Source organism: Netta rufina, assembly GCF_964035555.1.
Source record: "Netta rufina genome assembly, chromosome: 1".
NCBI lineage: Eukaryota > Metazoa > Chordata > Aves > Anseriformes > Anatidae > Netta > Netta rufina.
The window spans coordinates 88,955,043-89,066,657 of record NC_140123.1 but is presented as its reverse complement, the minus strand read 5'-3'; the positions used below and the strand labels follow the sequence as shown (position 1 = coordinate 89,066,657).

The window sequence follows — 111,615 nt, the reverse complement described above, 5'->3', positions numbered from 1 at the left end:
TCGCCCTTCTCTGCACCCGCTCAAGCACCTCCATGTCCTTCTTGTAGCGAGGGGCCCAAAACTGAACACAGCACTCGAGGTGCGGCCTCACCAGAGCTGAGTACAGGGGGACGATCACCTCCCTCGCCCTGCTGGTCACACTGTTCCTGATACAAGCCAGGATGCCATTGGCCTTCTTGGCCACCTGAGCACACTGCTGGCTCATATTCAGCTGACTATCCACCATCACTCCCAGGTCCTTCTCTGCCTGGCAGCTCTCCAACCACTCATCTCCCAGCCTGTAGCTCTGCTTGGGGTTATTGCGCCCCAGGTGCAGGACCCGGCACTTGGCCTTGTTGAACTTCATGCAGTTGACCTCAGCCCATCGGTGCAGCCCATCCAGATCCTCCTGCAGAGCCTTCCTGCCCTTGAGCAGATCGACACACACACCCAACTTGGTGTCATCTGCGAACTTACTGAGGGTTCACTCAATGCCCTCATCCAGATCATCGATGAAGATATTAAAGAGGACCGGCCCCAGCACCGAGCCCTGGGGGACGCCACTAGTGACCAGCCTCCAATCTTGACTGCTTGGGCTCCAAGCCAGCTTAGATAGTGGGTGCAGGTGTCACATCTTGAATCAAAGAGGTGTTTGAGAAAACACTGTGAGAAGCCTTTGGTGGGAATGGCTGCTCTTCTCTCAGGAGATGCTTTTTTGTGGGGCACTGCACCTGTGCACTCTGAGCTCCTCTGCATCTACATCACAGCCATGTTTGTGCCCGTGTCTTTGCTCCAAGCTGGCCACCCACCATGAGTGGTCTCAGTTCACGAAATGAAAGAAGCATACACAGCCCATTCTTAAAGTCCTCCTGGCTCTGAAAATAAAAGCACCATATGCTCAAGCAGCAGGAGCAAAAGGACAAGCTCAAGGCAAAGTGAGTAGAGAGCAAAAGGGCAAGGAGGTGCACAGGAAAGGCATGAGGACATCATGCTTCATGCTTCCCTGTTCCTTCTTATGAGGCAATGGGGGGACAGCAGTATCAGCAAAAAGTGTCAGGGCAAAGAGGTCAGGCCCTATACTTGTCACCAGCTGAGGACAGAACGCAAGCCATGGTGCCACTGTCACTGATGCATAAGGTTATCTGCATCACTGGCTATTCACGGTGGTGTAAACAAGACTTACGACTACACATACTCAGATTTTTAATTAATGCAGAAGACAGACAGACTGCCCAATTTAAACAAGGCAAAACTACAGCTATATACAGGTTTTGTACTAGGTTCGGGTAATTTCAGGAGCACATATAATACTATAATACTTATGACTTACTGACAGGATATTAGTCCTGTGCAGGAGGAGGACTAAAGAGATGAGCAGTGGAGGTGGTGCCATTTCCATGAAGACGTGAGAGAACCAGGTACACCTTCCAGTGACATGTTTTGATGCAGAAATTGTTTTTTAGCCCCTGAATAACATGACTGAACTTTAGAACATTGCTGAAGATTGTAAAGTTATGTGAAATCAAATACAGACTTCTATATTTACTTTCTCCTAGAGATTTTTCTGTCAAATTGGGTCAACTTCTAAGTAAAGAAAGAGAGCATTTTAATCTGCCACCACTGCAGACTTAGCCTGAGATTTAAAAATTACTTTAAAAATTACTTACGTGTTTAGAAAAGTTGCAGATTCTGATTTTGGCGAGTGGCATTGTTGGTGCATAAGATGATATATAATCCAAACTCTGATCCTTTCAGCTTTGTTTGGTTTACCATTATTTTAGCATATATTTTTGCTGTGTTTTGTTTGTTCGTTTGTTCATTTGGGGGTGGAATATGAAGAAATAAAAGCTCCATAAAGATAATTTTGCAAACATAGAATAAAATATAAACCAGCATCCCCCCCCCCCTCACACACACACATTTTTTTAAGCGGTACCATTTACAGAATCACAGAATCACAGAATTTCTAGGTTGGAAGAGACCTCAAGGTCATCGAGTCCAACCTCCAACCTAACGCTAACAGCCCTCCACTAAACCATATCCCTAAGCTCTACATCTAAACGTCTTTTAAAGACTTCCAGGGATGGTGACTCCACCACTTCCCTGGGCAGCCTGTTCCAATGTCTAACAACCCCACCTTTATAAAAATACCATCTATTATAGACAAGAATGCAGATCATAAAACTGCTCTGCCCAGATCTGTAGGGGAACCAAACAGATGGCAGATCCCACTGCAGTTTGGATGAAGATCTCATAGCCAGATATGCAAGAGAACAGCAAAGTGGTTCCAATGTCACAGATGAGGTGAAAATTGTGGCACGTGCAGCCTTTCTCATGCATTTAAAAGCAATGAAAAATTTTGGAAACAACAGTTACTGGGATACTTAGGCTTCCAAGCACAGAGGTGCACTGAGCCCAAAAAATACCTTCAATACCAGCAACAAATGTCCTTACTGGAAGGTGATATTGCAACAGGAGACCTTGCTTGCTAAAAAAAATGGTAATTTTAAATGCATATTCTACAATCATTTTTTGAGTTATTCATTACTATTTCTGTGTGTGCATGTGTGCATATATTTTTATTTTAGTTAGATCTGCAGGTGGTTGTACAGCAGTTTGTAAATAACATTCGTTGTGAATTTTGGCAACAGAAATTATTCTCAAATAATGTTTTTTGTTATTCAATTAGTTCTGAGTCCAACACATCTAAAGCTGTTGGCAGCTGATTTTTTCCTCTGTGCTTGTGTCTTTTATGCCCCTACAAATTTCCGCATTGAGTAGTTATGGCTTTAAATGGAAAATTCCCTCCCTGATTTGTTGTATTCTTTTAAAAACAAAAACCTCGAGCAGTCTAGCTTGTGACATCCATCAGGCTCAGCTACACAGATCTGCAGGCTGTATTTCTCCCTTGTTTCTGTTATTAGCCTGGTTTTAGTTAATTTTCACTTCCAGATGTCTCTCGTGCCTGCTTTTCCTGGTTAACAGGATATAAATTACTTTGATATGCCAGAGCTGTTCGCTCTGCTTCAGTTTTACTTGTTTAATCTCTGGTTACGTTTTACAGAGCCTCATCACCACAAAATAGCTGTTACTGGCTAACAACATGGATCTCACTGCCGCTGCTTATTGGTGTGAAATGTGCATGGCGGGCTGAAGAACCAGGCTTGTTCTGCCTCACAGGGGGATGAGGCCTGCAGGGGGATGTGCTGGGCTCGGCTCCCAGGCTGCAAGAAACACCAAGACCCTGGTTGGGGTGGCTGCAAGAGAGGACATTTGGGTTAATGCTGTGAAGGGTGGCTCCTGCTTGCTCGACGAGGGTGTTATCCTCAGGAAACGAAGCTAAACTGAAGCAAGTTTAGCATTGCCTTTCCATGAAGGGAAAGGGCTTTGATTTTAGTCATTATCAGTGAAAGACGTGTTTCATAGCAGCACTAGCTGTCTTAGTAAGTGGGGTGGCTGCCAAGCAAATCAATCCTGAGCCGCATCGTCTTCTGCTGAGTCACTTCTGGTCCCGAGGTCGCCTCTGAGGGAGTGGAAGAGGCGGGCAGCTCCTCCAGGTGCTTTCCTGAAGGGTTTCTGAAGAAGGGTGGTGAGGAGCAGTGGTGGCTGTTATGCCTTACTGGACTTGCCACATCCCCACCACACTTCTGCAGCTGTGGGTGGGCAAGATGCCTTTTCACAGGGACGTTTAATTGCTGTACGTTGCTATAAAGCACTGCAGCACTGCACTATTTCCTGATGATTTGCCAAAGAGCTGCTGCAGGGACACTCTCATATTGCATACGAGGATCCCAGGACACCTTGTGCTTTTCCTTAGAGGTTTTGAGGACTCAAAGAGGTGAAAAAGCCTGGGTGTCGGTCATCAAGCTTTAAGTCTGACCACCAGTGACAGCCCCTGGCCTGTTCTGTGCAGCCATTTCCCCGCAGGTAGGCCAGGCCTAACCAACATTCAGCTCCATTCTGCAGCCAGAAGGAACAGCAAGGCCCCTAACATTGCCCAAAGCTCACAGAAATATGCATAGTCATGCTACTTCTCTAGCCAAAAAGGCCGTGCTGGGGGAGCTCAACTCCCAGCAGCATTCACTTCATTTAGGGACCGGCTGCAGGATCCTCTTGGGTACCTTTTTCTGCTCACCAGCTCAGCCAAAGAGGGGTGAGAAAAGCAGTCCACTAAGCAGCTGATGCACTTACCTAGTTATCACTGCACATTAATAGTTATTAAGCATTGTATTGTCAAATGCACTATTTTTGGTTTTATGCTGGTCAGCTGAGGTCTTGCGCTGATGCTGATGGAGGATCACGAAGGGGAACTATGCAGCAAGTCAGAGAGATTTGTATGCTGAAAGTCATTTGTGCTTTGAGAGGCTGCCAAAAATAATGTTTCAGAGGGCATGTATAACACTGCCAAAATCAAGCTGATGAATGGCTGTATCATTGAATTTGGATGCAGAATGAGGGTCAAGTTCAGAACAGTCTAGCAGTAGGCTATTCACACAATCCAAGCGGGGTGGAACCAAGACGTTTTGTAATTAACACTTATGAAAAAGAACTTATTTAGCCCTGTTTCCTTCTAAAGAGCAACAGGGGGAGGGCAGAGAGAAATTAAATCTGGAAGGTAGATGACTAGGCAATTTGGGGGCTATATAGTGCCAGGGCTTATGCAAGCATTTGGGAATTTCATCTAGTTAGGCAGAGTAAAACAAAGAAGGGAAATGTTAGTGGCTTCTTCTGGAACCTGTATGCATCCAGAAGCTGACTCTGCAACACTGGTGTTCCTTCCTTGCTTCCACAAGTACCGTTGTTCATTCTTAATGGTAATTAAAAATACAGAAATAAAAAGTCTCTAGATGAAATACTACATGCTATTTTTCCCAAACGTGAGACGAATTTACATTTAGATAATGAGGCTTAGATGTGAAAGCATACAGCCTTGCATTTCATTTTTTACTGAAGAATCTTATCTCCCTGGGCAATGCACAGGGGACAGAGCAAGAAGCGTATCACTTTTCCCTATCTGGAGAAAGACTGTGAAAAAACCCCTCAGATCAGGTACAGAAGGTATCAGATCTTGACTGAGTGCCTCCCCTCCTTGCTTTTGCTTTTCAGTTCCATTTATATCCTTCTCTTCAACCAGTGGGTGTTTTCCCATTGCTTTTTGACTTTTTTTTTTCCCTTTTTTCTTTTAAATGGCAGGTTACTTTCAGCTCAAGCCAGTTTTTACAGTTAAGTCAGGTCCACCATGACCACTGCTGAGGAGAAAAATAAGATTACCTGAGAGATAAAACTGCCCAAAGTACTGCTGGTTACCATGAACTTATTGAAAGTGCAGTATCATTTCTAATACACACAACCATGGGACACTATTTGGAGGTTTATTGGGAGCATCATGGGCAATTTAATTAAAATAACTGATTATACAATTATTTTGACTACCTTCTGCTATGATTTTAGTGATCTCCATGGTATCCTTTCTTATGAATCAGTCATAAGCTCTTGGGGTGATGACTACTCAGTACAAATTGATGGAAAATAGGGCCAGTCCTTGGTGTGGCACTATGTCCAGTTAATAACTGAAAAATGACTAAGAAAACCACTTAGTGAAAATTAGTTGTTTGTAACTGGAAAACCCATGTGAGAGCTCACGATGCACATGGCTCAATGGAAAACAAATGCAATAAAAGAACAGCAAACATAATTAAATTGAGTTTAGAGCTGAGGCTAGCTATCTAAAATTATCTGTATAGTGTTGACATAATACCTAGCTATGGAGAAATCCACCCCATTGGATCTGGACATTGTGGTTTAATAGGTATTAGTTGTTTCTACATCTGTGCTTAGATTACCGAATGGCTGGTACAGGGTAAATTAAATCTCATGGCAGAACATTGCATTAGAAATGTTAGCTAAGCTTTACGGGCCAAATTGATTGCACAACTATTCCAAAACATAAGTGACGATTTATACCAAACCTTTTTATTAATTTATTGCCTGCCCCTAAAATGGAGATTTCATCTTCAGATAAAATGTCTCAGTTAAAAGAAAAACTGAGTTCCGGGAAGACAGAGGAGCTTGATTCAATATAGCAAAGAGGGCAACAAGGATTGCAGGGTTTCTGAACAACGCGTTAGTTTTCAGCTTGAATTCAGCTCCAGCAAAAATCGAGCCAAGATTCCCAGTTCTCTCTCCACAGTTGCCCCTGGACAGCAGGGCTGGTGGCTGTCCTTTCTGTTCAAGTGAGCAGTCAGATTTTCAACCATGTACTAAATAGTTATCAGTTTCTCATTCTTCTGCCCAGACAAGCCCATTTCAGTTATCTTGAAGGTCAGAGCAAGAGCAGGGCTGTGCAGACAGAGTTTGTCCTTAGCCACAGTCTGTCATGAAACTCCCTCTGCCCAGCTGCTGCTCGTACACCTTGCATGCTTTGAGGCTGGACCACAAACACGTCAAGGACTTCACCATACCTCAGGGATTACTTCTCTTCCTCACTGTTGCCAGTGGTGAGTAGTTTGGGTAGTTTGGCGGTAGTGTTCCTGGTCACCCCATGCTTCCTCATGTGCTCCCAAATGGAAGAACTGCTCACCTCACCTGCCCACACAGTGAAGGTTAAGCCTGGGTGATACTAATTCCTTCCGCGTGTGTTTATCTGTGTACAGGCATTGATGAACTACAATTCCTCTCCAAACATGCCTGCAAACAAACAGTGCAATTCAAATGTTTGCTGAAAAAACAAAGGAGAGGGATGCAAGCCTGGCTGAGCTGGATTATCTGATTAGGCACAGATATTTGAGGCTACCCTTCCCCATCATTTTCTCAGCTATGTTCCAGCTACATACTTAACTGCTTGCCAAACTGATCACCCACCGTCAGCACCTATGGTAGAAAAATACTGATGGTCCCCGGGGAAATCTATGCTTCGTTCTCCTGGGCTAAACTGAAGGTGACAGTGCTGCAAAGCCTCGAGGGGGAAGGTAGGCCTGCAGAGGAGGGAAGAAGAAGAGGTGGCTGTACTTTCAGTAAACAAGGAGATCACATTTTAAAGGTCAGATCTTTCATTTCCTAAGTACAATCTGACCGGTGCTTTGCAATGCATTGCTGCTCTAGCTGTAAATAAACATAAATTGAGGTCAGGTTACAAACTAGCACTCAGAACTTCACATGTTTACGTGTTATTTTTTAAGAGCTCCAAAAATCAGATTTATCCCAAGAGGCATTTCCTACAGCTGATGTCAGATACCTTTATAGTCAGAGACTGGATGAGCATCTCAGCAATGGTGAAAACAGCTTTGTGTTTGGAGAGCAGGAGCTAAATGGATAGTCCCCATCAATTTCTCCTGCTTCAGCTATGCAGCAGTGCTAAAAACAGACAAAAACACCAACAGCTTGCCTGCTTTTATGAATTCAGGTTGCCCTAGTTTATGTGGATATATGTGTATGTGTCTACATATGCACAGTTACTCTGGCAGGAAGAAGTGCTTCACCTAGAAAGACTGTAGTGTATTTTGGGGCTTTTACAGGCTTAGAAAGACATTGACAAAATATGGTTAATGCAAATGCAAAAAAAAAAAAAGACGTCTCATAAAAAAAAAAAAAAAAAAAAGATGGGGGGGTGAGGGGGATTATGATACATTTAGCTAGATGTGCTTTATGAGTAGGGTGCTTTATGAATCCCGGGGGAGTGAGTGATGCTGCTGGACACCGAATACAGCTGTATATATAGTATGTATGTATATATATGTACATATAGTGTGTATATATATATAAAAAGACTCATATAGTTAGCCTTGCCTTTGCCATAGTAGGCAAGCAGCCCTTGGGCTGGCCTAAAAGAGTAAACAATCTTGGTTAACTTTTTTATAGAATTCATCAAAATGAAGAATAGAGCACATGTAAGTTGAAGCAAGGATGCTACTCAGTTTATTTACAAAACTTGTAAAATGCAAAAATGCAGTAATGAAATTGTGTTCTCAGGTAGGAATGAGATAATAGATTAATAGCTTCAAAGTGCTTCCCTAACAAATGAACACAATAAGCAAACAAATCAAATGGCCAGGATGTCACTTTCACTCTGTCCTTGTCAGCAATGAAGTTGTGCTGAGAGAATGGGAGGAAGAACTGTTTGCTTTCAGACCAAGCCTAGCAAGCATCCCACCCAAACCCCTCCTCTGACTTGCAAAGGGAGACGCAGAGGTCACAACACGTGTTTGATTTGAACTAAGAACAAGCAAGGATGACAGGGGTGAGTGATATCCTTCCTTCAACACAGGGTAAGTGCAGGTGCCCCAGTGCAAACCGTAATTCTTGCCATAACACTTCTTCAAGACATGCGGCTGTTTCAGGGTGCTGGGTGCTGTTGCTAATCCTCCTGCCCATGCACGTGCTTTGTAGGACAACAGGTCTAGCCCCCTGACACAGGAGGATAATGCACGATGGCAGCTTTTGTACAGCTTTCCACCTTGTAAGAAATTCCTGACTAGCTCAGTGGCAGGCTGACGTTTATTTTTATAAAACTCTAGGAGGTGTTTTTCCCTGGGTTGTACACAAACACTTATTTGTACCAGGAAAGGAGGGTGGTGGGAGGAAGAGAGAAAAATATTGGACTGAAGTCAGCCTGGCAAAACAGCTATTCAGTGGGAGCTAAGCAAGTGCTGCTGGCCCGGTCTGGACCACGCTGACTCCCAAGGGCAGAGTTTCTCAGGCTCTGCTCGTTTCACAGCTGGTGACACACAAATTAATGAGAGACAATAAAGGAAAGTCTCTGTCCTGCTGGATTTTCCTTAGAGAGGGGTGGAGAATGCAGGGCTGAACAATCCCCATGAGAACACCACACAGGAGAGGCTGCGCCCTCGGATGACTGTACCATTCCCTTTCCAAAACAAAGCTGAATTCCAACGAGTGCTGAAGATAAGAAAGGCTGGATTTATCCCATGTGGAGATGTGCTGAGAAAATAGTCCCTGGATATTTCTCTTACTAAAATATCTCAGTAGGAGAGTTCAAAAGCAGGTACTAGTGGGATTTATCAAAAGAAAGAGCTTTCAACCCATCAGAGAACAACAGTGTGCAGCCCGAGGACTCTGAAGATACGCTAGGATAATATCAAACTGTGTTGTTTTATTCTATAAGACAAACCATTATTTTCTTTCACATATTTATAACAATGATCATACAAATTGTGGTTTGATGACACAGGAAATCTCACAGTTCAGCTAGCAGGGGAGAGAAAAAGGTAACAGCAAAATGTGCAATGGCATTAAAGCAGTAAAGAGATGTAGTTATGCTGGCAATTACTCCTGGTGTCTGAATGTTTCCACTCCATCTAATTTTTAGATGAATTTTTTTAAACAAAAGTCCTCTCCAAATTCGAATATGCGTCAAGGGAAATGGATGGAGAACCTCGCAGTGAATGGGGTGAGCAGCATGAATGAGCCTGAGCAAGGAGTTAGCAGGGAGGATGCTTCCTGACAGCTTTAGGGAGAGGATGGCAATCAAGGGTTGTCTGAAGACAGCAGGCATCAGCTTGTCTGTCATTGCCAGGGAAATAACTGGAGCACTGCAGCCTCTGGATGTGTGGTAAGCAGACAGTGCAAAAGCAGTTCAACACCCCTGCTCAGAGCAGGTCACCGTAAGCAACCACCAGAAATATCTAGGAGGTGGTCAGAGGAAAGCCCCTACAGCAAGTCTGTCTGGGGAGCTACCAGAGCGTAGTGGTCTGCTTCTTCTCTGATGCCAGTCTAACAAGTAGAGAGGGTGCTGAAGATGACCTCTCCGGGACAACGGCATTGACTTTAGCAACTCTTTTTAGAGAGGATGAGCCAACAGAAAATGGGTCGTGGGACGGGATAAAGCGCTCTGGGGCATTCAGACTATTGCAGTAGGTGTTTGTTTAACATGGCTAGAAATGCTGTTATTAAAATAAATATTTGTTGCTAAGATACTCTGTTAGTTCAGTACCCTTGAAATCTAGCTTGTGTCATTAGACCGGAGGCGCAGATATGTTATAAACGCCTTTAAATCAATAGCAGTCAGGCCTGGGAGGGAGGGAGGGAGGGAGGGAACTCCTCAAGCACTAAGAAGAAGTCAAGCTGTTTCTAGCAGCTGCTCTGACCTGCAGACCACAGCTATCCCTGGAAGATAAGCAGCTTGCTGAGTGGGTGCAAGAGAGAAGACAGAGCAGGAGAACAGTGGTAAAAGATGAGGAGCAACAGCAGCAGGATGGGCCACGAGGGAAGGGAGCATGCTGCACTCCCGGCCTGATAAATGCCACCACATGTCGCTCCCTGGACAGCACAGGTACAACACTACTGACCTGGGCTGTGCCAGTCAGGAGGAGCAGCAGGGGCAGATTTTGGAGGCTGAGAGGTGGTCCTCTGATGCTAAAGACCTGTCAAGCTTACTACACTAATTTCAGGGGGTTTACTCCGGTCTGCTTCAAGTCTTGCCCCACGAACTGAGCTCCAGTCAGGGGCTGGAGCACTGCAGGTGTTCTGCTGTGGTGCGTGAACTGAGTCAGTGCTGTGCAAACACAAGCAAGCACCCTATTTAGGTCATCACATGCCTACGTTTTAGGCTTCTTCTCCATAGTATGGAAATGTTTAGTCCAGCCTCCCTAAAGCAAATCCTCTGCATGGTTAAGAGAGGGAAAGAGGACACCCTAGAAACTTCCAGATACTAATTCAGCATCTTAGATTGAGCATCCCTCCCCATTGATTATTTAAGAAACGAGTAGGAAATGCTGGATGACTCATTCCACCAGAGGTACTGCTTTTCTGTGGAGGATCAGCAGCTTTTTACAGAAAAGTGGGTCTTTTCTTCTGCCTCTCCCTGCCAGCTCTCCGTGTAATATGACTAGTGGGCGGAAAATGTGCCTTGAGTGTGAGCAGCCTTGTCTCCAACCTTTCCTCAGCCTGAGAAGATCAGTTTTTGTCTGATATGAGCGTATGCCAGCCTTACGTGGAGGGCAGTCAGGGAGGAAGAATGAGGCACCTTCTGGCCCATCAACAGGGGACCCCTCTGCAGTCAGTGAAGGGGCTCAGGAAAGCTAGCAAGAGAGATCTGAGTCTCATCTGGGAAGCAGCAGGAGGTTTTGCTCCTCGCAGTATGTCAGCAATAGCATAAATGATCACCAAGAAGTATCAGGTGTTTTGGGGAAAGACATCACCTGCTTCTTCCTGAATGCCAGCTGGAGCCATTTTCCTCTTGCTTCTGCTCCTGGCTGGGTAGCTCTCACCTTCCAGCCAGGGGTTTTTGGGATCAGCAGGGGGGTTCTTCACATGTTTAGGTGTCTACCAGAACAGGTCACAGAGGTGTACTGCACCTCACCCACACGTGTGGGCACCAGAAAAGTTCCATCCTGCAGCACATGAAAGTTTGAAAAACATTGCTCCTTCTCACTAGAGATTGAGTGCAAGCACCAAGGTTGGATCCTGGTTTCAGACACAAGAACCCTGGGGCAATGCTGGCACACACAGGACATTTCCCACGTGTTTCCCCTGTTTCTTGGGGTTCCAGTAGCTGGAGATGGTCACATATTGAAGCAGTAGATGCGAGTTGCCCAAAGTCCCCATGTGGCAGCCATAAGCTGTGCCACTCCAGAAGTATTTTACCTGTGTAGTTGTACAGGCACACCAATCTGAAGAAACCACGTTGTGTGCGGGTGTGTGGCTGTGTCACTGTTTGTGCTCTTTGCACTGCTAAAGAAAGCAAAGCTGTATTTTATGAGCTAACCAAACGATCCCAGCAAACACGAATTCTTGCCAATACGGCCGGCTGAGCACCAGAGGCTTCTGCTGACACAGCTAAGACAGTCAAGGCTGATTATTCTTCTCCCTCCTATCAACACACCCGACTGGAAAATATCTGTAGTAGAGGCTGGAATAAAAGCAATCCCAATAGTTTGTCTTTTCCGCAGTGCTCCAATTTAAACAGGGTCACTCAGGCAGAATCCGCGGGTGCAGTTTTACTGCTGAGATCAATTTCGGTGCCCTGCAGAATTGCACCCGTAGTAATTTAGTGTGGCTGTAAAATTAGAGAGACGAATTATTTCCGGGGTCTGTACACACAGCTCTCGGCTTTGTGGTTGGAGCCGCAGCAGTGCTCACGTGAGAGCAAAACACTGCCAGAGATGCTCTGCTGCCAGCTCCTGCAAACAAAATTTTTTTTTTTTTTTGGGGGGGGGGGGAGGCATGTGAAGAGGAGGAGCTCTCAGTTGCACCTAGCTGCTGTGCTCTCTGCTTGTGTAACTATTTTTTATTTGCAGGGAAGCGATTCTGGCAAAGCATAAATATTGTCATAACAGTTTGGAGAATGGTGTTGAAGGAGAAACGTGTGGATTAGCAGGGATATTTGGCGAATCGCTCATGTCACGTCTTTGCAGGGTGGTGGAAGTATTTCATTATTACTAACCTACCCTAGCAAATGACAGTCCTCCATCCTTTTCTTTGTCCCTGGTGTTCAATGAGGGTGGTCAGCAGCCATATGGTGCCCTCCACAGTCTTCAAGCCAAGATCCTGCAGACAAATTTCTAAATTCAGTAAAGCCAGGCAGGTAAAATCTGGATCCTACTGACCTCAGTGAGGCATGGATTTTACTTTACGTGCAGAAACTCACCCGTGTGTATAAAGTCTTTCCATGATGTGTTTTGCTGTTGCATAATAGTTAAATTATTTCTCAGTATTAATATTTAACATAGACTATTTTCCCCCCAGTTTTAACTGAGAGTTTATTACTCCCAGTCTGTCCCGAGTTTCTGGTAACTGAACCGTACTTCCTTTGCAGAAAGGGGATGTTCAGGGATGTTATTATCTGAACTTGGGACAGGGAGACAGAGAACATGGTTTTTCATTGCCAACTTGTGCAGCCACTTAAAGTGGGCAGCAGCATGTGTAATGCTTCCTTCTTCTCCACTGTTGATAGTCCCTGCTCACTTCTCAGTGGTGTGAGTAACAACCCAGTTTGCTGACCAGTGGAGGATCAGGTCCACAAACATCCACTTTCTTATCTTGTCTCTCCTCCTAACTTCTCAGTAGCCTTGGGAATTTCACGTAGTCACCCTCCCCTTTTTCTCACATTTATAAAATAGGGATAATATTTATACACTCTCTTGGCTTTTATGATGACTGTTAATTACTGTTCATGCATTCCACTGGAAATTAATGTAACATGCAAGTACTAAATGGTATTTAATCTAATTATCAAAAAATCAGAATTATTTGACTCCATAGGCTATTGTTAGGTTTTGGTTCATAGTCTATACAGAAATCACACCTATTTCTTTCAGTCTGCAGAAGAATATGTTAATGGCAAAAGGTATGTAAGCCTTGAAACTGGTTGCTGAAGAAATATGAGACTTCCTTGATGCCTGTGATTCCTAAGGTCATGTTGTTTGGGGCCTCACTTCATCACATGAAAAAAATAATATTAATTTCCAGCAAACTAACCCCCATATTTTGTATCTCAGCTGTCCACACCTTCTGTTGCCTTTTCTATAAACTTAAGAAATATTTGCACTCTCTTTTACACCCACTAATGCAACTTCTTTCTTCCTTGTTGCCTCCCATCCTTTCTTAGCATTGCGTGATATTGTTTTCCCACCAGTTGCTATACTCTACCCACCATGGTAGGTTCTGCCCACCTGGAAACAGGTTGGTCTTATGATTAACCTGTCCCAAATCTTAGTTTCAAAGCTCGTTTCATTTCTGTCTTCAGATCTCATGCTAAGTTGTTCATACATTTTCAGATTTTAGAGTAAAGAAAGTAAATTCTGTTTTTTAATGATTTGTGGCTGAAAATCGTTGAGGGTTTTTCTGAACTCCATAGGCATGGCTCAGACAAAGAGTTTCTATGTCATCTAAGAGGAACACCAGATATGAGTCCGTGCTGGTACACCTGAATGGATGCTGCTCGGTCTCCAGTTGCCTTCACCAGCTCATGACATGGTGTCCGTCTGTGTGTGCATGTGTGGGCAGTGGTGGAAATGGGCAGATAGCAGCACTTCACCCATTTCGTGCTGACCTCTGCCCTCAGGAACACTAAGAAAAAGCAGTGCCTGTGCTGTGGGGACCACCAGCAAATACACCATATTTGCTCAATAAGTAGATTATTGTCACCAATATGCCTCCTCTCTCTGATATACACAGGGTAGTTTTCATGCCCTGGAGAAGAACAACTCTTCCTCGGTGGCAAATTTAAAAGGACCTCCTTCCCCATATCTACAGTGGTCAGGGAGAACAGGGTGTGCCAATATTTGTGGCCAGATTAAATAAATAAACAAACAAATAAATAAATAAATCATACTTCAACAGCTATAGTGAGGATTTAAGGAAATGGATGTGAGCTGTGTGCTCAGCCGCTTGTCTTTATGAGCAGTTTGGATCAATGTTCAGACAACAAAAGGTTATAATAAGTTTCTCCACTGGATATTTGTCTTCTCTAGGTATTTTGGTGATTCTACAGGGACTCGTTCAAGAAATGCCCATAATTTCACAAATTTTCAAGACTATGCACTACCAGTAACTCTGTTCAGGGAGTGCAGGATAAAGCCTAAAATACTCGGTGACCAGTCTGTGCTACACAAATCGCACAGCTGCTACAAATGAACCTCAGGAAAAGGGGAGCAGTGTGTTTACAGTGGACAGGAGACTTTTCAGACTGTCACTGAACCTAACTGCTGCCCTTGAGATCACCCTGTGTCATATGAGGCATGATTCGGGATGCTGTACAGCTTTTGTTGCCTCAGGCAGCATCTTTTTCCAGGGGAACAGCAAGAAGAAAACACAAATGTAGCATGTTATGGAGCAATGCAGAGTCATCAGCTAGTTCTGGCCTAGTCCCTGGAGAGGAGGCCAAGGTAAATGGGCATCACTCTGACCTTGTCTCAACTCGTGCTCAAAGAAAAAAAAAAAAAAAGGCAGGAGCGGAGGGGGTGGAGGGAGGGTATCTAAAATACTTTTTGTTCTGGAAATTCCAAAATACCTGCTTTTGGATCTTGTTTGCATACTGACAGCTCCCTTCCTCCATCACAGCAAGGTGCTCTCAGGCACCACAACCATGGCACACAAGGAAACATTTCTCCCCAGTAAGGAAACAGGGCAGATGTATAAGGTTTATATGACAAGCGTTTGGTAGTGGGGGAGTAGCAGGGGTGGCCTCTGTGAGCAGAGCCCAGCAGCTGCCCCGTGTCAGAGCAGAGCCAGCAGGGCAGGAGGTGCTCCAGGCAGGCAGCAGCAGTTCCCCTGCAGCCTGTGCAGGGAGAGGCCCCTGGTGGAGCAGGCTGTCCCCCTGCAGCCCATGGGTCCCACATGGAGCAGATCTCCATGCTGCAGCCCCCCCATGGGTGGAGGAGCCCCCTGTGGAGCAGGTGGATGTGGCCTGGAGGAGGCTGCGGCCCATGGAGAGCCCCTGCAGGAGCAGGCCCTGGGCCAGAGCTGCAGCCCGTGGGCAGTTTGCTCCTGGGGAATGAAGCTTGAGGAGCTGCTGCCTGTGGGCAGCCCATGTGGGATCAGCTGGGGAAGGACGGCATCCCGTGGGAGGGACCCCACGGGGAGCAGGGGCAGGGAGGGACCCTGAGGGAGCAGCAGAGACAAAATGCTATGGACTGACCGCAGCCACCATTGCCCATTCCCCTGCTCTGCTTCAGGGGAGGAGGTGGAAGAGGATGGGTGGGGGGAAGGTGTTTATTTATTTGCTTTTAGTTTCTTACTGGTCTAGTCTTTTAGTATAGGCAATAAATAACATTAATTTCTCTACACCAAGACTGTTTAACCCATGGCGATAATTGTTGAGTGATCTCCCTGTCCTTATCTCAACCGTTAAGCTCTTTTTATCAAATTTTCTCCCCATTTGCCCTTGAGGAGGGGAAGTGAGAGTGGTTGTGGTGGAGCTCAGCTGCCCAGCAGAGTAAAACCACCACAGCGGCAGTGATAGAGTATGCCAGTTTAACTGATAGACCTGCTTGCCTCATGAAGGACAGTGGTAATAGAAAAGCTCAGCATTTAGCTTGCGACAGTCCTTGCCTGACATCCCCAGGTTAACAGGTCTTTGTTAACATCAAGAAGAGACAGACTCTCAGCTAGCATGGTGCTAGGAAGCTCTTGGATTTGGACAAGCCAGAAATGTCACCAAGAAACAAGACGCAGTGAGCCTGTTTCATCTTCCTCCTCCCCTCAGACCAGTGGGGACCTGAGCAACAAACAAAGGAAGCTGTTGAAAGTTACTATTTTGATAAGTAATGGTGGGTAAATACCCCCTTGAAGCTCTACTTCTGGTTTGCCTAAGTTGATCTTTGCCTGCAGCTGTAAGCCTGGAGAGGAAAAGCGCAGGACACAGGGGACCAAAAAGCCAGGGCAAATCTTGGTGTACTGGGAGATACATCTCACCATGTCAGCTGGGCTTGCTTCTGGCTACAGGACATGTCGTCACATAGGAAGCAGGAGTCAGCAGCAGACAGGGACAACCCTACACAGGAGGAGAGATGAGGCTTAGAAACTCATTGAAGCAACTATGAACAGGAGCACAAAAATGGGGGAAAACCCACTAGTATAATACTGTGTGCACACATGATGGTGGGATGGGTGGGGTGAGACCTTCATGTTGGATGAATGGTGGCAGCTGATGAGTATAAACATAGAAAAGTGATGGCAGACAGCCTGGCTTTGTGCTCCTATGAGAAATTCATGTAAAGGACAGGGGCCAAACAGAGAAAGCTACAGAAAAGAAACAATGCCTTTTGAGAAAGCAAAGCTTGCTTTTTGCCTGGAGGATAAAATCAAGCAGAATGGATTTCCACTGGGAGAGGAAGAGATAACCCATTCGGAAAAAGGTGTTTTCACTGGCATCTTGTTTTCTTTTTCTTGGTATCACTGTTACTGTGTTGAATCTTGGGATATGAACTGTGCTACAGCGACACAAATACTTAAATATATCTGAAAAATTAAGCACGTCTGAACAGAGAGAAAAGAGTAATGGCAACTGAAAAATGGGGAATTGTCATTCCACAGAGGAAAGAATTTGAGTACCAGTCAGAAAGACTCTTTGTATATTCCCAGCATGTCCATGCTGCAGCTAGAGCAGTAATTTAGTAATCAGTTAGAGCCAGGATGCATTTAAGCTGTTACAAAATACATGGTTTGATTTGGTTCCATACCACAGCTCTTCTGCTATCACTGTTATGGCTTTCTACTAGTATATAATATTCTGCATAACTGTATTTTAATAGCACACTACGGGCAGCTCTGTGCTCTGCCCAAAACTCAATCTGTAAACAAAGAACTGTGGATTTTTAACCCACACATATTTTTTGACTAAGATTATTGAATTTCTTACAACACTCCAATAAGCTTTCTTCAGGGGTCTCAGCAGTCTTTTGCTAATAGGCACTGTAACAAGTTGCTCCACTATAATGTGGTCTCAGCTTCTGAAGTTTGCATCTTGGCAGCTGAAAAATAGAAATGAAGAGAACATCAGGGACTTTCCCAGAGGGTTCCTAAGGAGTCAGACACAGATTAATTACAGCACAGGCAGCAGAAATGTGTAGTGACTAGTGTTTCAGGATATGAAACAGAAAAATATCCATTAGGAAAGCCGATATCAGATGAGACTATATGAAAGTCTGAACTAGAGCATTTGGACATTGACTGGGCCCGGAGAACAAGCTCCCAGGATCAGACAGTGCAAGCACAGGTGTCTATCCTCATATCAGAGCCTGAGTAGGCTCATTCACTACTTGGCCCCAGCCTCAGCTTGGGTTCAGCATCATGCAGAGGCAGATTAATGGGTCATTCCTACCAGTGGCATGCTGGTCAGCACACCTCCAAGCTGCCTCTGAATAGTTTTCCAGCCCAGAGGATGTAGACACTAGAGATGAAGAAAAATAAAGCTATTTGTACCTGGCATGCTGAAAAACCAGGCTGCTCTGCCACTGCTGCAGCAGAACCACGAGTCTGTTCCAGCTCCAGAACCTTGCTTCTGCCTGCCTGTACAAATGCCCAGCAACAAGGGAACAAAAGTCTGTTATTTGTAGCACAAATGGTTTGGAAGCAGCCTAAGAAAACGTATTTATGACTGCAGGAAGCTAGGATAAAATCCTAGTACTCCAGTAGGAACTGAAACCTTTGTGCTACCATCCCTGTGCTGAACAAGTAGCAGCAGTATTCAGCCCCTGTGGTGAGGAGTGGCAGAGTATGCCATGTACAGAGAGAAGATGGCATCTCACTTAAGCCACATCTCTGGGCTGAACATAACTAGGTGAGTGTGTCATCTGCAGTAAAACAGGATTCAGGCATGCCTGCGTATCAGGATATGTTTCTGGATGACACAGCCATGGAAATGACCACCTGCCAATAATGCACATTTGGGCACACAGAGGAGAGTCTTCCTCAGATGGGAAGACACATGATAAAATATCAGACTGGGCAGTGTTGTAGAAAGCCCACCTGCAGCATGACAGGGCAGTCCGTACACAACACTGGTACATGTCTAATTCATTATAGGACCAGGTTTGTATCAAGTCATGTGATGCCCCACTTAATTTTTATCCTTTTTTTTTTTTTTTTTAGTTCTTTCTTTAATGTAGTTGTGGTTATATATTTGCTAGAGAGCCACAGTCCCATCTATCATCCTTTTTCCATTTTGTACAGATAATCCCAAAGCAAAATCTCATTAATGCCTTCCAAAAATAGTTCAAAGGGTTGCGGTTTCAGTCGGAGCAGCTGATTTTGCATTCCAGCCTTGGTGACCATCACACAAGCCAACGCAGGGACTTGGCACAATGGTACCTGAAAATTCCAAGATGATTTACTTGTCAGGCGCCCATTTAAATGGCATTTTAACTGTGATAAGCACCTCTATCGTCATTATCCTCTCTTAAAAGCCTATGCCACCTACTGATTATTTCAGGAGGAGCAGAGAAGGGCCCTGTCAGTTTACCTTGCTTAATGCTTTCCATTACAAAAGACCATTGTGATGTCTTGTGAGAAAATTTCATATATTCAGTCTTTTGGGGAGCTGGATTTTCAGCAGTAAAGCCTTTTGGCTAGAAAAGTGGAATTCTTGATGGGTTTTGGCTAATTAATTGTGAAAAAAATACATCATGAAACAAACAAACAAACAAACAACTACCTTTAGTTTTTATCTTTGGAAAAAAACTTGCTTCCTTGCCAGCATCTCTGAGGATGAGCTGTGACTCTAGCAAAACCACTCGCCTCACACCCCTCTCAGGATGCCCCCGTAGCATACTGCCCCCGTAGAATTTATGCTGCTGAAGATGTCTGCGTGTAGAGAGTAGATTCAAACGTAGTTGTGGAGTTGTGGAGCAGGTGGAGTAAGTATCTCAGCTCCTACTGGAGTCAGTGGAGATCCAATTCACATCCGTCAGTAGAACCTGGAGAGCTGTGAACGCACCAGATGTGCCCATTTTAGGGTAGCCCTCTACACCCCATTGACTAAAACGGGGGGATAGTTAAGTGGCTCACATGTCAACAGCTCTTCTAGCAACACCTAAACTGAGGGTCTAGGCCTGGAGTTGAGTCCTGCCCTGTAAGTCTATGCCCATGGTTCAGATCTTTCTTACAATGGCAACAGCTTGCTACAGTTACCTATAATTTGTTGCAACTTTCTACCATATGGAAACAAAAATGGGTAATTACATTAAAAAAAAAAAAAAAAAAAAAAAGTAAAAGCTTCATTTTAAGAAACAAGATTGAAGTTGCAAAGTCAGATCCTTAAAAATTAAATGTGTTGTATTTACAGCTACCCACATAACACCTAATTCAGTCATCTTCATATTGCATTTCTCTAGACTTTATTGCATTATATTTTTTCATATCCGCCTCTCACTTCATCTTACATTTCAAATTACTGTCTTCCAATATTTAACAATACATTATTAATATGAACATAATATGGCAATAAAAATACATTACAAATAACACTAAACAAAAGCTATGTTTATTTAGGTTGCACAGTCAAGCACTTGAAAGTTAGGAAATGCCAGGTGCACGCACTGCAAGTAGAGCAGAATGCATTCCTTGCCCCAGAAACCTTATGAATCAAATTAACACATGATGGTCCCTCCGGTAGGAGGTTATGTTGGGAAGGTAAAAAGAAGAGTTACTAGGACAAGTTATGTAAACTAGGTATGAGTATTAAGAGGAGATGAGGGATTCTTTTTTATTATTATTATTTTATTTTATTGTAAGTGGTTTCAGGACACCTCTTGACCCTGGTACTTTTGACATTCCTGAAATAATATTCTGCATATGGTCCTTGGTTCTTCATCCTTTCTCCTTACAAGTTGTCTCAGCAGAGCATTACCTCTGACACAGCTCCTCCCTCTCTCTTTCTGAAGTCTATGATGTTTGCTCATGCACAAACTTCATGACAACAAGGATGTAAGAATGAACAGTGACATGAATTTCTCTCCCTCTTCTAGACTGGATGAAGGCCACACTTTTTCCCCAAATGCATCTTTCTCCACCAAGCTCTGTACCGTGTGCCAAGCTGCTTTCTGCTACTTGGTGAAGGTGCTGGTGGAAAAAGTTGACTACTGGAAATGCAGTTGAAGTCTTTCAAAAAAAAAAAACCACACCTGAATTACTGGTTCATCTGTTCATTTACTAACTTAAGTTTCAGGTCCGTGTCTTTGCTGTGGGACCTAGGGGTATTTCACAGCCCCTGCATCTGTCTGTGCCTTCTGTGTACTTCCAGACCCAGGGCTGAGTCATGACTTGGAGACGCACCAGCCTCCTGCCTCCCCTTCCCAAATTCCAAAAACCTGAATGAGCCAGCCAGAGAGGATCAGTGACACACTTTGCCTGCTCTTCCAACTCCCCTACCTTGGCAGTACCCAGCCACGAGCAGTTCATACTCCGCTGCAATCTGTTCTCAGTTTCGGGTGTATCAGATGATTCATGACACAGGGGAGAAGAATAACTAGATATAAACAGCAACTCTCACCGTGCTCCGATTAATCATCCCGGAGTATTACTGTCCCACCACATTCCTCCCACTAGCTGACACCCCTCCAGCACGCTCCGTGTCCCATATGCTGGTGCAGGGAAAGGTGGCTAAAAATGCGCAAAGCCGTGCCCGTGCGCATTTGCAGCTCTGGCAGTAAGCAGCGACTCTCCTTTTGTTCCTGCTGGAATCTCAGCAATCCGCTCCCCACCCACGCGCCTGCCATCTGCTCCGGCCTTCTTGGTGCTGGAGCATGAGAACAACTGCACACAGCTCATCCTCAGAAACACGTCAAGCGTTGCTTTCTTTCCAGCCGAGAAGGGGGAGCTCTGGGAAGGGTACGGAGCTCTCTCCTTTCCTGGTTTCTGAGATTTCGCAAAAACAATCTCTCTTCTGTAATGATCACAAGGCAGAAATGATCTGGGTTACAAGACGCTCTTCTTCTTCCCTCCTACGCATGCCTCCAAACGCACCCCTTGCCTTAATCTTTATTTAGAGAATGCAGCCTATTGTTAGTACTCTCTGCTATTGTTAGTATGGATTTTTATAGTGTCTCTAAAGTTTATTCTTCTCAGTGGAAAAAAAACATGCTACTTCTCTGACCTTCCAAACTGCTTGATTTTCTTAGACATCAGCGTAAGTCAAGGTGCAATATGTAAAGAATGATGGAAAAATACCCTTGCGTTTTGGTTTGTGAAAGCAAGGTCGAGTGGGTGAGAGAAAGAACTGGTATAAATATGCATGGGTGGATTTATCTCCATTAAGCTCTTTCCTTTCCTATCTCCATTAGGCTCTTCTGTAGGAAATTCTCTTTCTGTAGGAAAGAAAAGTTCTTGGCCAATTCACCCAATTTCTTGGCCTCCACAAGAGCTCCTGCTTCCCCTACCCAGTGCCCCTAGCATGACGAGGTCCTACAGGAACCTTCATTATGCTGACAATTTCAACCCAGGCTACCAGATGCATAGCTCACTTCTGTAAATGGGTGATTTTATTTATTTATTTTTTAAACATAATCCATACTTTTAATACCTTCTCTAATACAAATCATGACTGGCTTAACCAATATTACTTGTTTTCAAAATGTCATTACTTTCATGAGGGCGTTTTTCGTGTTTGGCACAGAAGTGGAGAAAGACATATTGTCCCTGCAAGAGTGTTATCGCTCACCTGGGGTACCTTCCATTGCATCAGTTACTAGGAAATTGCACGTTTCCTTGTGGCAAAAGGTTACATAGTTGTCGATGCTGAAACAAAACAGAAAAAAAAAAAAAGGAAGATACCCCTTTTATTTATTTATTATTATTATTATTTAAATTCCCTAAACATGCATAATAGTCCAACTGGCTAAAACGGCTTTTGGAAGTCTTTTCAGAACAATTCCCTTCCTCCTGAGACCAAGAGGAATTTCTGACTAGGAGAATTAGTCCGGAAGTTCAGAACTGAAATCACAAATTGAATAAAATATCTCCTGCAGGCTTCACAATGGAAATATTGTCCTCATAACTTAATATTTGTCATTGCTTTCTATACAAAGAAAAAAAAAAAAAAAACATAAATAAATAAGGAGAAAGTGGGAATAGGAGGCTAAAGGCTTTTGTGTAATGCAATGTTGTGATTTCCCTTCTAGCTGCCAGCAAAAGCAACAGTTTGAATTTTGGCTGATAATTCAAGTAGGAGAATTTCAAAGCAGTTTATAGATTAGCAGAGGAACTGCCATAACACGAATAAAAACAGAGACCAAGCAAAACCACCCAAAGAGAAGATGCAAATATCTCTACAAGGAGACCTTGTGCATCTCACCAGCAAACAGCCCAGCCCCTGAAGTACAACCTGCAGTTCAGTACAACCCGCTGGTTACCTTTGCAGCCACCCCACCCAGAGTCATAGCACTTCAGGGAAGTAAAACAAGATGTGAAGCGGGCAGATCGTTTATACCACATCTTTTCCGGTGATGCCTGGAAGTGGATCTTTCTGTGAACTCTGAACTTCCATTACAAAAGGCAAAAATAAAACAGCAAAGAACTTCTTCTTTCCTTTGTGGTGCCTCATTACGTATTTGTTGTGTATATTAAGATCTGCCTCCTGTATTTATTCATTTACAGCTGTATTTATTGCTTACATCATTCTCTTCCTTGATCATCTCTATCTCCAGCACCCAAAATAAGTTCACCATTGCAAGATAAAAAATATATACCCATGGTTCCTTGTCCAAGAGTCTTCAGACACAAGTTTTTGCAAGAATTTTTTCTTTTGTGAAGTTGCTCTATCCTGCATGCTGTTAGAGGAGGGAGGAAATATAATTCAACACAGTTCGTCTTTTGATGTTTTCGGAGCCTTTTTATCATCTTTAAAATAAGCATTTTTTTTTTTTCATTTAGATAAGTTAGCAGTGTCCAGAAAAGAAGAAGCATTTATCATAAACCGGGAGTTGCTAGATACAGGGGGACTTAGTATTCCCTAAGACTCTCTCTCGAGGCAGCGTTCCTAAAAATCCATTATTCTTTCCAGGTCTTTGCGACAGCTAGTGAATCTTCTGCCCCACCTTAGAAAAGCTCATGGAGATTTCCTTTACTTCTCTTCGTAGAGGTAGAGGAGGCAACAGCAGATCCAGGCTGTTTTCAGCCTATGCCTAATATGGGAAAAATCAGAAGGCTCAAGAGGGCTCACCAGAGCAGACTTCTCTCTGCCTCTCAGCTCTAATCAGTAAAAATGAAAAAAAGAAGATATGGCTTTGCCATTGCCTGCTGGGTCCATCATTTTTCTTTGTTAGCAAACTCCAATATCTGTGTTCATAGCACAAGAATGCAGCCAACAAATCCGAGACATACCATATATTTCATGGGTTTAGCAACCCATAAAAGTTGAGAGTAGCATCTGATTTATCTCAGCAAATGACTCCAGCTGTTCTCGGGAACATATTTTTTTAATCAAAGGAGGTGTTCCCTAAATTAAGTCTTGATTTGAATCTGCTTGTCCCCAACTATTTGTAAAATATTATCTACTTTTTAAAAGCATTCTGAATGCTCTGCTAATGCGGTGTGGTGCGACTTTCCTGTAATCACTGTTTCTTCCCACAGGAAACTAGCGTGGTGATTAGTAATTGCTGGATTATCAAGCAGTGCACAAGCTCATTTTCTGGCCTAGGCAAGTTATTAGAGTTTCATAACTGCTCAGCCACATACATTATTTTACTGTATTAACCTCTCACTAAAGAGACCGCTGAGGAGAGGATGGATGACCCGCAGCGGGACAGATGAATACTCACTGCCCTGAACCATCAGACATTTTAAGTGCTTGCTGCATGTAGTGTTGCTTCTTTCAAGTGTATATGCAGCCGAGGCCTGTCCCACACATCCCACAACATATTGATAAGGGGATAATGACAAACGGTGGTGTCTCCCAAACACATGAAGCTCAGCCATGCTTGGTTTTTAGCAGCGAGCTCAGCAACCTCAGCAACCACCCAGCACGGCTGTTTTACAGTGCTCACTCTCCTACCAGCTTTCCTCTTTGTCCCTGAAGCCTAAATCCTGATACAAGACAAAGATGAAAAATCTTCACGCTCATCTCCACTGGAAAAAAAAAAAGTCTATTTGTCCTCACAAGCCTCCATAAATCACTAGGTGACCTTCTTCCTGCCAGAAAGGAAATGGAAGGAGGAGCAAGGCAAGTACGTACATTTGACTGGTTAATACCCAATCTTAACTTTTAAAGGCAGGATTTTCCCAGAGTGATTTTTTTTTTTCCACTGGAAAATGCTGGTTTGACAAAACTGAATTTTTCTATGGGTACATATGGCTCTCGTTAAAATATTTGCAGAAGACAATGAAATGCTCTGTTCTTACCTTTTTCCTACGGCCCTTACATTACACTGCTATTTTACATAAATGCAAAATGAAGCCTAATTAAGTAAGGCCAAATGAAACATTTTGTCCTTAACATTTGTCTATTTCCCTCAGTGAAAAATTATGTCATAATCACTTTTATTTTTTTATTTATTTTTTTATTTTATTTTATTATATTTTTATTTGTATGACTCAGAATGAAACCAACTTTGAAGGCATGCAGCTTTCCAGAGGATGGGGTGCCTGGTTCCTAACCTCCCCTACTCCTGTTGCAGTCATGAGCTGGACAGCAATGCTGAGCAAACCTCAGAAACAGGACTGGAGGAACACAACGTGTGACATGGCCCGAGATCTCTGCACTATACCACAGCAGAAAAATGATACAAAAGCTCCATTCAGCACCGTCCCAGGGAAATGCTCTTTTAATCCACCCTAGTTGCTTCTTATCTTTTAATTTTATGTCTTTTATTTATTTTTTTGGGTTCTCTTCTACATATTTTTTTTTTTCGTAGTCTTGGTTTGCTTTCTCTTTTGGTCTCTTAAATGCTTCAGTGAGCGTAAGGCTCTCTGTTGGCAGTCCATATGTAGGTTAGACAACAAGAAGGAGCGCTCTGCCCTTGCCTAGGGGTGGGTAAGCAGCCTAAAATGTCTTCGCGGGAGACATATTCAAAGCCCTGCAGGAAGGTGGAAATATGGATGGTATAAGGCTAGCCTATTTCATGGTTTATAACTTTGATCAGCATGCAAATGAAAGAGGGTGAGCGTCTATTCCAAATGTTCACAGTGAAAGAGTTCATTTGCTCACATTATCAAAAATAAGCAATGAAAGAGAGGGGTGCATGGTAGAGAGAGTCAGAGACAGAGGTAACTGGTGTACAGACTGCCTTGCCTTAACCTCTACTCCCAGCTGTGCTGCAGACTTTTGACCTGAAGCAGTCGCACACGCTTCCGAAACAGCCTTCAGCCTCAGGAGACCGAACTGAAACACCTTGAGAGTGGTTCATCACCCCTGAGATGGCCACGCTTACCTTGAAGCTGCACGGAGAAAGCAGCTGCTCCACCGAAGACATGCCAGCCCCAGATGGGGTTGGACACCCACACCAGGATGAAGCACAGCTCTCGCAGAAACCCCTGTTCTACCCACAGCCCACCGCAGGGGATGGCACAGGAGGCAGGACTACGAAACCCTACAATTTCTGTCAGGAAATCATGGGTACCATAAAGATCCCATGCCTCTGTACCATTCCTTTCAGAACACAATCGCTTAAACAAAAATTATCTTGTTTTTTGAATTACAGCAGGGGCCAGGTAAGATCGGTGTCTTGTGCATTTCACTAATGAAGATTTTCAGTCGGGCTCTTTCAGTGCCTCCCCAGTTGCTGTTTCTCATATTTATGCTCAGCCATAAAACCACTACAGGTCTCACATAAAGCACAAGAATCCCTAAAAATTATAGGGTGTCAGGGTAGAGAAACAGAGAACAGAAACAACCCCTACCCATTCTATCTATCTTTTCTGTAAATTATTAGAGAAGGAAAAAACCTTGAAGAGATTAAACAGAAATTTCTTAGCTTTCAAATAATTATCCAGTGTACTAATGTGCATCCCAGGACAAATTGAGTCCTCGTGCAAGTGACTGGAACACTCATGAGGTCAGGAAATTCATGGAGTCAGACTTATGTCTAAATTTGGCTTTGTGTGTTTTATGGGGTAGCTCATATTTTTTTTTTTTTTCCCTTGGAGTGAAAATACAGTTCACAACCAGGATCTGTTGCATCCCTTCAAAAATAGTGCACAGATTCCCTGTGATAGAAGCTCAGCTTCACTAAATACAGCTTTATGCGGTGCTCAAGAGAAAAGGAATGAAGAGTGCTACAGCCCAAACACAAGCAGGGACGAACATGATGTGTATCTGATTTCTTGTTTTAATTCAGCAGGCTTCTCTATTCTAAAAGAACAAATGGATCTTGCTTCCCCAAGCATATGGCAGCCACACATGCAATTTACATCCCATATGGGGTCTCTTTCAGGCAACCGTCAGACTATAAAATGTCACGAGAAATTGCTTTAGATCCGCGTTGTGTAGTGCAGACACTTAGCGTTCCCCCTCGTGGCATTGTCCGTAGCTCCAGGAGAGGTGCTTTTAATATAATTGTGTGTGCTGCAGCAGTACCTGGAGTCGGGGAGCCCTGAGACGCCTCCACCAGCACACTGGGGAAAAGGTGCGGCTCCTTCAGATGCTGATGATCTAATTTAGAAGCAGATGAAAACAGTTGGTGTGACAAATAATGAGGAAGAATTGGGCAGGAAAAACAGCACTGTGTGGTTGTTATATAGTGCATTTTATCACTCGGTCTCGAAGCACGTTGTAATCAGACAAAATTATTCCTATTTCAAAGATGGGGAAACTGAGGCAGAAGCAGGTAACTTTTCGAAGCATGCTAAAGCAGTGGCAGAGCTGGAATCAAGGTCAGGTCCCCAAATCATTGTCCAGCTCTTTATGTACCTGCTCACACTGCCTCTTCCTCGCATACTTTGGTCCTGTTTAAACAGATCGTGCAATATTTATATTGCATATATTTATATTTATATAACCATAAATAGTTCAGTTGCATACACGTGAACATGTGGGGAAAAACAAAAAAAAAGACAAAAAAAAAAAAAACCAAACCCACACACAGATTAGGTCTTTTTATTTCCTCTTCTGACTGCACAATCATGATTAATGGACATGATAGTATTGGCAACAGAATAAAAAGAAAAATGCCTGGCAAAATGATCAGGAGCAAATTTTAAAGACTAGTATCAGAAGGGTCTTCCCTTCCCTGATGAAGAAAGCATGCAGATAGTCCTTGGTAAACTAGATATCCAGGCAAACGAGGCTGAAATTTCTGGCACAGCAGAGGATGCAAATCAACAAGGCATTAAAGTAGGTAAACAGAGGCCTGGAAAGTGAACAGAGAATATTTGTGCTTGATGTAATTATAATGAAGACAGCAGCAGGAAGGGATAGGACAGGAAAGGAAATTGGTTTATCAGTGCACATGCACTAGGTTAAATGGTTTTGATACTAGGAATGCCAAGAGGAGGAAGTATTCGTAAATTTTTGCCACAAGCGATGGCACTCCCCAATGCCAAAAGCTGCTGTCTGTGGGAGGCTTTCCATTCACTCTGGTGAGCCAAGGCAGGCCACAGTCAAAGCCTGGTTCCTGGGAGCCCCACACTGGTTGCAGAACTGCTAATGACACGAGGAAAGCAAGCCTTGTGCTCGGTAATTGCCCAACAGTCCGTGAGAGAAATGTCCGTGCTACCTAGTAGGCAGGCAGCATGGAGAGACCAGAGAGTCCAGAAAAACAAGCATATTGTTCTCATACAGAGATCTCTAGATGACATCTCTCTGCCTTAGTCTAGACTGGAACTGACCTTATGAATTCGGGCAATTATTCTCTGTCCTGACTCTTGCATGAATGGCTTTAGCGAGCCCTCTCCCCGCTGTCTCCAGCCAGAGCAGATTTCAGATCTTAATTGAAAAGGAAATGTTTGCCAAAGGTCAGTCTGAGTGGAAGAAAAGCCCCTTTCATCGTGGCTGGGGGGTAGAGCAGAGCAAATAAGTGTCTTGAGGGAGGCATGGAGAGACTTTGTGATTTATTTCTTAGGGGGAAGGTGGGGACTGCTGAATTTTCCCTCTCTTATTTATTTTTGTGCAGCCTTTTCAAACTCAACACATTTCTAGCAAGACCATACATCATTTCAGTCCTTACACAGTAGTTCTCAAGATCATCCCTCTTTCTACACATATGCACAGGCTTGATAAGTCACACTGCTCACGGCTTGGAGATCTCTGCGTGGATCAGTGCACACGAATCTTTAAATAAGTGGTTGGAGCGTCTCAAGTCACTTGTCCATTACCTCCAACCACCTTGAATGCCAAATGGCATTCAGAGACCAGATGGGCATTGCTCCTCAGTTTTTATCTGAGGACACAATGTTCTTTTTGTGCTTACAGGCAATATATGGCACAAACGGACTGACTCTGTATTCACTTCTTTTAAAGCTTTTATTGTTGCTGCTGTTGTTTTAAATCTCTCATTTGAGGCTTTTGTTCCACACTGTATTGCACTCCTGGGTGCTGGGAAGCTGAGAGATGAATTGGGATGCTGGTACTTAGAGAGGGGAACAGGCAGAGGAGGAACAGCCAGCCCATTTCTCCAGCAGTTTTGATAATTCTGGGTGTCTGGAAAACTGAAAGAGAATCCTGGCTACAGGACAGTACAACAGAACAAAAGATTGAGCTCTGTCTTGCAAAACTGCCTTGACAAAGTTCTTTGATACTGAGAGGCACACAACTAAACTAAAAACCTGCCACCCGTTTTCCCAGAGCATTCATGGTTAAGCGTGCTCCTGCTCCTGTGTTTGCTTCTGCAAACAACCATCATAATGTATGTTCTCTCTCTCCACCGTGGTATTTGGCATCCAGACATCTTATTGAGTAATGGTTCTCCATCAACGGGTTGAAAAACAGGACAGCCTCACTAGCTACCTCTTTTGGAGATTGTCCAAAAGCTGCCGAGGATCTTTCTGTTTTACAGTAGCCTTGACACCTGTCTTACACAGGTACCAGTGATCTGGAGGCGGGCAGTACGTGCTGGCTTCCAGAGATGCTGAGTGCTGTGCTCTATGTGATTTCTGTGAATTTATGTCCCTTGAAGGTCAGGTCCCGTGCCTATAAATTATTGTCACTTGCCAGGTACGATGTTCAAAATAAGCACGCTTACTCTTCTGTCCAGCTCAGCAAGAGGGAAGAGCAAGAAAACCCATTGTGGCTCCGAGTATTAACAGCTCACTGCCCCCACAATTCAGGATCCTTTCTGTCTTACACACCTCCGATTGGTCTTACTGCCCTCTCAGAGCATGAGGAAATCCTTTTCTTGGTCGGACCAGTTATCCTCCTGTTATGTGGATGCCTAAAAGCAACGTGCGCATGATCCCTACAACGCAGTCCTGCCGAGGAGTTGCTGAACACGTTGTTCAGAGCCCTTGATTGCAGTCTTGAGAATCCTAGTTACTACCCTGGCTAAATCAACAGCACTGTTAGAAGAATAACTATAATCTCCTGGCTTCTTTCTCCCAGGAAGACGGCTGGTAAAATAGATGGTTCTGCTGTACCGCAACTTCCTATGGCTGTTTTTGATTGCATTTTCCTCCCTGGTGCTACAATAAGAATTAAACTCCTGTCTCCGGTGCAGTTTTCAGCTGCTCTCCCGCTGTGAAGCGATGCTCTGAAATGCCCGGTGATTCACAGCTCTGATATTTCATGTCTAACGGAATTATTTCTGGACGGAATTGTCGGCTTTCCTGTGAGAGGGGGACTCATAAAGCTGGTAGGAGACAAATTATGTGTGTCTACCCCTGTCTCCTCCGGAGCACTTCTCAAAATCAAATTACTTGGCTACACTTTTAAAAATTTCTTCTATTGCATGAATGTGTAAGTAATTTAAAGTAAAACACAGGGGCATTGTAATTACACAAAACACCTGAAATTTAGGGTTACAGATGGACTTAAAGAAAGACCCAGCTGTGTCACAGCACAGAAGAATAAGAGAGGGAGATCTGGAGGCTCTCTCCTTGTAGTCTGTACTATCAGAAACTCCGTGTTATAGGTTTATATGCCTATGAGGAGGTGATTGACTGACACATGAAGTGTGTTATGTATTGCTGGATCAGGATTAAGACATTTTATTGTCTGAAGTCAGTCTGAGCTTAAAGTGCCCTCAGCCCCTCTGTGCTCCCTGCTCCTGCTCCCATCAGAGGTGGCCGTGCCCGCCAGGCTGCGTGAGGGGCAGAGACACCCAGGGGAGCGGGCTGCTTTTCCTGGTGCTCGGAAATCCCCCAAAACTACTCCAGGGTTTAAATCAGAAATCTGAGCTGCGGAGTGGGGCTTGAGAGCCTGCTGATGACTCACGCAAGGATTTCGCGGCACTGGGAGACATTTCTTTTCAATTAGTTACATTCCCACAGCAAGCAGATATCCCCCGAGTGATATCAATTCTGACATGCTCTTGTCCGTCAGGAGAATGCATAAGGCCCCACCTGCGGGTCCGGGGGGTGCTCCACACCACGAGGTTCATAAAATGGACACAAACCTGCCCCACTGAGGCTGCAGCAGGTGGGGGCCCAGCCCCACAGTGCTGGGCAGGGGTCCCGGGGGCACGGAGGGGATGAGCATCCGCCACAGGCTGGGCGTTTCAGATGAAGATACTGGAGAAGAGTGAACTCAGTCAGGTGAGACACCACTGAACTTGCTGGCTCTGACCTGGAGAGGGACCTGTGAAGTCCCACAGCCTGCGTGAGCAAGCGGTTTAGCTTTCTCCTTCCAATGAACTTCTTTTTTTTGGTGCTTAAATCACTAAGCACCTGCCCTGTCCACTCCTCAGTACTCTTTCCCAGCTATTGCTGTGATTCCTCACAGCTTAAGTCTCAGCTAAACGAAGTAACTTTGACCAACAAAGGTAGAAACTTTGGTGCTTGTCCCCCTTTCTGGATATATTTTGCTTGTGTTACAGCCTGCTTTGCACGGGTGCCAATCCCCTTAAAACGGGCCCATTAGAGAGCAGCAGAATTCAATAGTCCTCTAACATACAACACTGACCACAAGGAGCTTTCCAAGGCTTTTGGCAGCGTCAGACAATGCTTTGACTGTGGCTGAGAAAGATCTGCTTTCTGAATGGAGTCACCCCGGATTGCTTGCCCCTAGAGAAAATCCCCTGAGCACACACACAGGCATGGGAGGGATCATCAGCATTTACAGAGGCCACAAAGGTTTGGGATTTCTTCAAAGCGTTGGTAACAAGATTGTGTAAGAACCAAACAGCCTTGCAAATAGCTGTATCCCATTAGTCATGATAGCAAATGCTGGGCTGAATAAAATGTTTATTGTGGCTTATGAAGTGTCTCTGTACACATAACCTTGGGCAAGACCCAGAAATTCTGGGCTCTGCATTTGAAAAGCAGCTGATTAAATAGCCCTGGCAAAATAATCAAAAAAAGCACTGTTTATTTGCTCAATACATTAACCAAGTGATTAACTGAGTAATGGGAAACCCAGAAGAAAGAAGAAACCTTTCCCTTTGTGTGCAGAAAAGTGTTTTTCAGCCTTTCCTCCGGTATTACACATTCCTGGAAAACAAAACGAAGCTCGAGATGCTTCGGCCCAGATGGGAAAGCTCTCCCCAAACTGAACAATCATCTCAGTGCATTGCTCAGACCTTCATGCAGCTCCTCCTCCCTTTCTCACAGAGTTTTAAAGGCTGAGAAATGATTTTGGCTAACTCTGGCTTTTTTTTTTTTTTTTTTTTTTTTTGAGGGGTAAACATACATTCAGGAGTTCTGGTGGACTTTATGCACCCAAACCTGGGTGACTCCTTGCTATTTAATGCATCTAATTATTCCTGTATTTTCCTTCTAGCAACTCAGCTTCTCACAGGTGACTGCTTCTGCTACCAGAAAGATTTTTTTTTCATTCTCATTTCTGATGTAAACTGGCACAAAGAAAATACTTTTCTAATACTGTTTTGAAATTCCCACATTTCTTTGTTTCTTCCTGATTGTCCAAGATCCCCACTGAGTCCTTTCTAATGGTACTGTTCCTCAAGTTCTTTGAGATATTGATAATTTGTAGATTGTTTCTGCCGGCCTGCTGTTTCTGAGCAGTGTGTCCTCTGTGTATGTAAAGGAGAACACAGGACCAAAAAAAAACTCACAAAAAACTATTCTTACTCTTGAAGAAAACTATAGAGGAGCTCTTTTCCCCTCTTCTTGCACTGACTCGAGAACAAAGGTTGGATTATTTTCAGATATTTTTCATATATTCATATATTAATATACTCAGATATATTTCCATGATAGAGGTGGCCAAGGAATCCCACCACTGCTGGGAACCGACTGCGGAACCAGAGCTTACAGTGCGTAAACTGCTACTTAGCAATACTACTTTTTTACCCCTAGGTGTAGGAGAGGAGTAATTTGACTTTTACGTTTACTCTTGAGGACCATGATGATGCAGTGGGGCTCTACTGGGTGCCAAAGCATAATACCCTAGGGCTGTTTGAGGCACTGTAGGTTGTCTTTGCTGGCCACCAGCTCCTTCTCTAAGAGCCCACCAGATTGTGCCACATCTGCCAGGCCTGTGCTCGTGTCTCGGAGGCCCGTAGATGTCCGAGAAGGCCGCAGCTGGAATCAGGCTTACCCTGGGCACCTCAAAGCCAGGTTTAGTACCAGCTTTGGAGCTGTGGTTAGTCTTTGGGCACCAAAGTCAGTGTGGGACACGGCACACCTGCACTGCCGGTCCGTGTGTGGGGCCTGACCCAGGACTGCTGTCCAGGTCAAACAGAAGAGAGGGGTTTTGGGGATAGGAAGGTTTTGACTACCAGGAACCAGGCATGAGCCTCAGTGTAAAAAGATGGAGAAAAAAAAAATAAATAAATAAAAGAAAAAGCCTATACTTCAAGTGCACTCATCAGTGAAAACAGCACTTCTACTGATTAAAGCATAATAAATGTAATGAAAAACACCGTAAGCTATTAGAGACTGCTACCTGTTATGCATTTGTTTTAAGCTTTTTGAATGCTGATAACTTTTTTTTTCCCCTACAAAATCTTTCCATATTATTGCTGTTTCCTTTACATGCTGCATTTGCAGTCATCTCTTGTAAATTTGGGTAATGAATTCAGAAGTCTGGATGGCATAATAATGGGGTCTTGCACACTACCGTGCAGCAATCCCAGAATGATTAACCTGCACAGGTGGATTAAGCCACTCAGAGCTGTTCTGATGCCAGGGAAAGCAGTGCAAGCCCCTTCAGGCAGAACAATAAGCCTTAAGGACACCATATTTTTGGTCCCTGCAGCAGAAACATACATGCCTATTTGGTACCAGCCCAATGCCTCCAGGAAGCATCAGATCTGCTCAGCATGCACTGTGCAGACAGCCTGCACATGTTCAGTAACTCTGACCTGCAGGGATGTGCCTGGCTCACATAGCACGTGTAGAAATGTCTAGTAAGCTCTAAGTCCACTCAGTACTTCCAAAAAGTATCAGGACAGCTGATGGTGTGAGTAGTTTGTCCAAGACAGATCATAGACTATAAGGACCGTCATCCTTTCTGTAGATCATCACAGAGGAATAGAATCACATGAAATCAACCCACTGGACATGCTGGACTCCATTGCTCATGTGCTATGCAGCAGATCTATCCATGTGTTTTAAAAATGTCGAGGGGATTCAGATGTCTGGCATCCTGCTTGGATTCCTAAGTATAAAAAGAGTCTGTGATAACCTAGATGCATGTTGGCTCTAATCAGAGCACAGAGAAGTGAAAGGGTGGAAGATAATTCTTAATCTGCTCACCGTGAAACATGTAACAAAACAATTCTGTTATTTTAAATCTGCCAGACTTCACTGATGGCATATTAATCAACATAATTAAACTGATAGTAATACTTTTTCATGAGAAGACTATCCAAACGAGTTGTCTTACTCTACTCTCAGCACTAAATTCAAGGTTAGTAAGGATATCGACAGCCTAAGCACTTGGCATAGTTCACTGGGTTCCAAAAGGACCAAATACAGTTTTAAGCATCTTGCTGAACTGGAACCCAGTTCACAAAGCAGGATCTAATACAGCCAGATGTATACTGTATTGCATGCATTTTTTCACATAGGATAAGGACTTGAGGACTTGAGGACTTTGAGGACTTGTTAGTGTTAGGTTGGACGTTGGACTAGGTGATCTTGGAGGTCTCTTCCAACCTAGATGATTCTGTGATAAATTGTAAAGTAAAATATTGGTTTCTATAAAATACTTTACTCCTCCATTCTTTCTGCAGCTAGATGTCTGCTGAAGTGTCAATGATCACTGACTTGTTGAAACACTTCTAGTGTACTGATGGAAAATGTTAATTTTAACAAGAGACGCACAAATGCTTGCAAAAACCATGAATCAATCATAAGATAAACAAACGTACTTTTATTTTCATTTTGGTGTTATGTGTGGCCCAGCAGTGAATTCCAATTTTGAAATTAATTAAATAACATTTTGCAGCTGATCACAAAATGGAAACCAATTTGCAGATTTTTAAGAAAATCACAGACGTTGTTCAAGTATTACAGTAGGAAACATGCCGACATGTTCTTGAAACTAATTAGTGACAACAACGAAGGTGGTTTTTAATAGCTCACAAAGCTTTAGCTGAAATACACACACATCCAGCCATCATAAAAAATACAAATGTCATGAATCTATTCACTGTTGAGAGGGATTAGCTGAAATGTACACCAAGTTACAGCACCAGATGAAATGAAACAAATTCTTTCCACAAAGGAGCTGTACACAACGCCATCATCTGCCCCTTGTTTTTGCTTAGAAAAATAGTTAGAAAACTTGCTTCTTTAGCCAAAATTCTGGTTAGGGAGTAAAGATCTAGGAGAGATGGACAAAGGATGAACTGATTCCTTCCAGCCGCATCTCTCTGCATCCAACTCTGTGGAAGCTGCTCTGTTCCAGTTCTGCTGCAGTATCCTCCTGTGCCAGCCCACAGGAATGTCACGGAGGAAGATAATGCTCTCAGGGTCTCTATATTTTCACTGTCAAACAGTAGGGAAATTTGGAGGTTAGCTGGAGGACAGAAACAGCAGCCAGGGCACCCAGGAAGCATGGGCAACGAAGGCCAACAGTAAAGCATTGCTGGTCTGCTCACCCTCCCTGAGATCAGCAATTAGTTGGATCAGTTTTGGGAGAAGTTTATGTCTGTCATACTACACAGTGCTAGTTCTAACAGGGCTACAAGGTAAATAGAAAAAAAAAAAGAAAAAAGAATGAAAAAAAAAAGCAGATTGTAATATGCCTCTGATGCTGGTAGAGCCAATCGTTAAAGAACAACTTTGGAAATTTTTCAGTGATGCTGATCATTAGAGAAGGTACACAGCTTAGAGGCTCTAGACACGAAGCAGCTTTTGCAATGGCATTTATTGTCTCAAACATTTTCACAAATGTAATGCAATATTACATACTTCAGCAGAGCTAACCACACAGTTTTATTAAAGCATCCTTCATTGCCTCGATCCTTTGTGAAGAAGATAGACGTATTTGCGAACCAGAATATTCTGCCATTTTTTCTTTTGGCTGGAATCCAAGCATCAAAATGTAGGCTTTTGTAGCTGTGGTGAGTAATCCGTCAGCAGGGAAACCATGACAGCCTAGGAGGAGGAAAAGAAAAAATCCAATCATTTTGGAAACAGATACTCCATAAAAATAAATAAGGGGAAAATATTTTCTAGCTCTAAGTCTTGTGTTGAGAGTTATTGGCCTGACAAAAAGTGCACGCTTAGATTTATTTGCTAGAATTTCTGATGATGAATCAGGAAAGAGCTGAAAATCACTTAGGATGTTCTGTATCACAGCTGATAGGTTTTTTTAGTGCAGACAAAATATATTAATGGACAGCCCAGCACAAATTCAGACAATGCACATTTAGACCAAAAGCTGAGGCCTTTTGGTGTGCTATACTGTATCCTCAGCTGCTCCTAGGAAATGCTGTAGGTACCAAAACAGCAGGTGGGCTTGCTTGCAGATTTCAGTAGAGCTGCCATTAGCATCAGCAACAGCCATGCTTGAATAAGGGCTTCAAAATGGATCCCAGTTTAGCTATACTTTCTGTGGTAAAACATGGAAAATACTCACTGAGGTTAATCGTCTGTCATGTGCCCCTCCTGCTTCCCCCCTAGTATTTGATACACAGCTCCAACAAACCCTTGGGCCATGAAATGAGAAACAGGAAAGTCAGATAGATAAAATAGTGCTGAGGCAGCTTTGCTGTCCTCCCTGCACCTGTATGCACAATGAGCCCCTGTTCTTGCTCAGTTTTGAGAAGGTATTACCTGCTTCACCCTGTCGTGGTTTCCCAGAGATATCTGACTGTACATTGTTCTTTTGGCCCAGGATTTACAGGGGCTGTGCTCTTGCTGCTGGGCTTTCCTTTCCCCACAGCACCACTCAGTGTGACAGGTAGACCCAGGCACACGGTGGGGACTGAACACGCAGCTGTGCAGCCCCCCACTGCTGCCCATTCCAGAGCCGCACAAATAATTTATTTTTCAGTTTGCTAGCTGAGCTGGAAGGGTTAGAAAATAGGGTACAAACAAAGCCCATGCATTCTTTATTTTTTAGCTTGATAAAATACAGGTCTGACACTTTTCTTAACCAAACAAAATGTATAGTTTGAACCCAAAGTAAAGGTGTTTTTTATGTGTTTGTTTTAGGGTCATTAAACGTTGTAAAAATAAAATAAAAAGTACGAGCACTTTTCAGAAGTTTAAGGCCAAAACACCGCACTGAATTTAATAAAATTTGTTAATAATTTTCACTGTGTCCAGAATCTCATGTTTTGGTACATACAATACTCAGCCGCTTACTAATTTAAAGCACATCTAGAGTTCATAGTTCATCTGAGAGCTATGTTAATGCCATTTGTGTTTGGTTTTTCATCTCAAAGTTTTCACTAGCTTTTGTCAACATGACGGTTCTAACGCCACCAATAAACAATGGCCTACTGAGATCCAGCAGCAATTTTCTGAAATTCTAGGAATGCTGAGAGAGGCGTTATGGTTTACATTAAGTGCCAAGTGTCCTCTCATGGTTCCCATGGATCTCACAGTATCACACACACCATGACTTTGCAGGGTCCCTCAAAGTTTTGCTCTTGTGGTGCTTTCTCAGGGAGAGTTCCCATTGGTTTCAGTGGCAGCTTTTCTTGAGAAAAAAAATGCAGAATCTCTAGCACCATCTGCTTTAAGTGTTTGGGAAATTGTAGTTTGTCAGACCAGTCCCTGGGACCTCAGCATTTAACATTTTAAAATGGAGCAGCTAAGTTAATCATTAGTGTAAATCTGGTGATTTAAATAAAAATAAAAGAAAATAAAATTGCAGTTTATACTTCAGGTTTCACTTAGTGATAAAAACTGGGTCAAGCAACTGCAGACTATTATCAAAATAGGTCACATTTGTGTCCAGAAGTATTTGAGCTACAAATATATGTTGCCTACAGTCAAAACCATGATGTGCAGCGGGGTGCATTTGAAATATGTGTATTAATATTTATGGTTTATTGAGAGACCATATTGAATCCAAGCCTGTAAAAGTAGGGGCAGGACAGAAGCTGACCTAACCTCTAATCATGTTATCTTCCTTTTTATACATAATTGTCCATTTTTCTGTTTTCTGCCTCCTGGAAAACCAATGATCTCGGAGAATAAAATACTTCATCATCAACTTCTTCAGGTTTTCTTGGTAAACAATGTAAAAATGTCCAGCTTGGGAGCAGCAGATTTCACAGTCTGCAGATCAAAAAGAATAAAAAAAATCAAGACATATGCTATTACATTAATGAAAATTTTAACTGGTAAAAAGGTTTACAAATTTCACATTAGCTCCCATTCTAGTGACTTTGATGATGAACTCAGAAGAATTCCACTGACATCAAAAGAATTGCTTATCAGTGAATAAGGTGGGAATATTCCCATTCAAGTCAGTAAGAGTTCAGTGCTGCTTTCACAAATTCCATTTTTTACTTCTATTTCTCTGACTTTAGAAGGAAGTAAAAACTCTGGTGACTTAGTGGATCGATAAAGTACAGATCAATAAATCTGTATTCGAATGTCATACTATAATATAATACTATAGATAATTTCAACAAGAACACATTAAACCATGATTTAAAAGGCTGAGATTTTTTTTTCCTTTTGATATTGTCACTCGTAATATATATGTATTGATCTAATATCAATAAACAATGAAGATTTAAGCCAATTCAGAGACATACCCATTAATAGTATTTTATGAACTTACGTTAAAATACACAATTAAATCAGCAGTAATTCTATCAGCAAGGAAAATGTCCTTTTTATCTTGAACAATTAATAGTTTACGACATCATATTATGTCTGTTTTTATTCTGATATGCACTTCAACTAGATGATTTTTAAAAACATTTATTCTGTGCTTTATACATTGGCAGATAGACACAAAATTGTTCCAGATTATGCCCAGACTATGAATTAATCTGTGAGCTGCTCCTATTAAATAAAATGCAAGGGATCTTTTCTGGTGGAAAAAAAAAAAAAAAAAAAAAAAAAAAAGAAAGGTTAGGAATAGTGTTTTTTGTTTTTGTTTTTGTTTGTTTGTTTGTTTGTTTTATAAAAAAGTAAAAGATTAGCTCTCCTGCACTGGTTATGTTCTGGATTTAGATCTCATTGGGAAGCTCTGAGAGAGGCCTGCCATGTGAAGAGTACATATTAACCCAAAACTTGTTATTTTGTGAGTTTTCAAGCTGAAGTAAGGTTTGCACATTTTGTTGTTGTTGTTGTTTGTTTGTTTTTCCCCATAGCTCCACTCAAAACCACACGAAACCCATGCTTTGTTGAAGTTGATTCTTACAAATGCAATCTGTAAAAGGATCAACCAAAAATGAAATCTGAATTTTTACCTGCATTGTAATCTGATAACCTTGAAATGCCTTTAGTCTTCGTTCCTTTTCCTCTTCTTGTCCCATGCTTATCCATGTATCTGTAACTAAGACATTGGCACCAGTTGCAGCCTCCAATGGATCCGTTGTGAGAACCAACTTGGTACCATACTAATGTGAATAAAACAAGGAAGATCAGGAAATCACAAAACTTCAACTTCATTTATAGCAAAAGTAAACTATTCAAACTACTGTAACAGGCTGTTTCTTGGGCTCATACCTCTTTGGAGTACTCTTCAGTTATTTTCATTATTCTCAGGTCTGGTTCAAAGCCCTGCCAAAAGAGGTGATAGATAACACGATGGAACATACATAAGATCTTTAATGATTAGAAAAATACTGACTGAACTATTTTCCTTTGGAAAAAGCATGTTATTCAGCACTGTAAAGCTTCGGGAAATTACTTTGATTTTGTTGAAAGTTCATTTTGGGGATAAACTGGTAGAAAGCATTCCGATAAAGTAAGGAAAATGTATTTCATCAGTTACAGAATGAAATACCGATACATCAGTTAATTCTTTGTTCTAAATTGATTCTTGTATCTTGCAAAATCAAAGGTTTGCCCTTCTTTCTCCATGCCCACAGCTTTCTTACCTTGGGCGTTGCAATATGCAGATGCATTCCTAGCTTCGCAGCGCTCGTCATGATGGAGTGGAGGACATTGTTTCCATCCCCGATCCAGGTGATGGTGAGTCCGTCCAGACCACCGTAGTGCTCCTGCCAGATGAACCACACAGCCCTGGGGTTATGTGCCAGGAGAATGGAGCAAGATGATGACACAGGGAGCAAGGATGATGCCAAAGAATGCAGTGATTTTATGAGAGTATGGATTACCCTAACCTGGAACAGCACTGCAGTGTTGACTGTAGCTTTGCCTGATTTCACTCACAGCCTGTACATGTGCAGCTACTCTGGCCCTTAGACACCAACAGATAAGGTCTAAGGAGGAACAAGAGGACCAGCAGCACCCATCTGCAGATCATGACAATTTGAAGCCCTTTAGCAAGGCTTGTTTTAAATAGGCAAGTTTATAGGTACTTGAACTGAGACCAGAAAACTTGCAGAGATGTAACCAAGTGCTTCTATATGCCTGCTCTGTACTACACCTCATGACTCGAAAGGCTAATGGCACGATGGAGAGCCTTTTATTCTTAATTCAAAACTGGGCCTTGATACTATTGCCTTGTATTAGCTGGAAGCCAGACAGTGTTTCAACACTTTGTATGACGTGGTTCAGTGCTTGTCAGAGAGGATAAGCATCCAGACTGCAGAGCTGTACTGACAGGCTACCTTGCAGGAAGGCTCAGCAAAGATGCCAAAAGGCTGAACAGGAGAAGGGCTGGAACTGCACGCCCCTCTCCTGGCAGCAGCCTTTCCTAAACAAATGATTGTAAAGTTGTTGCAGACCAAATTTACTGTCGTTTCTGCTAGTGAGCACAATTTTGAGTCAAAAATAGTAGCATCTGAAATATTTAATGCCATTAAAATGCAGTTGAAATCTAAATCTAAGAGTCCTAGGCTGCCTACAGTTTAAAAGCTAAAAATATCATGTCGTGAAAGTATAGCTTTTTGATTTGTAGACAACCATAGGCTCATGGGCAGAGCTGTGATGCGAGGGCATCATTTATGGGAGAGCAAAGCAGGACCTTGTGGACATGTAAGTTATTTTAGTAGAACAGCTCTGCAAGTCTCTAAGCATCGTTCAAAATCCTTCCACATCTCCTAGCAATGATGTTCCTAGGAGAAGGCCAAACTGAGGCATTTCTTTAAGGAGCTGTTTCCAGCGAGGGGTTAGCAATAGCTGAGACACAAACCCACAGCTAGGAGCAAATGAGAGAACCCTCAGTTCTTTTGATCTCACTATTTAAAAATAGACATCACAGCCTGTAATGCTCAAAGCACTGACTAGTGAGTCACAAATACACTGCTATGTTAAATAACCTCCACCTTATTACCAGCTGCTACTCTGCATTAAAAGAAGCACAGTGCATATTAAATACTTTCCTCTGTTTTCCCTAGCTACTTGCTGGTATGGATAAAATACAAAATACCGGAGATGTCTGTATAATAACCCTCATAATGTGCACTGCAAATTGCAAAGCCACCTCTGCCGTGACTGCTGTAGTGGACATAGCTGAGCTATCCTTAATGAAGATGTTCAGCTAATGGAAGAAGTCGTAGTCAAGGCAGAGTCAAGCTGTGTGCATGCCAGTGGAGCCTATTTTACATCGTGTGCTAGGCTTTGTGCTGCTGCTGGTAAACAACTGCTGCAATTCCTACCTCTTCACTTAAAGCCATCTCACTCTGATTGTGGCTTTGGTGCTTATCCTCAGTGCATACTTGCTGCAGGGCATCCTGTATTGATACATCCCCAGCATCCAAGAACATGAGAAAGATGAGAGGATTGCACTGGTCATAACCAATGAAGGCAATACAATAACACATTTTGTATTTCTATTTTGTAGCACATGCTTGATCGAATACACAGAGGGAAACCTGCAAAAAGTGTTTCCCATGACTGTAATGATCAAGGTTAAACCATAATCTTTTCACCTGGCCCTCTGAAGGTACTTTTCCCCTTGTATCACTCCCCAGTTTTTCCAAACTCTGTTATATTAATGCAGGGATTTTACCTGATTGGGTGTTCTGCAGTTTCTCTTTATATTTGGGACCTGACTTCAAAATATTTAGGCTACTGGTAAAACCACAAAACAATATTTAGAAAATCCAGAGTCCTTCTCCCTTATGAGTGACTCTTTGGCAAGCTGATGACTGCTGTTTCAGTGAAACAAAACCTGTTTTTGCTATTCTCATGAAAAAAATCCCTGCTAAATAATTAATGCCAATTTTACAGTCAACTTTCTCACCCTCCTGCTTCTTCTGCTATGTTTCATTCTGTTCTTCTCCGTGGTTGCAGTGTATCAGTGCACCAAACCACGGGGAAAAAATAAGCATGCTCAACAGTATGGCACTGTTGTATGTTTAGAGACGACTAACTAATTAATTAATTAGGGGCTTTCATGTCTGACTCTATGTGGGATTGCTTACAGTGAGGCAGAAACCCTGACACCACTATAAGTTCCTTCTGAAACATTCGGCCTCAATGGTCATAGCAGCCCTCAATTAAAGCAAGCTTTTGAATGATGAATCAATAGTCCGTCAAAATTTTAAATGGAAAGCAGAGGACAGTCAAAGCTTTAGCCCTTTGGGAGACAGCGTGACCTGGTAAATAAAAACCAGGGCAATCCTGGAAGGCATATGCTGCACCAGTTATTTTATTCCTACCTCGGTGTTTGGCATGGTTATTGAAACAGTGTGTTCCAGAGGATCAGTCCGGATCTTAGCTGGGATTTCCAATTGTTAGAATAATGCTGCTGCTGATGGTGATGAAATTAAAGATTATAATAATTTGAGCTCTTTGGGTTACAGTTTGGGAAAAGATTGAGAATAGACAGCAGCTCCCTTCAAACAGGGCGATGCTGTCATTTGTTGCACTATTTGAAAAGGAACCCCCGATGCATTTGTTATGCTAAACATTTCTTTATGCCAACCATTTCTTTCTGAAAAAGAAATTTCCCTTCAGACCAGTGACATAAAAGCTAGTGGCATATGGATCCACTCTAATTACCAGTCTGGCCATCCTGCAGTCAGCTACAAGCTAGCTGATTTGGCCAGTGGCATTAATATCAATTGAATCAATGTCAATACCTGCTTTGTCCCCAGAATACAAATTGTGTGATGCTGCCCGTCAGCCCAGCTTCGCCGAACAGAAATTGAGAGCCACGGCTTCTGCCCAGGAGACTGAGAGGCAGTGGGTGGGCTCAGGAAGCGGCTGTTGTACCTCTTCAGCACAGAGAGGGACATAAAACAGCCATCCATGTGCACAGCAGCAGCACACCAAATTGTCGTCTTTTAAGGCCAAACCCCCACGCTCTCCAAATCAGGTTGCAAAATGTTTACAACCATTTCTAGTGGGTTTCAAGTCGAGAGCAAACTCAGCACAAACCAATTTTTAGAAAGAATGCAACAGGTATGGTAAGGAAAACAAACCTGTTGGCATAATAGAGGACATTAATACTGACCGCAGTATTAAAGGGGAGAGCCCACGCAGACTGAAAACCTGTGAGGGGCTGCAGATTGCTCAGGAAGAAGGCACCAGGCAAGAGGATGTTGAACCTGAAGGATCTCACCCCAATACTCATGACAGTTTGTAGCCTGACAAGAGCACCCTCAATACAGAATGAGAAAGAGACAGCCCCAGTAATAAACCCAGTAATAAAAATGTCTGGGGAATGGGCTAGAATACACTAACAAACAAACAAACTAGCAAACACAAAATGCACATATGAAATAGGAATCAGAAGCCATAAGCAGGAAGACAGCCTGACAAAACAAACCAGGAAACAAGGCAGAGGAAGTTCTTGAAGAAGATGCAAGAAAGCGTCTGGAAAAATTAACAAGATTTAGAAAATGGAGGAATAAAGATGTGCTAAACATGAAGAGGGCCAATATGCCCGTAGAGCCGCAGTGAAAAACACCAAGGGAGATTAAAGAAGAGAAAAAAGTACATTTTGGGTGTGTACTGACAGCAGGGAGAGGCCTAATACAGGCAAGAAAGTATTTACAGAGATAAAGAAGAGGCATTTTTAGGAGAAATCAGCTGCATAAATTCTGTAGCCATATGTAAATATAAGGCTATCAGTCTGTGTCACTATTGTATTTTGCATGCATGCATAAATCAAATAAATTGCTTTTGCATTGCAGAAAAGCAGTCCGAATGTTATATATGAATTTCTAACTGATATAAAGAATCGGTGGTGCTATTCAACATCCCCATATTAATCTTCTTGCAGGGAGTGCTCAGATAACATCTTCTTACCCTGCAGAGAATCCCATGAGAAGTTTGGTTGTGGTAAGCACCAACTAGACCCTGTGGCTCCCACTTCTTCAAGTGTTAATGCTACTTCTGTGAACTGGTAAAGTTCATTACACGAGTGAAATGCTGTTTTATTAGGTGCTGTAAGACCAGCCTTCTTCACCTCAACATACTGTGCAGAAAAGAACAAAGGCAGCAGAAGGGCAGAAAGGAAAAGAGCACGCGGTGCCAACACCCGCAGTGCGCTGCTGGGAGCTCCCTCCCTGCCTCCTGGGTAAGAAAGCAAGAGTGTAAAGTGCAGCATGCCCTCTGCAAGGTGGGCAACTATCCAGCTGCTCAGACAAACTCTGAGCTTAAGAACATGATGGAAAGGTCAGGGGATAGATAGGAGTGGTTGGAGGAAACAGTGCTCTGCTAGCAGGTTGACTGGGAAAGTGTTACAAATTTTAAAACGCTTCCATGGCTGTCCAAAAGCAAAGTCACTCCCGGAGACCTCAGTGAGTGCTCAGTTTATCACAATACCTCTCCACGTTGGATGTTTCTTTTTGAGCGTCAGCTGTTATAATCCTGTTTCCTCATCATGTCAAATGGGCAGGGACAATTATTCCAAAAACTCCATCCACAGTGCTTGATGTAACAAGGACAGCGACTGCCGCTGCTGCTGTCCTGGGTATTCCAACCAAGGGAAAGCCCACCCTGCTGGGGCATGTTCACCTGGAGCTTCTACAATTTCTGCCCTATTCAGGGACTCAGTAGAGGAGAAGGTCAGGATGATCAACGGGGCATCTACCCATTCAGCCAATCTCAGCAGGTTTCTCCCAGATTCAGTGGAGAAAGAGACACAACTCTAGAGGGTAACTGAGATGCTCAGCAGCTTCCCTTCATTGACAAGACATGGAATACAGGGCTACAACACTGAAGTTTGGTGCTGCAGTCAGTGGCATGAACAAGAGCAGTGGATGAAACAAGATTTACTGGCAGAGATACCAACAGTTATGGAGCCTAGGAGTCACGATTACTGGTGAAACTTGCTGTTCTCAATTGCTAAAATGCTAATAACCAAGGTGTTTGTAGGACAGAACCTCCCAAAACACAGTGATAATATCCATCAGTTTTACAGCTGCACAGTGTTTAAATAAAAAGATGATTTACAGTGTTTGATGACGTTCTCATTATGACTTACCATCTTACATAATTTTAACAGCTCACTGAAGCTGGCTCAAAGTAATCTCCCACATGTACGTATCCTGAGGTATGCAAAGCATTTTAATCTCAATTTCACTTTTTTTTTTTTTTTTGCTAGTCTCTTCATTCTTACTATTGAAAATTGTAAGAAAAATAGTAATCAAAGTAACAAAAAAGTATTTTCACTAAACATATGAATGGTTCAGTATTTAAAGTTAAAGGCATGTATAATTTGTGATTTCTCTCACTAGATCTCTTCCATATACTAAATGTCCTATAGGAGAGTCTTTGGCAGCTGAGAAACACAGCTGAATGAATCAGGAAATTATTCTAACCCTCCTTTTTTCAAGCAGTGTGATTCTTATTCATTCAGAAAGCAAACAAGGTCAGAAGAGTTCATCAACGTTGTCAACCAGCCCTGCAGTACACCAATATTTTTTAATAAGCTAGTTCCTCAATTGATTGTAAAACAGCATAGTCCTTCTGTTCACAGATAAACATCTGGCATTCTATGTGTAAAATGTCATCCAGCTGTCAAACCAAATATTTCATTAGATTAGAGCTACAAAATATGATCTTTGTTAACTGTTCTTTGATGTGAGCAAAGTTTAAATAGGTTTAAGAGCCTGAACATTGGGGATTTGCACCGGTAGCATTAACTGGCTTTTCAAAGTAAATTCAAAGCAATTTCCCAATATATGGATAACGACTCCTTTTACATTGTTCATGGGTTATGGAAGCATCAAGAGTGAACTACTGAGTCTCTTAAAGTCAGTAGCAAAACTTCCCTTAGCGTTGGTTAAGCCAGCATCTCACCTTTATCTTAGTATTTAACCCTCCCTGCACATTTTTAAAATTGCAGCCTAATTCCAATGATTAATTTTATGCTTAATTTTATGCTTAACTTCAGTACCACTACAGCAGGTAGGACTAAGTAATTGTTTTAAATTAAAAAGTTTCTTAATTATATTCCTGAATAAAGATCTGTTTAAATAACAAGTGTCATGCAATTACCACTTAGAAAAACCTAGGACTAAACAGTTTTGAACCTGACTTTCTCGGTGTTATTAAGCAGGGATTATATTGTTACCTGAAGAGTTAGGTAATCAGCTAAAATCTGTAGAGGATGATATAAATCAGACAATCCATTGATTACTGGGATTGTGGCTTCTTTCGTCATTAGGTCCAGATCATTATGCTTATAAACTCGAGCCAAGATTGCATTTGTCATACTGGACAGCACCCTAGGGGACAGCAGAAGATATCCAAGTCAAACATAATAAATACATCCCTTTTGCACCCTTCAATGTGCAGTGCATAAATATTAATGAGAAGTGGTAATGAATCAATTTTTTTTTCAGCTTTCTGAATAATGTATGATGCCTGCATAAAGCACTTAAATGCAGATATTTAACAAGCTGCTAATAAGCAAGCAGTTTTACTTATTAACAGACCATAGCAAGTAAATGAAAACTACTGCTGTTTCTCTTCAGCTTTTGATTGTAGCTACAGATAGAGCATCAATAAATGTTATGTTACGTTAATAAATGAACTAAGATAAGAGATTGCACAACAATGTAATACTTGAAGAATTCGGTAACTTTGGAGGAGATAAGATTTCTTGAGTCTTTCATCGAAGAACAAATGTAGTATTGACTGGATATTACAGTGCCTCTGCATGGTATCTTGACCTTTGTGAGGATTAGGACTACAGATCTTTCTTAGATCACCACAGTCATTTACTGATCTTAACAAACATGGGAACAGGAGGCCAACAATACCAGCCTGTTCTTTCTCCTATCTATATATCTGTATATTGACACTCCTGATATCAGCACTAAAGTAATGTCCGAGTTTGAAACTCATTATACGGATAGGGGCATGCAGGATTCACTGTGCCACTCCGGCTTTAGCCTCGTTTGCCAAAGTGTGAAAGAGTCAGAGATTAGCATGGTGGATTAGCATAGCATACTCAGTGTGCTCTGAATTCTTTAGATAAATTAAACATGGATTGTGGCTCTGCATTTCTGTTTTAATCAAGCCCTGAAGCATGACTTTGAAGTAGCATTTTGTGTGCTTTAATGTTATCTTTAATAGGACCTTAAAACAACAACAACAAAAAAGAAGAGACTGGAGAGAAGACTGTGAAAAACTGTTGCAGTATTTCTTTCTGTTTAGCCAGAAAGGATTCTGATACCTCCTCAGGTGGAAATATAGCTGTTAACCACATGGCCTTTACACAGACAAATTTCCTGATGAAGTAAGTCAGTAACAATTTTTTTTTATACTGACATCAGACATTCCTTTCACAAGCAAAACTCTTAAAAATGTTACAAGATTCCCAGTAGAGCTCTTTCTGAAGGAAAGACTGCTGATAGCAGCCACAAGTGTAAAGGAGGAACTGAACAAACTATTTACTGATTGTAAGCTATTGGAACACCGTCTGTGTGACTATTTCTTCCTGGCTCGTGATTTCTATTATTTTGTTTGTCTGGATTCTTTTATTCTAGCTTGAAGTATATGGCTTTGGAAAACCTGTTCTGAACTAGCCATCATACCTCTGATGCATGACCTCTGTTGTTAGCCATCTAATAGGTGTCCACCCTAAACAAGAAATATCTAGTTCCACTTCAGACAAGGAAAAGAGGCAATCACATTGAAAAATTGCCCATTTATCTTGGACATTTTATAGGATATTAGGTCAGCTGACTCCTACCTCACATGACAGATAAGGCATTTCAAGAAGATTGTTCCTTTACGGGGTATGGCAGTAGAGGAAAATCAGTCATAATCAATGACAAACTAGTGAATACTGCTGCATTTCCATCTTTACCCTGTTGAAAGTAGGTACTAGCATTATTGGGCTCCTACCAGAAAGACATCAGACTGTTCTTTTTCTAGCATTTCTAGATATCATATCTCATAGGAGGAAGTCCAGATGGAAACTGGGATAATCTTTCATGAAATCAAAACCAAATTAAATTCAGCCAAAAATCTAGACCTTATCTGAGGAAATGAAGTCTCTTGTAAGCAAAACAATGTAAAGGAAACCCTATAAGTCTGGAATTGCATAGTAAAAAAGATCTAGTTAGAAAAAAGTCTTTAGTGAAGATGAAGTTTTGGAAGGTGAGGGGGAGTAAGCATAGGTTTATCAGGATTTGCATTTGATGGAGTTATTAAGGTTCCTATGCTATCACCGGCTACAAGTTTTTGTTTGTTTGTTTGTTTGTTTGTTGTTTGTGAGCCTATAAACTTAACCTTCAAAATCCCAGAGCTTGTAAATATATGAGTACATTGGAATGCTACATATGAATCTTTTCAAAATAAGTTTTATTTCTACCTAGAAAAGCTGTGAAGTTTTGCTCAGCTGTATCCCCCATGGAATTCAAAAATAAACACAAATAAGAATATGTCTTTTGATGTTACCTCTGAACTTTTTAACCCAATATTGTGATTTTAGAGCATTTGTGTACTTTTTGGGTAAAATATTGTTATCCAGAGTTTGGAGTATTCTACGTATTTTTTGAAAGTATGTATCAGTTCAAAAGGTTTAATTTCCTGAAAAGACTACTTCATTGTCATTGATAGTAGTAAAGAGGCATGTTGTAGACTTGTTCTTAGTAAGAAGTAAACCCACCCACCATAGATGGAGAGATTCATCCCCTGATAGTTCCAATGGACTCGTACAATCATCCTAGGAGCTCTTTATTACTGCCACTGAATGTTATGGCCACTGAGCTATAGTGGTGCACAACAGAACTTCTCTACACTGGAAAAAACAGATGCAATAGTTATATTTCATTTCACGTCGTGGATCACACATGCTAAACACTGAAAGGCTTAGAGCTCCTTAATGGGTAGTAACTTTTTGCTACTGTGTCAGTGTAAATGTAAATGTCTTGCGAAGCATGGAAGAACTGTATTATGACCAAGTAATAAGTCACTAAAAATATGTTCACAGCAGAAATGCTTTCAACCCTTACCTGCTGCAATTATAATAAAAAACGTGGACTTTTATAACTCTGTGTCCCCTTTGCTTTAAGTCTCAATCTTAAGTACTTCTAAGGCCTTCGGAGCCCTAGACACAAAGCTGTAAATATTTTAAATACCCTCTGGGTTTACTACAAGCATTGTTTTTTTATTCTCACATTAACTGAATGAGGTTGGCATGTCATCCTTCATTCACAATATATGCCAAGGAATTTATAATCAGGTTGTTCTTTTGGGTAAACTACTCAGTCTTGATTATGCAAAGTCAATAATAATTCCACTAATGAGAGCAGGACTGAAGCAGAGCACGTGGGGCTCTGTAGTGACTTGGGAAAGCCTTCTCTCCGCTGTCATAGGCAAGTGCTGTGACTCAGCAGAGCAGAAAAATCCCCAGGTCAGGGTCTTGAATAGCAACTTGACCTGGAAGAGGGAAGCAGTGACAGGGAAAAGGTGGGGTGAGGGCTTGCACGGGAAGTGGGAGCTTTCTCTACCAAATGGAGACTCCTCTGGAATGGCTGGAAGATCTGCTTCTTTCTGCCTTTTGCCTTATTTCTTGTAGTCTGTCCATCTTTCCTCTTCCATTTTGCTTGTGCAAGCAAAGGTCATTCAAGATACTGCAAACCAAAGATTTAATGGCCCTTTGTTACCCTATTTTGGAAGAAAAAGAAAAAAAAGGTCTACAGAAGACATGTCCTTTTGTGGATCAGAACAGGGCTGGATTTGCCATAGGGTTGGTATGTGAACAACAGAGAACCTCCAGACAATGGCATTATGCGCCTGGTGCAATGGTGCTTGGAGAGGTTGTTGCAGAGGATCACTCTACAAGGGCCCTGACCACATCCTTCTCCAACCTGGAGGCTGGAATGAAGAAGAGGGGAAATCCTTTGAGAATAATACTTCTATCACTTAGGGGGAGCTACCTTTAATATGTCTTCCATTCACCTTTAATATGACAGAGTAATTAAACTGGGGCAATGTGCTATGATGTATGAAGAATTTCTTTTGAGGGGATGTGTTTGCATCCCCTGGCAGCTCTACTGAACTGGCCAGGTGGATGCAGTGACCTAATATACCTCAGACTTGACTGTGAAATCTCAGATTAATCTGGTCCCTCTGTAGGCTCATGAGTTTCCACAATTTTTGAATCACTGAAACTCATAGTTACTAAAGCAAGTCATTGGGACAGTTTCACTGAAACATCTAATGCTATAGTTGCAGCTTCTTGTGATATTGGCAGTTATATACCTAGCAGGAAGTCAGCATTTTCACGCCTCAAGAGACTGAAATTTTGACTTTCTACTATCAACACCCATATGTCCTCCACTTCAGCAGTTAAAGGCAGGAAATGAAAATTTTAAATGTTCTAGTGTTTCATATTTTTCTTACATTTTCCTTGGGTTTCCTCAGATAGAGAACAGCCACACAGTTCTCAATCTCTCCCACTAGACCGTGAAAACTGTAATACACAGCAGGGCAATGGAACCTCGTCTGGCTGATGGCATGTTTTGACTTGAGCCTGACAAACCTGACACTGCATATCTTTCACCAGAACAAAAAGGATCTTCCAGATGCTACTAACATTTCAACGGCTGAGCCTGAGAGAATCAACCCCAGGCTGCAAAAGGGCTTCCTAGAAAGAAGCACAATGCCGAGGCTGGGTGAGTCTTTAACATATGGAGGGCTCTGAAAAATAGCAAGGGCATCTGCAGAAGATAACCTCATGTTCTGCCTACTTTGAGCTAAGTTCTTTCCAGCTAGGGCAATGGGGATAGACTGCTAGCTACCCATTCCTGTATGCAGGTGGGACTTAGCATGATTAAGATCTTCCACAGGTGCTGATAAGAGAGTGATGCCATAGCCCAGCCTCCAAGCAGTCCTGACAGTGAGTGTGGCAGTGGAGGAAGGCACATGGCATCAAAAATTTGCTGCAAAGTGTTGGCCAAGATTGGTGCTGCTGAAAGGGGGGGATCAGAGTGGCCTTCAGTGCTCCCCTGCAGGAGTTCATCATCAGCTACTATAACTAGGATAAATAAAGTCTTTGCTTTCTGATTTTGTTTTTTTGATTTACCTGTCAGCTGTACTTCTGTCTCCATGAGGAGCAACAGGACAAGAAGGTTCTAGTCTTATCTGAATATATGTGCCATTATCAGTGGAGCTGTCCTACAGAGGTTTGTAATATGTTTCTGTTTGTGTGACTGTCACGCTGGTTATCACTCCACAACCAAAATTCAATAAAACTGTTTCTTGTTGTGAGATGTTTTGGAGAGCTAGAATGGTTGGACTGATGGTGTGCAGAGCTACAGTTTCTGTGAGCTGACCTGTAAATATTTAAGAATTTGGAATGCCTTCTGATGTTTTCCATAAAGAAAATATTAACTTTGAAAAACCTGCAAGACAGGTTTCAGCCTGACCAACTACCTCCTTAAACATTAATGGTGGACTTGGCAGCGCTAGATTAAAGGTTGGACTAGATGATGTTAGAGATCCTCTCCAACATAAATGATTCTATGGTTCTGTGATCTAACAGATATACAATGATCAGCCAAGTGACATCTTACCAACCTTGCGGTATCCGTGAGACTCTCGTTAGTGCCCAGATGAATATCTTGTGTTGTAAGGAAGGAAGGATGTCCTCCAAGGAGAGCAAATCCTACAATGAGGACAAATTAAAAAAAAGAAATTAAACACCAGCACCTCATACTTATAACCAAGTTTTCATGCAAAAGGTATTCACAGCAATAAAACGAAAAGTCAGCAGGCCATCCAAATGCTTAAAGTCAGGCACCATGAGATGCAAATAAATGTGTTAGAATAAAACTCCTCAGATATGATGCTTTGCTAAAATTTCTAGGCATGAGATCTGATCTGTTTTCATAGGACCAGTCATTCAAGCTGCAAGGCTACATATTGTTGAAATATGTGGTTTCCCGTTAAGAGCTGAGTAACCCATTCATCATGCCGAATTTCTATGACGTCTACTTCAAGGGACTTTGCATCACAGAACTAGAAAGGACCATCTGAGTCATTAGGTCTAAGTCTACATCCTTGCAAGAAGTTGCAAGGATATTCACTCAGATAGAAGACCTTAAGTTTCCTCATATATCATTATAAACTTAAGCTGGGTCACAAATAACCAAGTGTCTTAAAAACAGTGACGTGACAGGGACACAAGGAAAGATCTCGGGCACTGTCCATATCCCTCCACCCTGCAATAGTAAGGAATTTACAAGGTGAGACAAGGAACCAGATGGATTAGGTCTGAAGACTGAAATACGTTCCTGAACAGGAAATCAGGGAAAGACTTGAGCATCATTTAAGAATATAAAACACTTTGGGAAACTTGACAGTATTTTAGACTGACAAATCTCACACTAAGGGCAAATCTCAGGCTCCATCGTGCCTTATTTCCATCGCACCACCACAAGAAAGCTATATCACAAGCGACCAGCTGACACAAACATAGAAGGAAACAGCTTTTTTTTTTTCTTTTTCTTTTTTTTTTTTTTTTTTGGATGGGCCCTGAGGGGGGTTGTCTTAGAAACTTTCACTAATGGTTTAGCACAGGCCTAGCACAGGACACAGCATCCTACCACTGGGAAAGTATGAAGAAGAGGGTTTGAACTGGGCTGTAAGTAGCTCTTTAAGGCATTTACTGTGCAGTGGGAACAGTTTTCCACATTAAAAAAAAAAACCCTGCTAGTAGAGAAACTGTCAGGGAGGTCTTGCCTTGTCTCTAATACCCACTGTGGAGGAAATTCTGGAGAATCCTGGTGTGGACACACCAACCTTGTTGAGACAAACCCTCAGAGGAATGAGCCTCTATGGAGACAAAAAGCTAGATAAAAGGCCAGGTTATTTTTATTGTTGTGAAGAGAAAGGCTGCATACGGCACAGAAGAGTGGAGATGCCCTTCTGTACCATAATGTGATCTCTTGGAGGTGCTAACTGTTTTTATTTTAAAAATTAAGAAGCAAAAAGATTAAAAGCTGCTTGGGCTGGTTGTAGCCATTAGATGGCACTGCAGACATCGTCAGGACTGCAGCCTTAACGTGATGTTTGTAAAAGCACGTCAAAGATTAAAAAATTGACCCCACAACTACTCTTCAAAAATGATCAAACCAGGAATGAACACTGAAACCTTTCACAGCTAACACCAAGCAATGAAGTTCAGGCTGCAGGTGTGGGCCGCACAGTGGGGCCCCTAGCACAGAGAAGCCCTTATTAAATTCAGTCCCATGCGGGAAGCAAGGTTGAGGTGAGGTCCTCTAATTCGGATCAGTTCAGCCAGTCTCCAGACTTTAAAATGAAACCTCGCCTTTTGATGGCCTCAATTTCCCCAAAAGTAGGATTAAAAGCAATGATGTTCCAGATCCCACCCTCAGGGCAACTCTCTGTTCCATCCATCCAGTGTATATTTATTTTTGCTAATGGGCCTGACCTTACTTTCCCTTTGTCATTATTAAGAATTGCTCCAAATCACAGTGAGACTGGATTCAGACCCAACAAACTTTTAAAAACGAAGCATCACTTATTCTACTGCTACTATTTGCTTTCAGAAAAACATTATCAATATGCTTGCTGCTTCACCCTTCTTTCTTGGTTATTCAGAAGCCTTTTTGTATTAAGGCAGGAAAAAATGTTTAGGTTTCCCCAGATACTTTCACCTCCTCTCTGCAGCTTAGCCACAAACACTGCATTTATGGGAATGTGCATGCAAACTGGTGCCTAGACATTACAGCCTCTTTATTCAATGCCAATTTTTAAGTCAAGATCTCATGGATGAAAAGTTATAGGTAGTAACTTTTCCTGACAGATTTCTTGTTTGTTTGTTTAAAGTTATATGATAATGTCAGTGGTTTATCCCAGGAAGTTCCACACAATACAACAGCTCTGCACTTCAGGCTTCTAAATGAGGACACTTTGGTTGATGTTTCACAGTCCAGGCAGACTCCCATGGACAGGTTCTGTTTTCTATAAGTGATGCCCAAGTAGATAAAGAGGAATCTGGACACTTATTCAGAATTGCCAGGCGTCAGGCAGCCTAGTCAGATCCACCACCTGGAGTCTGTGTACATAGCAGAGTCCTAATGTGTTGGGTTTCTGCTCATGAACTGGCCATCTGTGCAGGGCCTGAGAACATATTTCCACCCAAAACTTTCCATCTGTAAATATAGGAGCTCTGTGCTCTAGCTGCTGTGTAGTTGCAGGGGAAGTATCCATGCTTTAGACTCTTTCATCCAGACTACTGACAGGAAAAAAAAAAAAAAAAAGACTTTTGAAGATATTCAGCAAAAAAGCACACTCCGGAGTGCTATGTTAAACTGCAAGATCTAATCCTCTTCGTTGTTGCAATCTGGTTATATCCAAAGCCACTTGCTAAGTGTTTATATGGATCTCGGTATCTTCAACAAACCACTGTAAATGTTCATACTGGGGAGACAGAATAGATTATTATCTCATTACCAAACTTCTTACTGCTGTTAGTTTGTAAATAATGGACAGTTTTATGTCCCAGGCTGTGGTATTATTGATCCCACTTATGCAAATTCTTTTACTTAGGACATGACTTCTGGTGATTGTACAGACCTGGGTTAAATTTCCATTCCAACCTGTTGATGCTACATTGGGTAAGTGGGCCAAAGAGAATCCTCTTGTTCATACATTGGATACACATTTATGTGGCTGCCTTGCTATCACCAGGAGCCATATACACCCATCTTCTCAAACTCAAAGGAAGGATCCTGTTTTATATTTCAAGAATCGAGATTTGGATTTGTTAGTTTCCCCACTGCCAGGATGCCCGCCTCCCTGCAGGATGTACAATCTACCAAGTATCTTTCAGTTTAGACTGATAACAAAGAATGTTTCTAGCTAACAATTACAGGAGCATTCCTAAAGCAGAAGCCTGAAACCCAATAATCATTTTTAAAGTGACCCCTCTAACTGGAGAGTAAGCTAAAAGAGTGCTCTTGCCCACTTTGTAACGTAGCCAAGCTAAACAACACCAGCCACTCTAATGAAAAAACATACTATATATTCTGCCGTGTAATATCATCCCCACTACAGTAGAACATGCGAAGTGATGCAATTATTTCTGTGACAGTATGTAGTAGCCTTCAGGCATTGCCTTCATCTTCCCCTCACTCCCATGGTAGGAGGCATGAGCTGGGAGTAATTCTGATGAAGCCAGTGGCAGCAAACCTCTATAAACCTGTCAGAAGGAAAGAAAGTACATAGGGATTTTCTGCCTGCATTGTTGTAACTCTGTTTCTTCCTTGTGACATACTGTCTACATTCAGTTTCTGTGAAAGGATGGGATTTATTCATAATTTGCTAGCTAAAATGTAACTTAAGCTGTTTATTTTAAGAGTACCACTGACAAACAGAATACTTTACAACAAAGCTATAACACAAACAGGGCATTCACCTTTATGCCATACCTGAGGATGTTTATTTTACAAGTAATATATGACCATGTGGAACACCTTTGTTTTCAAAAAGTATGCAAGATCTTACACAGAATGGGTGTGAGATTCTGACTGCAAACAAATGACATTTACCAGTATAATAGCACAGATGTCACATTTCCCAATATAATAGCCAGTGATAGCAATAAATACAGTAGGTGTTGTAAAACTGGATTTACTTTACCAATAGCCTGTGGAAGTTATTTGTAGTTCTTCATCAAACTTACAAGACCACTGCTATTCTAAAAATGGTAAAATAATACGGGTTTCAGAAATGTGCTTTAAGACAAGATTACATTTTTTCAACAGGGTAAAGGGACCATGGATTATGCCACAGGGACCTATACATTATTCAGTACAGTCCCACTGCCGTAAGAATAAAATATTTTAGAGATACAGTATATTGGAAAAGCAACTTCAGCTGTTCTGTTATATTATAAATTCATGTTTATTTGTTTTTCAAGAATGGAGTTCTTCAGAGGCATAGAGACAGCAGGACTTCTGAAAGGACTTCCACAGTGTTCAGATATGGCAGCAATCTTCTAGACACTGCATAGAGTAGATGTTGCAACCAGCTTTTTCCCAGTTTCTACTCCTTTAAATTGAAACACATTGATTTTTCTCTAATTGTTCCTGCAAGTTTGTTCAGATCAATCTGACCATCAGAACTTTGTCCCACAACTGACCTCTTTCAACATCTCGAAGGTGCAGCTTTTGGGAAAAGCTATTTGAGATGACTCCTCTATTTTATAAGCAAACATTCCAATCCACTTCAATGCACAGTCCCACTGGGCATAAGATAATTGGCAAGAAATGAGCTTATTCAGTGATAAGGAACACATGTGACTCCGCATTGTTTTCAGCTATAAATTACAAGGGACAATTTGTGTATAACAAAAAGTAGGTGAAATACATAGATTCCATGGACAGAAAAAACTCGAGTCTGCCTTTGAAACAATGTCTTAGGCTTAGTGGACTTAAGACCAAATAACTGAAGGTGTGAAGATAATGCACAGAAGTTAAACTGCATTAAACTCCCTTGTGGAAGCTCTCACTCAGAAACAATTTGGTTTTATTTCATTGGAGCTTAATCCTTCTTGGATGATTTTATATGCATTAGCTCCCATCCTTAAGCTAATTCATCTGAACTTTCCTGAGCTTCTTTCTTCCATAAGCCTTCCAAAGCCAAGGACTAAATAGTGCTTCCCTCTGAATACAGAAGCAAGAAGGATAAACAGATTCAGAGAATTCATGATTACCTGCCATTATAAGTATGGCAGGCAGCAAGGAAATGGCCTAAAAACTCCAGTATTAAAAGGCAGGTTGCCCTTACAAAGAGGGAACACAAGTTAGAAACACACTCATCTAGAGAAAACAGAAAGGAACAACAATTCTATATAAAGACCAAGATGAGCAGGTAAAGGCCTGTGCTATATGATAAGAAGGCAAAATTAGAAATGCTTGCAGATGACCTATTTTCTTCCTCGCGTTATTTTTACCTTTTCCTTTATGTCTTGTAAAGAAATGTGAATACTCAACAAGTTTTCTATCCCTTAACCTATGAGAAGCTTTTTCTTCTCTGATAAGTAAAAATGTACTCAGAAGACAATCACCAATTCACAGTTATTCCTGGTTTTCCTGGTACCATGCAAACACATGAATAAACAATTTAAGTAGTCCCACTGACTTCAGAGCAACTACCATGTAAATAAAGATATGCATGTGTTTCAGTGTTTGCAGGACTGTATCCCAATAATAGTGTTCCAGTGCCTCATCTTATTAGCCTAATACCATTGAGTCTCCATCGAGTTATCTTCCCATGTAGGTAATCATGTTAAATTTCTTTTTTCCCTAACACTATCAAGGCATTACTGTGATTCCCCATCTAAACACATACTCTGAAATGTGACAATGGTAATGAATAACACACTTGAAAGATATTTACTAGAGCTTCCACAAGATGTAATTTGTGATGCCTACTGAAATTTATGTTGGGAACTGTGCATATTGGTGAGAACTTACATCAGAAACGTTCACTTTAACCTGTTGCTTTATTTCTGGTCTATCATGTGTTGGAATGATCTGGTGAAATTTCAGTGGCCATTAATATGCTAGGTGAAACACTGTTAGCTACCATTCTTTTCCTATTTTTGTTTTAAAACATTAGGTGTCTCTTAATTAAAAAAATGATAGATACAAAATTATCTGATGTTTTTCAGTGTAATACTCACAGTATACAATTTCAAATAAAACGTGGCTGGGCCATTGCTCTGATATACCTGTTTCTGCAGATAATCTCGTTCTTGTACTTCTCTTCTCAAAAATCATGGCCAAAGCTTTTCCTTGCATTAAAGGTAAGTACTGGAAAACAGGAGTTGAAGGCATTTCAATTTTATAGTCATTATCAATTTTCCACTGTAAAAATACTTCTTTTACATTTTAATTCAGCATTAGAAAATTCAAAACTTTAAAAAAAAAAAAAAAAAAAAAACACACAAAAACACATAACTTTATTCCTCTGCCCTTTAAGAACATCTAGCAACAGAAAAGGTTAAAGAGAAAGATCTAATTACAGGGGCACAAAGACACTGCATTTCGGCACCCAAATTGATCTCCCATTAAGGAGAACTGTTACTAATTTTATTCCCATGCAATACAGGGAACTGTCTTCTATTTCCTACATTTAGTGCTGCATATACACCATGTGTAAATGGATGAGATTGGCCAATAACAGGGCCAGCCATGCAACACTGCTTAACTTTTTCATTTGCAAAGTCTTCTTCAGTATTTAAAGAATATCTCTGGACATTTTACAGGAATGTTCTTTGATCTGCAGTATGTGGTTCACAGTCTTAAAGAGCTTAGATGATGATGTTTAGGACAAGCCAGCTAAATTGCCAATTCCCAATATCTTTCAAAACGATATTTATTTCAACATCTGAGTGACCTAAATGTCAGTTGGAGGATTTTACCTCTCCTTTGTGCTTTATCCTGTGTTTCAAGTCTGAAGCCATCCACAGCAAATGCTTCAGTTCATCAGCTGTGTAGTTCTGTAGAGTAAGGAGGTCGCGACCTTTCAGGCTTACATTCATTTGAGCTGGTGGCCCACGCCTGTGTCAAAAGAACAAAAAAATATACTTTTGGCATTTGACACAAAATTGTACTCATGTTAAAACCAATGAACAAGCAGCTGAGATCTGTCTTGCTCCCCTCGTTTGACCCAGCTGGATCAGCTTGATGGACTGCCTTAACTGGTTTCAATAACTTCTGTCACGCTGGCACGACATGCCACCATGCCATATATTGATCACCACAGTAACAGTGTCTCAAATTGTATTATGCACCGCACATTAGATGTAGCTTCTTTTGCCTTCTGATATGTGTATGACTTGACCGTGTGCTGCCTAATCAAATAAAGCCAAACACATAGCCACTCAGGGCTTGGTGAAATGGCTTACGAGGAGACTGTAAAGCTGTCCTTTCGAGCACAGAACATCGAGGAACTGGTCTTGGTGTTCTCTTTCCCTTACACAACATAATTTCTGCTATTTTAGGTGAGGTGTATTAATTAAACAGTTGAGTCAAAGCCATTAGTTTAAGATTAATAACAGAGTGACAGATTAGCCCCTTCTCTAGCACTGTATCTATAGCCCTCCTTAGTGTAACACAGCTTGCACTGTACTCTTGCTGAAGTTTTGGATGGGTGCAAGCTAAACTTTTTTTTCTTTTTTTAATTAAAAGCAGCATTTTTGAACTGATCTGATGGAATGGAGTACTAAACAATGATGCAAACAGCTGCTTCTGCAGCTGCTGGTTTTGTATTTCCAAGTAGGTTCCCCCTGAGCTCACCTCCGAGGCCAGGCTCAGCTACACCACCTGCCCATTGCCATGCTTCTGAGCCCACAGTTAGGAAAATTCAGGAGAATATACTGTAATTTCTGTTCATTCTTCTGTTAATTCTGATGAATAAAAGCTCAGGTAGTAGATAGGCCTATGTGGCTTCTAAAGATTTTGGTGCTGGTTAAATCTGAAGGAATGTTTTTTTTGGGCAGAATTCTGTTGTATAGGCTCAAATTGAAACTGGACAGGGAAGACGGCGTCTCTTAAACTAATAGTACCAAACATTATTACTGTTAATTTGACATCGCAGTACAAATTGCATGACTTTTCAAATCACGAAGCAGAATTTTTTCCTTTAATTGAATGTTGTGTCTTTTCTTTTTGGACACCCTTAAGAGTTCTTTAGATAGACATTATACCACCACCATTATTAAGAAGAGTTTTTTCACAGTGAAAAGGATTATGTGTAACAGCAGGAACATGGAGAATATAGGAAGAAGTAGCACATGAAATACAGATGCCCTGGTGGTTAATTTTGCTGGAGCTCAACACATGCTGTCATATATCAGGGTAATGTGCTCCAGAGATTATGCAGACTGCCAGAGGATCCACCACTAAGCTAGCTGAGCATAAAGCATCACAAAGGTTCCCATCAATGTGTACGATCTGTCTCTGCACAGGTCCTCAGACTGCAGAAGGGGTGCACTTCTATGGAGCACTGTTCAGATAAATTCAGATAAGGTAAGATAAGATTTCTTGCTTTCTAAGTTTAGAGAGATGTTGCCCATGTATTTTCTTACAGTGTTGCTGAAAATTGATTCTCAAGTGAAATGCAATCTGAATTGTATGCACAACTTCAGTAATACGTATTTGTCAGTAACATTTAAAATAATAATTTCCACATTTCCAAGACATAAAGACTAGTGTTCATGCCACTACAATCATTAGTAAAATGAAGTTACATATTTTTCTCTAAGTGTTATCTTTCTGTTTCTATGCCTGCCTCCAAACTGAAGTAAACAACTCAGAAACAGTTAGCAAGTGCCCAAATGCCACATTTTTGAAACTGAAGTGGGTATTACAGAGCTAGCAAAATGGTCTCTTGTACTTCTGTCTTTGATAACTTCAGAATAGAATATGCCTGGCATTAGAAGAAAGGTTGGGCATTTATGCATCAGGTAGCTTCCACCATTGCTTGAAAAACAGGCTGCCAAGGTATGCTAATGAAATCCAGTCCTGTGAATACTGAGGCTATATCTTGATATTCAAATCAATGTATATGACTTCAATATGTGCATTCTGAAGTTTCTGTGCATTCTGTAGTTTCATGAATGTGACCTTTTAAAAATATTTTTTCAGAAGAGGGATTTGCTGTTGTGTCCAGTTTGGGGGAATGAAAAAATACTCATCCTGTTTTAACATCTCTGCACTTGCTTGCTGCTTGGTCACTATTCTCCTTTGCTGCATCATTTCCACTTAACAGAATGTGCCAAGTTGGAAAGAACCCACAAAGATCATCAGGTCCACAAAGGACCACCCAGAAATCAAACCTGTGAGCCTGCGATGGCTATGACCAATGACTGCACTGCCGTTCAAGTGTTTTTCAATAATTCCCAGAATAATCTTCTCCATAACATTACCAGGCTCTGAAGTGAGACTCACAGGCCTGTAATTACCAGGTTCTCCTTTCTTGCCATTCTTGAAAATTGGGACAACATTTGCCAGCTTCCAGTCAACTGGGACCTCTCCAGATTCCCAAAACCATAGAAAAATAATTGAGACAGGTCTTGTGATGACACCAAACAGCTCTTTGAGTGCCCTGGGACGAATCCTGTCAGTCCCTCATGGACTTAAATGCATCCAGATGAATGGATGGTTCTGTTTTCAGTCTTCAGTGCTTCTGCTCCCTGAGTTTCTAATGGCAACCTACAATTGCTTGAAGGGAGTTACGGAAATTGCCTAGTCTGCCTCTCAAGCAGCAACATCTGTTCACAGGTCTTGTTTTACCACTTGGCACCACTAAAAAGTGTATTGAGTAGTACCTACCACTAACTTCTGCATTAGTAGACGGTGAAGCACTAAAATTTTTTATCCAGAAAGGATCTGGTATTACCACCCGTGGAGATTTTCAAGACTTGGCTAAGCAAAGACATAGGTGACCTGATCAGCTGTTGTCAAACTACAAGAAAGTTGGACTATAGATCCCTTCCTGATCAATGTGTTCCCATCATGATTCTGCTTTACTGCTATGACCTTCAGAAATGTGTTCTCTTCCCTTGTCCCCAACCTTGGAAACAAAGGCAGAAGTGGTCAAATGAATTGCAGTTAAGGGGCATGAGACAACAAGCCAGAGTTAAAATGTAACAGGCAGAAATGCAAGGTCAAGCAGCTGCACATTTCCTTCTGAGCAGGGATAGAAATTACTTTGGGTTACTAGCATATAGATTGAAATATATTATGTTATCTTGTGATATCAACCATGGTGTGCTTAACTTGTAATGTTCATAAGATAGTGATGATTGATAGTTTATGCCAATGTTATGATATGGTGTAAAAAAAAAAAAAAAAAAAAAAAGACAGCATTATGCAGGGAGCTTAATAAATTGGTTGATTTTTGAAAACCAGGTTTACTGGGTTTACCACAGTTGTTTTCCACACCTGCTTTTCTATCATTGCTGCTAAACAGAGAAAGTTCCCACTGATTACCAGCAGTGAAAATCCATAAATCCATTGAAGAAATTATCACCCAGGCTTCAGGACAACTCTAAAACTGTCACAAATAAACCAAAGAACTCAGAAAAGGTTTGTTTCATTTCTTGTAACATAGAAATTATACATAAAAATGCCATTGCACACTAGAATTTCTGTTTATATGAAATTCCTGTATATTGCTTTCTAACACTAATCATTTGTTACAAATGCTGTGAATATTATTCATATTGACACCAACACAAAAATAGATAGATGTGGCATTAAGTTTCAGGCCTTTAATTTTAACTTGATTCTTGAGATGTGACAAGCATTAGAAACAGCTTACTGAAACAGTGTCGTAGAGGTACTTTTCAGATGCCATAGGGGAGGGACAAGTTGATGTGGTTGAAGAAGGAATCCAAGTGAGGTTACGCAGATGGGTCTCCTTGGTTAATTTTGAATCCCATATCACATAATGCTACGTGCCTCAAATGTACACAGAAATAATAATAACAAAAAAACAGCTCTGAAGCTGATTCACCTTGCAGCTTCAAGGAGATAATCCACACTCCCCCCTCCCCTCCCAGTATTGATCATGATAATTGTCTAAACACATAAGGATTTCCCATGCTTTATTTAGATCTTTATCATTTACAGTACCTGCAGTGCACACTGAACTCAAGAAGAAACATTTTTTCTTGGTTTTGGAGCTAAATCCCATGGAAAGAATTAACAAGATTTCACAAAACATAAAAAGGAAAAATCCTCCAGTCTCATGAAGACTCAAAGCTTGCTGCCTGAGAAGGCAAAAGGGCACTAAAAATGCTAGCAGAAGCCTATATCTCTCACTCCTCCACAGAATTCAATTGCCTTTGTCTCCAGTTTTCTGATTAAATGTCACTGAATGCCAGACAAAAGAAAAGGATTAACTTACCAAAAATGTCGCAGCAGATGCTTGTTGTTCCATGTTAATTTTTTAATATGGAAAAAACTCCTCAAATTAAAAAGCATCTTCCTTTCACAGTAGATTTCTCTCCGTCCTGCAATCAAAGTTAACAGAAGTGAAGTTGTGTGAAGCAGCCACTGTGCAACTGAGGATACTATGAAGAACAGACAATCTTATCTTCGATTTTTCCAGCCTGGGCCGGGCCTGGTCAGGGCTCATATTGAATCTTTTCCTTGGTTAGATAAAATTCTACAGGTAAAGGCTTTTCACAGGGTCCATTGCACAACTCACAGCTTGTGCTCTTCTGTCTGGGACCATCATATTACAGCTTGTGTCAATAGCATATTGTAGCAATTTCATGTTTGTCAAATATCTGTGCAGGAACATGTCCTAACAGAAACAAAAAAGCGAAGGAATAACTGTTGTGGCACAAGAAGAGCAGGGCAGCTTCTGGGGGCTGAGCCTATGGGGCTCCCTATGGGGTTGGTAGGCAGCCAGGGCCCATCCCACCACCCCATCAGGAGCAAGGCAGCTGGTGGCAACGGGACAGCCCCAGCCCTGGCACCAGGCAGCTCTGGTGTGGCCAACTCTATGGGGCTACTTGCTCAGGAGATGAGCCTCCCACATCTTGCGGAGAGGTGGCTGGTGGTGGCTCCTCACGGTGGCACAAGTGCTGATCTCCTCTCCAGAAGGGACAATGTGAGATCTGCATACCCAAAGGGTGGCAGGTCTGTGCCTCAGGTTAGGAGGGCATGAGCAGGCTGATGAAGAAAGATTACTGAAAGCCTGTCTCCTCTCTGAGCTGGCAGGAGGCTGACCCTTGACACCTCCTTTCTTGAGAGGCAGCAGCAGTCAGCTTCCGAGTACATGGTCAGAAGAAGAGCAGGGTCCAAACTGCCTTTTTTTGTTGTTTTGTTTTGTTACTAACAGTTATTTCTTTTCAGAGAAAATCAGCACCAATACTGGGAATCAGAAAACATACACATACATTTGTTAAATATCGAAGATTCACACTCAAGCTGTGATGCCTGATTACAACACATTTCTCATGGTACAATCACAGCTTACCATGCTTAGTCAGTCATGACTAATGTAATTAATATCAACTTGGAGCTCTCCTGAGTTTTCAAGGATTGCATGGGGTTTACCTTCACAAAGGGGTTGTCTTTCAGACCTTAAAATTAATGCATTCCCTCAACAAAGTACAACAATAGGGCAAAGTTATATTAATAATATCATGGAGTGAAAGGGACAGATTTCCTCATTGCTCCTCAAATGTGAAAATAAAAGCAATATTCATGAGCTGAATGTGTTATCATCTTGCTCACTAACTAACACCAATAAAAAGGCATCTGAGGGACTTTGCCATAAAAACCTTCAATGCTGAATAATTTGAAGAATATTGTTAGTCATTAGGGTGTTAGGGTGTGCAGGGGGAACATCATTGCTTTAAACTCCATCTTTGGTTTAAGACCATTTTAGCTGATGATTTGAAGCATTAAGGAAAGGAAAGGAAAAAAAAGAGAAAGCAACACATTCAATCCAATCACAGCAATTGTAATTCCAGCAGTATTCACAAGGTGCAGGCTTGAAAAACTCACATAAGACATATAGCTTAATAGACCAGCTAGGCTGATATTCATATTGGGTGACAATATCAATATAACTCCTTTTCCTAAGCTACTTTTCTCTCTATCAATACAGATTGACACTACATTATCTTCTCTACACCAGCGTGTCTCAACCCATGCACTCTTATGGTTGCACTTTAAATGCCAGGGCCTGGAATATGGAAATCCCAACCCAATGACCTTGCTGTCTACTTTAGATTACAACTGCGGTCCTTTGTGCCATGTGGTGGGCACTACAGCCAAGAAATGTTTCACTTGTGCCCTGGAGAGGGGCTGGGTAGGTGCCTGACAGGAAGGACACTGCAGTCGCTCCCTACAAAACGTGAATACTACAGTCAAGGAATGGGCAGACCTTTTCCCCAAAAAACTCAGAGACAGTGCAAGGGGAGAAGAGTCTGCAGGACAGCTGTTGTTATCTAGGTATCACTGGCTGAATGGAAGATGAAATGTCTGCTTGAATACACAGTCAGAAGACTTCAGAGGGACAGCGTGGTGAAGCCTCACAAGCCATCAAAGAGAAACAGGCGTTCTTAGGACAGGAGTGCCCTAGGGGTGGCAAAATAAAGATTATGAATTATATTCTGCGTAGGTGGCTGAGGGATGGCAGCTCAGGAGACTCAGCGAAGCAAGTGGGGTTATGAGGGGGCAGGTTTGGGAGCCCAAGGCCCCACACAAAAGATGTTGGGAGCCCCCAGCGGGTGAGGAGCCCTGGCACAGGCTGCCCAGAGAGCTGTGGGGGCTCCTCCTTGGGGTTCTCCACAAGCCGCATGGGCACGGCCCTGGGCAGCCTGCGCTCCCCCGCCAGCCATCAGGGGGCGCCCCGGGGGCTGTGCGGAGCGGTGCGGGGCGGTGCGGGGCGGTGCCGGTCCCGTTGCCCGTGGCAGGCCCCGCTGTTTACTTCCGCCCGCATGGGGCGCGGGGCCGAGCGCCGCCCGCCCGCCGCTGCCATGGCCGAGCCCGCCGGGGAGCCCGAGCTGACGGTGCCCGGTGAGTGCTGCCGGGGGCGGGCGGGCGGACAGACAGGCGGACACACGGACACACAGCCGCTTCCCTTCGGCCCGCTGCCGTGCTGGGGGGAGGGCTCCTCCTCCTGCTCTCCGGGAATATATATGTTTATATATGTGCCTATTAGTTAAAAAGTTAAAAAAAAAAATAAAAAATGAAGGAGCAGTAAATGCAAATCTGTAAGTGGGTGATGCGTGTGGTGCGTGAAATTGCATCTCGCTACTAATATCGGAAACTTTCACTCCTAAAGGAGTATCAGGTTTACAGGGCAAGAGAGAGCCGTGGGTTTTGGAGCTGGGGTGCAAACCATCAGTGCCAACGGAGCGTTTCAGTGTGTATATTTTCAGTGAAAGCAGTGGTATTATTGAATCATATATACTTCTACAGAAGCAGCCTAGTGTTCCTCTGTGTGTTACCATAGCCTATATGTTAAAAAAAAAAAAAAAGGCAAATAATAGTTATTCTTCTCCCCCTCTCCCCCCAGTAAAGCACGAGGTTTGACATCTTTAAATAAGAGGCCTGATTTTGCTTCGCCACACACTGCATGGCGTTTTGGCAAATGGTTTAACTTGTAAGTTCATTTATTCCCCGTAGAGCGAGTATTTTCCGTGCCGAGCCAAGTGCTTGACAAAATGCTTGAGCGAAGGGTGGATGAATAGTTAACGTGGGGCGTTTTAAAGCAACGGGGCTGGCGCTGTTAGAAGTGGGAAGAATTGAGAAAACTGGTTATAAGGGAGGAAGAGCCGTCTGGGTTTCATTGTGGGGTGCTTTTCTTTGGGCTTTTTTATATTGCAGTCTTACGAACAAGGACAGTTGTTGCATCCCGTGTTTTGAAGGCTGAGGATTTTATTTTTAGGGGGTCATTTTGAGAGCACATGTATCTTTTCAGATGGGTGAGGAGGAGTGGTCAGTTTGGAGCCTGTCACCTCTTTACAGTGTGTGTGTCTCTCTCTCTAATCCAATTTGGAAAACCTGTTTGAATTCAATTATGACCATAAGTGAGAATTCTTCGTCTCGACCTGCTTTCAGGATGAGCTTTTGAGTGTATTTTTTGGGGACAGTTTGTCAGAGTCCTTTTTGCTTTATGCATCCAGTAATTTTTCTTAGGGGGTAGTGATAAAGTACATTGTACTTTCAAGTAAATTTCTGTGTCTTCAGAATACAATGTATCATCAGCAGTATCTGTTCTTCTAGGAAATTCAGGGAGGCTACAAGTATCAGGCCGACTAAAATGTGAGCCTGAAAATCAAATAGTCTTGATGAAACAGAATGGAAAAAATACTTCAGATGCTTTTTTTTACTTTTAAGGAAAAAGATAGGTATCTAAAATGTGCAATTGGATTAATAGGAAATGGCTATTTTAAAATGTCTTAGGAAAAAATTATATTCACTAAAATTGACTTTTTTTTTTTTTTTTTTTTTCTGTTTTAGAATCAGGTGCTGTTTTCACGTTTGGAAAAAGCAGCTTTGCAGAAAATGTTCCTAGCAAATTCTGGTTCAAAAATGACAAGCCTGTACATATATCATGTGGAGATGAGCATACTGCTGTTGTTACAGGTCAGTATCGGAAGCGGAGTGTATGATAAAAGGTTATACATTTGGACAGCTTGGATTCTTATTTCAATTCTGAGGTAATATTTGAAGTGTGGAGAGGAGAGGGAACTCTTCACACTGGGGCTGTTGGATGCCTTTGAAGTTAACAGGAGTCAATGAAGGTTTTCACAAGACATGCCCAAGAACATGAATGAATGTGTAATAACCTAATGTATCATGTTGGATTTAAAATAAGTGTGACCTTGTTCAGCTTAAATGTTTCTTGTAAATCTGATGGTGTCCAGTAGACAATCTTAAGTATATAGGTTTGTGTTGTGAAAGTAAATAGTATCTGTTGAACTCAGTTAACAAGTTCACTTGCCTGAAACGATAGACAAAATTGTATCTCTGAAAGGAAGTTCTGAATTATTAGGTAACTGTAAACTGAAAACAACCCTTGAAAGAACAACTCAAAGAACTTTAGCAAATCCTACTAAAATCAGAAATAAATTGCAAAAGCATTCAGAGAAGCTCAGAAGCAATACACTGAACCGTCGTTATTGATGTTCCTTTTCATTTATTTGAAATGCTGGAAGCAATACTCATCGGAGAGTTCATTCAATTTCTTATGTGGAAGAGACTACTCTTTTGTGATGAAAACGTGTGTTAATTATGTTGACAACCAACTTCAGATAGATAACCGTACTTTTTTTATCATGAAATTCCTATGCATATTTTCAGGATGTTTTTTATTGAAGTGCATTTATTCCTTATTAGGACCCAGTGTTGTATCTTTGTCATTGCTCATTAAATAATTTCTTGAGTTTTTTTTTTTCCTGCTATATCCCCAAGCAAATTTGGAAATGCTGGATTTTTTAGAATGAACAGTTCCAAACATGATAAAAGAAGAATATAGATTTCATGGACTGCAGAACAATTTGAAGTGAAATTATACGATGAATTTTTCAAGCCTAACTTCATAGAAGATGAATTATGCATGAATAGATTATGTTTTGAACAAAACTTCACATTTTTTTTTTTGGATTGAACCCACACTATTAAAATGCCTGTTGCATAAAATTAATCAGAACATAACCTAGGGCACTGTGAAATTTTCCTCTTGATTTTTTTTTTTTTTTTTTTTAGTGTATCCCTTCATATGCCCACATCCAGTTTGAAATAACACTAGTATTATTCTCAGTTTCAGAGTGGTCAATTTAAATTGCCTCCTTTAACTCCTTCAGCATGTGCTTATGCCAGCGCTGTTACACTAATCAGCAACAATCCACTAATTCCCGTGTCCCTGTAATAGTGGCCACTTGAATAAAGCTTTTGAAGAAGTCAACTTAGATAGGGATGCGTGTAGCACCATTTCTGTACATCTCTTTCTCCTTCTCCCTGATATTTTAATATATACTGCATATTTTGAAAACGGTCTCCCTCGCTGGCCTTTGCTGCAGTGTGTGGATAAGTCATGTGGGATACTTCTAAATAAGATCATCTTTTTCTCAAAGCTTTTGTAGAGGGGGAACTGTAGAAACATGAATTAAAAATAAATAAATAAATCTTTGATACCAAAAGTTTTTTGGGGACATGATAAAGTAGAAGCAAAAGTGAGGGTGAAATAGTGACCAACACTGAACAAAGGGAGTGAAACTGCAGGAGTCATGCAAATGGCAAAAAAGGAAAAGAGAAAATCTTTGTCCCTCATTTTTTTCTTCACACCTGTGCATGCACATGTGCACCACACATTTCTGCCATTAGATGGAGTTGGATGATACGGTGGAATTAAAGCCCTTGGTGAATGACATTGAACTGCAATAACACCTGGAATAAAAGAGCCACAGAAGGGCACGGTGGTAATGAATTTACTGAGAAGGATGCAGACCATGTGGAAAAGCAGGAGTTCCTTGAAATCCATCTGAACCTGACTTGGAAGAAAGACAAGACAAACATCGCTGAGGAAGGGAAGGTATCTCAAGCAGGTGTGTATTGCATGCTTCTTATTACTTTCAGTCTTTACAGGTCACAGCATTTCACACTCCTTTATTTTCCACCCCCTGGAAGAGTAGGGGGAACTATCTATTTAGGGGACAGTGGGAATATGAGGTAGATTCAAATCTGATAGAAATGCATCAGATTTATATTAAAATGTCTCAACAATCAAAACTGTCATGCACACTGACTCAAAACATTCCTTACAGCTGGTTTTGGGCAGGAAAGACAGCGACATCTAGCACTGAATGTTGACTAAATGCAAATGAAGAAAATGTACAGGAAGTAATATTCAGCATTCAGACAAAATATTCAGAACATTTCAAATACTTCTTTCATCTACTCCAACGTCAGTATTCCCATATGACTTCTGGGGAGAAAAGTGTAAAGTGAATATAAAAAAACTGTTCTTTGGCTTTCTAGGTTAGGATTTTGAGTCCAAAATAAATTGCATTTACATACCATGGCTGTATGTCGGAATCTAAAGAATCAGTGATAGTTTCTTGCTGATGTTGAGTTGGCTTGTTGAGCTAGTCAGGGAAACACTTCTTCCTCTGCTTTTGGAATTTGGGATCGAATTTTTGTATTTCCTTCCTCATTCTCTTTCTGCCTTAAGCACAATTTTGACTAAGATGTTCAAGCAGTTCTTTTAAGCAGTTGTCTGAGCAGTTTTCTTCCAGCATCCCTTGTAATATGTTCAACAAAATTTCTTGCCCCATTCCTATATTTTTTGTCCCAAGAACAGTTTACTGACAGTTCACTCCCTGCATCTTTTGTAACTGTAGTCTTTGTAAAGGAATACATTCATCCTCTTGGGAGCTGGTATGAAGTAAGTGGCATTAATCATATTTTAAGGATCTATTCCCAGCACCTTTCTATTAATAATTTTATTTTCTACAAACCTCTTAAAGTTAACAGCTGTCTTATTGTTTATTGGCCTTAATTAGAGTATCCTAGGCAGATCGCCTACATTCTATCGAAGAGACCGATCCAGTTCACAAGGGGGAAATGGTGATGGCAGAAAATGTATCTTCTGGACTCAGAGCTCTGTAGAGAATTGAAGCTCCTGGTGCAAGAGGGTAAAGAAAGAAGTATGAAAAGGAAAAACAGGAGTTCCAGGAGGTTCACGCAGAAGCACAACAAGATAGTATGCATATAATTTCGAGTTACCTAAGGCATTAAATATTCAACAGTTTACACAAAAGAGACATTGGAATCCCTCCAGGTCTTTGGACTTAATACTCCATCTATTCTTTCTGCCTGTTGGCAGGCCATCAGAACATGACTCCTGTGTCTTTTGCACTCTGCTGTAAGGGGAAAATGAGGAAGATTACTACATGCTTGTGTTAGTTTTTTGATACGTTTAGGAGCAAGCAACATACTGTGCTGTTTTTTGTATGACACTAAATAGCCTAAGCATGACTGTTCTTACTGCTCAATAAAACTTCTGAGAATATTGTGACTTGCCTAAGAAAATTGATGTCATTCCCATTTTCATGAGATGTATTTGAATTGTGTACAAATTTCAAACAATGTATTAAGAGTTTATTCACAAAACAGCACAAATAAATACAAAAAAAAAATCGTGATGCCTGGCGTATGAATCTGTCCAAAATACTCAATATAGCTTCTCAATTGAATCTCGTAATGTTCAATGTCTGTGTGTACTCTTCCCATTTTATCTTTATCCCACACTAATACCATGTAGAAAGCAAGGGGTAAAATGCCTAAAACACAGGTGATAGGGATGGACGGATGCCTGTTGATATTATGAAGCACGTGGAGTATTTCAGCTTGTACTCCCCAGCTGCTGAATAATGCCTCTTGCCAGGCTTCATGAACCGGGGTTGCACACAACAAATGGGGTTCTGAGGAATCACAGTGGTGGTAGCCATCCCCATATGGGAAATTTCCTGGTTAGTATCCTTGTCCTGAAGTCTCTTACAAAATTTGCTGTTTCAAAAGATGTAAGCACCTTGTTGCTTTTGTTAATAGCTCGGAGTTGGTGTAACATCAGTGATGTGCCAATGCATAAATACTTTGGAGAAGTAGCCCAGTTTTGCATCAGAAGGAGGGTGGAGACTGGTGTTTGGTGTATGTTTCCATTAGCAAAACACTCCAAGTAGTCCCTTTCTTAATACCCTATTGTATCCTTTCTTTTGCCCAGAATCGTAATCTTACTGTTGAGGACCAGTCTGCCTGCTATGTCCTATGGCAGATGGCCATGGGTTGTGTGTATTTACACCAAAACAGACGCAAAAAAAAGACACAAGCAATCGGTGTTCTCAATGTTTTGAAATGATCCTTGGCTGTTTGCCTGACATGAAAGTAGTTCTCACATTAGTGGATCTGTGGTGATGACTAGAGATTACTCTGTAAACAGTTATGAAAATTGGGCATTTTGCATACAAAATCCTGTAGTGTCTCCTGACCATATTATGCCTGTTCTAAAACCTGGTCTGGTGTAGGGACCCAGAAATGTTGCTTCATTACAGGCATTTGATACGGCTCCTCTGTAGTGCCTTAGTTTTTATTCACTGTCTGAATTACCCACGTCTCAGTTTTCTTCTTTTCTGTTACACTAAATCTTGGAAGCCTGAAATTATAAGAGGCTATCACTCAGCTGGTAAAGAATATATGTATAAAAAAAAGTGTTCTCATCTGTTAAGCTTCTTGATTTTGTAACGCAGTGTCTGAGAACTTACATATTGATATAAGAAAAAGCAGATTATAGGATTAAAAGCATGACCTGCTGGAATTCTGAATAGATAAAAAAGAATGTGATTAAACTGAATTATGGCAACTTGGCATCATATTCCCACGAGTACTACCATCGTCACAGGCATTTGAAAAGCATAAAGTAAGGACACAAAGTAGGATGCCATTTGCTAATAAATTTTTCTCTGTCAGGGTGTGTTTTGCCCTCAGTGACACACCTCTGCATGTGTTTTGGCATGGTTTCATTACCAAAGTTGGGATGGTGATATAAATGCTATTCGTGAAATTTGGTAAGCGTTGTCTTGACCTCAGAAGTTTTTCCCTTTTGACCTATTGGAAAGACTTAATATTGACACACAGCCCAATGTTCCATAAATTGTCAAATCTGACAATTGGATTGAGACTCTAGTTACTAGTTATGTTTCATTTTGGGTACTATTTATTTTATTTTAAATGTGTGGTTGTATTTAAGAAAATAAATGTATTTTTATAACAGTGTTCTTGTATTTTAAACATCTCCAAATCATATAGCAAAGTCTCTGTAAATCGCATTCAGAACCTTCCTGAGGAACCTGTGCTACTGAAGTACAAACAGCCATAATATTTTGGCATTGCTGTGTGGAAATGTGTTGTGCTCATGTGATAATTGATGGCTCTGGTGACCAGGAGTTTATCTACATGACGGCTCCGTGATGGAATCTAACTTACAGAGACCTGCAGAGCTGGAGCAAAAGCAAACAATCTTGTTTTAACAGTTGTAAAAGGGATTTTTGGTTTTTGTGTTTGTGGTGTTGGGCTGTTTTTGACAAATCAGCTTCTATTGTTTTGCAAAGATTTACACGGAAGGAAGGGTTTTGTCTTTGGATGTGAACTTTACAGCTTTACAAGAGGTAATAGTTTAAAAAAATAAATGAGATTAATGGTTCAGTTCACTGTTCGTAATGGTCAAACCTGCAAATTCATTGCTATGTCGTAACAGCTTCTGAAATAAAATTTTAGCATTATACCTGTTGAAGATTTCTAATCTAATGTTTTCATTTAGGCACACAAAATTCCCTGACTGCATGTTTTTTTATGCATTTCTTCTTTATACGCAGAGTACTGGGTTAATCCATGATGGAAGATGCAGAGAAGCAAAAAGGCTCTTGTAGTAGGCCTGATATGTCCAAAGGAAAACCCATACAACTTGTGAACACGTTTGAAAATATATCATAAGCTATGTTCTATAGAAGTGCAAATCTGTAAATCATTTTAAGAGATTTAGCAGTAAAACAAAAACAAAAAAAAACAACACACACAAAAACAACCACCATTCCTAGCCAACTGACAATAAAATAATCCGAATATTGGCATTTTTTGTTTGCATTGGTTATATAGCTGCATTATTCATCCCTGTCTCTGAAGTAAAAGGTGTGTGTGCTCAGTGAAATGTACTGTTATTTTACAAGAAGCCCTGTAGAGACTGTGCTTCCTGCACTTCCAGGGTCTGTCCAAGAATACACCTTTTTATTTTATGATGAGTGCATTATCTGTGCTGTAGTTACAGGAGAGAATGTCTGTTCTGCCTTTTTGTCCTTCCTTCTGGCAGGGGTTTTCTTACTGGACGCGTACACAATGCAATTACTACTCTTACGTTGAGAAATCACAAGGCTATTAATTATTGCTTACACTTCGGTATGGAAGTGCCTAATTTTGGATCTTCCATTATAAAGGATGTATTAAATAATACAGTGTGTGAATGACCATCTCATCTTGCGTGAGATACTCAAACACTCATACGGATTCTAACTGTGCCTCTTCTTTCAGGGAATGGTAAACTTTACATGTTCGGCAGCAACAACTGGGGCCAATTAGGACTAGGATCAAAGAATACTGTCAGCAAACCAACATGTGTTAAAGGTTTGTTTAATTTTTCTTTTGTCCTTTTGAAAGGATACCCTTGTGAAAAAGTGCTTTATAGGATGCAGTTCCAGAGTAACAGACTCTGATTTCTTTACTCATCATGTGTAGCATATTACTGCACAAGCTCATAAAGATAGTTTAAAAGGAAGCCTGGCTACTTTTCCTTCAGTTCCAGATTCTGGGTCCTTTTGTGTCTGAAAATAACTTCAGATACATAGAATCCAATCTTTTTTCATCTTTTTAGCAGTGTAAGATGTGCCTGAGGAGGCATAAATGGAAATATATTTGTATGAAGTGTAGAAAAACAGTAAAATGAATGTCCATATTGCTTCATATGCTGTAAAATATGTTTTCTTTGCATTCTTTTTCCTTCTGAATCTTTCCTAGCCAGTTCTATCTTGTCAAGCAAAACTAATACTTTCTTCCCTATCCCCTTACTTATGTCAAATCAGATCTATCCCATTAACACATTCCTTTTCACATTTAAATGTTTATCCTCATCCTTTCTGTGAGCAGATCGATCTGTTAGTTTATTGCTTGAAAACAAATTACTGTGTTTGTTCAAGCTGTTTTCTTCCTAATTTAGTTTATTCTACTATTCTTTCTCTGCTCCTCTCTTTATTTCACTTTAGAGGGAGAATGCAACTACTCTCAGGTTCACATCTTCTGTCAGCCATGTGAGAGACTGATTCTTACCTTGGCTTGAATGGATTGGGTGTCAAGTTCTGTTTTATTGTCAGATTGCAATGGAGAATAAAACAAACAAACAAAAAGCAGAGAGATGACAGCAATTCAAAAGAGACCTGGTTTCCACTGAAAAAATGTCACAAAGGGGTTATCTTTCCTCTCGTGGCAGTAGGCAGCAGGAGGAAGACCTGGAGCTTTTCTCACTAGCTTTCAGGCATCAGTTGGCTCTGGGCAAATGTTGCAAAAACACATTTCAGTTTCTGCTCAGGGCCAAGTAATTGTGGCTGCTCACTTTCTGACAAAATAATTCTGGAGTTTAACTGGAGACTAATGTGATTGGTTATGAAAAACTGCCAGCAATGCTGTCAATATTGCACGGCTCATTGGATGTGATTGATTAGCATAAGTGGGAGGTTAGGGAGTACGGGCTTCTGCTGAGCTTATCAGGCTGATGTAGGAGACAGTGGTGGGATATAAAGCAGCAAATTAAATTTTAGGAAGAAACTAATATTGGAAATACTGTGATTCTAAACTGGTATAAATGGTTTGGACAATTTTTTTTTGTGTCTATATGATACACCAGAGAGAGTTCTTGCTTAAGTCGGTAGATTTATTCAGTAGGAAGAAGGGAGTTTAATTTTAATGTTATGATGCTGATGAAGGTTGATTTGGAAGGACTGAAAAGGTTTTTGTGAAAGGGATGATGGTTGTTGCCTTTCTCATGGACCAGTGCAGTGGAAAAAAATACATTATGTAAAAGTAATGTTGTTTTAAGAGCATCATGAGTATTGTATAAGGTAAATTGGTGTGACCTGACTGCATAGAAGATATGCATGGGTGGCTGGTAATTGAGCTGAAATTGAGTTAGGATGGAATATGCAAAATCTGTTATTTTAGGCAATAGTCCAGGTAAGACTGCCCTTACCAGTTGTGAGTTTAGTGATTAACAAAAGGTCAGTACAAAGCAAAAGTCTAGCAAGAAAGTAGCCATGAATAGTGAAGGAAGGTATGGTTGGCAGGACAAAAAAAAAAAAAAAAAGGTATGATTTTAAAGATTTAAAATAGTGGGAGAAGTGAAGGAGTGAATTAAGAACAATATTATTAATGAAAAATGAAGAAAGCTCTAAGCATGCATTTTGTACTGCAAGTTGATGTATTCTTTGAGGCCTATCCTGTAAACGGTAAATTTTGTGGAATGTGGCATTTGGATAAAGTAGTCATCATCAAGTTATCCTGAGTATAACAGCTGTAAGTTTTTAAGCTATGTCTGTTTTCTTCTGGGATAATCCCAATTAATAAGTCATGTGCTAAGATCAAATAGTCAACTAACACTGTAGTCGTTCTTTAGGTAAAAATAAGAAAAAAATCATAGCTTTCTCTGGAGCATAGAACATTTTGTTATTGAACCAACTATCAGACTGTTTGTAACTTTATCCTCTTCTTTGCCTTTAATTCATAGCTTTAAAACCAGAAAAAACAAAACTTGCTGTTTGTGGAAGAAACCACACTTTAGTTTACACAGGTATGTAACATACTATGTACATATTGAAGGTAGATTTTTTCTGTTGTTTTAATGCCAAATTACATTGGTAACCCCGTGAGTGTTCAGGAAAGAAGAAGTAAAAGCTAAACTGGCTGTTAAAACTTGTTTTTTGATATCCAGTTCTTTGAATGCTTGGATTATTCTATGCAATGCATTTAGAAAGTAATGTGTTATAGGAGTTCACTAATAGCACAGAGATGAAAAAAATTGTTGCCTACAGAGGTATGGCTAACAATTACCAATATTACGTTTATTACCTTTATAGGTATGTTAGTGTTTTTATATATCAGTGCTCAAATTTACCTTTGACAAGGAATGTATCTTTATTAGCATGAAGTTATGTATTTGAGTAAAGATACTAGGACATTATGTTTTGAAGTCTTCAAAGTTTGTTGCATTTTAGTTAGACAAGGTAGTCTGCTGTTTCACTGACTGACAAGTTACTTTACTAAGATATAAATAAATAAACTTTAAATTTAAATTGAAAATAAATACATTTTTAGGGAGAGAGTATATAGAGAATTGATGCAAATTATTGTCACGGTTCTAAAAGTTGTGTAATGGAATAGCCATCTTTGTGGTAGCAATGCTGTAGCTTGCAGTAATGTGATAAAGAGGATTGCTTGTTTATTAGGGAGTTTACACATGTGGAAACCGTGAGCACTGTAAATAGGCCTATTAGAATAAAACAGAACGTTTTAATAACAGTTGAGTATGCAAGACTGCACAGCGTAAATATTAGTCACTTTTAGCGTACACTCTGGCTAAATAATTTGTGACCTTTTATATAGCATGGACCATTTGTAAATTGTACGTCAGTTGCTTATCACATTTGTGTCGGGATTTGTGTTATTAATGAGCCTTGTCTTTTTCATCGTAGATAAGCACGTTAAATACTAAACATACTAAAATTAAAAATATAAATTTTGGAGTTCTTTTAAGTTAAAGATATCAATCATCTGCTTTAACTTCAATTTTAAGATTCTAAAACAAAATAAAAGCTAATTAATGAAAGTGATTTAAATATTAAAATGAGTAAAAGATTTCTAATAAAAATGTAAGTAAAAATGTATTTCATTCCTACTGTTCAAAACTATCAAGTTATGTATCTCTTGAATTTATGTACTAATATGACTTTAATTTTCTTGCCTGTGACATCATTCTCCATTTTTCCCCTGTTTTATCTTAATTAAACTATAAATTCTTTAGGGAAGGAGCTGCTTCCAACTGTTACGGCCACAGGTAGTAATTTTATGAAGACTCTTGCAGAACTTCAGGTTATATTTGTTTTTCAGATCAGCCTCCAAAATGATTGGGAACACATTCAGTTCACACACATGTAAGGCCTCTAGACTATTCCGATCTAAATGTGTGCAGGAAAACCTCCCCGCTAATTACAACAAGAACATCTGGCTTCAACTCTAGAATATTTCAGGGCAGTAGACCCCGACTTCTCTGTAATGTTTTTCCATAGAAAATTAAATTACTTGCTGCAATTTCTCCGACTTCTTGCCACTGCTGAGAATATCCTCATTCTGTGTATTACATGTGCTTTTCTATATGCAGAAAAAGGAAATGTGTATGCTGCTGGAGGTAACAGTGAAGGTCAGTTGGGATTAGGTGACACCGAGGAAAGGACCACATTTCATTTAATTAGTTTTTTTACCAACGAGCACAAGATCAAACAGCTAGCAGCTGGATCATACACTTCAGCAGCAGTAACTGGTAAGAGCAACAGCTAATAAAATCTATTTATGTGTGTTCGAGCCTGGTGTTCCAGGGAAACATTTATTCCCTCTCTCTGTCTGCATATATGTGTATATTTTCTGTGCCCCTGTCTTCTTTCCCCAGTAAACCTAAGATTATTTTTTTTATAAACAATTGCCTATTTCAGCACAATGTGGTGAAAGGTGACTGCTGAATAACTTGTTAAAATTTTTGTGAGAATGGAACTTTTCCATGGGCAATGGCCTGCAACTGGTCTCATTCTGTACTACTTACAGAATCTGCACAAAGGAAGGACAGAATGAATACTCTCAAATGGGAAAAACTCCAATTAATTTCCGGGGAAGCCAGCTGCAAAACATGAATCTAACAGAAATGAAGATTCTCTAATTCTACTTTTCACTATGGTTATTTTGGTCTGCTGGTACAGGCTACACAATAGTGTCTTTACTAATTCTGAGAGTGGCCTCACCTATGACTTACTTCTCCAATGTGACATTACATGATCATGACTTGATGAAGTCTACACAGTTATAATATATTCAGCCATAGTCCTTTATTACCCTGTCATTTCTCAAGACTTGTTACAAAGCAACTGTTTCTGTACACGTGTAGGACAAATTTTTGAGTCTATGACTTCGGAAAGCAACAGAGCAGAGGAATACTCAAGAAAGATGTTAGCCAGCTTTTCTTTGGTTTGTATTTTTTGTGACAATTGCGAACATTCTTGTAAGATTTGTAAATGAACTTTGAATGGTTTTAGTGCCAAGCAGCACTAGCCAGTAGCTTTGTATGTGGTAGTTGTTTTATTCACAGCTTATTTCCCACCAATAAGAAATATGCAGAGAGAAGACCTTATCTCTTCTAGAAAACTCTTGAGATTTTTCACGTTGTTCACTACCTGTTTTTGCTTCTTATTGCTGCCATTGGTCTTTGTGTCACCAGAGGCTGGTCTTAATAAACCTGGAACAGCTATTGTGATAGTTTAAGTAAAACAAAATGAAGCTGGGCAATATAATAGCCTGTGAAGAGAACTGAAAGATAAGGAAAGAATAAGGGAGATGAGTACCAAAGTCAGAATAGAGAACAGGTTTGGAAGAACAGGAAGGTGGTGACGTGCTACTGGAAACGAGAATATGCCTGCAATTCACCATGTTTTCATGCTGACCTCTGGCAACTGAATTGTCTTACACTCTCAGTCTTCCTCTTTTTGAAGGAATGTTTTGAAGGATTGCTCTTGTACTGGTGCTATTTATGGTCTAATGTCTGTGGATCACTAAGTGTTCTGAGTCACTCTTGAAAAGCTTAGGGAATACCCTCATACATCAGACTGTTTTGTTGCATTGTGTTAAATATCACTTTATGTCCCTGACATAACGATGTTTAGTGGTGTTGTACACAGAGCTTATGAAATGCTTCTTAAATAGGTAAGTTAACTTTTTAGTAGTGTAGTTTTGCTTTGAAATCCGTTAACATTCTGTGTCTTCATTTTAGAGGATGGGCAGCTCTTTGTCTGGGGTGATAATTCGGAAGGTCAGATTGGCTTGGCTGATAAAGTTTATGTCTGTGTCCCTTGTCAAGTGGATGTTGGAAAACCCGTTTCGTCTGTATCCTGTGGCTATTATCATTCTGCCTTGATAACAGGTAAGAGGATGAGATAATGGTTAGCGGAGACAAATCACTGGTTCTCAGGTTGTTTTCTTGGTAAAGGTAGTTAATAAGACATTCATTGCTTTTGAAACTATACAGGCCATAGTTGCTATAAACTCTTATGTGAAAGAGAAAGTCATCTGTGTGGTTTTGTATCACAGTGATTGGAAGATTGGGAGATTTTGATGATTGGGAGATTTTATCAGAGAGAGGTTCTCTAAAATGTGGTAATGTATCACTTATTTGAAAAAGTTATATATAATCTACTCTGTAATTGTTTATTATTATTTATTTAACAATCCCATGAGAAAAAAATTGCAGTAAATATTCTGCATATGCACAGTGAAGAATATTAGGAAGAATGAATGTCTTATATATAATTTTATTTTCATGAAGGTTATGACAAATGGAGATTAATACCGTGGTTTCAATAATCCAGTTTTTCTTGAAATTACACTTGTTTGTGTGACGATCATCTAGAAAACACAAATATTGAGTAGACTTACTGTATTTTGAGGTAAAATTAATCTAATTTACTAGCAGTGGAACATCGTTGTCAAAGTTCGATGTTATGTCTTATTCTTAAGTCAGTTAAACAGGCGATATACATTGTGAGGAGAAGCATACACTACAATAAGTTGGTGTCTGTTCTCCAAGCCATCTCTCTGTTGCTTTCCACCTCTACGTATTCCCACCTCTTTTTTTCTTTACAAAGTGGTGATACCACTCATTTATTAACAATGCCAATGTGGTTGAATTTATCAGTCAGTACGGATAGTGTTAAATGTGAGCAGCTATGAATTCCTCTCAGTCATATATTAACATTATTAAGCTTCACAGTATAGCAAATTAGAGTAATTAAAGATTTTGAAGGATCAATAGTTTTGATTGTAAAGCCTTTAATAGGTACCCAGTAACTACTCCATCAACTTGATAAATATTACTTTTCCACACAGAATATCTATACAGCTCTCTAAGAACATGCTGTTAACAGAATGAGAGCTTCCTACGGTGTCGAGGTATTAATTAGGTGTTACGCTGGTAGTATGCAACTTTTACTACAAATGCCTTATTACATTAAATAAACAAAGGACTTCTGACTGATCAGGAGCTCAGCACCTGTTGGGAAGTCTACATCTTCCTGAACTTGAAATAAATGAAAAAACAAACAAACAACAACAAAAAAAAATTAATTCAAGGACATAGTAAGAAGGTCTGTATTTCTGCCTTAGAGCCAAGAGCTGAAGTTCTGACAAGATTGCAATGGGATCTGACAAAGCACTCATTAAAAGGTGGGCTGAGGGCAAGCATCTAAGAGCAAAGAGATAACAGTGTGTGCCAGGTGCTCTGAGGAAGTGGAAATTGTTAATGGAGGAGGATGAAAAAAAGGAATTAGGGTAACAGTTGAGTGAGAGAAATGGAGCCCCTTAAAATATTAATAGGAAGATAAACTGGTTATCACCAGTGAAAATGAGGACTTGTTGAACCCATTACTGTTTAAACAAGCCTGGTTGTGGGATGGGAGATCTTAATTTTCAGCCTCTAATATTTGGAAATCCTGCAAAAATTGATCCTGACTCTACCTTCCTGAAACTACTGGCACACAGATGACCTTTTTATGGTGGAATTAGAAATGTTTTTGGATTATTTTCCTTTGGGAAAAAAGAAATTTGAAGAAAATTTATTTTCCTTTGGGCCCTTGCAGTTTTCTTTGACTGATACTGTAACTAGCATAGAAGTTTAGTGTTGGACTTTTTTAGAGAAAATATCTTCTGTTGCACAGAGTTTTAATTTAATTTAAGTGTAAAAAAGGTGATGCTTTTATTACCGGTAGGATTCTTTTATTCCTTACGGAAGAGACTTGCTTGTAGTACTTGCCAGACTGGCTCAGAACAGTGGTTCACATCCTCAGTAGTCTGCCTCTGAGGGGTAGTAGAACATAGCAAACCAGATAATTATGGAGTATCTGGAATATTCTTATAAAAGAGAGATATAGGTTTTTCTTCCCTCGATTGCCATTTAGTCATTGAATTATGCCTTAAATTATGTTTTAAAGTTTGTCTAGCACAGGGTTTTTTCCGTATGTTTTGATTGTATGATTTTATCATGTGCACTAGAATTTAAAGTAGTTAGTGGTGGTTATGATATATAACTTTGGAGGAAATATCTGGAAAAAAAACTGATTTTGTATTTCTAAGAGTTATTTGGAATAGTTCAGGTGGGTGTATAATCAATGTTAATTCCCTCTACACAATACAAAGGAACGTTTTTAGATTGTGATTGCTATTACCGTGAAGATGGAAATGGAAGAAAATGTCACTAGCAAACTTCCAACACCTCTTTTGCCAGTTATTACAGTACTGTATCATTACCACATTTTGTCTTTTTAAACATGTCTTGTACTTTAAAAAGCATCGAATAGTATACAATCTTTAATAATAAAACGTGGTTTCAGGATATAGATCTTGATATGTGTAGCAGGATTGAACTGATGACCATGTCACCATATGGTTCCCTTTCTTAATATATTTGCAATTAACATAAATTGCATCCTGGCTAAGTGGGCTGGTAGGATCGCAGGCATGTTTGGGTTAAAACATGTAAGGTGGTTAATGAGGACACACTAGAATACATAGCATGGTCACAGAGTGCCCTCTCCAGGTCAGGATGTTCATTAAGAAGAAACAATTGAGAAAAAAAAAAAGGTTATGTTGTAGGAATTTGAGGGTTTTGTTGTTGTTGTTGTTGTTTTTTAATTAAAGATGTTATTTATTTGAAACTGCTTTTGTTTAAGAAGATTGTTTCAGTAGGTTCAGTAGGCATATGTTTTGAGGTGCTTAACTACCAGAAAAGTACTATAAAGTACAGTAGCAGTCAATGAAGAGTGTAATCTTGATGCAGACCTTTTAGTAAATAGAAGTATGTTTTATAGAAATTACGTGGCATTTGATCTTGTGGTTTTGTAATTTGATTCTACCAAAAAATAAAGTTTTTTTTGCAGACATAAGACCCATATGAGCAGTGTCTCCCAGAGAAAGTAACAGAGAAAGAAGGAGCTGAAAGAGTGTAGCAACGCTTTTTGAGTCCATTTACAGATCTTTACTTGACTAGTCTTTGGCCACACTCATTCCAGAGGGAACAATTTTTTGGAAAGTGCTAAGCTTGGCAAGTGTGTATAGCTTCATCTGTCCTCTGAAGGAGATGCAGGGCAGGAAACCCCGATGTATCTAAGCACTGCTGTGGTGTCTAAAGCAGAATTACATTATTGGAAATAGAAAGGAATTGAATATATTAAACATCTTCTGATGCTTCCCCTGCCAGAACCATTACCTATAAGCAAGGTTAAAGTAAATTCTCCTTGAGAAGATATCTTCTCATAGAGAGATTTGTGGGTTCCCCAAATCCTTTCCTTTTATGTAATTCACAGTTGTTTTTAAGGACCAATTTTAAAGATCATCCATTCCAAAGACTTCCATGCTTAGAATTCCAGTGTTTGAGGAGGTGTCAACCAAATTAATCTGGAAAAAATACTCTTTTTTTTTCCTTAATTTTTTTTCTTTATTTATTCAAGATCATAGAGTGATTCAATTATTTTGTCTCCTGCCAGCAGCCAGATCTCATCTCTTCTGTCTTCTACAGTACTCACTGTCTTTGAGGAGCAATGATAATTTTCTATTTCCTTGCTGCTTGTTTATTTCCTTGACATGCTCCTGTGACCTGTGTTTAGTGATACCAAAAATATACCACACTATGAAAGTTTAGTATGTGAGAAGACTCATATGAGAGGAAAAAAATTGAATAACCAGGTTCCATGGACTTATTTTGAACAGAATGTCCTTAAAATGCAGATGTGCTACACACACATAATTGTTATGAAAATTTATCTGAGTTTGACTGGATCCTATTTACATTTTATTGGTATTCTTCATAATTTTTAGACTACAGTTTGCCTTAAAGGGATGTGTAATGTATTCAAAAATTGCTTTAGTAAATGGGTTTATCTTTGTTAGCTGGATTATTAAGTTTAAAAAATGTAATAAACTTGATTAGTTTGGGAACTCAATGGAAGCTTGACCATTCGAATCTCTAATCCTATTAATTAGATTGTGATTGGATTCATATTTACTGTGCAGTAGTGTTTTTTAAAAAATGCTGTGGTGTCTTCAAAGAGAATTGCATTAGCAGTTAACCCCTAAGTGCTTTTTGGGGTTTATGGATTTGTTCCAAAAATATATGGCAGATCTGAGAATATCAAGACATTAATACTTACCTCCCCAAAAATGTAAGTTTTGTTGTTGTTGTTACTTCCTCTTGCAGGAAAAATCTTCCAGTGAGAGCGTCGACAGCTCTTGTTGTCAATGGAATTGTTTGGTTATAGAAACTCTTACACTGTAATTGATTCTTTTTTGTTGTTGTTGTTGTTGTTATTAATTAGGCTAATATTTTAGAATTCAAAAAATGCTACTGCACTCTTAATAACTTGACTCCTGTGAAACCCTGCAAGAAACTTGATGTTGCGTATAGTTGTATGATTGTCATTCCCTGATTGCATCTGTGGTCAGTTATTCAGAAAAGACACTTAGTTCAGTTGCTGGCCTTAGTGGCCTAGAAGCATGGTATTTGAAGACTCCATACCATTGGGAGAGGCAGATGTAATCTTGAAAAACTAAGAACCCATATAAAACCATACAAAATAGTTTTTTTTTTTGACTAAGGCAGAGGCCAAATTGGGTAGGTCTTGTGAGCTTTAGATATAAATATTGTGCCGTCAAAGTCAGGTTCTAAATTTTTGATGCAAGTGCTGGGTTATAGCTTTGCACTGAGGATTGGGACCCAGTTTCTGTTTAAAGCAGGAATTTGGCTTTTATAAAAAAATGGCCTTTTTGCAGTTGTTGTGCTTTGACTATGGGATACATTTTTTCCAGCAGAATTTTCAAGTTAATTGATTGATTTATGAATTTAAATTGTTTTGAAGCTTAGGTATCTTTAAAAATGCATAACTTTTTTTTTTCTTCTTCTTTTTTTTTTTTTTTTTTGGCCAGAATGTTATGTTACCATAAAACATGAGACATACTTCAGATTCTCTCTATAAGTAAAATTTGTTGAAAACCTATCCTCAGGCTTCATTTGAAGAAAATACTTCATAATTTAGATACATGTATCTAAAGGTAGCATACATCTTAGATCAGCATGACGGCTCCAGAATTACTTCCTCTGGGAGGATGTGAGGAGAAGCACTGTTTCATTAAAAGACATGGTAGTTGAAGGGTTTTCTGAATGCATCAGAACCCTTCTCGACTTCATTGCTCTTCACAGCTTCCTGAGGAGGGGAAATAGAGAGGGAGGCACTTCTCTTCTCACTGGTAACTGTTGATAGTACATGTGGGAACGGCACAAAGCTGTGCTAAGGGAGGTTCAGACCAGATATTAGGAAAAATTTATTTACAGTGAGGGTGGTCAAACACTGGAACTGGTTTCAGTGAAGTGGTTGATGCCCCATGTCTGTCTATGTTTGAGACCTTATCCATTTATTTGGATAAGGTCATCAATAATATGCTTTAACTTTTGATTAGCCAAAAGTTGGACTCAATGATCTTTGTAGGTCCCTTCCAGCTAAACTAAACCTATTCTATTCTATTCTATTCTATTCTATTCTATTCTATTCTATTCTATTCTATTCTATTCTATTCTATTCTATTCTATTCTATTCTATTCTATTCTATTCTATTCTATTCTATTCTATTCTACTAATTTTTATAGAAGGTCCTGGCAACAGCAGTCTCTGTGCTGCTCTGTGTGTGCACCAACTGCTGTAGGCACTGTTCAGCACAAATAGTTGAGTCAAGCACCACAGAGGAAAAAAAAAAAAAGCATCACTGGCAAAAGACTTTGCCAGGAAAAACACTTTGAATCTAGTTTATCTATTGGAATATATCAGACAACTTAAATGAAAACACGTTAGTAACTAGTCGTCCCATAGTTACGCATAGTGAAGGTGCAGTTTTGCTACCTGAAATTCTTGCTCAGTTTTTACTCATGCAAAAGGAAGTTTTAAATGAGTGTATTGCCAGAGTAAAAGTCAGGAAAAATGAATAAAAAAGACCCATTTCTAACTGACACCAGTTTTGACTTTTGTATCTCAGGATTAAAAATTCAAAAAAATTCCATTCCTGCCTTGGCTTGTAACACTCACGTTTTAATAAACCTCAGTTCATTTTGAATTATATTCTTCCATTTTTATTAACTTAATTTTGATCATATGGCTAATCTCATTTGCTTTTTAGAAAGCATGTATAGCTTCATTTTTTCTACTTTGCATTTTGATGCATTCGTTTACTTTTAGATTGCATTTTCTATTTCTGTGTAAGCTTATTTTTCTGGTCATTGTCACTGACCTTAAATTCCCAAATTTTAAGTTTTGGCTGACAAAGTGGAATGAAAAGTAACAAATATAGCAGCTATGCTAAGAAAAAAGGCTAACATAAAACTAGTAGTGAGTTTGTTTTCTTATTCCCTGCTTGTGTTCAGTGGAGAGAGTGGGACTTCTCTAATGGACAGTTCTGAATACCTAAATAAGGCTTCAGCTTTGAAACACTGAGAGCACATTTATTTTCAATGTCATTGGGCAAAGACCAGCATTTCTAAAGTTAATTCAGCTTTAATATTGGCAATGAATTTAGAGCTTTTGAGTAAATCTCTCATACATTTGTTGTGCATAGTGCAATAGTAATGCCTCTGAGTTCTGTAAAAGCAAATTTGTGAACACTAAAAGTATCCCTCTGAAAGCAAAAGTACATTTTGTACAGAAACATAAATGTACACATTTCCAAAAGTATTGCAAATGTGTGCTTCTGATGACTGAGCATTAGTAATGGAGTATAAGCATGTGGTTTGTTATTATGTGGATTACGTAAGTGTAGCTATGTCTTCAAATTTTCCTTGAGCAGACAGCTCCTACATTAGTCTAAATGTTTAATTATCTTGGACTAGCTCCATGTGAGAGTTCTGCTTATCCATGTGCTTTTTTATATCCAAATGAGATTTAAAAACAAACTTTCCCTTACAAAATAGTGTGTGTTGATTTTTGCTTGGTAAATATTTTCACATATAAATTTTGGGCCATGATTTGCTAAGAAGATATTATTCCACAGATCTCATTTTTTCTCTGGAGTGGAGAACACTCAGCTATTAATTTAAAGCCGTTCATGACAGTAAGGAAACATTTCCCATCAAAACCTCACTCTGACCCATTAGAATAGTGGGAGGCCCATTAGCACAGAAAATCAGAAATGTAGGTAAAGGCAGGAGTAGATAAATTGTAAATATAGCAATGGAAAGTACATTTTACATGTTAGTTCTTTAACTACTGTAGAAGGATGCTATATTGAATGGTACTTTAGACTTCCACAGTAGTGAAAAATCAAAAGGAGAGATTGGAAAGATGAAACAAAGTAAACTTTGAAAGTAAAATAAGTTACCCAAACTGTGGATTGAACAAATTTTGAACTGAATTCATAAAAAGACTGGGTAAATGAGAAGGCTCTTCTGGTATCATCTTCTGGCAGATCAGAAAGAGGCTGCAGGAATGTATTTGTAAAGACCTCTCAGTATTTTTCTGAACTTATTTCTGGTGGAGTTATTGCTGTGGAACCACTGTTGTTGGACCTGTAACTCTTTTCTTGTTGTCTGGACTTCATGCAATTTCATATCATTTACTCAGCTTTTTTTATTTTTTCTCTATATCTCACAAGAAGAAAGTGTGTATTTTCCATCAAGATTTCTGTTTTAATTGAGACTCTTATGAGTGACTTCAGTTGACATGAATACTGATAACAGAAGGAATAATGACCTCTCTGACATGGGATGTTTATTGTTTTGTTTTTCCCTGGCTATATTCCTTGCAGGCTAAATGCTGTGGTTCATATCTTGTGGAGAGGGTGGTGTTAAAATTTAGCTCCTCCAAGTCCCATTAAAGCATACATACACAGCTATTTGGACATCATACAAATATGTTCAGTTGTCCTGTAAGGTTCATATACTTTTCTGTCTTACTGACTTGTGTCTGCAGCTGTCTAGATGATCCAGAGTTGTTTCTGAGTGCTTTGTGTGAATCCTCTTCTCTTCTGTATTTTCACAGGAGATGGTGAGCTCTATACTTTTGGAGAACCTGAGAATGGCAAACTGGGATTATTGCCTGAACAGCTGAAGAACAATAGAGTCCCACAGCCTGTACTGGGAATTATGGAAAAGGTTAATAAGGTTGCTTGTGGTGGAGAACACACAGTAGTGCTTACAGGTAAGGTATTTAATTGACTTTGTACAGCCCTATAACTTAGTAATCTCAATTTGCTTTAAAGAATGTACATCCCACTGTAAAGTAAGATTCTGTAGTGATGCTAACCAGAAGACCATTGTATATCTAGGAGGTAGAAATCCACATGATGGTTAACCTGAATAAGTGCAGGCCTGCACTGAGCTGTGCTATCCCTTTTGCGGGAGGATAAACTTTGCAAGCTAATTGTAACAGAAAGCTTACAGGCAGCTCCTACTCAGTACCAATGGTTATCTCACCTGCATGCTTTTGCTTTTATCTAAAACTTCACATTAATATGTGAATGTCATGACAGTGTAAGTGATGAATTGATTTATTTTTTTTTTCTTGTAAGAAAACTCTGTAAGACCTCAATTGACCAAAAGGGATGATCTCATCCCTTTCTGGGGATGAGATCTGTGTGGCATTCTGTGCGTGACTGAAGGCCCATTCAATTTCATGTAGCGCAGGATTCCCAGCATATGAAGGGATGTAAGATTATTTGTACTAAACTCTTTTTATTTATAGTGTTATCCCTAATAAATAATCCCTAATAAATATCCCTAATAAAATATCCCTAATAAATAGCATTTTAAGAGACACTTACAAGTCTGAGTGCCTTCTTTACTGGGATCCTAACAGGCTAGCACCTCCTACTGCAACACCAATGATCAATGTTTCTTTCTTCTGAGGAGCCTGAAATTGGTGTTGGGAGTGTGGGGAGGAAGCCTTAAATGAAAGCTTGCAATCTGTAGTAAATTTAAATGACACAGAATATGCGGTGTTTAGAAAGTCACTTTTCAATTAGCTGTTTAAATAGCAAAAAAATTGCACAATGTAGTGGATGCCTAAATGGATTAAATATCCTTGTAATAAAGGCAACACCTGTGACTTCAGGTGAATTCTGTATTAAGGTGAGCAGAATCTTTCACATGTGTATAAAACTAGTACAGATACAGCATATTAAACATATCATACAAGTATATAAAAATCATTGAATAAAACTGTTATATAGTAGTTCACAGAGTTGAATTTATAGTTCTTGGAAGATGAAATATGGTCTATATTACTGTTTTACAAATCTTTTTTAGCACATTTTGAAATATCTCAACCAGCTGATTTGAATGGGAAGTTTTCTCAGTGATTACAGCTATTTCCATCAGTTACAGAGGGTATCAGTGGGTGGGGTAAAATGGCTCGTCTCACACCTTTGAGGTGATGCCTGGTACGGTAAGTACCAGAGAAAATGATAGTTAACTACTTTTTGTGCATATAAGAAATACTTTTTAAAGTTTTGGGTGAGTGAGTGAGTAAAGGAAATGGGATGCTATACAGCACTTAAAACACGCCAAGAATGGTACTGTATTTCTAGAAAATTGAATGAGAAACTGAAAAAGATGTTATTTTTAGTATACATTTGTTTGTCATAATTTGATTTGTTGAAATGCATTCATTGGCTGATTGCATAGATGGGTTCAGAGTATGCAAAATAATGTTATGGTTTTAGGAGGTAGGAATTTAGGAGGTTCATAGCCATTGTCAGAACAAAAATTCCTACCATTTGGCCTCAAAATAGCTAAGTGTTTATTTTAAGCATTTTTTAATGTGTTTTAATTTAATTTATTTTTTTTTGTCAATATGGAGGACTGTTTTAGACAGAAAAAAAAAAGTAATAAGAGAAAAGCAATGTCTTTTGTAATCAGCTGTAATACACAAATAGTAAAATGGAAAAGGAAATTTGGAAAGAACCGAGAAATAAGTTAGATCTTTATTATTACATTGAATGTTTCCAAACAGTCTGGACCTAATGAAAATTCAACCTGAACAACTTCAAGAAATGAGACTATAGACATAGTCTATAGACATAGAAATATGCAAATCTTGAAAATTTCGGAAGGAGGGATGAGGAGTCTAAAGACCCTGAAAATTACAGATCAGTCACTGTAACTTCTTTACTTGTGTAGAAGTGTTGAGACAATTAAACAGCCTGTTCATAAACTACTGGAAGATAATTCAGACAATATTATAAGACCAATACAATTTTCTTCTATCAGAAGGTAATGGCCACTAGATCTTACTATCTTTTGAATTTCATGAGGCTTTTGAATAGCTTTTAACAGGGATTCTCTGGGATCAGGTATGGAACTATAGAGGACTGCACATTGCAAAGAAGTGCTGTTAGTAGTAACATTATAGATACGTAAAAAGAAGCTTTGTGTTGTGGTTTTACACAGCTGGGCAGTCCCACCACAACTGCTGTTACTCCCTCACCTCAAAGGGAAAGGGGGAGAAAATATGATCAAAAGGGCTCAAGTGTTGAGAGTAACAGGGAGCTCACTAAACGATTATCATCATGGGCAAAACAGTCTCAGTGTAGGGAGATTAATATAATTTATTGCCTATCACTAGCAGACTAGAACAGCGAGAACTAAGAGCAAAACAAAACCACCTATCCACCCATTCACCCTCTCCTACCTCCTCCCCGTGAGCAGCACAGGGGAACAGGAATGGGGGCTGCGGTCAGCCCCTGATGCTTCGTCTCAGCAGCTCTTTAAGCACTGCTCCCACACGGCTCCGTCCCACGGGGTCCATCCATCCATCCCCCAGGAGCAAACTGCTCCAGCACGGGTCCCCCACGGGTGGGCGGCAGCTCCCCCCAGACCCCCTGCTCCTGCGGGGGCTCTCCATGGGCCGCAGCCTCCTCCAGGCCACATCCACCTGCTCCACGGGGTCTCCTCCACCCATGGGGGGGCTGCAGGGTGGAGATCTGCTCCATGTGGGACCCATGGGCTGCAGGGGGACAGCCTGCTCCACCAGGGGCCTCTCCCTGCACAGGCCGCAGGGGAACTGCTGCTGTGTGCCTGGAGCACCTCCTGCCATCCTTCTGCACTCACCTGGAGGTCTGTAGGGCTGCTTCTCACTCCTCGCTCTCCCAGCCTCTGTGGAACAGCAGAGTTTTTTCCCTGTCTTAAATCAGCTCTCCCAGAGGTTGCAAACATCACTTACTGGCTCGACTCTGGCCAGCAGTAGGTCCCTTTGGAGCCTGCTGACACTGGCCCTTATCTAACATGGGGCAGCTTCTGACCTCTTCTCACAGAGGCCACCCCTGCGGCCCTCCTGCTGCTAAAACCTTGCCACATAAACCCAATACATGTGCAAGACCACCAAGTTTACATTCCACTACATGAAGGACTTTTATGAGTTCTGCTGGGACAGCATGTACATTTTGATCATTGCATTTTTGAAAAGGCATAAAATGATTTGGAGAGTCCATAGTGAAACAACAGGGATATCAAAGGGTAAGAAAACATACCCTGAGAGGAAAGTTTTAAAAAAGGGGAACCGATTAAGCTAAGAAAGAGAAAACTAAGGAGAGACATGGCACTACTTTTCACTGGCATAAATTCCTCCATAGAAATAAGGTAATGAATTGTTCTCGTGGTGGGATCTCAGAGTAGGACTCTGGTTGCAACACAGGTTAAGTTAGGTAGAATTTTCCTTCATAAGGATGGATACATTTAGAAAACTGGGGCATCTCAGTGGTTGTGGTATCTCTGTGAACAAAGAAGGACGCAGGGTATTATGGAACAGTCTGCCGTCTCCTTCAGAAAGCATGTTATGTTTTTCTGTAATCTGCTGGCATAGTTCTTTCCATGTTCCCATTACAGCCTTTCTTGTGGCTGTCTTGTTTTAATCTAACCATGTATCTTACTACTGGGAGCTTCAGTAATTCAAACAGAAGACTTCCCTTCTTCTCCACCTTTCCTTACTATCCTGTTTGAGTTGCCATCTGCCTGTCAAAATTTCTATTCATTGGATTTAATAATTATAAAATACTATAGAAGCAGGAAAGGGGTGTTTTAAGAGATGAAGGGGTGTTTCATTCAACAGATGATTTCAAAATTATCGGTTTTAGCTTTTATGAATTCCACATCTGTATAGCATGCCTGTAATTAATCTTCTATCAAAATGCAAAAGCTATAAAAACAAGTAGGTTTTGTAAGTCCTTAAATCTGTATTTTGGAAATGCTAAGTAGTCATCTGTTGTCAATCTGGCAGAGTGTCTTCAAGGTTATGAAATCAAAGTTTCTAAAATATAAACTGAAAATCTATCTGGGGGGGATTTTAAGTAATTTGATGTGATATTGTACTGTAAGTCATTGGAGAGAATAAAGGTAGAAGTGATGTGCTGGAAATAGTTATGTGTAATGGTGAGACAAGCTGCAAGATTCTGGGTAAATCAAAACTCCTTTGGGAAGAGTATGAAGAGGAAACAACAGTAGCCAATCTGGGAAATAATGCAAACATTTGTCTACATTTCAAAGGCTTTGTCTCTGTTCTTTCACCAACATACAGTCTCACCCTGGCAGCATTCTGTCATGAAATAAATTTCTTTACATTAAATCAGATTATCATTATTAGGAAAAAAATTACCATAAATTTAAAGCTAGCAAATATATAAATCCTAGCATTATTTTATGGGTTATAAAGTGAAGTTCAGCAGAAAGAATTAGATTATCATTATTGATTTTTTTGACCATAAATCTCAAACCAACCAAAAGATATTTTGTTTTAATGGTATTTCATGTGATAAAATTTCATTAAAACAAATGACTTCTACAGAGATTTTGTAGGAAGATGTAGACCTGGATGATATTTGCATTAGAGTTAAATTTTACAGGAGATAAAAGTAGAACACAGAGGCGAACTATAAATGTCAAAAAAAAAAAAAAAAAAAAAAGAAGAAAACACCATAGTAAATCAGTGTCTTGCTATGTAAGATTTATTTGCCTATGGAAATAGATGATGGAATAGAAGACACATAAGAAATTCAGTGCTGGCTTAGCTGTCAGTTGATGATCAAAGTGCTGAGTGCCAGTAGTTCCAGTTGGGTCAAGAGAAAAAGAAAATGATATCCTCTGACAAAAATGCTTAAAGATTGATAGTTGCTGTGATAAGAGTGAAAGGTCAGACAGAAGATTTTAAATGTAATTCAGCTATTATTATTCAGTGCCTAGTAATGTTATGGAGGAGATTATTCTGGGAGTTACTGAATAACATTTGAATGACAGGACAGTCACTGGTCATAGCCAACACAGGTTCACAAAGGGAAAGTCCTGTTTAACTAATTCGATTTCCTTTTATGACAAGGTTACCCACCTAGCTGACCAAGGGAAGCCAGATGATGTAATCTTTTTAGATGTTAGCAAAGCTTTCAATACTGTCTCTCACAGTATCCTTATAGAATCATAGAATCATTAAGACCTCCAAGATCATCTGGTCCAACCATCCCCCTACCACCAATACCACTAATATCATCCACTAAACCACATCCCTAAGCACCAGGTCCAATCTTCCCTTAAACACCCCCAGGGATAGGGACTCCACCACCTCCCTGGGCAACCCGTTCCGATGCCTGACTGCTCTTCCTGAGAAGAAATGTCTTCTGATATCCAACCTAAACCTTGTGTGGTGCAACTTGAGGCCATCTCCTCTTGTTCTAACTCTAGTTATTTGCAAGAAGAGGACAACCCCCAGCTCCCCACAATTTCCTTTCAGGCAGTTGTAGAGAGCAATAAGGTCTCCCCTGAGCCTTCTCCAGACTAAACACCCCCAGTTCCCTCAGCCGATCCTCACAGGACTTGTGCTCCAGGCCCTTCACCAGCTGCGTAGCCCTTCTCTGGACATGCTCCAGGGCCTCGATGTCTTTCTTGTAGCGAGGGGCCTTGTGGACAAAACATCCAGCATACAGCTAGGCAAGTATATAATACGATGGGCGAACAATTGGTGCACAGTTGGAAGTCAAAGGGCTATAACTGAGGTTACATTTAAATGGGGACAGACAGTCACTAGTGGGGTTCCCAAAGACTGTTTTAGGGGCAGTTCTCTTCAGTGTTTTTATTAATCATTCGGACACGGGATTCAACTAACTAATACTAAGCATGCTAAGTAAGTTTGCAGATGATACTAAATTAGGTGTTGACTCCCTCAACAGGGAAGTGTAGAGGGGGCTTGCCAAGAGATTTTGACAAGTGAGAGGGCTGGGCAATCACCAGCTGTATGAAATTTAACGAGACCAAGAACAGGATTCTGCTCCCAGGATGAGGCAATCCTGGATACATGTACAGACTGGGGGATGAGAGGCTGTAACACAGCCCTGTGGAAAGGGATCTGGAGGTTCTGGTTGATGGCAAATTGAATACAAGTCAACAGTGTGTCCTGGCAGCCAGGAGGGCCAACCATCCCCTGGGGTGCATCAGGCACAGCACTGCCAGCCAGTCAAGGGAAGGGATCATCCTGCTCTGCTCTGTACTGGTGCGGCCTCACCTCCAGTACTGTGTGCAGTTTGGGGCACCATGATATAAAAAGGATATAAAACTATTAGAGAGTGTCCAAAGGAGGACTACAAAAATGGTGAAGGGTCTAGCGGGCAGGATGTATCAGGAGCAGCTGAGGTCACTCAGTTTGTTCAGCCTAGAGAAGAGACGGCTTAGGGGTGACTTCATAGCAGCTTGCAGCTCCCTCACGAGGGGAGCGGAGGGGCAGGCATTGAGTTCTGCTCACTGGTGACCAGCGACAGGACCCAAGGGAATGGCCATGGGGCTGTCAGGGGACGTTCAGGGTGGATGTTAGGAAAAGGTTCTTCAGTGACAGGGTGATTGGGAACTGGTGCAGGCTCTGCTCAGTCAAGGCACTGAGCCTACTGGAGGTCAAGAAGCATTTGGACAACACTCTCAGGCATACAGTTTATTTTTTGGTAGTCCTGTGTGGAGCCATGGGTTGGACTTGATGATCCTTGTTGCTCCCTTCCAATTTGGGGTATTCTTAAATCTATGATCCTGTCATTAAATAGGCTACAGCTATGAAATTCTGCCTCAGGCACTTTGAACAAAAGAGTAAAGTTAATAGAAATATCTAAAATGAAGGGTGCATTGTCAGTGGTGTTGACATACAGAAATTTTTCTGACTCAAACTTGTGAAAAGTATTTGGGAAACAAGCTATATAGGGCCTCTGAAACCATTTAAAAAGTGAGTGTAGTATACATGCATTTTAGGCTTTGCACCATAAAGTCAACATGGAATATGTACTAGAGTGTGTGTTGCATCCCAAGATGAAGTGGTATGACCACAAATTCAAAATTCTGAAGAGGGATATAGCTTCAAAGAGCCTCAGAAACATTTATATCTCTTTTAAGCTCAGTTTCTTAAATTAATAAATTCCTAAACTTCCAATTTTGCAGAAATCCTGAATTTCATGTCATGTACAAATGGGTACTGCTTGGCTTTAGTAACACCATGTATGCTGATACAGTTTTCAGCTTTCCAGAGTCTTTCCAGTTTTTCGGGGTGTGCCATTTCAGTCTTAAACAGTAAGGAGTGAGTGTCTGGTTATTGTATATTCTTCTGTTTCATCTATCTCATTTAACATAGGAATAAGATAGGAGCAAATGTCATAGGGAGAAACTGTTGTACATCTTTGTTCGTTTCTTGTCATCAGTTCTACTTAGGGATCATCAAATTAGGAGAAAGCATAATCCAGTTATTTTATGGAGTATGAGACAAGTTTCTTCCTGACTCTCATGCATAATTAGTCTCTTCCAAAGCACTTCATTTGATTTCTTTCTTATGACTGTCTTATCTACTCTATTGGTAATTTTACATGGTAAGAACCATTGTTATCTGGGTTATTAAATCAAACTGCTGTTTGGAATCTCTCCAGCAATGTATTGGAGTAAATGGTAGAGCCTAAACTGGAAAATAATTGATTTTGTGGTCTGAAATTCCAAAACGGGAAACTTTTTTTTTCCAGAGAATAAAAAATTAAATACCGCTATTACTTGGTAACAGTAGTAAAGGGGAAAAAATGAAAAGAAAATGAAAAAGAAAAAAAACTAAAACTTTTTAAATATACAAGGCTTTAGAGATTTTTAATATAGGATTGGGAAACATCTTCTCTACAACTCTTATTGTTAATTCTTCCTTTACTATTTGCATTTGTTCCAGAGAATAAACAGAAGAACAGTTAAAATTCAGTTGCTGCAAAAGTTTTCTCTCTTTATAGCAGCACAATCTTACTCATTTCATAACGGTCTTAGCAGCCAGTTCATGAAGCTCATATCCTCATTTCAGATGATTTCTTTCATTCGGACTAAAACAACTGTTATCCATGATTCTTGCCAAAGCTTCCTACCAAAAATGGAAGCTGTTGGTACCATCACCTTGAAAAGAAATGAGAGCGCAGCAATCCCAACTTGTGTACTTTTTCAATAAAGCCTTTTAAAAAGTAGCATGAAAGCAACTTGTGAATCTAGAAGCTGGAGAAGAAACAGATGATTGGGAGTGGCCTCAGTATTATTTTTTTTTTTTTCAAATGATGACAGGTCTTCTGGGAATAATCCTCTCTATAAAAGGATAGACTACCTCCTTTTATTCTCTGAAGGGAGGGAAAGCAAAGATATCTCTTCAAAGGAAAGAAGTGAAGCAGTTCTTGGAGAATGGGTCACTTGACATTACAATACAACACATTAGTTTGTTAGCATGTAAAATGATGGATTTTTTTATCTTCTGTCTTAAGGTCTTTTAAAAAGAAAAGGAAGTCAAGATACCCTTTTGAAAGAGAATGAGAAGGATGAAAAAGCTCTACCTTTTTATGACAGAACTGAGAGACTGTTCAAACTGTATAGGATTATCGAGATTTTTCAAACAGTTCTTAAGTCTGCATACTATTGATACGGAAATCTCCAAATCCAATTATGAGCTGTGGTAAAACTGAGTATTATGTCAACAGCTGATTTTTACGGTAACATTTTTCTGCATAAGCTGTTCAAAAATAAAGCTATAGTAAGACTGAATAGCCCATTGACAGAGTAATAGTAATAACGTTCAAGGGAAATGAAGACATATGGAGATCTGTGAGCATAACTGTTTTTGTTATTCTTCTGCACATTTTTAACTTTGTATGTAGCCTTAAATGTGTAGCAAGGAATGCATGGATCTTGGAGACTCTTGAAGCTCCTTCAGTTCTTTCAGCAAATAGCATGTGTTAAAATATATACACATACATTTTTGCCTACGACTATTAAATTTATAGTGACAACTGTCATTGAGATTGAAGAGCTCTTATGTACTCCAGAAGAAGCTTGTAAAGGTGGAAACACAAGTTCAGGATGGAGTTCAGCTCTGTCATTTTCTCACAAAGTCTGTGAGATTGCTTTGCTACAGACTCCTGTTTATCCCCACTTCTGCTAAATGGAATTATTACTGAGGTTAGGCCTCGCTTTTGCACAAGAGATGAATTGTTTAAGAACGGTGCAAGGTTTTTGCCTTTCTATACCTTGATAATGGACTAATAAGCAAATTTTAAGAGGAGCAAAATTTAGGTGCCTGTGGTATATAGAGGCAGAAGAGAAATTCATTTTTCTTATGAAGGTACTCTAAACTGGTTTTGGATTGATCTCTTCTCCTCATTGACAGTAGCACTGGGGGAAGAAAATAGTATCCTGTACTTTTGAAGTTAACATCTCTAAACACCAATGCCTCTAGAGGTCTTGCCTGTTTTATGAAAAAGGCATTGCATATCGCAACCCAAGTTTAAAGATAATACGAAAACACTCCAACTTCACTCAAAATAATTATGTGAATCAGATAGAGACAAATATTTTGAAAATTACAAGAGTTTCTGGTTTTCAAAGAAGTAAGACAAATAGCATAGTTTTAAATAGGATTTATGGAATCAGCAATCCTGAGAAAGCTGTTTACTGAAATGAAGATTAGACTTCTTCAGTTCACTTACAGTCAGGTGTCTTTCAGGGGTCATTTACTGATTCTTATCCAGAAAGTCAAAATGTCACAGAAAAATTCTGATTGTTTAAAGATCCCCAAAGATGCTCAGTGCTTTCTTACACTGCAATTTCCAGTAGAGGGAGCTTTGCTATTATATTTAGTAGAAAAATGACTTTGATGAGTATTTTGCATCTCCAATCTGAAATAGTGTGAAACCATTTTTTTTTTTTTTTTTTGTGATGCAAATTTGTGACATCTTCATATTGAAAAATTTTGAAAGGGGCAGAAAGGACAAACTGTTTTCTAAAAAGAAAATTTCCATATTTAGTATTGCAGTATTTCATCATAGTTCCTCTGAAACTGGAGTTCAGTATAAAGCAGTAAGTGTGCTACTGTGGTGGTAATATCAAATTTGCTCCATTCTCTGCTTTCTCTTTCCCTGAAGGTAGTGAAAGATTAGTTTGGAGTGAATGGTAACGTAATTTGTTTTTAATATTTCTGCGGTTTGTTGCTGGTCCAAGAACAACAGCAAAAGAGTTGCACAGAATAAATTACTTTTGTGGCACTGACGCTTACTTGGCTATTCCAGTGACCTTCTGTCCTTGACTCAAAGTGCTCAAAAAGGAAAGATTCTCCTTTGATTCTTTTTTCACACATTCAGCTGTAAATGCCTATTCCTGTCTTGTTCTTGAAGATGCTGAAGTTTTTGGTGTGATGGCATCCATGTGGCAAGAGCAGGCATGCTCTGCACTGTGTTCATACTAATGATGTAAGGATATATTGCTCCCAACTCACAGTACTGTTTGCTTGAGGTAGGATTTTTTTTTTTTTGTCCTTTCCAATCCTTCACAGATTTTCATTAAGTTTTTACAAGTTTTAGTTAGTATTTTTCTAGCTTTTCCTTTGTTGCCTACGTGCAGAAAAACAACAACAACAACAAAAACAAACACAGAACAAACAAACGAACAACTAAATAAAAACAAACAAGCAAAACCACACAGGAAGTAAAATTACAAGAACGTCTTCCCAAAAATACGTAGTCTTTGAGTTTCTCATTTCATGCATCACCTCATCAAGATTTCTAAGCTTCTCAATCATCTCCTGTTGTGATGGAGTGCAAGGGATGGACACACCAACAATCATTACTGTCTTGGAGAACATCACATTCTTTTTCCTGGCACAGACAGTCCATTAAATGGAAAAAATATAAACGTGGAAAGATTATTGTTCTGTAACAAGATAACATAGTTATAATGTTCTCTGTATTTCATGCTGGGTTGAGTCAGTAGCCAAAGACAATACTGAAACCTCTTCTGTTATTGTTCCAGGATCTTCTTCCACGCATATCAGTTGTGTTTTAAAGAGGTCTGTTCCATTATATTTGGGGTCATACAGTGTTTATGTAGGTAACCAGAATTTAAGATTAGACTATTGTACTTGAAAATGCACTAAACATAGTGGTCTTGAGTTAATTGTGGTTCATGAACTCCCATAAAATTTTGCATTGGCTAATATTATGTGTACATGTGGTCTGGATTGTTTGCAGTTATGTTAAAAATATTCAATACTGAACCATTCAAAATTATTTCCTGCATATTGTTGCATCTTTTCTACTTTATTTTGTTATTAACTGATAAATTTAATCGTTTAGGTGGTATTTTTTTTAATTGCTAAAACAGTGCTTTTTGGCGCTGATGTCATTTGGCTTTCATTCGGCTAATAGAAAGCAGGTTATAATATATCATGGAATCACTGAATGGGTTGGTTTGGAAGGAACCTTCAAGACCACCTGGATCCACCCCCCTGCCATGGGCAGGGACACATCCCACCAGACCAGGCTGCCCAAAGCCCCATCCAGCCTGGCCTTGAGCACCTCCAGGGATGGGGCACCTACAGCTTCTCTGGGCAGCCTGTGCCAGTGTCTCACCACCCTCTGAGTAAAGAATTTCCTGTAGCAGCATATTTATTGTTAACTTTGCCTGTACATTTTCAGAGACAGATGTATATACTTTCGGACTTGGACAGTATGGGCAGCTGGGACATGGCACTCTTGTTTTTGAAACTTCAGTACCAAAGTCTGTGAAACACTTGAGGAGACGTAAAATACATAATGTTACATGTGGGGAAAATCACACTGCTGTAATAGCAGGTATGTATGTGAAAAATTCAGAAATGCACTTGTAGTTTCTCTGTGCTGTTAAAGCTTTCGTTATAAAATGAGTAGTAGAAGAAGACATTGCAAATGTACTGGTTTCTAAAGGTTAAGGAGTTAGTGACAAATTCAGATTCAATATTAGGAATTTGAGATTCACAACCATGCATAGTTTTGTATACAACATCTCCTGGAGAATTGTAACCTCATAATCATGTGTTGCTAACAAGTATGCTTGTTTAGAAGCCTTTTTTTTTTTTTTTTGCTACACAGTTTCAATCCTATTGTTTCATTTTTTTTCCCCAAATGTCTAGACTAACTCTAATCTTAGCCAGTTCTTTGTCTGAAAAAATACGTACTTTTAGATCATATTCATCTGTTGAGAATCTAAAAATAATTGCTCAGTTTTTGCTTTGGGAAGAGAAAAACTCCTTACTTGCATGGCCTGTTACTTTGTTCGTAATGTTTTTGTCCTGTTTTTCTGTTGAATCTTTGTTGTTAATAACATCTTTTTTTTTTCTACATGCAGAGAATGGCCTCATGTTTACTTTTGGAGATGGGCGACACGGCAAGTTGGGCCTTGGAGAAGAGAATTTTGCGAATCAGTTTGACCCCGCTCTGTGTTCTAATTTTTTGAGTTTCACAGTCCTTTTGGTAAAACATTTTGTCATGCTTCTCAGACATCAAGATGTTTAGATTCTTATGAAATGTTATTAGTGAGAGCTGAAATCTCATTATAGAACAATTTTTTCCTGCAACGTTTAATTAGTTGATAGCCTAGATAAGAGAATTCTCAGGAATAACCTTATCAATGACTATAAATACCTGAAGGGAGGGTGTGAAGAGGAAGGAGCCAGGCCGTTTTCAGTGGTGCCTAGTGCCAGGATAAGAGGCAGTGGGCACAAACTAGAACACAGGAGGATCCCTCTGAACATCAGAAAGCACTCCTGTGCTGTGTGGGTGATGGAGCACTGGCATAGGTGGCTCAGAGAGGTTGTGGGGACTCCCACCTTGGAGATCTTTAAGAGCTGTAGGACGTGGGCCCTGGGCAACCTGCTCTAGGTGGCCCTTGTTTGAGCAGGGCGATGAAGTAGGTTACCTCCTGAGGTCCCTTCCAACCTCGACCATTCTGTGGTTCCATGATAACACAAAAGGAAACACAAAAAGGACATTGTTTTCGCTCATTGCATACACCTTTAGTTTGGAATGTGTTTCTTTGGACTACACATATAGGCTGTTTTAGGGGATTTTATTCAGCAGCACTGGGCTATAGTGTTTTAGTCTGTAAAGCCGGTAGTAGTCATAAAAGAAAATACTAGTTTCTTTTTCGTTTTGGCAGTCGGGGTGGGGGAGGCTGGGAAGGACACTAAATCTTCTCTGAAAACACCAGAATGATATCTATTTAAATATCTATTTAATTTTAATGATTATTTGTACAGTGGGATATTTGTAAAATCTTCAGATTTTTATTATTATTAATTTTTTTTTTTTTGCAATCCATATAGGATGAGAAAAGAGAAGTACTCTTCTCTTTTTAAGAACATTATTCGTATATATTTCCTGGGGTTTTTAAGAAATTAACAGAATTGCCAACATCAAAAATGCAAACATTACTAGAGGTTGAGCAAAATTTGAGACTTAAGTACATGGCTTTCAGTGCTGTTTGTTTACAGGACATAGAGTTTAATAAAGTTTTGTCAGAAATGGTACAGCTTTTAAACTTTTTTAAAAGGGAAACCTCTGAGCAATAATACCTTGTCTATTGGAGGTTGTAGGACTTTACATTACATTTTGTAGATATTGTAATAAAATGCCTGGGTTTATATTACTGTAGTTATTTGTTGCCTACATTTTGCTCACTGAAAATAATTAGCAACAGTCCTTTAAAATAAATAGCATAAACAGTCCTTTAAAATAATTAGCAACAGTCCTTTGAAAATCAGTGGAAATATCTTTTTTTTTTTTTTCTGTATCAGTAGTTTCTTAGCCTTATCTAATGTGTTGTTGAATACAAATGTATTGTATGTTAGTGAGGAAAAATGAACATAGTTCATTAGTCATTAATAATCATAATTATGTACTTCTATTTAACTAAAGCAACTAGATTTGAAGTAACATAGTATCACTTACTTTTGTTTTGGTTTTCTTTTGATCTAAGTCCCTAGGGATGAGATCCTTGTTTATATTCTTGCAAATGAAATAATCAGAACTTTGTTTTGCTGCTGTAGGTGGCTTGTGGTGGTTGTCACATGCTTGTTTTTGCTACTCCGAGACCTAAAGAATCTGAAGAAATACTCTTAGAAGATTTATATGAGAGCCGTTTGATTGCTACTATCTCTAACGTGAGTGGAGAGTCACTAGTAACAAACACCTTACAACTAACATCAGCACGAATGCGACGTCGAGAGAGGGTAAATTGAGAGTTGTTGAGAGTTGCTGTACTTTTTGTGGGAAACAGTCACTTTTTAAACTGAAGTAGCAGCATATACTCAGCAGACAAATGTATCTCATTCAAATATGTGTTTAATTTCAATGTGTAAAAAGAAGAATGAATATCCACCCTCTTCCCAAAATTGATGTAGGTAAAAACATAGCTATTGGCCAGATTTTGCTTGTTTATGCGTATGAAAAACACTCCAATTGGGCTTGTATTTTTTTAATTCTAAAATATGTATTCTGTTCCTTTGCATTTTTCAAAATATCTTAGAAATACAATTAAATAAGAAAGAATCTGACTCCTTTTGATGTTTCCTCTGAGTCCTGGATAGATTGAGCAAGTTTATAGTTTATACATTTTCAAAGAGAATCTCTCATTATCGTCTTAAAACAATCTTAAGATCCTCTTGCTACTTGCAACAGTGTTTCTTCTCCTTTATTTCCAGCTACATATTGCATGTGTTTTCCTTGAGCAGCACAGTGAGATGGTCATCTCACTTTCCTGTCTGAAATCCAGCTCAACCACAAAAACACAACAGAATACTTTCCTTTATTTTGTAAAAATGTAGTGATGCTGTGGATCAAATACCTCAATGCAATTGAGAAACAAGTATTTTTATTTTAAATAAAAATAAAAGTTCTCTTTCTTCTTTTTCTATATTTTAAGACTGCTTGAGATTATTGTGTAGAAACCATCTCAAATATCCCATTATACATCTCTCCAATTTTTAGGATTACAAATAATCAATATGTTCAAGAAATCAAGTTTATACTTGTATAACAAAGTTAGAATGGTGTATCATCAAATGAACGAAAACATCAGTCTTATGTACGGGAGGTTACTTATGTTTAATTTTTCTACCCTTATCTTAAGGATTTTCTCAATATATGTTGGTTTTTTTTTTTTAATGTTCTAAAGGAAAGGTCACCAGAACAGTTGATTCGAATGTCACGAACTCTGCCTCCACTGGGAGATCACTTCTTAAAATCTTCATTGCACTTGTCTAGCAACACCACCCCGCTCTGTTTCTCTGCAACAAGTCATCCTAAAGCTGTGCCTGTGGAGGAGAGACATCATGAAAAAGGTGAATTGTCACCACATTTTGCTACTCTTTTCTGAGAATTAATGAGTGTTTGGCAGAATACAGACACAGGAGTTGAGAAATATGTACAAGAAATGGCCTCAAACTTGGTTCATGTTTGGAAAATGTGCATAAAGATTTAGAGAAGGGATGAGTGAAGGAAAAACAATGCTCAGATTGTGGTTCCTGTGCTTATAGAAATACAAGCTTATAGGAATACAACTTTATAAAAAGATCAGTAACCACTTTCTCTGTTGTCATGATGAAAAAGAATTACAGAGAAAAAGTGATTAGGAAACATCTTAAAGACTCAGGGAGGTTTAACAGAGACCTTGGATAAGAAAAGAGGTATACTAATTCATACAGAAGCTTTCTTCCTCCTTTGGAAATGAAAAGTACTGTTCACTTTTTGTGGTCTAATATAATAAGGGCTTGGAATATCCTACCTAGTGCCAAAACCTGGGTAACAGTGATGGATATTGTGCTGGACTTGTGCACAGGTTCTCTAGAGCAGTACAGGAGTTATCTGAGTTCCTTGGGGTGTGTAATTTCCTGGAAGAAGGAATGCTGAAGAGTGCAGAATGCAGTGTTTCATGTAAAAATTAGTTCAGATTGATTGGACAGTCAAATCCAATTTAACAGTAATTAATTCAGCTAAAACTAAAATTATTATTAGTAGAGTTACTAGCATGTCTATAGTGGTTCCAGGAAAGCATTGCAGTGAAATTTGAAGTGCATTTAGAGTCTTCTGAGGTCCAAAACCTAGGATTTTGTGCCATAAGAAAATAGTAATACACGTAATGAACCTGAGAATGTAGGTACATTTTCATAATGCTGCGTTGGAGTTACTAAACTCACTCTCCATCCTCTACACAGGTAATGTGCAATGTAGGTAATATGACTGCAGATAATTTACTGTAATTGCTACACTACTATTGACAGATTATCCAAAAAAAAAAGCTTTGTTCCTTGTAACATTTATCCTTTGAAAGCCTGCAGAAATGGTCAGAGATCAGCAGTGCACTGAGGCTAGATTTTTGAGCTACCATTAATGTTAATACTGATCAAAATGAGGTGGAAGTGTTTCTGCTGTGTCTTAGGTTGGGAGGATGAGGAATCTCAGAACTTCAGCCCAATGTTAGTAAAATACCAGTAATCTCTCTTTTACAAGAGTAGGCTGTACTGCTTGATATATATCACTTACTCAGATGGTATTTGTTTACCTTGAAGAAAAGAATCATCAAAAAGATGAACCTGGTGAAGGCTCTGCAGAAGATTCAGATAATGAAAATAAAGACAGAAACCTTGGAGATACAACTGACATCCTAAACATGGTAATATATTCCACTAATGAATCTGTGAGTTGAATGCTTTTGTGCAGGGGGACAACAACGCAGATAAGTCACGTTTCAAGTTCTAGTACAGAACTTTTGTGTAGCACAGAACTTCAAATGTGGCATGAAGAAGTAATGACATACTATTAAACAAGCATACATTTCGTGTCATCGTTATACAATGAAAACATTTATTTTCCTTTTCCAAGTGATATTTTATTATGACATTGAAGCAGTTGTTACCACAACCCCTCCCAACACTCTGCTCTGGATATCAGAAAGAAAAGGAGAAGAGCACTGGATACCCCATAGTGATCTCTATCTCTGAACTTCTTCCTCTTGATGATTTCCAGGAGAGAGAACTGCAGGAAGAGAAACAGATCTCTCTGTTCCTCAGAGAGCTTTTTTAGTATAGGTGGAACATATTAGAGGGAAGACCAAAATGGAGACAGTTTGATTATTTGGTGATCCTCAAGCATGTTCCCAGATATTTTTCTTATTTAAAAACTGTTCACCTTATCACTTGTGCATCTTCCCAAAACATTTTATTCTCTCAGCAGGTAGGGCATATCCTGACCTTAACCCAGTGCAGCAGAAAGAGAGTTTTTGTTTTCCTTCAGTGGAATGTAAACAAATGTGCAAATCACTGTGGACTCAGCTCAAGATATCTTGTCAGTTGTACTGGGGGGATTGCACATCTTACAGGAATTTGTTTGTACTTAACAAGTACTTAGTAATTTAACAATCTGTGCATACCGTATAAACTTAGAAAACTTCATTTACAAGAAAAAATTGTTTTCAGATGTGATGAACAACATGGCTTTAATTAATTTACTGAGACATAACATCGCACCCTTTATATAATGGACTTCTTTCCCCTTTTTATTTTTGTATCCATTATGAGCCAGTTTCAAAATATCAGAATGAAACAGTAGATTTGAAAAACATTTGTCAGGTAAACTTGTCAACATAAAAAAACAAAACCAATTGATCTTCATGAATTTAAATGAAAGTAAGCTGTTACAGCATAGATGTTTAATTTTTTCTAAACTGTGGAAACATATTTTGTTGACCAGTGTTTGAGCAGGAAAAGCCTTTAATGGCATGTTGATGATAAAGTTCTGGAAGTCAGAAACCAGAACTATCCATGCCCATTGTCTTGAAAAAGAATATGGTGGTTAAAGCATAAGCAGTTAGCTATCAGCTGCAGAGAGTATATTCTACTCATTTATAGTATATGGGAAAGAATGGCAAGAATCTCACTGTTCTTGCCCACCTAGTAGCATTCTTCATTGCCTTGCCTTTTATATTTTTCTTGCTGAGACAAAGATAAAGGCATCAGATTACAATGAAAAAATCTGCTATAGTGTTTCTTTGAACGTGTTCTTTCAAGGCTGTAGAATCAAACTGGATGTTAAGCGGAAGGCTGGGATGCTAAGGTAGTAAAGTGTTCAATTTGTAACCACAACTTCACACTGGGTGGGAAGTGGATATAAAACGTGCTTGTGGGCACTAAGAGAAGGCATGTAGTTTTCAGTCTCCATAGTCTCCAATATAGACATATAAGCTGCTTACCACTCTCACTCTTTGTAAGAAATAAATGAAGGAGTGGATATAAAATATATGAGTTTGAATAATCATACAGACTTCTTCTCAACCTGGCTATGCAATAGTATTACAGTGGTCATATGCCATGATGGTGCTGTGCTTTGCATTTCTCACACTTCTCAAAAGCTGTGTGCATTCCTGATTTAATCAAATAGCACCGCTTCTTCAGGTTTTAACTTACTAGTAATGTCATAATTGAAATAGCAGTTGTAAATTTAAAAGAAAACTTACTCTGATTACAGTTTTTGACTACAACGCTGCTTTGCTTATTCGTGGGCTCAACAGTTCTTCACTGCAAGATCCAGCATTTTCTCAGAAGCCTTTTTCTGAAGAAGTCTTATTGTCCCTTAGAGTGTTGGTAGCTGGAAAAGTAACAGTTATGATGGAAGATGGTGCTGCCTAGTCATTTCTCTTGTTCAGGTCTCCTTTTGCCTCCTCTGCTCTTCAGAGGAGCAACTCACTGTCCTTTCAGCCAAGAACCAGATGACCTGAAAAGGCAAATTACCTGATCCCTTTCCTTCACTGGAGAAATGATTAATTTGGCAACTGTTTTAAAGAGGAAGTGCCAGTTGATGCAATATGCTTATGTATATGAGAACAGAAACAAAGCACTAACCTTCAGGTAGTGAAAATCTGCAGCCCACATAGTATTAATAATTGTCTGAACATAAGAATCTATGATTTTATTAATTTTTTAATTAAGTAAGCTTATTTACGAAATGTGTGTTCCAAAGAGGCCCTGCCATTTTGCTGTCAGCAAGAATGTAATTAGCATATAGAAGTAGGTATAAGTTTCTGTTAATCAAATTTTCCTCTACTTGTTGGGGTGCTTTCACATTTTTAACATGTATGAAAGTGTTTACTGGTTAGATGTGTATCATCTAGTGACAACACAATGAGAAAATTGATAAATAATAAGTTTAAAATCAGTATTTTAATCTCTAGCTCAGGGATTTTTAAAGTGCTTTTTGACTCAAAAGTTATCAGCTAAATAAAAGCAATAGACTAAGTTCATATAACATTTAGAAGCCTAACCTAAAGACAAACATTTACCTATCTTCCTTACCGAATGAGAATGGTAAGGATACACAGGAACCTTTTTAAATGTTATACTGCATATTTCCTTTGAAATAGTGTGAAGATTTGAGTTCCTTTACAGAAACTATAGCTTTCATTTAACTAGCAATGTAATTGGCAAGCATGAGGCTTGAAAAATAGTCTAAGATTCTCCAATGAAAAAGTTTTTTGAAAATGTTGATACGATGTCATTGTGCGACCCTTCCTTACTAGTTATATTCATTCTGAGATCTCATTCTTTGCAGACACATGTGATGAAATTGAATTCCGGTGACCAGTCCTTAAAATTATCGCCAATCCAAAAACAAAAGGTACTGTAACTAATTATATATTTATATTTATACTCATGTTTAAAATATTTTTATATAAAATATATTTAAAATATTTTATATACAACATTTTTAATCCTTGTATTATCCAAGTACGTCATTGTTTGTTTCTGAGTTTTAACAAAAGCTAGACAAATTTTATAGGTCTTTTCTTGCTAATATTAGGAATATCCAAGACGTAAAATTATAAAAAGCTAGCTGAAGTCAGGGAGGATTTGTGCAGGCACATAGAACTTGCATGTCCAGAGCAGTTTGAGAGTGTATAGCACTCTCCCAGTCTAAGGAGCAAGAGGATATCATAAACACTTTGTAATTTATTCCGGTAACATACATGTCTTCTGTTGATACCAGAATGGTTTAACTGACTTTCGGGACACAAAATAAGTAAAGACTTTATTTACAAAAAACAAGCAAACAAACAAAACACATTGTTGAATATATTTAAAGGACCAATAATACTGGTCTTAATTATAAAATTAAAATATCTTGAAATTATTACTCTGCTCTACTTCTAAAACAATAACAGTGTTTTGTCATTTTGGTATATTTCATTATTTTTCTACATATCATTCTACATTTAAAAAAAAGATTTTGCAGAATTTGTTAAATAAGAGTAGACTTCAAAGCAGAAAGACAAAAGATTTTCAAACTTAATAGAAAAAACATAACAATGAATCAGAAGATTTCCCAAGGGGACAGGTAGAAAAAGGTGTATAAGAAGCGTTATTCTTTCCTTCTGTTCACACTACCACTCTCACAACTTGCTGTTACTCTAGCTTATGGGATGTGATAGTGGCTGAACTGTTAGTTTTGCGTTCACGTTGAGTGCTTGGACAGTGAAAAACAGTACATTTGACATCAACAGGATGTTATATTCTTCTAATATATATACATCTAAATTAATTTCATTTGAAATACTCCACCTTTTATGTTACCTTTTGTTCCCATCACACAAATTGTTTCTTTTCTTGTTCAGATGTTTCTGTAGTCTTTCTTTTGCTGTCATTTGTCCTTAATGTTTTCCTTCTTTCTTTTTAATTTTCTGCTTCTCATGTGGAATAGAAGAACAATAAAAATGTGAAACTTAAAAAATATGGTAAGGGTGGGCTGAAAACTATTGATTCTGATTTCATGCAGAAAGGTCCAGAATTAGACTCTGGTTCTTTACAAAAGCAGTCTTCACTTTCAGAGTCACCAAGAAAACATGCAGATTTAGAAAAAAGTGCCTTTGTAAGGAAGCCTGTGGCCAAAAAAATTAGAACGAAAGGTAAATCTGAGCATGCACAAAGTGTTAGTACCTCGAAAAGTGGTGTTCAACAAACCAAGGACAAATGTATATTAGTGAAAAGGGAAAAAGAATATTCAGAAAATCCTGAAATTGCCAGAGAGGAAGTAACACATAGTTTTCCCACTGAAAAACAAATTCTGACTGAAAAAGCAAATTATTCAGATAAAACGTCAAAAGTTGTTAGATCTAAGCAATCCCTTAAAATAGATGTACTTCCATCTGCATCCAGTAATCAGCTCCAGATTGGTTTAATTGCAGAAAAATCCAATCTTGTTGAAAACCAAGGAAGTCAAGAAGCAGTAGAAAGTGGAAACAAAATAAAGAATGCTGTTGAAAAATCTAATAAATGTGAAAGAATCAGTGTCAGAGGGAAAGAAAATAATGTAGAGGGGAGGGAGTTTAAAAAAAAGGATCAGATTTTGAAACAAAGAGCAGTAACTATGTCATCATCTTCAAGTGAAGAAAATAGTAATGACCTTGCAAAATACATACTTAAAAGTAGGGAAAAAGAAGGGGAACGTTATGAAGGCAAAGAGATCCAGAAAGCAACGAAAACAGTAGAAAATGTAAAAGATTCAGACTTAGAAAAAGAAGTCAGTGAAATTGAAGAGATGCAAGCTCCAAACAACATGAAAGACTATGTAGAAGACACTGATATAAAAAGCCTAAATGAAGAAGAGACAAACTCAGAAGCTAAATCTAATGAAGAGAGACAGTTAGAAATCGAGAATGATGAGGAATCTAATCAAGAGCAGGAAAGTGAAGAGAGTGGAAAGGGTAAAAGTGAAAAAGAAAATGGATATCAACTGAATGAAACAGTTGATAGTGAAGTTGAACTAGGGGAGGAAGAAGAAGAGACTGAGGTTGAGAAAGATAGAGACGAGGTTTCAGCAGAAAGAGATGACGATAAAGAGGAAAGAGATAATGAGGAAGAAGATGAAAGAGATGAATCACAGGTTGAAAGAGACACTGAGAATGAGAATGCAGAAGTTGAAGAAAATCATCAAGAAGATAGCACAGACCAAAGAGATGAGAAAGGCAGGTTGATAGAGGAAGAAGAAATATTAAGTGAGGGAGAAAAACAGGATATTGAGGAGGAGGAGGAGGAGGATGCAAAAGACAAACAAACTGAAAAAGAAAAGGAGGAACGGCGTGAAAGTGAGGAAGGTGATGAGAGTGAGGAGGGAGATGAAGATAGAGACAGGGAGGAACAAAAGGAGGTAGAGGCAGAACAGGAAGGAGAGGATGAAAATGAAGAAAAAGAAAGGGAGAATGAAGGAGATGAGGGTGAAGAGGGGGAGTTAGAAGAAGGATTGTCAGGGAGAGAAGAGGAAGAGAGAGATGAAGAAGAACAAGAAGAGGAAGATAAGAGGGCTAAGGAGGTGGGGGATGTTGGAGTGGAAGAGGAAGAAGAAGATGGGGAGGATGAAATAGAAGAGCAAAGAGAAGAGGAGGAGGCAGCGGAAGAAGCAGAGGTAGAAACAGAAGGGAAGGAGGGAGAAGAAGATGAAAACATGGAAGAAGAGGAGGGGGGAAATGAAGAGGAAGGGGAAGAAGAAGAGGGAGAAGGAGAAGGAGAAGAAGGAGAAAGGGGAGTGGAAGAAGAGGGAGAGGAAGTTGAGGAAGAAGAGGAAGAGGAAGTTGAGGAAGAGGGAGAGGAAGTTGAGGAGGAGGAGGGAGAGGGAGCTGAGGAGGAAGAGAGAGAGGGAGCTGAGGAGGAAGAGGGAGAGGGAGCTGAGGAGGAAGAGGGAGAGGGAGTTGAGGAGGAAGAGGGAGAGAGAGAGGAGGAAGAGGCAGGGGAAGAGGGAGAAGAAAAAGAAGAGGAAAAGGAGGAGGGGGGAGAGGAAGAGGAAGAAGAAAAAGGAGAGGAAAAGGAGGAAGACGAAGGAGAAGAGGGAGAAGAGGAAGAAGAAGGTGAAGAGAGAGAGGAGGAAGAAGAATTGGAAGGAGAAGATGAAGGGGATGAGGGACAGGAGGAAGAAGAGGAAAATGAGGAAGAAGAAGGGGAGGAAGAAGAAAAGGGGAAAGGTAAAATAAAAATTGTTAATAATAAGCTTCCACAAAAGAAAAGCCAAACCAGGAAACCAGGGAAGACAGAGAGTTCTGCTGTACCAAACAGCTCTAAACAAAAAATGAAGTCCAAACAGTGTGTAGCAAATGGTTTGCATAATTCAGAACAATTTTGGAACAATGTGCTGCCTCATTATTTAACTCTAAAGTAGTATGGACTACTGGATATGCATTTTAAGCCTACTCAGGAAGATCTGGAACTGTGGTATACTGATTTTAAAATGTAGCTAAAACTTTTTATTATACATATACTGAAGTGCCTATTTCTTGAAAAGGACTGAAGGAAATGTTTAGATTCGGGAAGCTCTTATGAGATAAGTCATTTGCAGAGTCATCTTAATCATATATGACAGTTGCTGAGGAAGGAAAGTGTGTATGCCTCAGATTATAACTTCATGCTGATAACATGAATTA

The 111,615-nt window shown here is 39.9% G+C and overlaps 2 protein-coding genes across 2 annotated transcripts; one reads left to right on the top strand and one right to left on the bottom strand.

The window, feature by feature from the left end:
* Positions 1–35,964: 35,964 nt before the first annotated feature.
* OTC (ornithine transcarbamylase) lies at positions 35,965–63,407 on the bottom strand (the record flags this gene model as incomplete). Its single annotated transcript, XM_084283414.1, is given in 11 exon segments — positions 35,965–36,024; positions 38,022–38,141; positions 38,143–38,160; positions 39,309–39,458; positions 39,568–39,621; positions 39,942–40,064; positions 46,499–46,652; positions 51,961–52,048; positions 58,145–58,226; positions 58,838–58,976; positions 63,331–63,407. Coding segments are annotated over 11 exon segments (1,065 nt in total).
* Positions 63,408–65,881: 2,474 nt separating this feature from the next.
* Positions 65,882–111,353, top strand: RPGR (retinitis pigmentosa GTPase regulator; the record flags this gene model as incomplete). The annotated part of the gene is made up of 14 exons (XM_084286909.1): positions 65,882–65,960; positions 67,410–67,535; positions 74,031–74,123; positions 76,273–76,335; positions 77,923–78,081; positions 79,576–79,725; positions 87,869–88,027; positions 99,819–99,974; positions 100,507–100,631; positions 102,206–102,388; positions 103,333–103,498; positions 104,726–104,829; positions 107,760–107,825; positions 108,906–111,353. The coding sequence occupies 14 exons, from the start codon at positions 65,882–65,884 to the stop codon at positions 111,351–111,353; spliced, it is 4,077 nt and encodes a 1,358-aa protein (XP_084143035.1).
* Between the last annotated feature and the right edge of the window lie 262 nt (positions 111,354–111,615).